The 112,247-nt window shown below is 53.8% G+C and overlaps 5 protein-coding genes across 10 annotated transcripts; 3 read left to right on the top strand and 2 right to left on the bottom strand.

Moving 5' to 3' along the window:
• Positions 1-4,083: 4,083 nt before the first annotated feature.
• Positions 4,084-4,467, bottom strand: QRFP (pyroglutamylated RFamide peptide). Its single transcript, XM_068414245.1, has one exon. It carries the CDS (start codon positions 4,465-4,467, stop codon positions 4,084-4,086), a length of 384 nt encoding a protein of 127 aa, XP_068270346.1.
• A 4,101-nt stretch (positions 4,468-8,568) lies between these two features.
• FIBCD1 (fibrinogen C domain containing 1) lies at positions 8,569-20,998 on the bottom strand. The gene is made up of 7 exons (XM_068414043.1): positions 20,927-20,998; positions 16,324-16,800; positions 15,201-15,360; positions 14,330-14,466; positions 9,650-9,746; positions 9,150-9,329; positions 8,569-8,828 (listed from the first exon to the last, which is right to left on the bottom strand). Exons 1-7 carry the CDS (start codon positions 20,996-20,998, stop codon positions 8,569-8,571), a joined length of 1,383 nt encoding a protein of 460 aa, XP_068270144.1.
• A 12,622-nt stretch (positions 20,999-33,620) lies between these two features.
• LAMC3 (laminin subunit gamma 3) lies at positions 33,621-51,850 on the top strand. Its single transcript, XM_068414049.1, has 28 exons — positions 33,621-34,065; positions 37,885-38,189; positions 38,381-38,511; positions 39,359-39,525; positions 39,928-40,116; positions 40,273-40,390; positions 40,471-40,569; positions 40,894-41,030; positions 42,483-42,599; positions 42,865-43,063; positions 43,274-43,386; positions 43,651-43,869; positions 45,711-45,899; positions 45,982-46,227; positions 46,572-46,725; positions 46,815-46,957; positions 47,039-47,217; positions 47,310-47,448; positions 47,879-48,084; positions 48,398-48,474; positions 48,608-48,742; positions 49,045-49,189; positions 49,313-49,474; positions 49,802-49,904; positions 50,017-50,216; positions 50,480-50,626; positions 50,817-50,916; positions 51,606-51,850. Exons 1-28 carry the CDS (start codon positions 33,636-33,638, stop codon positions 51,848-51,850), a joined length of 4,794 nt encoding a protein of 1,597 aa, XP_068270150.1. The 5' UTR covers positions 33,621-33,635.
• Positions 51,851-54,383: 2,533 nt separating this feature from the next.
• AIF1L (allograft inflammatory factor 1 like) lies at positions 54,384-66,149 on the top strand. Its single transcript, XM_068413968.1, has 5 exons — positions 54,384-54,471; positions 58,537-58,603; positions 61,597-61,638; positions 62,796-62,958; positions 64,634-66,149. Exons 1-5 carry the CDS (start codon positions 54,394-54,396, stop codon positions 64,719-64,721), a joined length of 438 nt encoding a protein of 145 aa, XP_068270069.1. The 5' UTR covers positions 54,384-54,393; the 3' UTR covers positions 64,722-66,149.
• Positions 66,150-67,779: 1,630 nt separating this feature from the next.
• On the top strand, positions 67,780-111,931 carry NUP214 (nucleoporin 214). Of its 6 annotated transcripts, none has more exons than XM_068413989.1 (36): positions 67,780-67,858; positions 69,434-69,629; positions 70,473-70,624; positions 70,881-71,085; positions 71,571-71,641; positions 71,985-72,048; positions 72,773-72,876; positions 73,465-73,571; positions 74,201-74,267; positions 74,838-74,961; positions 76,853-77,014; positions 78,109-78,565; positions 79,946-80,124; positions 80,777-80,865; positions 81,490-81,579; positions 81,957-82,106; positions 82,344-82,502; positions 84,603-84,706; positions 85,225-85,407; positions 85,894-85,979; positions 86,076-86,159; positions 86,496-86,738; positions 87,440-87,601; positions 88,565-88,673; positions 91,993-92,068; positions 92,752-92,860; positions 94,136-94,238; positions 96,337-96,410; positions 98,242-100,008; positions 101,205-101,278; positions 101,798-101,954; positions 104,001-104,150; positions 106,380-106,551; positions 109,998-110,140; positions 110,996-111,020; positions 111,715-111,931. In XM_068413989.1, exons 1-36 carry the CDS (start codon positions 67,817-67,819, stop codon positions 111,746-111,748), a joined length of 6,273 nt encoding a protein of 2,090 aa, XP_068270090.1. In that variant the 5' UTR covers positions 67,780-67,816; the 3' UTR covers positions 111,749-111,931. The 6 variants fall into 6 exon arrangements, with proteins under 6 accessions (XP_068270090.1, XP_068270092.1, XP_068270088.1 ...); XM_068413991.1 differs by having other exon boundaries at positions 80,774-80,865; positions 98,443-100,008; XM_068413987.1 differs by having other exon boundaries at positions 80,774-80,865; positions 101,208-101,278.
• Positions 111,932-112,247: the final 316 nt, after the last annotated feature.

Below are 112,247 nucleotides of genomic sequence, written 5' to 3'. Positions count from 1 at the left end.
GCTGAGGGGAGATGGAGAAGCTGAACCTGTCCCTAAGTACAGTCACTCCTGGTCATCTTGTCTCTGCTGAGGGACCAGTCCGTGGTGTGGTGGGAAGGCAGGGGCCGGCTCACCTGGCTGCGGAAGGCCCTGGGGTCTGCAGTGTTCAGAGTGAAAGAGAGGGGATGAAAGGCTAAATTTAGCTGAGTACAGTAGGAGTTGATTTAACAGATCGATGCATTTAACAGTTTGATTGCTCCAATTTTCAAGGCTATTGAGCTTGAAAGTGAGAGTGCTCTGGGGGAAAAATAGCTGTGTTTGTGTTTTTGTTTTGGTTTTCGTGTCTTTGAAATTACAATGTTCACTCTTCCCTTTAATGTCGTCCTGCCTTTTGTTGAGAAGTTGCTTGTCACAAGATGTAAAATGCGGTCAGTGTTTTATGCTCTTTTTCTCAAAAAAATGTTTTTAAAGATAGGCTGGTGTGGCAGCCTGTCTTGTGGAGGTGCTGCTGGACCAGCGGCACTCTTGGGTGTGCGGCATTGCTGCCTGCCCCTGGGGACGATCCGGGGCGAACTGACAGCCTCTTCCTTGTTTGAACATTAATCTTTTCACGATTGAAAAGAGAGGAAAATATACCTAAGCTCTGTGTCACCTCTGAAGAGCGAGTTTCTGGCATCACACGTGCATCTAAAAGCGGGCTGGCATCAGAGCAGGACAGGCTTCTGGTCCGAGGGTGCGCCCTGGCCTGGGTGGGATGCTGGGAGTGATGCTCCCGGATCAACCTGCTTCTCTGGGCAGTCCTGACGCCTTGGCTGTGTGTTGGTGCTCCTGAAGCCGTGGGGTTAGGAAGAGCCCTGCAAGTCATTTGAGTGTTTAGGCTGGGCTCAAAACTGTCCTCCCTGGTAGTGGAGTGCTGCTCAGTGTTTTGTTGGTGGTAGATCCAGCTCAGCAGGAAGGTTACCTGCAAACCAGGCTACGCTGAACTGTTTCCAGCAATCTCCCCCCTGTCAAAGGTTGTGTGTGTGTCCTAACATCCCGTCTGCTGATAACGGTCCTACCTGTGCTCCCGAAGCCGCAGTGCTGAGTGACCCAGTTGTGATGCATCAGCCCCTTCATGAGTCCCTGGGACACGATTAAATCAGGCTCTTTTTCTACAGAGGATCCACTTGGGTTTATGAGATTTGCTGTGCCCGTCGTGTGTGTTTGTAGTGCTGCAAGTGTGCTCGGGCTGGAGGAGAGATGAGGAGCAGCCCATGGGAACAGAGTGGATGAGCGGAGATGGGGCTGGAGCAAGGATGAGGGTTGTGCCCTGCTCAGGGAGGGGTAACGGGGTGTTTTACAGAGGGTCCCAGCAGCGGTGATGTTGGCAGCAAGTCTGTTGGTCCTTGCTGCTGGGTGCACTGGCCGTGTGTAGAAGAATCCAACGCCTGTTTGATGCCGTCTCTTTGTAGGTGCTGGTGCTGCAGGCAGGTCGTCCTGCCTTGTCCATGCTCAGCTCTGCTGCCTGCCTGGCCGTGCCGCGAGGGACCCAGCTCCCTACGGTTGGGTGTGCAGGTGGGCTGTGAGCTCTCCGGCTCTCAGGGGTGTTGGGGGTCTGGGTGTCCATTCACTTTTACCTCCTCCTCCCCGCCAGCCTCGCTCACGACGGAGCAGTTAGGAAGAGCCTGGAGCGCTGCCTTTCCCAGGCACATCAGCCATCCTCACGCCTGCCAAGGGGGGCTTGGGGGCTGCTGCAGCCCCTCACCTGCCCGCTCTACCTCACAGCCTACGTGCATCACAGGGTGATGGCGTCGCCTACATGCCATGGAGCTGCCCATCAAGGAGCCCCCCGGGTGCACGGGCTGAGCCCAGGTGAGTGCTGTGGAAAGCGCTGGCTTTTACTTCTAAATAAGTTACACTGAGGGTTATTGCACTTCAGTTGAAGCCTCGTTATTCGTGCGGTTTTATCATGTTGCTCTGACTCTGTTCCTCTCCTGGACTAGAGAGCAGGAGCCCAGGCACCCCCCGGCCCCAGCACCACTCCGCAGGTCACCTTTCCCTTCCCGCAGCAGACGGTGCCACTTTTCCCTGCAGCGATCCATCATGGCAAAGCCAGGGATTTACCGGCCCTCGCTAGCCCAGCGCTGCTCCAGAACTCTTTCCCCTTCCTCCCTCCCATCCCTCCCCCAAACTCCAGCGCAGGGTAAAATTGATCAGTGCGTGTTTATTGATGGTTTGAACACTCAAAAGAAGGGGGGGGGGGCGGAAAGAGACGTTGCCATAGAAACATCGATAAAGCTCCCGTCTGCGGTGCGTGATGCGAGCGCTGCGGCCCCCGAAGCGACGGCTCCGGTGGGGTGGGAGTCGAGAGGGATCGGAGGTGGGTTTGGGGGTGCCCGGGGTGGGGGGCTGCGTGGGCTCAGCCACCCCAAGTGCTGCCGGGTTTGTTGGTCCCTGCGGTGCGAGATGGTTCCTGTAGCAGAGACACAGGGGAAGGAAAGGACCTTCCTCGCCTTCGCCCTGTGAGGGCCAGATCCTGGCATCACCCGTATCCCTTCCCGTATCATGGGCAGTGACCCACGCGTTGCTCCCCGGAGCAGCCTGCCCTTGCGCCTCCGCCGCTCCTCGCCCGGCCTGGCTGCCCCACGGCGGGGGTTCTCCCGCGGGTTCCAGCTCGCCTCCATCCAGCCTTCGCTTACGCACCGATCCTGCTGTGAGAACATCTCGCACCAGCCCTGGCAGCGCTGCGCTAAGCGCTCTGTCTGCTCGATGGATATCACAATGCACCTCTTGGAGCCTGATTTTTATTTTTTTATTATTTTTTTTTCTCCCCCCAACCAAGTCCTGCCGCGGTCTTTGATTTTGAAGGTGCAATTTAGCGCTTGCAAATAACTGCCTTGCTCCAGTTTTGTGCCTGCGATGAAATATTAGCAGTCGTTTGGCGTCGAACTTGCCGTTAGTGCCTGCAAGCCAGGCAGTCAGACCGCTGATTGCTAATATCTCTGCCTGCAGCGGCAGGCGCAAAAGCGAACGTCGGCGTTGGCAGAGCTAAATCTGCCCAAAGGAGGAGGCGGTCGCTGAGGAGTGGGGCTTGTCCTCCGCAGCCGTGGCCGTGCTGGCTTCTGGGGCTGGCAGTTCCCCAAGCTGCACCGCTGGGAGCAGAGGGGACTGGAGAGCGGGAGGACACCGGGCACCCCTTGGTGGCCCCGGGTGGATGGAGGGGTCCTTGTTTCACCCCGTCTGCACCCACGTTTCTGCAGCAGCTACAGCTTGGGAATAGGTGGTGAGGGGGTTAGGAGGGGCCAGGCTTTCAGGGAAGTGCTGGGGTGATGTGACAAGGAAGCTGAAGGTCAGTCATCACCATCTCACCCTCATAAGGACTCTGGGGGCACCTGAGGACGGGCCTCGGGGTCAGGGCGTGAGCGGGGCAGTGGGACTGCAGCAGCACTGGGGATGCCAGGGCAGGTTTCCGTGCTCACGCCAGCGATTTCTAAGGACAAGGTTTTCTCTGAACCCCGCTGCTCTGGCCCGGTTTGCACGCAGGAGCTGGCTCTTGTAAGTGGCGTCTTGACACTAAGCAGAATTTGCTGCCAGAGGGACTTTTCCGTAACAGGCAAGAGAGCAGCAGCTCTGCAGGGAGCTCTGAGGGACCTGCTGCTCCGACAGCCCTGCCCTGGGCGGCAGCTGCAGGCAGTCCCCAGGGGATTGTCCCCACCAGGACTGTCCCGCTGTAACCCTTCAGCCCACCTCCCTCCAGCCTCGCCGCCTGGCCCTGCCACCTCTGCCTGTCCCGGGGTGCCATCCCCGCTCTCTGCCTGCAGTGCTGGAGACCCGGCGTGGGGCACTTGCACCGTGCCCCAGCGAAGGCTGCGTGTGGCTGGGGGAGGGACGCGGTGGCTGCATTTTAAGGCACCCTCATCTTCTTCCATTGCACCGGCTGGGAACAGGGATGTGACACCTGTGGCAGGGCTGCAAGTGGAGCAAACGCGATGTCCCCCCTCACCAAGACAATCCCAGCAGCAAACCCCCCCCACAATACCCTTTCGTCCCAGCAAACCCAGGTGAAATGGAAGGGAAGGATGGGACGGGGCGACCCGCAGGAGGTGGGGGGTCGAGTCCAGGCCCTCACCTCCCGAAGCGGAAGGTGAAGCCCCCTTTTCTCCTGCTGTAGCTGCTGAGCTCCTCGGCCAGGCTCCCCAGCACACCGCTGCGCTTCTCCCCTCCGCGCGGCAGCAGCCCCGAGCCCCGCTGCCTGCCCCGGCTGCCCTCCGGGCCGTAGCCCCGCAGTGCCTGGGCGATGCCCAGCAGCGTGCCCAGCTCCTCGCTGTGGCTCCGCTTTGCTCCTGCCCTCCAGCAGCCACCCACGTCCTCCGCCACCGCCGCCGCTTGCCAGCTGGGCTGGAGCAGGGTCCCTTCCCTGGGGTCTCCCGCCTCCTGCCGCTCGCTGGGGGGGAAGCAGGCCCCCAGGCTCAGGAGGAAGAGGCAGGACAGCGAGTAGGGTGCTTTCATCTGGGGAAACAGAAGAAGGGAAAGACAGGTCGGTGAACTGCAGAGCATCCTCGGGCAGCGGCTAACGCAGCAGCCAGGACGTGAGGCCCTTCCTCCTGCCACAAAGGCTCAGAAAGGGCTAATGGCTTTTATTATTATTATTATTATTATTATTATTATTATTATTATTATTATTATTATTATTATTTTTTGCTGCAGACATTGCCTTACAAGTCCCTGCTGGTGACAGGGGCAGGGGTGTCTCCCCTGTGCTTGCAGGGTGGGGGGCTGCCACGGGTGCTCCTCACTCCTGCGCCGGACCCAGCTGAGCCCGAGCCCCTGCCTGCCCTCCCCAGCACCCCGCTGCCCCTGGGCTGTGCTTTGGGGTGCTCCCTGCCTTGTCACACCTCGCCGCTGCTCTGCGCTTTCCCCTTTTGCACCCAGGTGCCCCTTGTGGAGCCAAATCGCTGGGTGCAGCCAGAGCCGGCAGCACCTTCCCAGCGACCGGTGCTGCTGGATCCCGCTCTGGTGGGTGCCCAGCCCAGCCCTGCCCGCTGCCCCCGCCGTCCCCCGACAGCCTTCGCCCCCTCGTCGGCCGTGCTGCTGCCGAGGCAGGGGACGAAAGCAGGCACACGGGAGCAGACAGACAGACAGACACGCCAGCAACTCACCTCTCCGCCTCGGGCGATGCCCCCGCGCCGCCTGCCCTGGCCCTGCTCGGTGCCCAGGCTGAGCTGGCCAGCCTGCCTCGCCCGCTGTTAAATACCCGCCGGCGCTAATTGCCGTGTCACCCCGGAGCGCGTGGCTGCGGCTGCAGGGAGCAGAGTCGGGGAGGGGGGGGACAGGGGCTGGCCGAGTGGCCGCCATGGGAGCATGGCACCACTGCTGATTAACGCGGCTCCTTCGTTTGCTGCCTCATTTGGAGGAGAGGCAGAGGCTGGTGCGTGCTGGGCTGGAGCTGGCCGTGGGTCACCAGCGCTGGTGGGAGGGAGGGTCTGGTCTGGGGGCACCAGTGCCCCCCACTCCCTTGGCTGGTGCATGCTGGTGTGCGGCTGTTGGGGGGCCCAGAGGTGAGTGCGAGTGTGGTGGGTGCACAGGCACCGGCGGAGACCCCCGAACCCCAAACCTGCTCAGGGACTGGCCCTGCATGGACAAGCCCAAGTGCTCCCACCCTCCTTGGCCAGTGCATGCAGCTACTGGTGCTAAAGGTCCCCAGCCCCTGGCACTGAGCTGTCCCCTCCTGGGTCCATCCTGGCCTGGGGCAGAGCAGGGTGCGGGGTGGGCAGCACCCCACTGCTCAGGCAGGCACGGGGGAGCGGGTCCCCTCGGCACCGAGAGCCGCCACCCTGAGGTCCGGCGGCACCTGGGTTTGGGCTGCAGCCCCTGAAGCCCTGGGAAGCCTCTGCTGCCCCGTCCCTGCCCCGTCCCTGCCCCGTCCCTGCCCCGTCCCTGCCCCGTCCCTGCCCCGTCCCTGCCCCGCCGGCTCTCCCCAGCAGTTTTGCAGAGCGGTTTGGGCAGGCCAAGCCCACGATGGGCTGGTTCCCAGGGATGATGGGCTGGTTCCCAGGGATGCTGTGCCGTGAGCCCAGCACTGGGAAGGAGCCGTCCCCCCCAGCACGGCGGGAGCTGCGGCAATCCGGCGCTGCTCCCTTTGCCGTCACCACGGCACGTTCCTCCAGCGATGTCCCCGCGCCATGGGCACGGCCGCTGACACACCAGCTAACGACGAGTCCCTTTTATTAAGGAGTTTAGAAAGTCCACACGTACGGCGCTGGACACCACTCACACACGACCTAGACGTCACGGCACTGCGACACACCACGACCCAGCCCAGGGCTTCGCCGACAAGGTACGTGGCCAGGTCCGGGAGCCCCCGGCCATCCCTGCCCACCCCTCTCTGGGGAGGTGTCACCTCGGACGGGTTCGGCCTAATCCGGGGCCGTGGAACGACGCGTGCGCTCTCAGGAATAATCCTGGGCGATCCTGCGTGGATTAAATACCTCTCGTGCAAGTCGAAACATCATCAGGGAGTCCTGGGTGACACGGGCAGTTACACAAGGGTTTGCTACCAACAAACCGTACGTACAGCGTCCCCTCCCTGGTGTGGAGAAACCCCGGGGGGGTTCCAGGGAGGGGACGAGCCTTCCCGCGGGGGCACGTGGCTCCGTGTGCCACCTTGTCCTGAGGGCAAGCGCTAAAAAACCCGGCTACAGCTAATGCACTGGAATCACTGACCACAAAGGACGGACGGCCCCGGCACTCCCCGCCGGCGTGGGACCCTTCCCCTTTCACGGGAAGCCCCTCGGGAGCTGCCAGGGGCTCCTGCTCTTGCACTGGCTGAGAAATGCCACCCCCGAGCTCCCCCAAATGCCATCGCTGGAGGAAGCCAGCCCGGCCGGCCGCTCCGGGCAGGGTTGGTGGGGATGGAGCCGGTGCTGGCGCTCGGAGCTCGTCCTCGCCCGAGGGATGTCTCTGGCAGAGGGGAAAGCTGCGGTGATCCCCAATGCGGCGTTTGTCCCTGTTTCCCCGCAGGACAGATGGACAGGACTCGCCTGGCAGGCAAAAGGGCTCGTCCAGCACAGGATCCGAGGTGGGGAAGGCTTAAAACAAGGAGAAGCACGCAGGGAAGTACAAATCTGCTGCAGCCGGGAAGATGAGCCTTTGATCTCCCAGTGCCTTAAGCCCCTCTGGAAACGGGGACGATGGGAGCTTCCCTCCCCTCCTCGGGCACTCTGTCCGGCCGACGGCATTTCTTGGGGTCAGAGCTCCCCATTGCTGCTGTAGCACAGGCAGAAAATCATGTAGAGGGTGGCAGGGTCCTGGCTGACCCCCTCCCTGTTCCTACGCAGCCTGCTCAGGCTTGGTTTTATCTGTTTTTTTGAACAAAATCCCCTATTTGAGTCCTTCCAGGGAGCCAGAGGGAGAAGTCACCCCACACGCCATGGCCGCTTTTCCTCGATGCATTGCCTGCTGCCCGGTTATCAGGGCCCTGCAGATGCTAAGCCCCACTCGGGGCTTCTTTTTGCAAAACCTTAATGGGATTTGAAGAATGGAAAGGCTTTGGATATCTGCAGGTGCCGAGCCAGAGCGTGGCTCATCCTGGGTGAAGATGACTGCCGGTCCCCAGGCCGGGAGCGAGTGGAGGGGGCTCACCCCGGGGGCACGTGCTGTCCAAAGGAAGGGTTTTGGGAAAGGTCACGGCTTTTGGATGGTGAAAGTCTGACGTGAGTCTGAGCAGGTTTGGTTGGGCAGGAGGAGCTGCAAAACGCAGGCAGAGCCGTGCTGGGAAGTGAGCCTTCCTCGCCTCCTCCTCCTCCTCGCTGTGCTCCCTGCTTCCCCAGCGCTGCCAAAACAGCTCCGTCCCACGCTTGGTTCTGGGTGTGCGTCCTCGCAGCACCGTGCAGGCTTGCTTTGGGGTGCCCCAACGTGCCGGGAGGCTCCAGGAGCCAGGACAGGGGCAATGGGGATGCAGGAGTTGGTGGTTGTCCTGTTCCACCTGCGTTGCTCTTGCAGGGGGGTAGGCGAGCGGTCACAGACCTGAGAAGGAATCGGTCAGGCACCTGCACAGGCTTCAGCCCAGCCGAGCCCTCCCTGTGCCCCGTAGCACCATGGGGTGAGCTGGACCCACGGAGCAGTGGCCTCGTCCCAGTCCTGGGGGGTCTGCGGGGCTCGGGGCTCCCCATGGCCAGTCCCTTGCCGGAGCGGCCAGGCCACTGCCGGGTGTCTGTGCCCAAAGTGGAGATGAGCGGAGGTGCCCAGCCTGCCCGGGCTGCTGTAGCCTTCCCTCCCTCCCTCCAGCAGCCCCTTCCCTTCCTTGCCGAACCCCGCTGGGCACCGCTCCCCAAGTCCCCGTGTCCCGCTGCCCTCCGTGCTGCAGCGATGAGCACCGGCCATGGGTCACACTGACCAGGAGACCCGTTTTGGCTGCAGGGGGGCCACGGCAGGAGGAAGCAAAGGTTCAGTGATGTCCATGCGCACCCAGGAGCAAAAGCCGCCCTCCCTGGGGGTCCCTTGGAGACGGGCCAGCCCTCAGGGAGGATGGTAACTGGGGGGGACAGGGCTGTGGGGCAGTGGGGAAGGGCAATGGGCTGGGCATGGGGTGGGGGGGCTCATGCCATCGCGCTAATTGTCCTCCCGGATGGGCCGGATCTTCATCTCGGTGAACTTGAGGGAGTACTGCCAGCCGGTCCAGGAGGACCACTCGATGCCGTCGGCGTAGGAGCTGTGGTGGCCCTTGAGGTACTGCCCGTTGAGGTTGGAGGTGTGGCAGTTGCGGTACCACCAGGCGCCGTGGTAGAAAGCAGCGCAGTTGTTCTCTGAGTGGTCGTTGTCCAGGTCCTTGGTGGTGAACTTCATCCCATTGTGCTTCAGGAAGGAGTCACCTGCCATGGGGGGGGAAGGAGCCATGATGGGCCCTTCCTGCCCCTCACCCTGCCCTCAGGCCTCTCCCACCCCGGGGGGCTCCCCTGGGCCACCCCAGTAGGGCTCCTTCGGTGATGTACAGGGCACTTGGGGTCACCCACCCTGCAAACCCCCCAACCGCAGCCCCTCTCCTGCCTCCAGCTCCCCATGGCTGCAGGGATGGAGCCAGCACTGCCGCCAGTGCCGGCGGAGACAGCAGGGCCCCAGCGAGGGTGTTTGGTGGCCGTGGGCTCCCCCTGCCCTGAAGGACCACGTGCATCCCCCCCGTCCTGCTGCCCTACCTGCCGTCCCCGAGTAGTCGGCGATGGAGATGGGGTACCCGTCCTCCTCGGGGTCGACGGAGAAGAGCCCCACGCCGAAGGCGCCGTAGCGGGCAAAGGCAGTGCCGTTGTCGAAGTCCTCCAGGTCGATGCGGAGCTCGTAGCTGCCCTGCACCGTCAGCACGTGGAGCCGCTTCAGCCCTGCAGCGGAGGGAGGGGTGAGTGCGGGACCCCGCGGGGACAGGGTGGGCAGGGGACCCCGGGGAGAGGGTGCGGGGGGGGACGGGAGCGGTTCCCACCCTCCAGCCCTCACTCTGTTATTGCTGCACGGCCAAGGGCACGGGCTCAGCTCGCCAGCAAACAGCCCCATCGCTTCCCTGCCCCTGTGCAGCCACCCGCTCCCCTCCCCGCCTGCCCGGGCCATCACTCCGAGGACCCAGAGTGGGTCTTGGTGTCCTTTCCTTTGCAAAGGAAATCCCCAATTCCCCGGGGGGGCCCCAGGCTTTGCCAGCCCCACGCACCCAGCCAGTGCTCTCCCGTCAGCTTCCCGAAGCCGTCCCGGTACGCTTCCCAGCCGCGGAAGAAGTTCACGGAGCCGTCCTCCCGCCGCTGAAACACCTGGGCAGGGCGACACGGGGCATCAGCTGCAGGGCTGCTCCAAACCTGCTTGCCCCGAGCAGCCCCGTGCTCCCCACCGCCCACCCCGGCCCCTGCAGAGCCCCCACATCCCCGGGGCTCAGCGTGGCGTTTCTCCTCGGAGCCTTTCCCTTTCCCTCTCCCATTGCCCTATGTGTTTCATCCCCTTTTATCTATAGTTTTGGGATTGATTTATCGATAATCATCCAGAAAATGCTGCTCCGTGTCTGGCCATTTGAACTTAATTAAGCCTCCAGCCCTGCATTAATTGCATTAAACTTGGCTGTGCCAGCCTGCCGATGGCCACTGAGTGCCGCACTCCCGTGGCCGCGGCTGGGGGGACACGGGGCACTCAGTGATTTTAGAAGAGCCGCCCCAAGGGGCTGGATCACCCCGTCCTTGGGGCTGGGCTGTGCCGCCGAGTCCCTCACCCTGCTTCCAGCACCCCAGGCTCGGGCAACGCCGCCGAGCCCCTGCGCCGGCCGGGAAGCACCGTGCTTTGCCCCACTGCGAGGATGCTCCTTTGCAGCCTCCCCCGCTGCTTCTGCCCTCCTGCACACGCGGGGTTTCATCCCAGCATCCCGAGGAGACCCAGCTCGTGAGTTTCATGCCAGTTTGCCCTTCACCAGACGGGCATTTTTGGGGCTGCGGGCACCCGGTGCAGGCTCCGGCTCGGCACGGCTCTGATCCTGCTGTACTTACCTTCTAGAATTAGAGCCTTAATTTTTATCCCTGCGTTGAGCACTTGAGAAGCTGTAGTTAAGCCTGTTTAAAGGGGCTTTCTTCAGGCTTGCTGGGAAAGGGGGATGGCGCGGCTGGATGGGGGCCCGAAGCTGATTTTCCCCAGCCAACGTCGGCTCCAGCGCTGCCGTGCGTGGAGGGCGGCAGAGGCAGCGCTGATGCTCCCTCTTAATCGGCTTTGCCCCGCAGTTGTAAATAGGCCAATTGCCTGAGCGGTGCCCAGGGAAGCGCACAGGGCACGTCTCCGCTGGCTGAGCCTCGGCACGGCTGGGCAACCACCCCAGGGAGCCCTTGGCACCCCACTGCCTGCCAGGCTCAGCCCCAAGGGGCTCCAAACCGGGTCAGAAGGGCTGGTGGGCGCTGGAGGTCCTGTGTCCTCCCGGGTCCCCGGCTCCATCCTCAGCTCTCATGCACAGTCCCTCCTCATGCTTCACCATGTGCAGGCGGGGACGTGGAAGCCTCCTCCTTGCCCCCCACACCGGGACACCGTGTGCACCGGGATGCCGCGTGTACTGGGATGCCGCGTGCACGGGTGACCCGCAGGCTCCCCACGCGCTCCCAGCCCTGCCTCGCTGCTCTTTTCCTCCTCATCAAATATGCATCTCCCCCTCTTAAGCAAAAAGGATTTCCTTCCCTTCTTGAAAGGCAAGGCTGAAATATTTATCTCCCCCGCTCTCTGCCTCCCCTGGTTGTGCTGAGCTCACGGGGCAGGGACAGGACAGGCTCCTGCAAAGGCACCAACCCAGAAAAATGGGTTTAAACCAGCGAAAAGCAGAGCGCCAGCCTGTGCCTGCCACGAGGGAGGCTCTGCTCCCTCTCCCCGCAGCCCCCTGATGCCAGCCCCCACCAAACCCCTGCGGGCTCGGACCCCCACCACAGCCTGGGGACACCATCACGTTTCTGCCCCACAGTGCTCAAGCTCCCGGTCAGGTTTTTGGCAGCCATGGCACAGACCCCACAGCCCCATCCCCGCAGCATCCCTCGTTGCCCCCGGCACAGCGGGGACACCGTCTTTGGGCTCAGCCAAACACAAACCCGGGCGCTGAGCAGGCGGGGGGCAAAGCCATCCCCGGCGTGGCAGGTGCCCGTGAAGCTGGAAGCTGTCATGTAACATCCCCATGGCCCTCGTCCTGCCGGCCCAGCCTTTTCTTTTGCATCCTTCAGCTTTCCCACTGCTTCCTGACATGCACCATACATGGAAAATGATGCTGAGGTGGCAGAGTCACTGCGGTGCCGTTGCTTACCGGGCTGAGATGCGGATCTCGGGGGGCTTTGCCCCAGCTGGGCAGTGATGGAGGCTCAGGGGCACCGGGAGGAGTGTGGGGCGTTTGCAAAGACTTCCCAAGACAACAGCACGTGAAGAAGCAACTTTTTCAGGCCTCCCGTGATGCTGAGCCTCCTCTGCCCTCCGTCACCCCATTATTCCTTCAATAAAGTGCCGGAGGTGAGTGTCGGCGGGGTGCTGGGGTCAGGGTGGGCAGGTACACGGCTGCAGCCTGGCGCTGCCACGAGGCTCAGCTGAGCCTGGGGAAGTTGCTGCAATTAAAGTCGGTGCTGAGCACGGGATGCGGATGCTCCCGTTGGCATCGGCGGGCACCGACCCAGACCCAGGCCCCAGCCGGCTGCAAACGCGGCCCTGCTGCTGGTAGAAGGACCGAGGTGGGGGGACAAAGCGGACTGGGGGTGTGCTGGGGGGTCCCCAGCTCTTCCCTCCTGCATTTCCCCACCTCGTGTCACCCTGCCCTGCTCAGACACGGATGCTGGCTGCCCTCTCTGCCACATCTCTGCTTTTTGACTATGCAGAACAGGGCAGCAAACAGCCCCGGAGCTGCCATCGCTGGCACAGCGCGGGGGGCTTGGGCTGCCCCGGGCTGGATGCGGCCGCCACGGGGAGGAGGGGTTGGTGCGGCGAGGGCTGAGCCTCGCTCAGCCTCCCCGAGGAGGGGGACGGGGGATGCTGCCTCTGGCAGGGGGACAGGGTGATGCTGCAGATTTGGGGAGGTGCTGAGCAGCACCCATGGGTGACCCCAGCTGGGTTTCTCCCTGACAGGGCATCGGGGCGTCTCTGCCCCTGGCCCTGTGGTCTCTTAGCCACCCGTGCAGGCTAAGGCTCAGCTCAGCTGCTCCCGAGCTCCCAAATCAAAATTGATTCAGCTGCTGCCATCGCTTCCACCCACCCACCCACATGCAGATAAGCCCAAATGTCAGGAGTAATCGCTCCAGAGGAGGAAGAGTAGGAGGGAAATTTCCTAGGCTCTGCACCCCGGCGCTCAGCCATGCCATGAGTTACCTGCAGCCTAGGTGAGTCCGTGCCCCAGGGACCCCCTCTGTGCCCCCAGCCCCACGGGAGATGGCTGAGATCCCCCCACAGCACTCTGGGGGGCTGTGTGGGAGCCTGTGCTGCAGAGCAGCCCCAAGGAAGGGGAGCCTGGGCTGAGCACCCCGGGCCCCGCTCTGTGCCCGTCTCCAGGACGCCGGGATTTGGCACCTGCTTTGGCCCCTGTGCCCGGCCGAGGCAGGGCAGAGCCGTGGGTTTGCCTGGCTGGGGTGCTGCAGGTGATGCTGCTGGGTGTCAAACCATTCGCTTTGCCCCCTCCCAGCCCCGCTGGGGCCTTCCCGGCTGCAGCAGCTTTAAATAAGCCTCTGAGTGTCTCGCTAATCACCTTGGGCTGCTCTTCAGGCAGCGCTTGAGCACGGCTGGGGCTGGCGCAGGCTGTGCGTGGGGTTTGCAAGGACCCTCCCCACCCTGGGGAGCAAGTGGGGTCCCCCCTGTTCCCTCTCTGAGCCCTCCAAGAGCTGGGGTCCCCAGGGCTGTGCTGTGCCTCAGTTTCCCCACTGGAGCTGCTGGTACCAACCCGTGCAGGACAGGTCGCTCCCGCCCGGGGTGGGCTCTGGGCAGACGGAGGCCGAAGGCTCATCGGCCCCCGAGGGCAGGGGGGCTAAGCTCCCTCCTGGCACCGCTCAAAGCTGCTTAGGGGAATCAGATCGTGGGGATTTGTTTCCCAGAGCACCCAGCTGGAGGGGCACTGGCTGGCTTGGCTCACCCAGCGTGTCCTCGGGGAGAGGCTGCCTGCCCACCCCTCCCGGTGAGCCCCGCGCCACCTCCCTGGGGACCCCTTCACTGCCCCGCCAGCACCCCAAGCGATGCCCTCCTGGGCAGGGGCTGCTCACACCCAAGGGGGGTCTCTGGGTTTGGGGCTGCCAGCGCCACGTCCCCCCGCTCCCTGCCCCATTACTGTGACTATGGGGTTGTTGCAGCCGCCACAGCAAAGCGAATCGGAGAGGGCGGCCGGGGAGTGAGGGAATGAGCAGGCACCGGAGGTGCCCCGGGGAACCCCTGGGTTAGACAAGGTGAAACGTGCTGGGTTTGGGGTCTGTCCTGAGCCCCAGCACCAGCTCACCGGGACCATGAGGACGGGGCAAAGCACAGCCATTCGCCCCACGGCACAACTGCAGCTACGCTGGGCACCAGCCCCGCTGAGAAGGATGAACTCCAGCCGTGGCATCCAACGGCCTGAAACCACCCTCCAGCTCCAGCCCCTCTCCCCAAGCCCAGGGCAGGGCTGCTGGGCTCCGGCGCAGGGCTGAGGGCAGCAGCTCTGCCGATGCCGCCGGCACGGGTAACGCAGCCAAGCCTGTCCGCTCACTTCCCCGCAGGGCCGAGCACCCTGAGCACAGCCAGACCCCAGCAGCATTTATCCCTCATCCCGGTGACACATCCAAGCACCGAGAGTGACGTCTCCCACCCCTGGCATGCCAGCGCGGGGACAGCCCGTGGCCAGCGGTGGCATCGCCCGGTGGCCCCCAGCGCGGTGGCAGCTCACCGTCCAGCCGCCCCCGTCGGTCGTCATGTCACAGTAGACCTGGAAGCCGGCGGGATAGTGTGTGGGGAAGATGGAGTAAATCCCGTCCTCTTGCTGTCCACTCGCATAGATGTCAAAGCAGTCTCGGGGCCGGGAGCCTGCAGCGTGGCATGGGCATGGGGGGGACGAGAGGAAAGCTGGTTAATTAACGATCTAATTTAATGTCTTGCCATTTCTTTCAGGATCTCAGCCTTGCTGCCAGCTCTAGTTGATGGCTCGGTGCTGCCTTGCTCTTTCCCTCCTTGCTCAGGGTGAGCAGTGCCTGGGGGGACGCAGCCACCACGGGGACACCCCCCTCGGCAGCCGGCAGGGACCGACCCCATGTCCCCATGTGATGGCAAGGGCAGCCTGGGACCCAGCCGGGGAGGAGGGAGCCGATGCCCGGAGGCAGCTGCGGGCAGAGCATGAGCACGTGCTCGCAGCCCCGGGATGGCCTCACTCAGCTCCATCTTCACCAAACGGTGACAAACGTGGCGGTTTATCCCGCGTCCCGTGAAGGCGAACGGTCGCTCCTTGCTCTGCTTTCGCCCCAGCTGCATCTGCGTGGGGAGCAGGTGGGTCTGCAGGGGTGCGGAGCGGCTTTTGGGCTGGCTTTGCAGGCTGGTTTATGGACAACTGGGGGCCACACGCTGAGAAACACCCTTCTAGGACACAACTTGCCATCTCCCTCCCGCTCCATCTCCCTGCCAGCCCCGCCGCTGTATCAAATCCCTTCTCCAGGCTGGTTTCCCCCATCTCGGGTGGTTTTCTCTCTCCCCTCTTAGGCAGAGAGCTGTGAGAGCAGCCCCAGGCACGTCCCTCTCCCTGGGGATGCCGGGGGATGCTGTCTCACCGTTGGAGCAGCCCCGGGGCCGCGCTCCCCTGGCCGGCGCTCGCTGCAGGTCGGCCTTGAGCCGGGGCCGGGCGCCGCCGCGCTCCTTCTGCAGCGTGTCGAGGACGTCGCTGACGGAGCTCACCAGCCGAGCCATGTTGGTCTGGCTCTCCGAGAGCAGCTGCGGGCAGGGGACAAGGAATTGTGGTTAAATGTGGTTAAACCCCTTCCACGCCCTTGACCACCCCGCCGTGAGGATGCTCTGCCCACTCCCACGGCTCCCCAAGCGCCCGCGGGCAGCAGCTCTCCCTGCCAGGGTATGGGCTGTTGGGGACCAGCCGAGGACACAAAAGCCACTGCAGATCCCATACGGCATCTCTGGTGCTTTTTGGCCCGGAGTCAGGGTCCAGACAGCGCCTATTGCCACTGGGGCTGAGAAATCCCCGAATTTGGGTGTGTTGGTGCCACCACCCCATGGGATAAAGAGCATCTCGGGGCAAGGGACAGGATCACGGAGGTGGCAGGAATAGCCGTGTCCTGAGACAGCCACCGGCTCTCCGCCATCCCCTGAGGTGACCCGGGCCGGGCAAGTGACACGGGGTGGCTGCGGCAGAGCAGCAGGATGGGAAGCAGAGCGGTGGGGACTGAGCAGCTCTGGCCAGAGGGGGATGAGCACCAGGAGGGACGGGCACGGAGCCAAGCACCCAGCCATGCCCTGGGTCTTGCTACAGCAGACCCCCGGCATACCCAGGTAAGCATTTCAACACAGCTCATCAGCTGGGAAATTTTTGGGCCTGTAAATAAGGGGGGGGGGCAATTGCTGCATGAACCACCCTTGGGATAGTCCTCAGCTCTGCTCGGAGCCCCCAAACTGGACCCAGAGCCGGGAGACCCACAACGTGGGAGGCTGCACCCTCAGCTCGCTGGCACCAGGGCGGTTTGGCAGCGAGATGCAGACGGCTGATGAGCTGGAGCTGAAGTTGTGCTTCCTACCTCGCAGTTCCCAAGCACCTGCCTTAAACCTCCGCTCCTTCTGCCACAGGTCTCCCCTGGACACCGTGGGCAGGGGCAGCAAGCAGCCATGCCCCGGGGACATGGGGATGGGGGGGGTCTGTCCCCAAGGAGCACCCGCAGCCCAGCTCACCTGGATGAGCCTGCCCTGCTCTCCCTGCAGGGCGCTGAGCTCCTGCCCCAGGGCGCTGTGCCCCTTCTTGAGGCCGTCGCAGTCGGCGCGCAGCTGCACGGCGTGCGTCAGCAGCTTGGCCACCTCGTCTGCCACCGTGACCAGCAGGGCCTTCTGCTGGCTCTTGGTGGCCTTGGCCTCGGCGTCGTGGTCGGTGACGGCGCGCAGCAGGGAGGTCTGCAGCCCCTCCAGGCGCCCGAAGGCGCCCGCCGCGTCAGGGCAGTTGGGGTCAATGAAGATGTTGATGCGGGAGCTGTCGGCTTTCTCGATGGTGACCAGCGCGTTGGCTTCCTCGGGGTTGGTGCTGATGACGGGGGGCGACTCGGTGACGGGCGTGTGGTAGTGGTTCATGAAGAGGATGGCCCCCGTGACCGTCACGGCCAGGAGGACGGCCACCGAGAGCAGGACGGTGCACAGGATGTACCCGCAGCTCATCCTCTGCGGACAGAGAGACGGACACCGTGGGGACCCGTCCAGAGGGACCCATCCTGAGAGGTGGGTTCAAACCCTCATGGGCTTTGGTGGGGGGGTCCAGCAATGGGGAGAGGCGATGTTGGACATGGGGTCATGGCAGAGGAGGGGACACAGGGAGCCCTGCGGTTCTGCCAGGGACACAGAGGCCAGGGGCAAGTGCTCAGCGAGCAAAGCAGCTCAACCCGCCTGGGAGCTGGAGGGATGAAAAAATAAAGAGAGCGACCGCGCGGCAGCCGCCTGCTCCCGCTGGCGTGTTTTATTTAAGATGGTGTTACTCAGCCGGAGCAGCCCCGGCTCCCCGGGAGGTGCGTGCAGGGCTCCCTGCGCACAAATACGGGGAGAAATAGGGAAACCCCTCCTGTGTCCCCCAGAGCGGGGACCGCGGGGCAAGCAGGGCGGCGAGGGAGGGCAGGGGCTGTCCCCAGCTGCCAGGGGAGGCTGTGTGTCGATGCTGGGGCCACGTCGCCCTGAACATAACAGGGACCTGCTCTGCATGGGGCATCTCCCAGCTGCGGGAGGCCATGTGTCCCCATCCCCCTTGTGCCCTCGCTGCCTGCCAGAGGGGAGCAGAGCTGCTCCCAAAGCCCTCGGGCTTGTCCCAGAGCCTCCCGGTGATGAGGAGTCGCTGTGGGAAGGGTCTCTGACCCCCCCGAGCCCCTCCGGCAGCTCTGCTGCTGCAGAGACTCATGGCTCGCCCCACTGGCTGTTCCCTCAGCGCAGAGGGAACAAGCTGCCACCAGGTCCCATCACCCCCTGTCCCCCCGCCACCTCCCTTCTCATTCCACCTGCAGGACAGAGGCTGTGATTTTTCCCCTGACCCCGGCCACAGCTGTCACAAGGAATTGCAGGGCTGCCAGAAAACTGCAGATTCGGAGAGACAAAGACTACTTCCCCCAGAAACGAGGGGAAAACTGCTGCATCTGCAAAGATTTCCCAGGCCCTGTCCTCTCCTGTGCGCATCTATCTGGCGTGACACCTTCCTTCAAGCACCCTTCGTTTCATCCACACTCCCACAACCATCTGCATTAAGGTGACCCCGGCTGCGGCGGGGCTGGCCAGCCAGGGCCCGGGGGTCAGGGATGCCCCATCAGCCATGGGGGATGCTCCAGGTTTGTGCCCCAGCCCATGGAGTGAGGCTGGAGATGCAAACAGTGCTGGGCTGAACGCGAAGCCACCTGTGGGGACCTCCGTAACGAGGTGGCCCCAGGCTCAGCCCCTCGGTCTGTGCATTAAAAGGAGATGTTGAAGGCAGTAAGGGCAGCTTTCAGCAGGGAGAGGGCAGAGCAGTTTGTCCTGTGTTTGCAGACACGGAGCCCCAGCTCAGGGGCACGAGGGGCACCCGGGAGCAGCAGGACGGTGGCAGACAGAGGTGGGAGATGCCCAGCGCTGATACCTTCACGTGGACTGATCCCCTTCACAAGTGACCCCTCTGCTTGCGACCGCGAGATCCCGAGCGGTGGCAGCTTTACGAGCCCCGCGGCATTTGGCTGGCAGGTTGTGTTACCTGGCAACCTGCGGTGGGGAGCGGAGGGAAATGCTCAGCCAGCAGCACCAGCCACACTCCCACCTGGGGCGTGGGTCCCCCCAAGCCCCCCCAGCACAGCAGCCCCGCTGCCAGCATGGGGCCCTGCCAGACCCTTCTGCCGCATGTTCCTGCCCCACCATGGCCACGGCTCCTGTGGCTCCAGGGGTTTCTGCTCTCCATTGCATGGCCTCGGGCTCCTGGATCTTCTTGCCAAGGCTTTCAGACAGCCGCAGAACATCTCCCTGCTGACCATGTGGCAGCTGCCCTGGTTCTTGATGTCCCCCTGGAGCTACTCATGGGGCTGGAGGTCCCGATGTCTCCCAGTCATTCCTTCCTGAGGAGAGCAGAGGCTGGGAGGTGCCTGGGACAAGCAGAGCTTCACTTGCAAACCTGCCCCGGGGTGGCCGGAGCAGAGCTGGAGGTGGGCTGGCCCCCGGGGAGCAGGATGGGGAGCGGTGGCAGGAGAGGCTGAGCTCTGCCACGGGAGATGCTCTTCGAGGAGGAGGTGCCCTTTGCTGCTGCTCTTTGCCGGCTCGCCAGGCGAGCTCCGCGTTGCGGGACGGTAAGCAGCGAGCGCGGGCAGCCCTGGGTGCTCTACCCCTGAGCCGTGCCCTCAGCCGGGTACGAACCAGGACCCCGGTTGTGCTTCCGAAGCAGGTGGACACTGTGGTTTGCATCACCCAGGCTGAGCTGCTGGGGCAAACTTTAGTCCAGGTACCCCCCACCTTAGTGCCGGGGTCCACCCAGCGCTAAAGGAGCCTCAGGGCAGCGGGGGCCAGTCCCCCATCGCCCCCCCAAGCCGTTGCTCACTCCAGAGCTGCTCAAGCAGCTCATTTTGCATCCCCGCCGCTCGCCCCGCGCTGCCCCGTCCCTCTCCACCCTCGCTGCCTGTCCAGCTCTGCTGCTGCTCAGCTTGGCGCAGGGCTGCAGCCCCGTTCCCTGCTCGCCCGAGGGCAGGGGCCGTACCCCAGCCGCCCCCCCTGCACCCTGCTGCTCCCCGCGCCCTCCCGGAGCCTAACGCTGCGCTTCGCTCTCTCCCCGCAGGCACCGAGGAGGATGAACTGAACCCCGCTCCCGTTACCTGCTCTCCTCCATCATCCACAGCCTGCCTGCGACCGCTCCTACGGCACAGCCCGCTCTGCGGCTCGGGGAGAGGAGAGGAGAGGGCTGGCGAGTGCGCCGGAGCCGGCTCCATGGGTGAGCACACCAGTGGGCTGGGATGGGTTTGCACTGGTGCTTACGGGAGCTGGGAGCCCAGCACGCTCCGTGCCTCCTTCGCAACCTGAACCACCAGCTCTGGGCTGTGCTGCCCAGCCCCGTACGGGTGGTGGGGCTGGACCCATCCTGCCCAGCTCATCCCTGGGGCCATGGGGGGGGCATAAAGCCACCCGGGTAGTGGCTGGAGCTGGATGGCACTGCTCGGAGCCCTGTGTGGAGGGGCTGCGCACCCGGGAGGCAGCTCTGTCGGGAAGGGGAGAGGAGAGTGAGGTTTCTCTTTTGGGGAGGGTCTGGGGCCTCCTGTGCTGTTCGGGGTGGGCAGCCCCTCTCCAGCAAGGTGAGGAAGCCGTTGGGCATGGATGGGCTGACTGAGGAGAAGAGGGCTCGGAGCAGGGTGTGCAGGAGGGAGAAGTCAGGCAGAAGTCCCTCTCCTGCATCGCTGTGGGTGGAAGGGGGACAGGAAAGTGGCAGACCTGGGGGCGAGCGGGTGTCATGCTAGGGCTGGCAGCTCTCCCTCATCCTCGCCCGGCCCGGGGGGCGCAGGGAGGGCAGGTGCTGCCGGCTCTTGGCTCCTTCCCTTGGCTCACAGGCTCCAGCACAGACCCGCTTTCTCCCAGCTCTTCCCAGGCAGCTCTCCCATACTCCGCTCCTCTGTCTGCACCCAGCGTGCGGACAGGGCACCCACACGCCCCGGCCACGCAGCCATGCCTGTGCTTCCCTACCTGCCCCGAGGTGGCCAGAGGCCAGGCAGGTGGCCACTATGGGCACGCTGGCCTGGAGGAGCTGGCACACACGTGCGGCGGGTTGTGCAAACATGCTCCGGCATGTGCCAGGTCCCCCGCGCGTCGCCGCAGGCTCTGCCACCCCTTCGCTGTGCCCCGCCGCAACGCCGGCCTGTCCCCCAAAACCCGGGGGGGCTCCTGGAGGCTACGAGAGGGGCCAGGCAGGCGGGGGTCCCCGAACCAAGAGGGATGGCTCTGGCTGCAGCAGGGAGCCGAGATGCAAAATCCCCTGTACAGGGTTATTGAAGCAGTTTAAAACGTGCAGCAGTTGATGAGGGACGTGTGTGGCAGCCCCGGAGCATCGCCCGCTGCCTGGGCGAGGGGCAGCCCCGGGCCGGAGGGCGAGGGGACATCGGCTGCTAATAACTAACCTCATTAATTGGGGGGGGGGCGGGTGAAGGGAGGCAGCCCGGGGGGGCTCCGCACGGGGTGGGGGGGACCGGGGGGCAGCTCACCTCGTCGGGCTGCACCGGGAGAGAAGCTCGCTGGGAGAAGGGGGGGGGGCTCCGGTGGGACCCCCGGGCTGGCGCCTGCCCCGCCGCCCCCCGCCGCCCCCACCCCGTACCTGCGGTTTCTCCTGCTGCCCGTCCTCAAGTTGCGAGGCTCCTCCCATGGTTTTCCAGCGCTCGTTCCCCATCGCGCCGCAACTTCCAGCCCAAGTGCCCAGAACCGGCCCCCCGGCCCCGACCCCCCGGCCCCGGCAGCGCAGCCCCCGGCCCGCCCGGCTGGCCGCGGCGGGAGCACGGGCGGCGGCGGCGGAGGAGGAGGAGGGAGGGAGGAAGAGGAGGGAGGGAAGGAGGGAGGACACGGGCACGGACACAGGGGTGGATCCTCCCTCCCTGCCCGCCCCGCTCCCCCCGCCCGCTCTCCCCTGGCCCGGGGGGCGCCTCCCGCTGCCCCCGCCGCCCCCCCGGGGCTCCCCCGGCCCCGCTCCGGGGACCCCTCCCGGCGATACCCCGGGGACTCCCCCCCAGCTCTGCCCTGCGCCTTCCTGGCCGCCCCAGCGGCTCCGGAGTCACTCTGGATCCGAGCCTCCCCCCACCCCGCTCCTGCCCCGGGGCTCCGCAGCCCCGCAGCTGCCCAGATGTGGCAGCACAGCTGGAGGAGCGGCAGCAGGTAAGGCTGGGGTTGGTGCCAGCGCGTCCAGGGGTGTTACAGGGGGCTGGGGGACAGGTGCTGCAGGGACCTGTTCACCCCCTTTCCAAGGCCACGGTCCCCAGTGCAGCCCCCCGCGCTGGGCAGATTCTGGGGGGGGCATTGGCATCGGCCCCCCCAAACCTTTGCGCCCAAGGGCAGCCAAAGTGCTGGGGGCCTGTGAGCAAACCCCAGCGCATGGTGGAGAGCTGGTGCTGGGCTGGGGGGAGGCAGGAGCCAGCCCCTCCGGCACACGGGGTCACACCGAGCATCGCTTGCCCAAAGCCCAGCGTGCGGTGCTGGCACTGGGGTCCCCCGCGGCCCGATTCACGGCCGCCTCTCCGGGCAGGGCTGTGGTTCTCTTTCCCGTACCTTTGCCGCACCTCTCTTAAATGTTTTATTTGCCGGTTGTCTGACCTGTGGGCAGGAGTGTTGCTAAGAGGTTCAGAGGAGCATCGTGAGAGCGGTGATGGCTCAGCCCTGCGTTAATCTGGTTATGGGGAGGCTGGTTTCTCTCTTGATGCAAAGAAGCCCCTGGGAAACCTCCCCGGGGGGGTTCCTGCAGCCCCCCTGTACACCCCCACTCCTGCAGCCCTGGGTTGTCCCCTGGGTGGGCAGCACGGCAGGGCTGGGGATTGCTCTGACCCCCCCGGGTCTCTTTCCCTGGGGCTCAGCCCCAGATGCGACCCCCCAGAGCTCCTGTGTGGCTTCGCTGGGGTGGGGGCTGGGGGTCCAAGTGGCTCCTCTCCAGGACACACAGACTGTTCTGGGACGAGTGGGGTGTGTGCTGAGCTGGCAAATGGTGCCGAAGGGCTCTCCGTGATGGGGGGAGGCAAGCACAGCCCTGGGTTCAAGTGGTTGGTACCCATGTGTGTGTCTGTGTGTTGTCTCCTGGCGAGGTACAAACCCTGCCTTTGGCTGGGACAATGTTGTGTGGATTTACCGGGTGATGCTGGTGGCTGGCAGCCCAGCTCCTTCCCCACGGATGGTTTTCAAGGACTCCCCTTTACAGCTGAGACCATCCAAACTCATTCCACCTGTGGGATGTTGGCCGGGCTCAGCTCCCGCACCGCTCGGCCGCTCTCGAAGCAGGAGGCTGTGGGTGCCCGGGAGGCTGTTTTAGCTGAACTCCAAACAATAAAAACTTATCATTAAAAAGAAATGTATCTTGGCTTCATGAGGCCTGGCAGCGCGGGGAGGAGTGATTCAGTGGCTTGTCAGCCCTGGGTGTTAGGCACGCCGAGCTGCACAACTGGACACTCTCCAAGTCCAGCAACTCATTTTCTGCAGATGGAGCCGGGACCGTGCAGCGAGCTGACGTTTAATTTGCAATCCAGCATACCCTGACACAACCCGCAGCTCCATCGCGGGGGCTGGTGCGGGACGGGATGCGTGGGAGCCCGCGGGGCAGGGCTGTGCAGATGGGGCTGGGACCCCCCTGCTGCACCCCGACACTGGGGTGCCCACGAGGGTGCGGGCGCAGGGTCTGGCTCAGTGGGTCCCAGTGCCATTGCTGGTGGCCAGGCGGGTGCGTGGCAATGCGGTGGTGAGCGGGACGGAGGGTGCCTGCCTGGCGGAGGGGGCTGCGTTCCTGGGAGCCCAAGTGATGTGCAGGGGGAGCCCAGCCCATGCGTGTCACCCAGGCAGGCCAGGGGCCGGCGGGGACGCTGGCCTGGCTCATCACTGACTCACGCTGAGCCGTGTCACCTCGCGTTACCCATCACGGGGTCTGGCTGGAGCTGCGGTGCTGGGGACACGGGAAGGGGCGTCCCCAGCCAGCTGAGCACTGTGGTTCCAGCCCTGCCACCCCATGGCCCCGGATCCGGCCCCATGGGCTGTGCTGGGAGGGATGGGGTACTCAGGGTGCACTTGGGCACATACTGCACCCGGGCACCGTTGGGCACGGGACCCCCCGGGGGCTGACAGGGCTTGCCTGTGTGGGGAGGGGGTTTCTGCCAGCAGCCTGCCCCAGATCGATAGGCAGGCGGAGGGGATGATTCACAGCTCAGGCTGTGGCCTGAGGTCAAAAACGGGAGAGATGGTTGATGCGAGGATGTGGGCAGGCTGCTGCGGCAGTGGGGCTGCGGCTCCTGGTGTGGCGGCATTTGCCCTCCCCGAGCCGGCTCTGCCCACGCTGCCCCGGGGTCCCGGCTTGGCCTGGGGGCAGAAAAAGACTGAAGCAACTTGGAATCAGATCACGCACTAAAATGAGTCTTTTTTAAAAACAATTCAGACACTATCTTGTATTTTGTGGTCCAAGACGGTGCGCAGAGTTGCAGAGGTGGTGGTGGGCAGGGGCTGGGCTCTGGGCACGGATGGGACCCTCTGGGGAGCAGGACACCATGAGCCAGGGCTTGGTGGCACTTTACCCCCCTCACTGTGTTCAGGCAGCACTTGGTCTGCGTCCCCAGGGTAACACAGGGCCAGAGCCAGCGAGGGGACCGATGCCCCATGGGTCCAACCCTGCAGGTTACCAGCCCCCAGCGAGGGGCTGTGTGGGGCAGAATCGCTCCGTTATTTACTGTCCAAGACACGGAGCGATGCTGGGAATGGGGGAAAGGCTGATGGAGGGGGGCCCGAGCCCTCCCGGAGCAGCAGCGTGCGCTTTCCTTGGCAGGGTGCCACCGGAGGCACAGAGCCATCGCTGCGCACACGGGGCGTCAGACATCATCATCATATTAATAATGAAAGGGCAGCTCCTTCAAAGCTCTTCGCCCCTGCGAGCGCAGAATGCAGAGGAGGCGCGTGAGCCTCATCCCAAGCAGCCGCGGGCAGAGCGCTGCGATGCCCGGCCGGTTCTCTGCCACGCTGCTGGCCCGAGGTGACAAAAACATGCCATGTCCCTCCTGGGTGCTCACCCTGCTGTGAGTTTGGTTGTTGGGGGGTCCCTGCACGGCAGCAGGGCAGCCCCTGGTGCCCCCCAGCTCCTGTCCCCATCACAGCCCCATGCAGGCTCCCCGTCCCCCATCCCACGGGGAAAGGCCGATTCGGCTGCGGGGGATAGAGCCTCTCTGGCAAGGGCAGGGAGCTCTGCCCATCATTTAGCAACACCACTCGCTGTGCCAGGGCCTTTTCTTTCCATGGGAGAAATCAATAGCTCAGACAATGAGACAAACTGCCTGCACAGAGGCCTTGGCCTGCAGCCAAAGGTGGGTCCTGGCAGCAGCTCCCTGGGTATCTCTTCTGCCCATCCCTGGGCAAGACCTTTGAGTTTCCAAAACACCTTCTTTAATGCCCCCCTTTTGCCCACAGCATCCCCGAGCCTGGTGGCTTTTTGCAAGGGTCTCAGCAGGACCAGCCCAGGGGCTGAGCATCTCTTCACCTCTCTCCTCTCTGCCAAACCCTCTCCTCCACCTTTCGCCCCACTTGGGTGGCCAGAGCTGGGAGGGTTTTGCTGTGGATGCCTCAATCCGGGAAGGAAGGAATCAAACCCCCTGTGCTGGGGGCAGGAGGAGCACCCCATGCCCCCCCCATACACACCCTGCACCCACCCCATACCCACCCTGTGCCCACCCCATACCCATGTGCTTTCCCTGGCACCACACATGTTTCGGTGGGTCCCACCCCACAGCAGTGCCCCGGTGGGGGGGGGGAGTCTGCTGTGGCCCCCTGGCCCTCCCTGCCCAGCCCTTTCTCAGGCTTTTTTTTTCCCTTCCTTCAAACACAACAAACCCCCCAAATCCTCCATAACTAAGAAATCTCTTTTTGTTCCTCTTTTCCCTTTGCTTTCTGCCGCGGCAGAGTATCGATCGGAGCTGATGCGCTCTAATCCACTGTTTCTGTGAAAAGTTGGCATCTTGGAGTCCCTGGAGGGGCCGGATCCTGCCCCAGCGTGGGTCTCGCTCCTCTGATGGGCTTTGGGTGCAGTGGGAAGGCTGCATCCCACCCATCCCACCCCACCCCACCCCATCCCATCCCCCCAATCCCACCCCATCCCTGCAGAGCTGGGAGGCTAATGGGGGGACAATGATGGGGGAAACGGTGCTGGGTGGGAAAAGGCTCTGGTTTGGAGCAGAGCCAGGTCAGATCCTGCTGGGATGGATGTCCAGAGCACCGGGCATCCGAGGGAGCCCTCCTGCCCCTCCAGTGGGGCAGGGGATGGTGGCACAGGGGGACATCGGAGCTGATGAGAGGGGCTGGCTGCGGGGCTCGGCGGGGGCTCTGTGGAGAGGAGCCATTCAGTTTCCTGGCGGCCAAGGAGGGCTGCGGAGAGCTGGGGCTGACCCTGGCCTGAAAGGGGCTCGTTGTGGGGTGTGTGGCCACCTCTGCAGGGCAGGACCCCAGCTGGAGACCCCCCCTGAGCCCTGCTCTGCGCCCGCAGCCCCCCCGCACCCTCCCGCCCTGCTCCACCGCGCTGCTGCTCCATCTATACTTAATGATGGCAAATGGGCCAGAGCTCTGGAAAGCGAGGGGGAAAAAAAAACCTTCCAAAAAACACAGGCAAGATTTTAATTTAAAACCTTTTCCCGCATGAAGAGCAGCAGCCGGGGCCATCTGGAGGAGCACATGCAGGTGAGCGGGGGGTGGCAGGGCCTCCCCAGTTCCCCTGCTATCAGCAGCCCCCCAAAAGGGCTTTTGGCTGGTAAAAACTAACCCCGGTGGCAGTGGGGCACCCCAATCCCAGCCAGCAGCCCCAACTTTCCCTCCCGAGCTACCAAGACCTCTCTGTTTAATTGTTATATCTGCAGGAAGAGCGATTAAGAATCCCAACGCAAACTGCAATAGCGGCCGAGTATATTGCAAGTGATTAACTCAGTGGTTTAATTGAAACTGCGGGAGCAGGACGGGAAAGCATCGGTCTGGGGCTGGGAGGAGGAAGGTCAGCCCTGCTCAGCCGTACCCACATCCACCCCTAACCCCCGGCAATCGATGAAACCCAAATTAGCAGATTTACTCTCCCCCGTTGGCTGAGCATCACATCCAGCATCCCGAAGCCCCAAGTCTCCTAGCAACTCCCCAGCGCTGCCTCTGCCCACCCGTTAACCCCTTCCCCGGAGCCCCCCGCATCGCCTGCTGCACCCCGGGCTTCGATGGCATCGCAGCCACGCCGGGCATGGGTTTATCCCTCAAATAAATCCACAGCAGGACCTGGAGGATGCTCGTGGCGCTCGGCCGGGCGGGTGAAGCTGAGCTGGGCTGGTTAGTCCCGACTCAGGGGTTTTTATTCCAGGTGGCACAGAGAAATCCTCAGGTTTATGTATTGATGGCAGAGGTTTGGTTTCTAAATGTCACGGTAGTTTGGAAGGTTTCATCCTCCCGACTTGCGGAGATGCTGGGAAAAGGTCAGGGAAACCCCAAATCGTGCCCAGCCCACGCAGCTCCCGCCTGGCATCGGCCTGGGGAGAGGCAGAGCATGAACAGCCTCTTCCTCTAATTTCAATATTAAATCAGTTACACCTTTGGGAAGTGGGTGAAGAGTGCTGAAACCACTCTCCTACCCTCCCTGCAAATGAAAATGTCCTTGAAAGGGTAAAATCGCAGCAGGACACGGTGTGATGCCCGGGCCCGGGCTGGAGGGCGTGAAGCTGCTCCGTGATCGTTGTTATTCCAGTTTGGATGGCCAATACATCCCTGGTTTTGCCTTTAGAGATCAGAAGGCTGGAAACAAGGGTTGGAAAAAATAGTGGTTTGTTGGTTGAAAAATAACAGTTGACATGAAAAAAAAAAAACATTTTTTTTTAAAAGAAAAAAAACTCTCTTAATATTTATAGGCTGGGAAATATGTCCAAAGATCATGTGCCGCTGAAAAGGATAAATCACTTCTCTCACTTTAATGTGCTTTGTTGGGCTTCATCTGAAACGTAGTCATAAAATTACCAAATTGAAATTTGAAATGGGGGGGGGGAATATCTGCAGGGTTTGTTGCTGCTTCTCCTTTCTTATTGCCAAATAAAATACAATTAAAGCAACATTTTATATGCCAGCCAGCGTAGCTAACATTGGTTTTCTGACGGCACTTTTTTTCTGTCAGCCAATGAAAATAAATGATGCAGGATTACCGGCGAGCACCCAGGCTGCGTGGCTGGAGGGGGATTCGGAGCAGGAGGCATTCGAGTACGAAACAGAGGGATTGTAGTAAGTGGAAATCTCGGGGGATGTTACCCACAGAGCTCTCTGCTGCTGCCTGGAGCGATGCTTTGCCTTTGCCACTCTCCCAGTGCTTCCAGTTCCCACCAGTGCTTCTCAGTCTAACCCACTCCCCGGCATAGCCCTTGTCTTCGGGTGGCAAATTCACTCCCAGTGCCTTTGGGGTGGCCCTGGCCAGGTCAGCGTGGGTCTGGTCCCCCCCCGTGGGGCTCGCTCCCGTGCCGGGGGCTGCCAGCGGCTCGGCTGCTGCCTGCGCCGAAATCCCCGTGGTAATTGGATGAGGGCACCGGTTTCCATGAGGATATTAAATCAGAGCCCCAGCCCCTATCTGGGCGACACGGTTGGTAATATAAAGACACGGTGGATCACGTTATGGGGGGGGGGGTATTTCTCCTGCTTTAAAGTCAAAGGTATCACGACGACTTCTTATTTGTCACAGAGTTTATTGGACCATCTCTTACTGACAGGAGGGAGAGGAAGGGGGGAGGCTGTCGCTGCGGAGGGGCAGCCTCCGGCAGAGGTGCTGAGCACTCGCAGCTCATCGTAGCGAGAGCTGCGAGTGCTCAGCACCTCTCAGGGAGAGCCCAGGGAGTGATTGCAACCACAGACATCGTGGCAACACCAACGCAGGTGCCCCAGCATTACAAAGGTCCCAGGGGCTTTGCAGGCAGGAGCTCGGTGCCACCATCCCGATCTCGCTCCCGTCTCCCCGCAGGATTGGTACAAGGAGTCACTTAGCAAATGAAGGGGCTCCAGCGCCCTCCCAGTTATGGGTTTAACCAGGTTTCCAGCTGGGGTGACCATCTGGTGGCATCTGCTGCTGCTCAGCTGTCCCTCACCCTCCTAGGGAAGGGGATGCTCAGGGCACCTCGTGGATGGGGTACTCAGGGGACATGCCCAGGGACCCAGCACAGGGTTAGGGGCAGCCATGCTGGGCACATCCCGTGGCTCCTGCCATGGTGGGGACAGATGGAGGGAGGGAGGGAGGGAGGGATGGATGGATGGACTTCCCCCCCACCCACAGCAGGGAGGCAGGAGAGGACAGACAGACAGATGCACCTCATTAGCCAAGGAGTGGCCTCAGGTGATGCCAACAAGCCCATCAAGGGGGTTTATCAAGGGAGGCGTGGGCTGACAGGAGGGCTGCTGGTTTTATCTGAGATGCTGCTTTTGGGCTCGGAGAACCTAAGCTCCTGCTTGTTAATTAGAAAGGCTTCGAGGAGGTTTGTACTGGTTGGCCTCACTTGTGAGTAGCCGTAATATGATGAGTGATTAGGGACTCTGAAGCTTTTTAGTGGGTATCATTAAGCTACTGATGAGCTCAGGCAGGGAAAGGGCCTTTTTGGCTGTGCCTGAAACTGCCTTGTCCTGCGCTGACATGGCTCTTCCTCGTCTCATGGTCCTCAACCTCCTGAGCCACAACGAGACAGGTGAAGTGTCCTGGGGACAATGATGGCTTGGCTGTCACCCCATGTCCCTGGGCTGGGTCAGATCTGGTGTCCTTCAGCTCATCTGTGAGATGATGAGCTTGAGGTCATGCATGAGTGAAGCTGGGATGTCCCTGTTTTCACCATCTGCCAGGTACAGAGAAAATTTGGGGATGATTAGCTCTGAAAAGGTGGCTTCTTTGTGCATCGGGGAGAGGATGGTGATGGCTGTCCTGGCAATTGCTCTGGGAGCATCTTGTCCCAAGAGAGCTCGATTCCCAGTTATGGTGTTTCCTCACTCGTCCTCACCGTGGCTGATGGTGAAGCCATCTTGCTCGGGGACATCTTCTCGAGGGGCAATGTCTCTGTCCCATCCTCCTCTCACCCCCCTGAGCCCCCAAGGGCTGGGGCAAGGCAGGGAGTAAAATCTGCCAGATTTTCTCTGCCCTCCCTCATCTTCTCCTGTCTGCCTTGGCAAAACTTCCCGCAGCTCGGCAGCATCCTGCGCCGTCGTGGTCTGGTTGGCATCGCTAGCGCTGTGTTTACGGCGTGTTAATTAAATACTCTCTGCAATCAGTACCGTGCGTGACCTCGCTCCCCGAGCCAGGGTTGGGCTGTAATGTGCCATCACCGAGCTAGAACATGACTGCTGCCGTCCTGGGGAATTTCTAATGGAGATTTACTCATCCCAGGCTTCCCGTTTCTCTGTTCCGTGACATTTTGCAAAGTTCAGGTTTACAAAACAAGCCGGCGTGAAGAAGAGATGCTCCAGACATGATTTACGCTGCACGTGCCGTTTCCCACTCGATGGGGTCTTCACCCCGCGGCGAGCAGAACCAAGGGAGGGGGCTGCCAGCTGCCCTCCCCTGGGCTGGTCCCCTCTGCCCAAGGGGCTGCTGCTTTTGGCGAGGACCACCCCATCATCCTGCTGCAAAGCCCTGGGCGCTGGAGATCTCTGCTCCTCGCACGCCTCTGCGTGCCGGGAGAGCGACAGAGAGCTGCAACCGTGCTGATGGAAACGCTCGTGGGGCTGAAGCGGCCTCTGATCCCCGCTCTGGTCCTGGGGCGAGGGATGGGGTGGGAGCGGGTACAGCCACTGCCTCGGAGGGGCCAGGCAGGGCAGGGAGGTGGGGCTGCTGCGGCTTTGGGGGTGATTTGGGATGCTTGGCTGCTCTGCTTTTAAAAATAAGCCTGGGCTAAAAGCTGGCACGGAGCGTGGGTTCGGAGGCAGCAGGCTGCTCGCAGGATCCCGTTAGCGTGTGACAGCCTCCCAGGGCCTCGGCTATGGGCAGAAAAGCCCCTTTCGGTAAATCACCGGTGGCAGGAGCTGCCCGCTCCGGGAGGGTGAGGCAGTACCTGTACCAAGACCCGGCGAGGAGGGGTCTGTCCCTTCCTGCCATGGAGATACACCGGCACAAAGGGGTGCCCGGCGCCTTTCTGACCCGTGCCCAGCTCCTGCGGGCTTGGGCGGTGGGACCTGGAGCAAACCACCGAGCTGGGTGACCAAACCTCCTTCTCCTCCTCTTCCTCAGGACGGAGCTGACCAAGGGACACCTCCTCTCACCCAGCGCTGCAGCAAGGGCAGCTCGTCCCTTCTGGGGAAGGATCTGCTGGAAACCACGCGTGTGCCCATCTCACTGTGCCAGCCCAGGGTGCAGCCAGTGTCAGGGGCACCGACCCAGCTCCCACTCCAGCCCTGTGGGATGGGGCTCATGGCCAGCGGAGGCAGGTAAGCGGGTGGTGGCACCCAGTCCCACGCCCAGGCACCCTGTTGAAACATGGCCGTGCTGCAGGCTTTGAGCTGGGCAGTGGGAGATGGGGGCTGTGGGCTCCGGCACACCTTGCTCCCACCCCTTGCCTGCCTTGTCAGGTCTGATCAGGAGGAGGATCAGTCGGCCCTGTGCTCTCTCTCCAGATTTAATTAACGGGCCTTTCATCTCTACCCTGAAGGAATCTGCTATCTTCTGTCTTCTTAATTAACGTTCATTAAGCAAATCAGAAGAACAGTTTTCTCCTCACCGCCTCCGTGGCTCTTAACCCTTGCGGGGTGCCAGGTCCGTGCCAGGGCAGGAGAAGGTTCCTGGGCTGTGATGGCAGGTTGGGGTGTCATCACAGCCTTGGTCGCATTCTCCATCGCACTTGGACCAAAGTCCCGGGGCAGTGGGTGAAGTCTCTCCAGGTACAGAGGACTTCAGCTGAGGTTGGGCCCTGCGGTACCAGTGGGACTGGGGGGGAAAACGCAGCTCTGATTGCTCTATGGACACCCTTGTTCAACCTTGTCCATATGCCTGGAAGATAAGGGGTTTCCTGTAACCAGCTTTAGCCGTTCATCCCATCTGGGGTGAAGCTCACCCATGGCAAGGTGAGGCACCTGTGAGTGAAGGTTTCTCTGTGAGAAGCCACTGCCCAAACCTGGTAGGCATCGCAGCGTGGGAAAGGTGTGTCCAGTGTCTTGTTCTCGGAGAAACAGCGATTATTTGGGGCTACTCCTGCCCTTCTCTTGCAGAGTGATATTAGATGTGGCAGGTTTTTCCCTTGCCCTTGGTGGACTGTCACGGGGGACAGGGTTGGACCAAAGCCCTTGGCTGACCTTCCTCCTCCTGCAGGCCACATCAGGGTGGTTGCCAGTCACCAGGACTGTGGGGGGTAATACGTGCAGAGATGGGGTCACCCACCTCTCCAGTTTGCCCTCAGAGATGACCCAAGGAAGCATGACCAGAGGGAATTGCTGTGCGTGGGAGAGGAGCTGAGCTTTTCCATCTGGCCTTCAGTCCAAGTCACCAGAAGCAGCCAGTCTCGGAGCAGTGCCAGACCACGAGCCGGGGCCAGATCCTGCCTGGAGCAACCATCCCATGCATGGTAAGTGTAGGGCATCTCCTTGGGCAGGCCCAAGGAGCCGACAGGAGCCTGGTGAGGGGCTCGGCCAGCCTGGGGTGCAGCTCAATCAGTCTGGGGATGTGCAGCTCCCACACCAACTGCAGCATCCCCACAGCTGGGCACGGTGGTGTCACCACCGATTCCTGTCAAGCTCTGGCCCCATGGGCCATCCCCCCATGCCGGGTGGGCTGTGTTGGAGGAGGAGGTGGGGTCAGGGTACTCATCAGCTTTGCTGGAATCCACTGAGCATCCCACGAGCAGCCACCGAGCCCTGGTTACGTGGCTCATCACTCTCTAACGTGGACCCCTCTACAAGAGGGGTTGGGCTGAGCAGGGAAATAATCTCCTGGGGGTGTGTAACATCCCAAGGAGGAGGTGGAAAACCCGTGACCCAAGAGAGCCTCTCCTGCCCAGAGCTTGCAGCCTCTATAGCAAGGGGAAAGCAAAACACCTGGAAAACCTCATCCCTGCAGGATGCAAATCCCCTTAACACCGGTGCTGGAGATGCGCAGGGCAATTATTGAGCTGAACACCCTGGTCTTTGTCCGTGGAGGCTGACAGTGGGTTTGCCACCGACCGCCCGCTCCCAGGCAGCTGACGCAGAGCTCCTCGGTGCTGGGAAATTCACCCTTCCCAGCTGAGCTGGCCCCGGCTGTCAGAGCCCGGGTCAATATATGGAAATGGGGCTTTGAAACGGCGCTGCTGCGGGAGCCGCTGCCCGGGACTGATTCACAGCTTCCCCCCGGTGCTTTCTTCCCACAGCGTGTACGGGGAAGGAGAATAAAATAAATAAGAGTAGAAGGGAAAGGCAGGGAGCTTAAATTATAAATGAGGGCTAAGTTTGCAGGGCTCAGCTGAGCCGGGGCGGGGGGCAGAGGCTTTTGCACACATACCCCCTGCAGAGCGGGGTCAGGGTCTGCCCAGGGGCATGCACCGTGCCAGCCCACCTCTATCCCCCTTTGCTGTCACCCTACTGTCCCCGTGGGTTAAATCTGGAGGGTGCCACAGTCCCAAGAGGGATCCCCTCTGGCACAGACTATAGTGTTACCTGAGCAGCTGCTAATGAGGTCTGGTGACGATCTGGTTTTGTCACCCCACAGAGATGCCTCCACAGGGATGTGCCCTCGCCCTGGTCCAGGGGACTGGGCTGCCCCATGGCAGAGGGCAGGGATGGGACCCCTGCTCGTGGGTGCTGGTGTGGAGGCATTGGGAGTGTCACAGAGCCACGACCCAGCTGGGTTGGCGAGGAGGGAAGCAGTGGGGTCCCCATAAATCAGTGTGGGGGGAGAAGAGGGTGCTGGGTCTGCTCCAAAGCCTTTCCCCCACCCTCTCTTGATTTTGGGGCTGTGGGAAAAGCGGTGACCCCCACCAATTTAAGGGAAAATGCACGAGTGGGGCGTGTATCACCAGGAGCTCATCCCAGGGGCTGAGAAAAGGAGGAGCTCAGCTCCATCCATGCAGCCGAAGGTGCAGACCCCCTCATCCTCGAAGCAATGGAGCCAGGTGCATGCCACCGGAGGGGTCCCATCCTGCCTGACCCCATGGCCTGGGGACCAGGGAGGTCTGGGGGAAGCCCAAACCCCACAGCCTGGGCTCACACATGAAGCTTTTGACATTCCCAGCAGCTTCCACAAGATGGACCTCGGAGCGAGAGGAGGTGCCGGGCAGGGGGACCCATCCCATCCAGTCCCATCCCATCCAGTCCCATCCCATCCAGTCCCATCCCAGCCCGTCCCTCCTGCTCCGGCCATGCCATCTGGAGGAGGAGGAGGCTCAGAGCGTGGCCAGACGAGCCCCACCATGGCATGGCCTCCCGGGCTCTGCCTGCTGGCCCTGCTGGGGCTGGCACTGGTGGTGGGGACGGGGGGCTCGCCCGCCTGCCGGGACCCCCGGGGCCAGCCCCGTCGCTGCATGCCCGTCTTCGAGAACGCCGCCTTTGGCCGGGCCACCCAGGCCACCAACACGTGCGGGTCCCCCCCCGAGGACTATTGCCTGCAGATGGGCGCCCGCCACGCCAGCGCCCTGTGCCACCGCTGCGATGCCACCGACCCCCAGCGCCACCACAACGCCTCCTTCCTCACCGACTTCCACAGCCAGGAGGAGAGCACGTGGTGGCAGAGCCAGTCCATGGCCTTCGGCATCCAGCACCCCAACTCCGTCAACATCACCCTCCACCTGGGTAAGTGCCCGTGGGAGCCCCCGCGGTGCCGGCGAGAGGAATGGGCGGTGGGTGCATGAGCCCCGGGTGCATGGCTGGGGGGGGATGGACGCTTCTGCACCCTGCAGCTCTTGGGGCTGCTATTGGGTTAAAGACAGGACCTTCCCCAGGGCTTTTGGGGGTGCAAGGAGAGGGGGTGCCCTCTGTGAAGTGCTGCGGGTAGGTCACTGAAAAGACCTAGGGAAGGTCTTGTGGCCATGAGCCGAGCCCCGGGCCCTTGCGGGGTGAGGATGCTGCGCCCGCCTGTGCCACTTCCCAGCCAGCCGTGCCCGGGGTGTCTGCTCTCCTGTTCCCCCAAAGCTGCTTTTTACCCATTATGCAAGTTTGCAGAGCGGGGGGGGAAGCACAGACCCCCCCCGAGAGCCTTGTCGCTGGGGTGAGCACCACGGGTGCCAAGCCCGTGCCGTTTCGCCCCTGTTACATCTCGGGGTGGGCAGAGATCTGCACACCCCGTGCAGCCCCGGCAGGTTTCCCCAGCTGGGATCCGACCCTCTACATTTTAAATATTATGCAAGGTGCCTGCTTGGGGAGTACTTAAACTCACGGGGTGTGCCTGGCATTTTAAAAAGCCTTCTTAAGATTTTCCTGCCATCTAAACTACCCTGGCTATTGACCAGCGCTGTAAAATCTTCATTCTCTGCAGTCTCCTGCCATCTGCATGCCGAAGGGGGGTAGCGGAGGGGCTGTGGTCGGAGCCAGTAAGGGGAGAGCCGAGTGCTGGTGTGGCACGGAGCCGTGCTGGTGGGACCCGGTGGACGGGGTGGGGTGACAGCGGAGGGTCCGTGCGTGCCCCAGCAGGGACGTGGGAGCTGCCCGGCTGTGTGGAGGTCACCGCTTTCCCAGCCCCCTGCGAGCGGGCGGCCATCTGGTCCCCATCGCCGGGCCGGGGCTGGGCTCCCTGCCGGGCACGGGAAGCGATGCTGGGGGAACCAGCCAGCCCCGCTCCTGCCAGCCCCACAGGAGGGGAGCTGCCGGCCCCTCGCCCAGCTAACGCAGGCTGTCGGATCGCCCCAAATTCCTTCGTGTTTGACCTAGAGCGTAGCCAAACTCCATGCCCAAACAAGCCACCACCGGTTCCTCCAGTGGCCGGTCCCCCCCCACTGCAGGTGACTTCCAACCTGAGTTTCCTTCCTTGCGGCCTCTGGCACGGGGAGCTGGTGGCCGTCTCTGGGACGGCCAGGCGAGTTTGTGGCCACCGGTCCCGCCTCGGTACGGGGGTATGTGTGGGCTCCCAGCACGCTGATGTGCACGGCAGCCCCTTGCCCCAGCCCGAGCTCCCCATGCCTCAGGGCTTGCTCCCCAGGCTCTGCCTTTCTCCTGGCTCTTCCCGGCTCCTCTGCAGACCCCGTTGGACCCCGCACTTGGGTTTACAGTTGAGTCTTGTCCAGTCCCTGTGACCACCCTGCTGTGTCTGTCTCCTATTAACGCATTCAAGGCTATAACGCTGCACCAAGCTCATCATCAGACCCAGTCCCTTTGTCCTTTCCTGAGCCAGAGCATCCCCCTGCAAATGTACCCTTGTTCCTGCACGGCTCCTGTAACTTACTGTGCTAAAAAGTGCCATTTTGGTGCCCAGCTCTTTGCTGTCTGACCTTTCCCATAGCCGCTGGGCCCCGTTCCTGTCCCAGCTGCAGACCTTTTTGTTGCTACCTTAATGCTTTCACTTGGGTTATGAAGGAAAAGCTCTTCCAGCCCCTCGGGATGTGGCCCAGGATGAGTCTTCGCTCATGAGCTCCACCGAGTAATTGGGTTTTTTAACCCACGTGGCTGTAGCGTTTACCTGTCAGATGTCAGGGAGGGACCCAAAATATCCACGGGCTTGTGAAGGCAACAGGCTCCGGGGCTCCTTGGGCAGCTCTCTGAATGCCAACACTGTGTCAGTGTTTAGCTTAGGTGTTATCTGCATCTCTGACTCTGATTCTGATTGTCCTGAGGGATGCAAGCCTGCGGCAGGTGCCTGGAGCTGAGGTGCCAGGGGGCTGGAGGTGGCTGGGGACATGCAGGTGATGTGACCGTCCCACATGCTCCTCTCTCCTCTCCAAACTCATCCACCTGGAGCCCCTGTCAGGGTACGAGCTGCAGTGTGGGCCCTGTAGGAGGTGGGTGAACACTTTGTTTGGAGGACAGCACAAGTGGGAGAGCATCCCAGGGGTCCTGGTGCCATCACCCCACATCCTCAGCTGCCCGTGCACCCTCCCAGCGTCCCCATCCTGCTGCCCGCCCGGCTTTGGGACACACCACACCTTCCCGAGCAGGAAAGGCGAGACATCCACCCTGGGTTATTTTCTGGATTTTTTTTTTCCTAAGCAGAATTTGGCTGATGAAAACATCTGTGGGGAAAAGCACATGCTCCTTTGGGATGATTCCCCACGGCAGTGAGTCTCCTCCATCCTGGCTGGAGGCACCACCTGGGCTCCCCCAGCCCAGCCACCCCCTCCCCTCGCGCGGGGCCGCTCGGGGCAGGGGCAGTTTGTTGACGCAGCGCTGAGCTCCCTTCCTCTCCCAGAGAAAACTGCTCCGGGAGGCGACGGCCCCGACCTCGCTGTTTTGGTAGACGTCCCCCCGGGACCGCGCTGTCTGGGATCTGGCGCCTGCTGGGCGTCCCCCCCATGGGGTGCAGGGCAGGGGCACTCCTGCTGCCCCCAGCCCGGAGGGGTCCCCGAGGGGAGCACAACAGCAGTGGGACAGCCCCGTTCTTGGCCCTTGTCACCTCCAGGTGGGCTGTGAGCGGGTCTGTCCCCCCCCAGGCACTTGGCCGGGCGCTCCCCGCGTCCCTGATGGGAGGCAGCTGCTTTTCCCAGCGCCGGTAGCCGGGCTGCCTCAGCTCCCCGCAGCAAAGTCGCAGCACATACGCGACAGTATTCATATGGGCCCAATTAAAGGCTTGTTTTCCTAGTCCCGGAATAACCCCTCTAACATTCCCAACTCATTATCTTTTCAAATAAAGCCAAACCCTTGCAGTTAATTGTTTTGTGCTGTTATGGAGCAATCCAGTCTTTGAGCTGGTCCTTCATCTCTGGCAATTAAGCAGTTCTGATGTTCACTTTGGTGTTTTCTTTCCTCTTTTTTTGCTAATTCTTTCAAGCGCTTTCAGAGCTCTGCGGGCTGCCCTGGGGATTGGCGGCTTCTCTTTGTCTTCATCCCAGCAAAGACGGCAGCAATGCTGGCTCCCGGCACAGGGCTCCCTGGGAAGAGACCGGCCTTGACCCTTGCCCTCTCCCCATCCCTGTGGCACCGCTGCCCCGGGGATGCTGCTCGGGGGCCTGACTCTTCTCACAGAGTCCCAGACCGGTTGGGGTTGGAAGGGACCTCTGGAGATCATCCAGTCCAACCCCTGCCAAAGCAGGGTCACCCAGAGCATGGTGCACAGGGTCTTGTCCAGGCGGGTTTGAATATCTCCAGAGAAGGAGACTCCCCACCCTCCCTGGGCAGCCTCCAGGGCTCTCCCCCGGTTAGAGCCTGGCTTTGCACCGGCTCCTTGCCCATGCAACCTGCCTGGTGCATCCAGGCAATGGGTGGGTGGCTGCGGTGGGGTGAGAGCTGATTTGGGGCTGGCCGGGGTTTGGGCTGCGGCAAGGAGCTGGTTAAGGGCAGCCAGAGGGTGACTTCTGCTTTGAACAAGAATGCTCCTCTTTTAGCTGTGATGGGGAGAGGGGGACGGTGCCCGCGGTGGGATGCTGGCAACCATGCAGGACAGGGCGCCGGGATAATGTCAGCCCTGGCGCAGGCTGCGGTGCCCACCAGGCAGCTGGGGTGACGGCGTGGTGCGTCTGTCCCCAGGCAAAGCCTACGAGATCACCTACGTGCGGCTGAAGTTCCACACGAGCCGCCCCGAGAGCTTTGCCATCTACAAGCGCAGCCGCGCCGAGGGGCCCTGGGTGCCCTTCCAGTACTACAGCGCGTCCTGCGAGAAGACCTACGGGAAGCGACAGCGGCACTACCTGCGCCCAGGGGAGGACGAGCAAGTGGCCTTCTGCACCGACGAGTTCAGCGACATCTCCCCGCTCAGCGGGGGCAACGTGGCCTTCTCCACCCTTGAGGGACGGCCCAGCGCCTACAATTTCGACGGGAGCCCCGCGCTGCAGGTGCTGTCGGGGTAGGAGGAGGGTGGGTGCGTGGTCCCCCAGGACTGGGTGTGCTAATGCAGCCACCCGGGGTAAAAGCACTGGTGATGCCCTGCACCCCCAGAGGAAAAGGTGCACGATGAATCCCGGCTGGGGTGGGGAGCTGGGGGCCCAGAACCCTCGCCAAGGCGCCTTCCCCGTGTCCCCTGCAGGAGTGGGTGACCGTCACCGACCTGCTCATCTCCTTGAACCGGCTCAACACGTTCGGGGATGACATCTTCAAGGACCCCAAGGTGCTGCAGTCGTACTATTATGCCATCTCCGACTTCTCTGTTGGTGGCAGGTGAGGGGCTGGGGTGAGGGCAGGAGTGGGGAGACTTTCCAGGGGCCATGGGGCTGGGGCTGCTCCCCACCTCGGTCCTGTTTGAATTGCGGTGTTGGGGCAAACTGCTCAGATGTGGCTGCCTCCACCTGTGAACTGGAGCTGGCAGTGCAGAGACGGGTGATAAACCCTTTGAGCTGTGCACAAAGGAGGTCTTCCCCCCACTGGCCACCAGCTGTATTTGCTTTGCCCCCTCCCAGCCCCATGGCTTTTAATGGCAGCGCAGCTTGTGCTGCTCCTCCTGTGACCCTGCTTGGTCCCTGGGCACAGCAAAAGAGGGGTCCTGGGGTGTCAGCAGAGAGATGTCCCAAGGCCACAGAGGCTGGTAGAGGAGCTTGGAGCTGGCACGGCCACAGCCCGAGGAGCCAGAGCAGCTGCTGGTGGGATGGGGGAGCTGATGTGGGACAGAGACATCAGTGGCACCCACTCGGTGCTGCCCATGGGCTGTGCTGCCCGTGCCCTTCTCCTGGGGCAGTGGGTGATCTCTCCATCCCAGTGCCGGCAGCCCCTGCTGCTGTCGTCTCCCTGGGCCCCAGCAGCTGGAGCTGGTCAGCATCTCGCAGGGGCCACCCTCAGCGTGTGACCTCCCAGCTGGCCAGGCCGGGAGCGCCTCTGGGACACGGTGGGCGGCCTCGACGCCGCACAGCCGGAGCTGCTTTCTGCCCCGTTCCTCACCCCATGGCCGCCCTGGGCGAGCCGACCACGCAGCAGGGCCACACGGTGCACACCCTGGGCACCGTCCCGCTGCCGGCTGCTGCCCACACTGGCGCTCAGAGCGGTTCGTCCCCGCACCGGGGTCTCGCTGCAGGTGCAAATGCAACGGCCACGCCAGCGAGTGCGCGCCGGACGAGGCCGGGCGGCTGGTGTGCGTGTGCCAGCACAACACGGCCGGCGCCGACTGCGAGCGCTGCCAGCCCTTCTACCAGGACCGGCCCTGGGCGCGCGGCACCGCCGAGGCCGCCAACGAGTGTCTCCGTGAGTACGGCCCGCGCTGGCTCCGCGGTCAGGGCGCGCGGCCGGCCCCCACGGGCCACACTGGTGCTGCTTGTCCGGTAGCTTCTGCCCTTCCCGCATGGGAAGAAAGCACCTGCTCCATCTTGAGAGGCTGCTCTGGGCAGGGAGGGAGGGTTCGCACCCCAGGGCCCCCCTTCACAGCATGACCCCGAGGATCCCCAGACATCTCCGTGCCCCGTGGGTGCAGCCGTCTGCTCCGTGCGTGGTGCCGCACTGCCCTCCGCTCCACATGGCCGAGGCGCTGCCGAAAGCTCGCACTGCTGAGCCAAGCGAGACCCCCCGGCTCATCCAGCCCCCCAGGAGGTTGCTATAACCCCTGGGTGAGCCCCCAGGTGCTGACCATCCCTCTGCCTCCCCCCCCAGCTTGCAACTGCAGCGGCCGCTCGGACGAGTGCGCCTACGACCCGGAGCTGTACCGGCGCAGCGGGCACGGGGGCCGCTGCCGCAACTGCCGCGACAACACGGCCGGGCCGCGCTGCGAGCGCTGCCGGCAGAACCACTACCGCTGGGACCCGCGGGCACCCTGCCAGCCCTGCCACTGCCACCCCGAAGGTGCGCGGGGCTGCTCCGAGCCGCGCTCCCGTGCAAAACCCCTGCCCTAGCCGGGGCTCGGCTGGGAGGGGGGGATTTGGTCGGTTGTCCCTTGCCCGGGGTCTCCCCATCTCCCCGGCTGGGGCTGAGCCTCAGGGCTGGCCGGGGTCCCCGCAGGCTCCCTGCAGCCCCAGTGTGACAGCTCGGGGACCTGCCTCTGCAAAGCCAACGTGACGGGCTGGAAGTGCGAGCGCTGCAAGGACGGTTATCACAGCCTCAGTGCAGGCGGCTGCAGGTGAGGAGGAGCCCGACCCCGGGCAGGAGCAGCGGGACGGGACCGGGGCTCACTTCGCACCTTCATCTCGCCCCATCCAGACCCTGTGCCTGCGACCCCGCAGGCAGCGTGGGCACCTGCGACCCCAACACGGGGCACTGCACCTGCAAGGAGAGGGTGGAGGGGCACTTGTGCAACAGGTAAGCACCGCGGGATGGGATGAGACCACGGCCCCTTTCCAGGCTGGGATCGATGCCAGGGCTCCGTGGGTGGTGCAGGGCAGGCGTCTTCACCCCCGTGAGGCATCGCTGCTTCCCCAGCCCCTACACACGACTTTGCCATGGGAAACCTGCGGGATTGCTCCCCGCAGAGGCCCTGGCTGGTGAGGCCATGGGGCTGCATCCCTCTGGACCACTGGGACTCGGCTTGCTCAGAGCTGCCAGTGTCCCCCTGGGATGCCGCTGTGGTCCCCCACAGCTCTGCCTGCCCCATGCCATGTGCTCCTGTTTCCTCCCCATGTCCAGGTGCCAGCCAGGCTGGTTTAACCTGCAGCCCCACAACCCCACCGGCTGCACCAGCTGCTTCTGCTACGGCCACTCCACTGCCTGCACGGCGGCAGATGGCTACGAGGTGACCCACGTCCTCTCCGACTTCAGCCAAGGTACCGACCCCCCAGCCCTGGGCGAAACGGAGGGCACAGCTGCGCAAACTCCAGCCAAAAAACTCTGGTAGTTTGAGAAGGCTGGGGCTGAGCATCCCCCTTTGGGGCTGAGAATCCTCCTTTGGGGCTGACTGGTGGTGATGGCTGAGGGTGATTTCTCTGGCTTGCCCCTGTTTTGCTGTTAAACCTCTGCTTTTGCCCCCAGCTCTGTGGGGATGGGCTCTCTCTGTCTGCCCACGGCATCCCTCCATGCTGACCTGCTAGCGGGGCTGTGCATGGCTCAGGGACGGCTGCAGGGCCGGGCACAGCCATCTTACCACACCAGGGACTGCAGAAGCACTAAAAACCAGCTCAGAAAGAGAAAAAGTAAAAGGATGGAGCCTGGTGGGAACTTCCCCCCTTATTCCCTCCTCTCCCTGCCCTCAGCTGGGATGAGGCAGCAGAGATGGGGGCCAGGGGAGCGGGATGGGGTGCTCTTGCCCCGCTGTAGCCAGGGCTGTGTGTGGCAGGGCTGGATGTGTGCGGGATGCTCGGGGACACCCTGCCATCTGCCACAGAGCCCCACGTGTGCAGCCCCAGCTGCGGGCACCCCGCGGCCCCCACTGCAGCTCCCGCTCTCCGGGACCCCCCCACCCCGCACCCCGGCAGGGTACAGGCACCCAGCGTGGGCAGCCTGGCTCATCCCACGGCGGTGAACACGCCAGGCGTGGGTTTATCCCGATCGCCTTTAAACCACGCTGCCAACCGCTGTGCTGCTGTAACGTCTTCCACAGCCTTGAAACAGAGCCAGGCTTTAAACAGAGACTTTTTTCCACCCCTTCACGCAGCCAATTTGGGGCTGCTCCTGTAGGGACAGACGTGGCAGAGCCTTGGGCTGGGTTGTAAGGGGCTCAGCACGGCCGGGCAGCACGGGGCTGGGCACAGCCACCCGCCCTCCTACAGCCCCGCTCCCCAAAGCGCTCCCCAACCCGCATCAGCTGGAAGTGTCCCGTGCTGGGTGAAAGGGTCCAAATTCGGGATGGTTTGAGAATTGGGGAGGGATTTCCAAGCGTTTGGCTGGAAGAAATGATGAACCCTGGGGAGTGTGGGAGGAGTTTAACTGATTTCCGAAGGAAACCAACTTAATGCAATTACTCCCCGTCTCTCCCTGGGCTTCCTGCACTCTCCAGCCCATGGTAACGTTGGAACCGCAGCACAGGCAGCGGGGCAAAAGTTTAAAGATAATAATTTCCTCCAAATCTAAGAAAATAAACAGCCAGGAGAGTGGCTGGGGCCACTCTCCAGCACGTGAGAGTGCAGAGCCCGAGTTACAGAGCTCCGGCCCCTTACAAGACCCTGGAGAGTCTCAGGAGGAGGGTCAGAGCCCCCCACAGCAGCACCTCGATGGTGCTGGGCTCGTGGGGACTTGCTGCTCCCTTTGCCCATGCACCATCGCTGTGTGCCGTCACGCAGGGCTGGAGGGCTGGGCTGCCACGGCTCCAGGCACGGGGGACCTGCCTCTGCGCTGGGCTGATGGGGAGATCGTCACCGAGCGGGATGGAGAGGAGCCAGTGGATTTTCTTGCACCAGGTATTGTGTGTGCCGGGTCCCTGAGGTCCTGCTCTGCTGTGGGGACCCGCCGGTGCTCCCATGGGACATCCCACCTCGAGGCACTGTGCTCCATCCCAGAGCTGAGAGTGTTTTGGTAACACGAGGCAGTGGGGGGGATCAGGGCGGTGGGCTGGGACCCTGGTTGGAGCTGGCCCTGCTTCAGGAGGGTGACTGTGGCTCCTGGTGATGCTGGTGGGAACAGGACTATGTGTCCTACAGACTTTGCTCCTCTCTCCCCTTGCAGAGAAGTTTCTGCAGAACCAGCGTCTCAGTTACGGGCAGCTTCTGACCCTACTGCTGGGAGTGGAGGGGAATGGGACGGGGACGGAGATCGGGGTGCCCCAGCTCCAGGTCCAGCTGGTGCTGGAGGGCGAGGGGATGGAGATCACCATGTCCAGCAGCAAGAGCCAGCCCCAGCACGGAAAGCAGGCTGTCACCTTCAGGTACCCGTCACGGCGCTTTGGGGAGCCTCGTCTGGGTTGGGGACACAACGTGTCTGATCTCACCTGGGCTGCCCTGTGCTGTGGGGCTCAGCCCTGCTCCCTGCCCACCTCGGGGCTTTAACTGTGCCCGCAGCACCCGGGCCGAGCTGTCCTGCAGTGGGTGGCTGTCAGGCTGGCCCTGTCCTTCCTCCCACGCTCCTTCTCCAACAGACTGCACGAGGCAGAGGAGGGTGCAGAGCCCTTGCTGTCAGCCTTCAGCTTCCAGCGCCTGCTCTCCAACCTGACAGCCCTCCGCCTCCGCGTCAACCGCGGCCCCACGCGAGGTGGGTGGCTCATGCAATGTCCCCATGGGGACCAAGCTGGGACGGGGACGGGGACATCGGAGCAGCATCAGGCTCTCGGGGACGAGAGGCATTGCAGGGGGTGTGTTGGGGCAGGGGCTGACTCTGCTCTGCGAACACCCCTGAGCTCTCCAGGATGTATTTTGGGGTCTCTTATACCTGTCTGGAGCATTTCCAGGCAGGATGGAGAGAGCAGGGCTGGGGGATGTTGCCATCCCACCCTCACGCCGCTCTCCCCCCTCACAGGCAGGCTGTCCCTGAGCGAGGTCCAGCTCACGTCCGCTCGCCCTGGGCCGGGGGCATGGGCAGGCTGGGTGGAGGAGTGCACGTGTCCCCTGGGATACACCGGGCAGTTCTGCCAGTCCTGCGCGCCCGGCTTCAAGCGGGAGATGCCCTTTGGTGGCCCCTTCGTCAGCTGCGTGCCCTGCGCCTGCAACCAGCATGGGGACTGCCACCCCCTTGCAGGTATGCACCCCTCAGCCCCCCCCCACTCACCGCTCAGCCCCCCCCACTCACCCCTCAGCCCCCCCCCCCTTGCCCCATCGCTGCGTGCACAGGTGACAAATCTGTGTCATTGCTTCTTTGTGAGAGATGCTGGAAACTGTCCGTGAGGTTCTGGTACCCAAACCTTGCAAGTGGAATTGCTTAGCTGGTTATAGGGACTGGTTCATAACTGCAGAGACAGAGATAATTCGTGAACTGCAATAATGGTGGTAATTTATAGTCAGAGGGGCATCTTTCGTAGTACTTTATGATCTTAAAGGAGGAGAAAAGAAGGGTGCTGGTCCTCAGAGGAGTGGGGAGGCAGGGGTCAGGGCAGGAGAGAGGCAGAGTTTTGCCAGGATGGGTCTCACAGGCGGCATCACTACCCAAGGAGCAGAGCAGGACGGCACAGCCCTGGCGCCTGCGAACTGAGGGTGAACCTGAGCAGAGAAACAAGAAAAAGAGCAGGAAAACATGGCGGTGCCAGGCTTGTGGGAAGGCACCAGAGGTGCCGGCTCTCGTGCTGCCAGCCCAAGCCCTGCTCTGCCTCCAGATCCAGCTCAGAGGTGTGGAACTGCAGCAGGGACTGTGGCTTGGAGGGAGGAAAAAGCAAAGTCTTCAGGGCAGGAGGGCTGTGTCCGGGGTGGTTTGGGGGGTGTTGGCTCTCCCCCCTCCTGCCAGGCAAAGTGCCTGGGTGGCTTTGATCAGGGAAGGGAGGCAGGACTGCAAACGGCTGCCCTGGAGCTCGAGGGGGCTGCATGAACCCAGCACCAGCCTCGCTGCTGTCAGCCCTGGGGAAAGGCAGATCGGAGCCGTGAGGGGCTCGTGAGGTGCTGCCTCACTCCCCGTCCAGCCCCACAGAGAGCGGCAGCTCCGAGCGGCGCTGAAAGGAGCTTGGAAGTAAGGTGATGCTTTTGGTACCCGGACAGAGCCCCTGGGGCTCCTCGCTGGCCGGCTCCCCTTGGCAAGGGGCGACCACAGTGTCCGGCCGGGATGGGAAGGGCTGGACGAGGTGTTGTGCTGTGGAAACGCAGCACCAGCGCTGCAAACTCTGCCTCATCGCACGGAGCCGGGGCTGGTGCCGCCGACCGCAGTCATCAGGGATGGGGCCAGGCTTTTGTTGTCCTGGCCCGGGCGCTGCCAGTCCGCATGCTTCCTTTCGTTTATTTTTCCACCCCTTCCTGCCACCCACTTTTCCTTTCTTTTCCACCATCCTGCTTCGCCTGGGTGTGGGGAAAATGGAAAAATACCCGTTCCCTCCTGCGCAACCCGCCTGGTCTGACCCCACAACTCATGGGCAAAAATCCTCCCCCTGGCTCCTTCTCTCTCTCTCCAGTCAAGCAGAGCATCTGCCTGGAGGTGTGGGGAGTTCCTGGAGCAGCCTTCCTCCTCCTCCTCCTCCCAGCTGACTCACGGGCTCGGCTGGGCTCGCAAGGAGACGCTCGCTCCCCGCCGGGTGTTCGCCGTGCCAGGCTGGGAGCGCGGCGCCTCGGCACTGGGAAATGTGGTGTGGATTATGGCAGGCGCCGAGAGGCTCTGTGGAGTCGGCGGTGCCGCCTGCGTGCGCCAGTGCCACCACGTTCCCCCGCCGCGGGGGAGCACAGGGCTGGCGCTGGGGCCCCGGCGTCCTCTCCAAAACCTTCTCCCTTGAGCAAGGAGGGAAAATGTTCCGAGTCCTGGTTGGGGATGGGCAATCCCAGCATGACCCCTTGGCTGGGGTTGCACACCCCTCTCAGCACTTGGCTCTCCATCCCTCCCGGGGTCCCCGCTGTTATCCAGGGCTGTGTTTTTGCAGACCCTCAGCTCTGTTTTCCTCCTCACAGGGCACTGCCAGTGCTTGCATAATACAGAAGGTCCCTCCTGCGAGCGCTGCAGCCCCGGCTTTTACGGCAACCCCTTCGTAGGGTGCTTCGATGACTGCAAGCCGTGCCCCTGCCCCGGCCGCTCGCCCTGCACCGAGGTGCCAGGCAGCGGGGAGGTGGTCTGCACCCACTGCCCCCCGGGGCAGAGAGGTGAGGCTGGGGGTGGGCGGGCGAGGGAGGTGCAGGCAGCGCCGGCACAGCCAGACCCTCCCCACCTCTTCGTCTTCCCCAGGAAAACGCTGCGAGCTCTGCGACGATGGGTTTTTCGGGGACCCCCTGGGACAGAGGGGCCCCGTGCGCCCCTGCATCCCCTGCCAGTGTCACGGGAACATGGACCTCAACGCCGTGGGGAACTGTGACCCCGTGTCCGGCCGGTGCCTGCGCTGCCTGTACAACACGACGGGCGAGTACTGTGAGAGGTGTCGGCCGGGCTTCTACGGGGACGCGCTGGCTCCTGACCCTGCCGGGAAGTGTGCACGTACGTACGGCCCCGAGGGCTGGCCCTACTCTGCCAGCTCCCATGTGGCCAAAATCCTCCCAGCCGTGGAGGCAGAGGGTGGAAGGGGGATGCCCAGTGGGTTTAGGGGCTGATGGATGGTCTGGGTTGGCCCCAAATACTCAGGAACAGCCTTTGCCCCCTTCCTCCACTGCTGTCCTCCCCTGGAGATACCCTGGTCTGCAGGGGCTCTGCCCCTCGGAGCCCTGTTTGATGGCGGGGATGTGACCCTCCCCATTATGGGCGGCTCAGCCCCGGTGCCCCATTCCCACTGTCCCATCTGCCAGCCCCATACCAGGATGGAAGCAGTATTTTGTCTCCTGTAGCTTGTGATTGCAACCCCGCTGGCTCAACCCCGAGGCTGGAGGGCTGCGATCCCGACACGGGCCAGTGCCGCTGCCTCCCACACGTGATGGGCAGAGCCTGTGGGCTCTGCCAGCCCGGCTACTACGGCCTGCAGCCCGCCGTGGGGTGCAGGAGGTGAGTGGGGCATGGCGTGGGGCTGCAAGGGGACAGCAGTGCTCTGCGTCCCCGGCTCTGGTCTCATCACCCTCCACCCCCGGTGCCAGCTGTGAATGCCACTCAATGGGGTCACGGGAGAGCGGGTGCCACGCGGTGACGGGGCAGTGCTCCTGCCAGCCCGGCGTTACGGGGAAGCGATGTGACCAATGCCACCACGGCTTCTTCGGCTTCTCGGCCACGGGCTGCCGAGGTAACAGGGATGGGGGCAGCGCCTCAGCCCCTAAACCGGGGCTCGCAGCCGTGGCGTGACGCCTTTCTGCCACCGTTGCAGCCTGCAACTGCTCCCCGCTGGGCTCCGTCACCCCACAGTGCCACGAGAACAGCACCTGCCTCTGCCGCCCTGGCTTTGTGGGCTACAAGTGTGACCAGTGCCAGGCCAACTTCTTCCCGGACCCATCGAGCTCCCGCTGCCAGCAGTGTCCTGCCTGCTACGGGCTGGTGAAGGATGAGGTACGGCCCGTGCCCTGCCGAGGTGGGCGCAGCACTGCGGCCCCCGCGCTGCCTCACTGTCTCCCCCGTGTCCCCCTGTGTCTCACCTGCAGGCCGACCAGCTGAAGGCCAGGCTGCAGGAGATGGAGGAATGGCTGCAAGAACCAGGCTGTGACACCCGCCCAGGCCAGTCCCCCGTGCTGGGAGATGCGCCCCGGGGAGACGGGCTGCCCAGCCCTCACCTTCTGCAGGGTAGGGGGGACACCCTTTCCCTCCACCATGGGGGGAGCCCCATGTCACCCCTGCGGGGCCACCCTGCTCCCACAGGGTGCTGTGACATGTGGGGTGGGTGCAAGGAGGTCCCAGGTCAGAGCTGGGCTCAGCATGGGCAATGGGGTGACCAGGAGGGGGAGGACAGCCAGGGGGGCCATGCCTTTTTGTGTAGGACAGGGCACTTGCTTGTGATTGTGGGGTTTTGGGCAGCTGGTGATGGGGGTTACTGGGGGCTGAGCATTGGCACGGGGGTGCCCTGGGGGTGCTGCATCCCTGGGTCCCTCCTGAGCACCCAGGAAGGACTGTCTTCCACCAAGATGGGGTGCTTGGCCATGGGGCAGCCCCACAGGCAAGTGGGGAGCTCTGAGCACCCCCGTGGGCAATGAGCAACCGCTTGTTCTGCCCACAGGTGCCCGGGCTGCCCTCTCGGCGCAGGTGGGGCAGCTGGCAGGGGCGCTGGGCACCGCGCGGGGCCGTCTCAGCAAGGTCAGCCAGGCCACCGGCTGCTCCGGCCATGGACCCCCCAAGACCTGCGTCCTGCTGTCGGAGATCGGGGCCACGCTGCAGTCGGCGCAGTGGGAGATCCTGCACGCTGCGGACACCCTGGCTACCACGGTGTGGGCTCCCCCTGGCCCCAGGCTCACGGCGGGGCTGGTGGCCATCCTGGGGAGGCTGGTGGCCATCCTGGGGGGCAGTGGGATGTGCAGGACTTGTGGGGTGGGATGTGACCAGCACGGCGGGTGAGTGGGAGAGCTGCGTGGGTACATTCTTCCCTGCAGCTGAGCCAGGAGGAGCCGTCTGCTTTGCTCGCTCCTGTTTGCAAACCTCCTCCAGCCCTTGGCGAGGTTCTCGTTGGTGCTGGGCTGGTGGGGTCTGGGGGGGTCTCTGTTCCCTGCCACGGTCTCAGTGTCACTGTTTGCATTTTAAGGAGATTCCCCAGGAAATCCCTCAGCAGCCCACAAACTGGAGCCAGCGGGCGCTGGAGGCACGGGCGCTGGCCGAGAGGTGCGCTCGCAAGTCTGAACCCGGCACGCACAGGCGGAGAAGGCTGCCTGCCCGGCTGGGGGTGCAGGACGGCCGCCCCTGTCCCAGGAGGCCGATCCTAATATCAGGTCTCTGGGTGTCCTTGTCCCTGCAGCCACGGGGACGCCGCGGCGCAGGTGGAGGCGGTGGTGGGGAGAGCTCTGCGTGCCTCCAACGCCAGCGCCGAGCTCCTGCGGAGCCTGCTGCAGGGCAACGCAACGCAGGAGGTGCAGCGTGAGCTGGAGGCCGGGTGAGGGGCTGGCAGAAACAGGGGGCTGGCAGGGCACTGCAGCCCCTTGCCTCTGATCAGGTCCCTGTTACAGGACTCTCGTGGTGGTTTGGCACCTGCCCGGCATGACTGAGGCCTGTCAAACTCATTGCACTGCAGTGTTGCAAAGCAGAGAGCCAGGCTGCTCCATGCTGGGGGTGTTTCATGCCCTTTTGCCCAGCGTTTCCCCCTACATCCATGCCCAGGGCCAGGTCCCAAGCCATTACCTCCAGCCTTCGAGGGACCGGAGGGCCCCGGGTGACCGCAGCATCCTGTCCCCGTAGGTACGAGGAAATCCAGCGGGCGCGGGAGGAGCTGGGCGCTGGCGTGGCGGAGGTGGCGGCGGAGGCCAGGAGAGCTCTCGCAGCCGTGCAGGGGGCAAACGCAGACATGGCCGAGAAACTTCTGCAGGAGGCTGCACTGGGGCAGGTGAGCAGCGCCCAAGCTAAGGCTCCTGCTCGCGTCCCTACCCCTCGCTTTACCTGTTGGGCAGCGCTGCCTCCCGGGCTGGGGGATGCTTCTGTGGAGCCTTTGGCACCCCTGACCCCACAGCAGGTACTGCTGGCACAGGCTGGAGCCCTGGCACGGGACCTGGCAGCGCTGGAGCAGGCAGCGGAAGCGCAGGAGCCATCGGCTCGGCAGGCCATCGAGGCGTCCCGCAGTCTGGCAGCCGGATTGCGCCAGGAGCTGCAGAGGACTTGTGGCTTCGAGCAGGTAAGTGCTGCTCACTTGTGTGGGGTGTCCCTGCAAAATAAGTGATGGGAGGGACCCCCTGTGCCAGCCGGGGTTGTGGGAACGCCGGGTGCATGCCTCTCCTGCCTCCCACCCAGGGCACGGGGTGGTGAGCCCCATCCCCTGCTGCTCCAGTGACCAGAGGGACCATGCCTGTAGCCAGAGGGTTTTGGCAGACGTCTCCCCTCGGGCTCACAGATCTCCCAAGGAGCTCACCTGCCGAGCAGGGGCGGGCTGGCACCCACATTTCCCATCTGGGTGCAGCTTTTCTCTCCCTCCCCGGCCTCACTCCTGCTCTCCTCTCCCCAGCTGCGGGACCAGGCTGGCTCTGCGCACAGCACAGCTACCTCGGCCGTCTCACATGGAAAAGCCGTGCTCTCCGATGCAGAGTCCCTCCTGGCCAGCTTGGAAGGTAAAAGGCACCAGCCAGAGCAACTCCGGCCACAGCTCGGCTCTCACCACGCTGCCTCTGGATGACAAAGGGAGAAACAGGCAGTTTGGTGACAGCCAGGTTGTCCCCACAGGCATGAGGAAGGTGCTGGGGCATCGGAAGGGCCAGGCTGCCCTGAGCAGGAAGATGACACTTGTGCGGGACAGGGCGATGGTGGAGGCCCAGAGGAAGATTAAACAGGCAGAGAAGATGCTGGGAAACTCCTTGTCCATCTCCACCACAGCCCGGAGGACGGCTGGGGAGGCTGAGCAAGTCTCGGAGGAGAGTGCCAAGGTCTGAGCGGAGGGATGTGGGGTGCGGGGAGCCCGCACCAGGCTGTGGGGCACGGCCAGGCTGGCAGCCGTCACAGGCAGAGCCCAGCCTGTTGCAGGCAGAGCCACAGAGCTCCCAAATACAGCTTCTGCTGCCCCTCCAGCACAGCCCACCTTTGCGTGCAGACCCGGGGGATGCACCCAACCAGGGCTCCAGCCTAGGAGCCAGCCGCGGTCCCTCCTGCGTGTCCCCAGGTGACTGTCCTCATCTCCATCCCTTTGCAGAGGGCACAGGCTGTGCTGCAGGAGAGCAAGCAGGCCCGCAAGCACGCCAGCCAGCTCGCCACACGTGCCAACGAGACCCAGCGGGAGCTCTCCCGGCAGGAGCATATGGCTGAGAAGCTCAGGAGGGACATGGAGGAAGCACACCAGGTGAGTCGGGTCCCCTCGGGCAGGTCGTGTCCTCCAGAGCCTGGAAGGGGCTTTTCCCACAGCCCAAAGCATAGGGAGCAACCTGGCTGTATGGGGAGAGCCTTGGGGACATTCCTGGGACCCCCTCCCCTCTCCAGTCCAGCCAAGGGTCAACAGTGTCCCTGATCTGGGTGTCTGTCTGTGTTGGAAGGTGGGAACAGAGGTGAGTGAGATGGCAAAAAGTCTTCAGGAAGCCCGGGGCTCGCTCATCTCGGACATTGAGACCCTGAATGACCTGCTGAGCAGCCTAGGTGAGACCTGGGTGGGAGCGGGGTGCAGGCTCCCGGGGAAGGGCCAGGCTGTCAGGGCCCGGGGCTCTCCTGCTTGCTGGCACTGGGTCTCCTGCTCGTTGGCCATCCCAGCTGAGCTGAGTGCCCTTCGGCTGAGATTGCTCAGCGTTTTTAGCAAAGCTTCTTGAGGGGTCACGTCTTGAGGAAAGCCCTTGTGCAGAATGAATCGGGGCTTGCTGAATGTGTGTGCTCACGCCTGGTGTGGGGACACTGATCTCCCTTGGCATCTCCAGGCAGAGCAGGGCTGGGTCAAGGGCTCGGTCCCTTTGGAGCCGAGGGAGGTGTTGGGCTGGGTTTGCTCCTTGTTGCTGGTTGGTTTTGCTCCAGCTCCTCCTGCTTTGAGCATCTGGCTACATTTCTGAGTGCTCCAGTACTCCTCCGTCCGAAAAATTTTGCAAAGGGGTGGAAATCATCACCCATCTGTAAAAGACAGAGACATGCCCAGGCCCTCCCTGGAGCCACACTCTTCTTACTTGCTTATCTGTGATCGCTGGGAAGCTGCAATGCCTCCACGCCCCGCTGCACCCACTCCCTCCAGCTTGCCTGATGCCCAGGATCTGAGCCCCTGGAGCATGTCCAGAGCCTCTCATCCTGTCCAGAAAGCCTGCCCAGCTTTCTGCCTCTCATCCATGTCCTCTCCCCTTGCCCAGGCAACCTGGAGCAAGCGGCGCAGGCGGAGGCGGTGCTGGGTGCTGGGCGGCTGCAGCTGGAGCAGCTGTGGCTGCGCCTGGCCACGCCGGGCACCCTGGCCACCCAGCTCAGCCTGCTGCGGCATGAAGCGGAGCGGCAGCAGGAGAAGATCCAGGCGTTTGAGAGCGACTTGGCTGAGATCCGGGCTGACAAGCAGAACCTGGAGGACATTTTGCGGAGCCTCCCCGAGAGCTGCCCTAAGTGACAGTGACAGGTCTCTGGCTACTGCTCCATCACCTCCGTGCTCCGCTGCACGGGGAATGGCAGAGTGAAGGACACCCTGCATCGATCCCTCCCCCTGCTCTTCACACTGCCCACCACTCAATATCACACCCCAGGGCCTTGTCTGCACCGGTTCAGGCTCTGCAGCATGACTTCAGCCACCAGCTCTGTCCTCGGGCCAGGGGGACAACCAGCTACCACGGACCAGCGATGTTTCTGTGCAGGAGACAGAGCCATCACAGGGTTGGTTTCTCACCATGGAGTGAATGAAGAACAGTCACAGATCTCCTCCATGCTACACACATCCCTCCATCCCTCCTTCCCCACTGCAGCACAGCGCACTGGGGAGGGACAGCTTATCAAGTATGTAAAGGACCAAAGCTGTAACACCCGGCAGTCCCTCCTGCCCCAGGAGGTCAGAGAGGCTGTTGCACACATGCTGGAAGCTGGTCCTCCTGCACAGCACCCCACAGCGCGATGCTCACGTGCTGTGGTCACAGAGGTGCAGAGATAAATCCCAATGAAGTCAGGCAGAGAGCTGCTCACCGGAGGGCACGCAGCTTGCCTGCTTCCCGGGGCAAGGGAGCTCGCAGCAGGGAGGGCTAAACTAGGGCCAAGCAGAAGCAAAGCCGGACCTTTACCCAGCTCCTGGCAGGCAGGTGGGGCGTCCTCTGCCTGCTGCAGGTTAAGAGCAGCTCTGCTCCTGCTGTTCCCCTGCTCCAGGGTAGCGCAAGGTTCCCACTGCCCACAGCTCTGGTCTTTGTGTCCTGTCTCAGCTCTGCTTGGGTCACTGGATGTCACTGCGTCTGGCTGTAAACCAGCCCACTTGCCGGCAGTCCCAGGGGCAGGGTGGCATGGCGATGCACTGGGCAGGGAGGTGGGAGAGCATCAGCACCAGCACAGCCTCCCCACTGAAGAGGCCTCGAGCTGGCTGGTGGCACCAGGCTGTGCAGGGGGAGCAGCTGGACACAGCCAGCTCCTGCCAATGTCACTCCCACGGGGTGGCAGAGGTCAGCGGCTGTATCGCCTTTAAAGGAAAGGCATGTGCGTCCACCCCGTGCTCCCATGCGGGCTGGTCTGTGGGGCCACGCAAGCAGCAGAGCCAGGTCCTTGTTCAGCCCACCCTGTGCTGGCTGTGCCGTGACTCCAGGTACCAGTTGAAGTCACTCCCATAAGACCAGAAACGAGTCCCCAGGCTGGAGTCCACTTCACTTTTTAAACTGTTTTACCCGTTTTCTTCTGCTCACAGTGCTGGAAATGAGGTTTGCTAAAAAGTCTTTTGTAACGCCATACGTAAAACTGCTGCCATAGACATTGGACCCCCGAGTGTCATCTCCGGTGGGTCCAGTGGTGTGGAAAGGACACAGGATTTTCCTGCCGTGAACAAACCCATCTTCCTCCTAATTCTGCACAAAAACTGCCCAAGGAGCGGGGTGCCAGAGCTGGAGGAGTGTAATGGCAGGGTGTCCCCTCTCGCTGCCCAAGGACAGCTCTGCAACAGCAAAACCATGCAGCAGGGAGAGCACAGTGTGATTTGGCTCGGCCGAGAGGCAGGGAGCGACGGCCACTTACCGTCTCCCTGGGAAGATAATTATACATCTCCAATCAACACACACATTTACTGCTGTTACAGAAATGTCAAACCGCTGTCTTGTGCCTGCTGCTGAAGATGTGGTTCATCCTCCCTCCTGCTCTCCCTGGAACTGTTATTTTAGCTGGTGGCACCTGCCTAGAGCTGTATCCATTAAAAGTTCTTAATGTAACACAGAGCTGCCCACCTGCCTGAGTGCATGGCAGCAGGAGGGCTTCCTCTGTACCTGTGCTTGCTGCTGTCACAGAGGGGTAGCTGCACCCGACGTTGAAACGCGGCTGGCTCTGGGGTGGTGTGGGGCGGGTGTCGGACAATTCCTACTAAAAACCACTTTAGTACAGGTTTTTAAAATCAGGTGTCCAGCTGAGAGATTGCTGGCCAGGACACCATCAGCTTGGTCTTGCCTGTCCTGTGGTAGATCCCTTCTCCTGCTGTTCGTGCTTCAGGGCTTACCCAGCACCGACTTTGCACCACGGAGCTGCTCCCAAACAGCACCTTGCAAACCTGCCACCGGCATCAGTGCTCGGTACCCGAGCGGGGAGCTCCGAGGCGGCGGTGCAGGGGGATGCACCTGCCCCGGGGGTGGCTGCGGAGCGGATCCCGGGGTGTCCCGGAGCTGTGCACGGCAGGCAGTGCGCTACCGGGAGCCTGTCCCGTCCCCTCCCGGCAGGGGCTGACCGGGAGCGGTGCCGCTTGCTCCGGCCCTTGCAGGTCTCCAGCCAGACCCTGCCGAGCCGCCGCACCCCGCGGGTACCCGGTTTGCCCCCCTCGGTGAGCAGCCCGGAGCGGGGCGGGGCGGGTGCCGTCAGCCGCCCGTTCTCGGCGGCGGGGCGGGGAAGGGGTTAACGGCGGAGGGCCCGCACCGCCCGCCCGGCCCCGCCCGGCCCCGCCCGGCCCTACTTAAGGCGGTGGCGGGCGCGGGGCGGCTCCGGGAGATGGCGGCTCCGCGCCGGCCGAGCGGCGGGGGGCTGCGGCGGGCCCCGCAGGACGGGCGGCTGGAGGAGATCAACAAGGTGGGGCTGGGGCCGCCCCCCGACCGGACCCGACCCGACCCGTGCGGGGGCAGCCCCGCCGGGACCGGGCGGGGGGCTCCGAGGGGTGGGAGGGGGCTGGGGGCGGCCGCGCAGGGGCTGACCCGACGCCCGGCGGGGATAGGGGCTGCCGGGCGGGGAGAGGGGCGACAAGGCAGGGGCAGGTGGAGCTGCCTCGGGGGGCGATCCGGCTGGAGGGGCAGGCGGTGGCTCTGTGGGGGGGTTTTCTCTCCGTGCCCCCACCCCTGGGGTTGTCCTCGCAGGCGGCTCTCCCCCTCCAGTGCCCCGGAGCCCGGGCAGGTCCCAGAGGGCCGCCCTGTGCCGGTGGATGCTCAGTGGCTGGCTGCCATGAAAGTCCCTTTGGGAAGGTGCTCCAGGATGAATAGGAGCTATTGTTCTCCCGGAGGGATTCGGTCTCCCCTCCGCTGTATTGAGCACTTCAATTTCATCTCCCAGGAGTGAGAAGTGTCTGCTGCTCAGAAGAACTGGTTCAAGCCTTTCTAGTTTTTAATTGCGGTGGGTGAATGGCGAGCCCAGGATGGTTGGACGTCCCACAAGCCTTGGGCAGGGGGAATGGCAGCTCCTGGATTAGTGCAAAGTACACTGGGCTGCGTGCCCTTTGTGCCGGGGTCAGGCAAGGTCCCTTCCCCAGAGCTTTGGGCTTGCCCCGTGCCCTCCTTGGCGCATGGCCTGTGGGGCAGCTCTGTTGGCATCCCTCCTGGCCAAGAGCGGTTCTGAGGGTGAAAAGAACGTTTTAACCTTGAAACAACCAACAATGGGATTTCTAGGGTCATTTCTAGGTGGGTTTGGTGGTGCCTTGCTGATACAGCCAGTGGCACCTTGGTGTTACAGGTGAAGAAATCAGAGCTGCACAAGAGGAGAGCCTGGAAGAGATGGTGAGCTTGCCTTGCCCTTGCATTGCCCTGGCCCAGGGAGGGGGTTTCCCAAGCCCTGAAGAGAGCCCCAGGGCTGCAAACCAGTAAAGTACTCCTGATAAAACCTATCAGGCCAAATTCCCATCAGGCTTAATCTCTTTGTCTCATCCTAACACTTAGGTCCCTCCCAGCCCTGTTTTCCTGGCTGGTTTCTACCCCAGAGCTCTCGCTGGGATAAGGGTCATTGGCAGGCAGTGTCCTGAGTGCACATGTGCTGCTGAAGGACAGCTGAGTCCTAGTATTGAATTCTCTCTTCCAGCCTGAAGCGCTCCTCTGGGATCCCCTCTTGGCCGTTCCCCTCTTCCTGGGGAATGGCAATCACATTGTTCAGCCTCGTGCATCAAGGTGGCAAATCTAATCCAGCACAGATTAGTTTCAACCTAGTTTTACCCTCTAATGCGCTGGGCTGTGGGGAAGGAATTCAGCCTGCCGGAGAGCAGGTGCCTGCTGCTCCTGTCCAGGATAGGCAGGAGCATCCCTCAGCCCCTTCCCAGCCCCAGCAGGCAGGGGGGCTGGCGTCAAGCACTTAAACAGCCCAGTGAGAGCTTGGGCTTCTGGTTGGAGATGCCTTTTTTCAAGAGGGAGGAAAGATCTGGCTTTGCTCAGGTTGTCTTGCAGGTAGCTGGGACTTGTGTGGCTGAATTAATTGGCTTAGAAAAAGTCTCTCTGCCCAAGAAAGGCTGTTTGGGGCAGGTGTGGGGGAGAGGCTGGGGCTTATTTTTAAGCAGTTCTTATTAACAGAACATGCCCCTTAAAATGGGAGCTTTGGCAAAGGGCTCTAGGAGGAACTTCAGCCACTTGGGCTGAGTCTGAGTCACTGGCCCAGGGGACTGAATTCCTGTGTGCTATTGTGAGTGTTTGCCTTATCGCAGTCACAGCCCGGCTCGCATACAATGTGGAGGGTGGAATGCCTTAAAATATGCTCTCCTGTTGCTTCTTCCAGTCTGGAGCAGAGCTGTGACACTGGTGGGCTGTCCAGTTCCCCTCCAGTTGAAATGCAAGGGGACTGGGTCCACAGTGTTACCCATCCTGCTCTTGTACCATGCTGCCAGGGGCTGTTGGACCACTAGGCACATGTCCCTCAGCCATCATGCATGGATGTAGCATTCCCTTCAGTCTTCACCATTTCTGCGTTGCTTCTTGCTGCTGGGGAAATGCTGCGCTCTGCTCTGTCCTGCTGGTAGGTGCAAGCTGTCTGCTGTTCCTGCAGAGCAGGAATGAAGCTGTGACCTGGTGACCAGGAGATGCTCTGGCCCTGTTTTGGTTCTCAGTAATGTTTGGAGAGTTCCTTCTACAGAGGCTCTTCAGTGGCAATGGCAGGAGGTAACACGACGCTGCTCTCTGGTGACTTCTGCTGCTGGCTGAGCCCAGGTCTCAAAGCTGAATTGGGCCCTTTGTGTTGGGCTGGCAAACGATACCCATGGGTAGAAATAACTGAGATAAATGAAATTGAGTTGGCGAAGGAGAGCGAAAGAAGGAACTGGGAACATTGCTTTTCACCACAGCTCTCAATTTGAGTTGGTGTCCATGGTGATAAGGGAAGTCTGTGTCACGCTGGTTTAGTGGGCATGGTCTCTGGTGTCCCATCTGGAGGCTGTGAGGTGGGAGGAGGGGATGACAGTCACTTCTGTCCTAGTGGGCTTCCTACAAAACCTTAGTTCAGCTGCACAGAAAGGACTCACCAGCACCGTGGTTAACTGGCAGTGAAGGTTTGAGGCATTTGGATTCCCTGGGCAGATCCAGGCTCCCCTGCTCCAGCGAGGAAGGAGGGAGCGACTCCAGGCGTGTGGGCTGGAGGGGCCTGGAGCACGTGCTGCGGGGTTAGGGTGGCAGGCAGCGATCGAGCATGAAAGGCTTGGGGCTGGCTGTGGCAGCAGGAACCGGGCATCAGCTTGGGGCTGCAGTGCTTCTGGAGCCAGGCTGGCACAGCTCATCGCACCTGCAGACAGCTGGTTTTAATCTTCCTTCTGGAAGAGATGAGAGCATGCTCTGGAGGCTGGGGGGCATTTGGGTTACTGATGGCTGGGTGGACCTCCTGCAGTCCTGGTGCCCTGTGTCTGCAGAGGGGGCTGCTTTGCAGGGGAGGTGGTGGTGTGTCTCATCAATAGCAAATGATGCTGCCCCAGTACTACCAGTGCCAGAGATCCTAGTCTCTTGGGGACCCACTCCTGCCTTCCTTGTGAGCATGGATAACAGTGGTGAGGAACACGTGCCCAGAGCAGGGAACAGCCTCAGCCTTCTCTCCACTCTAACCCCTGGAGGGGTTTTGTCCTGGACAGGCAGTGCATTAGCTGTGCAGATGTTAATGATTTCTGCACTGAAGAATGTGGTGTTGTTGCTGAACACAGATCGAGTCATTAAGCTGTGTTGGGCTCGCTGGACTAGGCGGTGTGGGAGGATAGAGACAGGAGCAAGACCCTGCTGCGGGGGGCTGTTGCTGGCAGGGCATAGCAGTAGAGCTGGCTCTGCAAGTTGTGGTCTGTTCTCTCGAGTACCTGCAGGTTTTTGAGGTGGGGCTGGGGACAAGTGACCAGAACTGACCCAGGATTTCCTCTCCAGCCTGAGCAGGGTAGGGAGAAAAGTGGATAGGCAGTTTGAGAGAGTGAGAGCCTGTTCCTTCCCCCAAAACACCTGTCCTCTCTCAGTGCATAATGTTCTGCAAACTTTACCTGTTCTATTTGCTAGCCCTCAGAGTTATCCAAGGATTTGAAATCTCTGAGATCAGAGTGCTTTTTGTAAGGAATAGAAGCCCTTGTTGGGAATAGGTGCCTCATCCATGTGCTGTGTGTGCTTAAGCAGAGATGCAGGGAGCTGAAACCTTTGGTGAGCAAGAAGAGGGGGTTTCCTGCAGTTATTCCAAAGGCACATGGGGTCCAGTCCTCCCTCAAGCTGTTGGTGGGACATCTGAGACACCAGAGGCATTCCCCCTGCACTGGAATGTTAATGACAAGGTGTGGAGGGATTCAACCCATTTTCAAGCCTCCCGGCACTGTTGCTCAGATGTGGCTCTCTGGGAATTGTGTTGGTCTTCTGGGTAATGCTGCATTCGTACATGCCCTCTGAGGTGTTACTGCGTATTTAACCTTGAGGATATTCTTTTTTTCTGTTTTAGGAATTTCTCTGTGACCCAAAGTTCAGTGATGAAGAAGATCTGGAGGAGAAGTTGGCAGTGTTCAAAGGTGAGAACTGGAGGGTTTCCTTGTCCTTTCAGCCTGACTATTTCTGCTCTGAACAGATTATTTTCCTCAGCATTTGGATCTTACCAGCCTGAGATTCTCTGCTAAATACAAGTGACTGAGCTGCGATGGATGCCTCCCCCTTGCTTGTGAGACCTTCTGAAACTCCCTGGAGAGGAGGTTTTCCCACATGAGCCTTTGTGCTTCCCCCACTTGCTCTCGCAGGGCTGGGACGTGTCACCCTGCAGACATGCTGCCTGGCAGCTGCTATTACTGCAAAACCCGCTGTGTGGGCAAAACCCTGGGGAGCAGCAAAGGAGGAAGGTTTCTGTCTAGATACCTAGACAAGCTAGCTGGTATAATGGACGATGCAGTAGCTGGACTCTTTTTTCAGTGAGTAGGAGGACTTCTTCCCACAGAGCAGAGGTCTCAGCTGCTTCCCAAAGGAGTTGGGGCCTTTCTCTCCCCAAAAGTTTCTTCAGTCTGATCTGGTCCTTCCCAAGCCCCTTGGTACCAGAAGCAACAGCAGTAACGTGTGTCTAGTCCTGGCCAAAGCCTGTCTAACGCCAGAGGGTCAGCAGGTCGGGGGCTCAGGTTTGGGCCATTTGTGGGGATGGGGGATAGAGAAAAAGCCTGGAGTCCCCTGGAGCTTGTCCCCAAAGTGGTTACAGCACAAGATTTGGCAGGGCTGTTCTGGGTGCCTCCACTTTTCTTTCCAAGCCATGGCTGAAGGCAGTTGAGAAAACATGCCCTCTGTGTCACAGTGCCCTCCAGGTTTGTCCTCAGCCTGGCTCTAACCAAATAAAGCCTGACCTTGCCTGCATTTCAGGCATTGTCTGCTGTTTGCCTTTGAAGTTTGGCTTTGCAATCCAGCATGGAAGAATCTGGCTAGGTTTTTGTGATCCTTTACACTGCTGGGGACAGAGGAGCCTCCTGCGCTCCCCGTTCTTTTTCTGTTGCCTTTTGTATGGCTTTGGCTTTTGGCTGGAGCCCTGCATTATTTTTCCCCTCACAATTGGGGCTCTTCAAACATTGCAACTGTAGATCACAGGCACAGAATTCCCTGTAACGAGAGCCCTTGGCATCTCCTCCTGCTGCCTCGTGAGTTTGCCTCCGTGGCCTGTCCGGCTCTCCAACGCCTCCTCCAACAATCCACTCATTGTGTGATGATGGGGGAAGTGTTTCTTCTCTGCCGTCCTTCCCGCTGCCCTCCCCAGCCAGGCCTGAGGAGCCCCCGCGCAGTGTTTGTGTAGATGCATTTGTGAGGGGAGGGACCATGCATGGTTTTGCCCCACCAAATCCCTGCAGCTGGGATGGGAGGGGAAGATGAATGTGTGAGCCGAGGCTCAGAGCACGATGATGTAAAGCTGCCTCTGTTCTCTGAGCCTTTGGCTACGTGTCAGCTGAGAAGAAAAGAAAACATGTGCTGGGTATGGACACGGCTGAGCAGGGTTTGTGTCTCCGAGCACATGCTGGGGTGCCTGACCCCTGCCTAGGGAGGTGGCAGTTCATTTGCACAAGGTCAATTATGTGTGGGGAGAGCCAGTTCCACATCAAGCATCGCTTTGGCCCCTAAGCAATGTGTGACAGCCCCAATTTCATCTAGGATCAGTTGCTTAATGCTTGAAGGGAGACATTTATTCCTGCATGAAGCCTGAACAGCTTTGGTTTATATGTGGTACTCCTGTAGGTCTGTCCTGGTCAGCTCATGACAGTAGTAATCTACCAGCTGAGACCCAGGTGAAGACATGCCCAAGCCATTCCTCTGCCTCCTGCCCATCAGTCCAGTTAACCCAGCACTGTCCTTCAGAAGCACAGGTCCTGGGAAGGCTCCAGTGTGTGAAATATCCCCTCTTCCCTTTGGATCTCTAAATTAGCCTGGCACTTCTCTGTTCACACTCATGTGCTTGCTGGTATCCCTGGAGCAGAGGCAAAAGGTCTTTTTCCTTGGGGGGAAAGGAGCAGCCTGGGAGCTCTCGCTTAATTTGAATCCTCCGAGGCTGTTCTGGGGAGCGAGTGCTTAACTGCAGGGCAAGTGGAGATTTCTCCAGCTCGGCGTGGATGGGTGGTGGCAGCAGGCACCTTGCTCTTCTCATTTAGCAGAGCTGAGATGATGGGGGGCCCCCTGCGGCGCTAGGAGCTCTGTGGTCTGCAAGACAGACGAATCCTCGTCTGAGAGCTTAAAGCCTACATGGGGAACAGCTAGCAAGGGAAGGGGGTTAGAAAGCACAGGTGTGCCACTCCAAAGGTCAGAAGCGGCACAGGACTGAAATCCTGATTTTTCTAACTCGGATCAGGGTCTGTCTGTTACGGCATGCCAGCTTTTGTCCTGCAAAGCTAACCAGACCTTCTTAGGCAGGCTCTGCCTTTCGCTGAGGATGCTGGAGTTGTTCGGTTCAGCAAAGTTTGACAGCAGGCTGGAAAGGCAAACAGCCTGCTCCAGCATAACTGCTCCGAGGCCTGATCTTGGTTTCGCCCTCTTGATGTGGTCTTTGAGCATCTCTGCTGGCAGGTGCTGCTCTGGGAGCACAGTGCAGCGTTGGGAGGACTGTAGAGTCTGTCCCTTGCTATTGCAGGCAACTACGTCATTTAATCCCCGCTCTTAATCCGACAAGCTTCATCTTGGGAGCGCTCAGTGTTTTGTTTTCCTTGCTACTCCTTCTGGGAGGCTGTTCCAGAGCTTTGTTTTTCTGGCTGGAAACCTTTTAACACTATTCATGGCTAGCTGATACCTTGTTCTCATGCCAGTGTTTTCCTTCAGCTTAAATGAAAAGCAGCCACAATTAAAGAGCACTTAGCTCTAGAGCCCTGGAATTGAGATAAGGGTGCTAAACCCAGGTCCTGAGATGGTCTCCTTCTCTGAACTGTTTGCATTCATCAGTACATCAATCTTCTCCCCGAATCTTTTATTTCATTGCTCCAAGCAGGCAGTGCTCCAAAGCCCTGCATACCCCCCGCTCTAGCATCCTGCTAACTTGCTTCTGTGTCTCTTCCAGAGAAGTACATGGAGTTTGACCTGAACAACCAAGGCGAGATTGGTGAGTGCCTCTGAGGGATGCTGGTGTCTGCTGCTATATCTGCTGCTTCCCTCTCTGCACTCGTGTTGCTGGGGAGGAAAACCTGTGGGCTTTTCCCATGTCCAGCCTTGTTTGGATCTTGATTGCCAGCCAGGGGCTTCCTTGGCTCTCCAGCCCCTGCCTCTCAGCTTTCTCAGTCTCTCCTCCCCTGCTTCAAGATCTAAGCTCTTCTCAGTCCTATTCTCCTCCTGAGTCTCCGCTTAGCTCCTCCACTTCTTTCTGCTCTAAATGCTTTTTTTTCTTCTCCCTTTTTTCCCACTGACACCCTCTTCTCAATCCCCAGCATTTCCAGAGCTGGGGAGCTGCAGGGCTTGGACAATCCTGGGTTTTTCCTGGCCTGAGGCAGAAGTTGCATAAAACGATGAGCACTTGTAGTGCAGAGAAGCTCTTTGTTTTGCTGGGAGGCGAGCAGAGGGAAGCAAGGGACTTGGATGTGAGTCTGGCTCAGCTGAGCAGCCCTGGTTTGGGCCCAGAAAGCACCAATTACGTAAAGATCCAGCCTTCTGCAGGCCTGGAGCTGACACTGAAGTGTAATCACTCGCATGCTGTGCCCTTCCAGGAGACTGCTGCCTCGCTCCCCTCCTCCACCAGTCCTCGAGCTGAAGTAAAGCCTGCGGGGAGCTGGAGGAGCCCTGACTCAGGGCTGTGCCGCCATTTCCGGAGGGAAGGGGCCGCGGTCACAGCAGGCAGCCAGAGCAATGGAAGGAAATGGCCTGTGGCGATGGGCAGGGGCGCCTGCTCCCCACAGCCTGTTTGTCTCCAGCTTTAATCCTGGTGTTGCTTCCCTCCTCCCGTCCTTGTGATTCTTGGCATCATGCTCTGAGCTAGAGAGCAGTGTCCCCACGTGTCTCTGGAGCACTTGGAGAGTTGTCTCTCCTCTGTGTGTGTGGTGCTTTTGTCTTGAGCTGCATAAATGGGAAGTGATACTCTGCACTGGGCAGTACAGCAGCAGGCTGTACTGGAAAGTTTCTCTTGGCTTTTGGCAACAGCTTAGTGCTGTCAGCCCCAGAGGCCACAGGTGAGGTGGTCTGAGGTGGGAACTCATGCCTGTATCCCTGGGATTGGTCTGTGCTCAGTGTGGTCACCTCTCAATAGCACTGATTGCCTTGCTCTTGCAGATTTGATGTCTGTCAAAAGGATGATGGAGAAAATGGGGGCTCCAAAGACCCACCTAGAACTGAAGAAGATGATCTCTGAGGTGACTGGAGGGGTTAGTGAGACCATCTCGTACCAGGACTTCGTCAACGTGATGCTTGGGAAACGCTCTGCTGTGCTTAAACTGTGAGTGTCCCTGGGAGGGAGTCGGGGAGACGCAGGACCTGAGCTGGCGTGTTGGGGAGGAGGGAAGCAGAAGCTGTTCTGCCTGGTGGAGGTGGAGCTGTGCATGTCTGGTGCCTGTGGAGGGGAGACGAGGATGCTTGTGGAGGGGGAGTTTGCAGAGAGACGTGAGAGGGTGTAAAAGCTCATGTCTGGACTGAGCAGGGGCGAGCACTCACAGCAGAGCTGCCTGCTGTGTGTTAGCACAGGCTTCCTCCCACGTGCTCCGTGCTGAGCGATTCTCCCCCTTTCCTGAGGGTGTGCAGGCACTCAGCACCGCAGGACCTCTTCCCGTCTCTTCCCTGTGGCTCCTGTTGGCTTTCGGGACACAAGCTTGCCCTGTGAATGGTGGCAGGACTTGAGCGGTGAGTGACGGTCCTGCCAACATCAGCAGTGCTGGCTCCTGTTTCCTGCAGGATGCTCCCTCCCTGCCCGATTTTGGAGAGGCGGGCAGTAGATGGAGACCAGGACACATGCTTGAAACAGCTGGCTTGTGCTGGGAGAGGTTTTCGGCAGTACAGGCTGCCAGCACTAGCCTCCCACGGCCCCCTCTGCCCTCTTGACAGGGCTCTGAAACTCCTGCTGTAACAAATGGCTTCCGAACACTTGCTTGGCTCCATCTCCACCCCGTTGAAGCCTAGCTTTTCCTTTCACAGCCATGGAGGCTGGCCCTGCTTTTGTGTCTGTAACCACCATGAATAGGAGCTACTCCTCTCCATCCCCCTTGCCCCTTTCTGAAGGCAGCTTTAGAAACGCAGCCAGCTTTCAAGGCAGGTTCGGAGAAAGGATCTTGCTCCCACCTCTCACGTGGTCCCTCTAAGCCAGTACATGCTTGCATGTGATGAGTCTCTCCTCTCCCCACCGAGTGCCCTGTGTGTTGGGATGCTCCTCTTCCAAGCAGGCACAGCCTTCTGACACCCCTGTCCCTTCTCTTTTTCTCCATGGAAGCAGGCTGAGCCTGCAGCCCGTCCCATATCTTTCATCCTTCCTCCCAACTGCAGCAGCTTTCACAGATGGGTCCCTTCTTTTGCTAACAGACACCCCATTGTCTGTTGGACTCTGTTTAGAGCAGGAGCAGAAATGTAAAACTTGTCCCAAGAGCAGCGCAGTCCTTTGATCCAGCGTGGCAGCTGGCATTCCCAGCGTAGCTGCAGTCCTCGGGGAGGAAGACAGTGCTGGTGGTTGCAGAATGCTTGGGATTCTTCTAGCCGGTGTCTTGCTCTGTGTCTCTGCCCCCTTTCCTGGCTGTAATTGCTGTTGCTTGCTTGGTATTGGCTTCTGAATGTTCTGCTGTGTGGTTATGTACGAGGTGGGCCAGGGACAGTATTTGCTTTTACTCATCAAGAGCACTTGTGTGCCCAGGGGATTTTGGAAGTGTCTGTCTAAATAAAACCTGCTAATCCTTGGGACTCTGAGAGGAAAACCAGCAGAAGCTTTGGGAAGCTGCTGCTGGAAAAGCAGCATAGCCTGCCAGACTGGCAGCACTGCCCTGCGTTGGCTTTCCCTCCTCTGTTAATGATCGGATGCCCTTTGCGTAGAAGGCAGATGCTATTTTTCCGCAGATAAGATAATCCCACCCCCAATGATGGGTAAAGATGCACCTGCTTTTCTCATTCGTATTATCTGTTGTGTTTTGCAGGGTCATGATGTTTGAAGGAAAAGCCAATGAAAGCAACCCAAAACCTTCTGGTCCGCCTCCAGAGAGAGACATAGCCAGCCTCCCTTGAAGAGGACTGGCTGAAAAATTGGCACTGTTTGCTTTGCTGGTCTGTAACAGAGGTTACCTGTGCTTTGTTACTCTTTACTGTGGACAGTCCTAGTTTTCAACTAACCTGCCTTAGAGGAACAGCAAGGGAAGCTGGAGATGCCCAGCTCGTGTCTTTCTGCTGCATCCCTTAGCCAACGTGATTTGTTAGACAAAGGCTGTAGCACCAAGTGTAACGTGAGACCAAAAAAAAAAAAATCCTGTGATCTTACTCTTTCCTCTGCCCTTCCTGCATTTCTCAGACGAGGAGCTGCTTTCCTCCCAGCATATGGATTCAGAGCTGTGCCTGTCACGACAGGTTCCTAAAGGGCCTTGCTGCCAGACATTGAGCACTTCTCTGGCAAAGCCCCTGACAGCAGCTTCATGGGTGCAAAGAAATAAGTGCCTTCTCTGCTCCGTCCTGTGCTTCCTGACATTAGACTAGTTCTTCCCTTCCTGACCTCACCAAAACACGAGTCGGGCTTCCACCTCTGTGGCCTAATCACATGCTAGGTGAACGTGGGAAGGTGCATGGACGCCAGAGGTCTGCCTGCAGGGCCTTTGAGCTTGGAGGTGGGCACGGCTGACAGCAGGGACAGCTTGTGTCGCTCCGTGGGTTTGTCCTGCAGTCAGATCTCGATGGGTCCAACACCAGCCACTGCAAGTGATGATGATTAAAGCTGCCTTAGGGACCCCCTTCCTGATAAATCTCTACTTGGATCCAATCAGGAGCATAACCTCTGAAGGGGTGGTTGTCCGTCCTGCCCATAGAGCGCAGAAACAAGCCTGCTGTTCTGCCTTTGCCGCCCCTCAGGAGGCCCAGGGGAAATTGAACCTCCAGGTGAAAGGAAGCTGGGTGACAACTGTGAGCCCTGCCAGACCAATTGCAGATGAGGATCTGTCTTCACGCAGCTGCTCTGTCCCTCTGATTTTTGCTGACCTCCCTCTATGCGTTTCACCTTGGTCCACTGGGACTATCGGGTACATTTCCCTGATGGATAAGCCCTCAAGTCTGCAAAATAAGAATGGCTGTAAGTGTGGAGTATGAGCTGGGATCCAGATGTAGCTGAGACTGTGCTATCCACACTCTGGTTACTGCAGTGATTCTTCCTCTATACACAATTTCTGGAATCCAGCTGTTTGCTCTTTGCCCTTTCCCTACTCTTTTCTTAAATGTTCTTGGCAGCTTTTAACTTTTTTTAAAAATCATGGTTTAATAAATAATTTTTTTTAAGGAAATAGAGATGATTACTAGGCTGATTGTTCCTGCCAAAAGCTGCACTTTTAAATAAAAAAAAACCATTCTCACTACTGTTTGCATGAAAACCAAAACTGTAATGGAGAGAAAAAATTATGAGCAAAAGCAGCACCAGTCCACTTTAAGGACTGAAAATAAATCTTTTAAGCTACACTGTGTGTCCAGTGTATTTAATTTAGCTCCTCTGAAGCTTGGTCCATATGACTGGTTGCAGATTAAGTGAGCTGGTTTCCAAGTCTGTTAATATAAACCCTTAAACAGATCCTGGAGATAGATTTGGACTGTCTAGATCTGATCTTTATCTGTAATACCTGACTGAATGCCATGGAGTTTGTGTTATGAAATGCAGAGGCCACCTCCTGAAGGCTGTGGGTTTTTTTTTTTACTTACTGAAAGCAGGTGGTGGTGCTTGTTTTAAGGAATAACTTGTTTATCAAGAGCAGACACTTGTAATGCTTCTATTGAAGGAGTATTTTTCTTTCATCCTCTCTGCTCTTGAAGCAATTGCCTGAGGTTTGTGTCTGATGTGAGTTATAAAAATGGAGACCAGGCTTCCTGGGGGAATGACGGGGTCCACTTTTTCCATGTCTTCCTCAAAAGGACAGAATTGCCCTCAGATTAGAGCCCTGTGTCTACTTTCTGCTGCCTGTCAGCCTCTGGGAATGCACCTGCTTTTCTGGGCTGTGTGTGTTAAAGCTGTTGTTCAGTTACAAAATAAAGGGAGCATATTACAAAAGGGAAATTCGGATGTGGTTTGCCAGATTTCAGGTCACTGCCCAAAGCCATCACTGCTTTTGTCTCTGTGGAAGTCCTCGTCCTTCTGGTCCTGGAAAAGACAAGCACAACCTGCTAGAGCTGGAAACGGCCTTTCTCAACACGTCCTTGTCCCCACAGGGCTAAGTGCTAAGGTGATGCACGCCCTGTGCTGGCCCTGGGTGGGGGGTCACCCCCCTGAACCTGAGGCAGGAGGGAGCAAGGAAAGACACCCAGGTCCTGCTGTGACTGAACGAACACGCGACTGCTTCTGTGGGGCCCTGGAGCACAGTAAGGCTGTCCCCACACACAGCGTCTGTCTTTTTTAAAGGAAAGTGTCTGTGCTCGGCTGCACGTAACTGGAGGTGTACAGGGACTGACCCTGAGCACTGGCCCGCGTGCTCCCACTGCAGCCCACGCTGAGGGAGTGGGATTGGTTCGAGCTGCAGCGGCTTTGGAGCTCTGCTGTGGGACACCCATGGAGCCCCTTACCAAGGGCTGAGGGACAGGGTGGAGGCCTGCCAGCCTCGGCCACTGCGCAGCTGGCAGAGCCGGCCTGCTGGCAGCCGGGACCCATCCCGTGTGGGGTCCGTCCCCGCAGGGTCCCCGGAGCATCCCACCGGGCCGGATCTAGTCAGGGCGGAGCAAGCCCGGCGGGCGCGGCCTGCAGCACCCAGCGCCATCGGGGCAGCCCCACCTCAGAACATACGGAAAACAGGGTTTGTTAAACACAGCCGCCTGCTAAGCCCAGACGTGCGGGCAGGTTTGTTAATCACAGCCCCTTGCTAAGCCCGGACGTGCGGGCAGGTTTGTTAATCACAGCCCCTTGCAAGGCCCGTACGTGCGGGCGCGCTCCCCGCCGCGGGCGGCTGCCGTTTGCCCGCGCGCCCCGTCTCCGCGGGGGCGGGGCCCGCTGGAGGACTGAAGCCGCCGCGTACCATCGAGAGCTGTGGCTAGAGCGGCCCCGGCAGAAGCGGAAGTGAGCGCAGTCTCGTGCGCGCGGGGATTTCCCGGCGGTGAGCGGGGGCGGCGGAGGGGCGCGGGCCTAGGGGGCTGCCGACGCCGCTATGGGGGACGATACGGACGTGGTCCCGGAGCGGGATATGAAGGTGAGGGGCGCGGGAAGAGCAGGTGGACTGTGAGGGGGCGGCCCGCGGCGGTGGGGGGTTGGCTCGGGCCGGGGGGGAGTTGACAGGCGGTTTGGCTCGCGCCGGGAACGTTGGCTTGGGCCCGGAGGGGGGGTGACGGGCTGTGTGTGTGTGGGCCGACTCGGGCCGTGAGGGGAACGGGGCTGGGGAGGGCTTGGCCTGGGCTGTGGGGGATGATAGGCTGTGGGAGGGACGTGGCTTTGGCCATGGGGCTGACAGGCCGGGGCGGGGGGGTGGTGGGGTGTTGGCTCGGGTGGTGGCGGCGGCCTTTTGAGGCAGCTTTGAGGGTTTGTGGCGCATTTGGGGACTTTTCGGCAGAGTCTGGCACAAGCCTGTGGAGTGGAAGAGGGAGGGGCTGGCGTGGCCTGTGATGCAGGGGGGCTTGGTAACGCCCGGGGGAGGAGAGGCAGAATGTGAGAGTTGGAGGAACTTTATTTTGGGAGAGGAGTGACGTGTTTACAAGTCCTCCTGTCAGCGTGCCTTGTGCGAGGCGTTTCCCTTGCTTTTGGGAACAGCACGTGTGGTTGTCTGCTATGGGACAGTGTAAACTGTGTGGTGCCAGCCTAGCCCATCGCTGCGTCTCCGGGAGTGTTACTGTGACGCTGTATGAGCAGGGACCGGCTGGGACGGATTCCTGCAGCCCACGTGGATCTTTGTGCAGCTGCTTTCTGCTGAGGCACCTTCAGAAACGAGGGAGTTGGGCTGTTTGTTTTGTAGGAGTTTCTGAGTTCTTCAGCCTCCTCAGGTTACAGGAATGTAATTACTCGGTGCTTTGGCAATAATTTGGAAATAGAACTCAGATGCTTGATTTTGGTTGCTGGCATTAGATCCAGTGCTATGTTCAACAATTGGCACCTTGGGAAGAGAGACTCATTCCTAAGGGGAAGCTCTGTTTTGCATGGTACTAGTGCAACTGCTGTTTCTTAAATCAGTGTGTGTTTTTTGGAGTTTTTCTCTGTCGCTCTGCTTTTCTCTTCCTCTTTTCACAAAAGGACAATGTAAATTATGAGAGAAACGAATGCAAAAAATAAGTCTAATTATACAAAGTAATGACTGGGGGTGGGTGGAAGGAATAACTGTATCTGGTCAGTGTGTCGTAAATTACAGCAACAAAGAAAGGTGCATCTAAGCAGATGTGTACTTTGCAGCTTTGCAGCAACAAGTTTTGTTTAATCGTGTTGTATCTCTGCTTTATTCCCTTCTCTTTTCTTATGTATCCGTTGGCTGGTTGAGGTGTGTTTCTGAGAAGGTTAGATGTCCCAGACAGATTCAACTCCTACAAGTTTTATGAACATAGGTACTGGGTAGTAGAGACATTCAGCCAATGGAAAAGGTGTGGTGTGGTCTCAGTCTTTCTTAGATGATACAGAAAATGTGATGGGATGGCCTGTGACAGCATGGGTGTGCACTCTGCCTTGGCCAGTGTTGTGCAGCTCTCGTGCAGAGACTTCTCAACTTACTGTTTGAGAGAGACTGAAGTAAACTATTCCTGTTTGCCAGCATATGTACAGCTACTTCTCAACTCTCTTCCACCAGGATTTTCAGTTCAGGGCACTGAAGAAGGTCCGCATCTTTGATGCTCCGGATGATCTTCCCAAAGAGCGCTCCAGTCTCCTTGTGGTGTCTAACAAATATGGGCTGGTCTTTGCTGGTGGAGGAACCAGCCTGCAGATCTTTCAAACTAGAAATCTTCTCATGCAAAACCAGCTGGGAGAAGATCCCAATAAAATTGGTAAGGCACACTAATGTCTCATGGTCTTTGCAGAGACAGCTTTACATGGGTTTTTATGATATGGAGCTCTTGGCTTCTGATACAGTCCTTGCCATGCTCTTTCATGCATTTGAAATTACCATGTTTTCTTGTGTGAGGAGGCAGGAACGGTATTTGCGGTACCTCTAGTTGAAATGAAGTACAGTTGTTGGGAGCATGTCACCAGGATGCTCTGTGCTAGCTGCTGTTCATGTGTCATTCAGCTTTGATCACCTGTGCTCAGTGCCATACAGAGAGGTTGACTTTCCCTAACGGAGAATGTGCCCCCTTCCTTGCAGCCACACACTGTCTCGATAGCCAGTCTTTGAGCTGTGAACCTGTGCATGCCGCAGGGATGCGTGTGAGTGGAGGGACAGAGTTCTTGCACTGCGTTATCCACTCTGACTAAACGACTGTCCTGCAAGGGAGAAAGCAATCGCTGTTCCACCACCTAAGTGCAAAATACACCTAAGTGCAAAATGGTTTTCATTCTCCTGTTGTCCTTAGTAACTGTACCACCCGAGGTATTCATGTGTATACATAAGTAAAACCAAAAATCTGTCCACTTGTTTTTCCTCTGGCTTATTGAGGAAGGAAGGTGGAATTTTCTTTTCTTAGGAATTTGGCAAGTCTTGGGACTGTATTGATAGAGATGAAGGGGTTTGCTGTCACTCAGGTTTTCTACATGTTAGCTTTGACAACTGCTGTTGATAGGACTGGTGATTTTTGCATAAGCTTGTTCTAACGGTATTGTTTTACAAGAACAGTTCTTGCTATTTAAATTTGTCCCCTTCATTCTATATTCCTTTCCTTTTGTCTTTTAAGTGGAGAATGTTCAGAGTACCTTAGTTCCCATGAAGTTTCCTGTGCAGCACCTGGCTCTAAGCTGTGATAATCTCACGCTGTCCGTCTGTATGATGTCCAGTGAGATTGGTTCCTTCATTGGCTTTTTTGATGTCCGCACATTCTTAAATCAGGTAAAACATATGCAAATTGGTTTTTAATTTTTTTTTTCAAGTTACAGCAGGAGGAGAAGCATACCTCGGGTGGGATTCTGTGTTTCTCTGTGGGAGATGTCTTGTAAATGATTTGTTCAGTAAACTCAAAATCTGCTTCTTATTTTTATAAGTCATTAGTTTATAGGAAGGTCAAAACCGCTTTGGATTATGACTTTGGGAGAACTTGGTTTTGTGCTCAGCTTCAACCATCTTATGTATTTGTCTTTCCTAAAAGGCAAAACAGCAGAAACGTGCATTTGCTTATCACAAACTGGCCAAGGACTCGGGAAGTGCGGCAATGGTCAACGACCTGAAGTGGAACCCTGCTAGTCCCGCCATGGTGGCCATCTGCCTGTCCGATGGCAGCATCTCTGTCCTGCAGGTCACGGACTCTGTGAAAGTGTATGCCACGCTGCCTTCCTCTGTAGCTGTTACATCTGGTGAGTGGCAGCCTCTGATAGCATACAGAATGTCAGACACTGAAGAATAGAAGCAGATAGATAGGTGTGAAAAGGCAGGCTGTTTGTCTGAGGAGGAGGTTTCTTAAAAAAAAATCCTTTACAAAAAGGAAGGATTTAAACTCCCTAAGACTCAGAAAATGTGTTGCAATGTAACTTCTCTTTCCCAGTTGATTGGAGGAGCTGCATCTTGTGAATTAGTTGAATGTGCTCACCTGTGGTTTGTGCTGTCTCAGGCTTGACTGGCATTTCCAAGGAAGCATGTGAATAAGAGTTGTCATCTGTTGGTGTTTCATCTGTGCAGTCTTGCTTTCTCTGTGACTGGATGACTCCCTGTTTGTTTAATTCAGATCCATGTTTTTTTTCCAGGGGAAAAAAATTGTGGTTTTAATTTATTGGTCGTGCTTTTATGGGGCATTGTAACTCTCCAGTTCCTTAGTGCTAATGAAATTCTCTTTCTTGCTTAGTGTGTTGGAGCCCAAAGGGAAAACAACTGGCTGTAGGGAAGCAAAATGGCACCGTGGTGCAATATCTGCCTGTAAGTATTGTTGCTAGTAAGGCCTTATGTCTAATCACTAGTTTGCAATATGCTTTATTTTCTTTGCATCACAAGCTATGGAATTTGGTCAGGTGGCACATGGTATGAGCCGTGTGAAACTGCCCAAGCACCTCAGTAGTATTGAAGTGTCTTAGACCAATACTGGGTTTAGTTTAAGGTTTGCACCTGCCACTGAAAAGTCATGGTTTCAGTGGCACATGATGAGTGTTAATGAGCAGGTGAGTTGCTCTAAAACAGTTCTCTGGGCTTTCTGCAAAACTTGCAGTTAGCTTTGTTTGTTGGTTGGCTTTTTCTTTGTATTTAAGAGTAGCTTTATTTGCAGAATCTGCAGGAGAAGAAAGTAATCCCTTGTCCTCCCTTCTATGACTCGGACAATCCTGTTAAAGGTACATCTTTTTATTTCTTTTTAACTTGTTTTCTGTTTTAAAATATTTTTACTCATTCCTCCTCATACTGTTTTTAGTTATAGCAGCTGTGTACTGGACTGGTTACGTAATTACACTGTGATTTTTAAATATTTGGAAAAAATTATTATATGCTTTATCTCTGGGTTGCGTAGAAAAATTACCAGTCAGCCAGAGTCCTTGTCTATTTCTAGAATGTTGTAAATATGCATTTTAAAAGCTATTTTTCACTCACTGGTGTGATAGACAATACTGTCACAAATAATCTCCCTTTAGCATGAAGATTTCTGGATATAAATCCCATTCTCATATTTTGTGTGAGTTTAATCTCATAATTTTGACTCTTCAATAAAATGTCAAAGCAGTAAGTTTAGGAAAGCAGAAACCCTTCATTTGGATATGCCAAAACATCATCCATGTTTGGAAACACTGATGTTGTCTTGCCTGTGATACTGTCAAGCAAATCAATACATTCTTTTGGTTTGTGTTTGAAATTTCTGGGATCAAATAGTTTTTCCCCTTCACAAGATTGATGTTCTGCAGACAGATCATTGAAATTCTTTATCTTGGTAGTTTAGAAGTTAGTGACTCCTCATTTGTTTGTTTGTCATTTACTTTTGTGTGCTGTGCACAGTTAAAATCGATATATAAGGAAGGATCATTCTGAAGTGTTTGTGGCTGAGGTAATTGTTTCCCTCTCTTTCAGTTTTGGATGTACTGTGGATTGGCACATATGTCTTTACTATTGTATATGCAGCAGCTGATGGGACCCTGGAAACACCTCCAGAAGTGGTCATGGCCGTATTGCCCGTAAGTGCCAGCAAGTCAAAACAACAGAAATGTTTGTTGCTTGTTCTTGACTTGTCTATTACAATGGCAAGTTGCTTTTATTATTCACATTGACATCATATAGAATTTGAGTTTGTTACTACTGTAAATCATGGTTTTGGGGTTGGGGAGGATTGAGTGGAGGGAGTAGTATCCACTTGAAAACCAATCAGTAACCTATTCTTTGCTGAGATCAAATTATGACATGAAGACTTTTAGTCTCTGAAGTAAACACTTGGGAAGTAAACCTTACTGATGTAGAGTCCTGATATATTTTTTTATTTGTTTAGCTTAGGGAGATTTTTAGGCCTGATGATATGCTCTTATTTAGTATTAGGTTATTTATTGCTGGGGAGGTTGTGAGATCTAAACTCCCTGGTAACCTCTTTCTTGTCTTTTGGAAGAGGGTTTTGGTTTATTTGCTTTGTTCTTTGTTCTTCAAGTGGTCTCATGATGCCTGTTCTCTCTTGAAGCATGTGGCAATTATTGTTGTACCCTGATGCAATCATATTTACGGGAGATTACTTGAGTTCTGCATTGGAAGGTAAATTATCATTGTTGGCCTTACAGAAAAAGGAAGAGAAGCGACCAGAGAAGTTTGTGAATTTCATGGAGCCTTGCTATGGGAGCTGCACAGAGAGACAGCATCATTACTTCCTCAACTACGTTGAGGAATGGTGAGTGGCAGGAATCATGGCAAAGTGTTTCCCTTGTTACGTGTGTCTGAGTGATCAGTGCTTCTCAGTGTATTGTGTTGCTTCCTTTTGTAAACTTTGTAATACCTGAGTACAGGACAAATGAAATTACTATTTTGCAAATGCTTTGTGTAAGTACAGCTAATTTCTCCTGCATGCTTTATCTCCATCCCAACATACTCATTTGTCTGGTGAGAATACATATTATTGTTTAAAATCTGTCGTAACAATTTCCCTTGAGATTGTAAGCGACAGGTTGGGTAGAGCATGATCTTTTGTCACGCTTAGTTGTGTATCTTGTGTGAAGAAGCTGTTCCTAACTTTTCAGCTACCTGACTTGGACCGTCATTATTTATGATGATACAGTGGCTCTCAAATCACTGGTTGGCAAAGGGTTTCAACCCCTGGTGACTAGTTTTAAAGAAAAAAAAAACGTTCTACACTGATGTAGCAAATCATGTTTCCCTCATCTTGGGAGGAAAAGTCAGTTTCATATTGTTGTAACTGTACTCCTAGTTACAAATTTGTATACATGATAATGAATTGTGGAGCTGGGGACCTTGCTGTGGATTGTTATGTTGTTTTTAACCTATTTGTGTCCGTGCTTACAGGGATCTAGTTCTGGCGGCTTCAGCAGCTTCCACAGAAGTCAGCATTCTTGCCAGGCAAGGGGATCAGGTAATATTTTTGTTTCTGTTGCATTTGTGCATATGGACCTCCTCTTCCTTGAAAATCTAGGCAAGTATAACCCCTGTAAGTCCTGGAATATTTTTAAAAAACACCCCAAAGCCAAACAAAAAACCCTTTCTTTTTACATGTAAGTTGTACAGAATCTTAAGATAAACTTGATTCTTAGACGAACAAGAGATCTGAGTGACACAAAAGAGAAGGGATAAACAGAAACACAGTATGTTGTGAACCAAGTACCAGAAGTCTATTTTTCATTATTCACTTGGCAGTCTCAAAATTTGGTCAAGCTCACTATAATAAAATGATTCATGTGAGGTCATCAGTTAAAGTTAAACATTAAAACTGTCTGACCTTAACTCTGACATGCAATGATGTGTGAGAAGTCACACAAGTCTGTGAAGGGCCCTGATACTTCTGGCATTTGTTAATCTGACAAATTTAAGTAGATGCTCTCTAGCTTTGTTGTAGTCTTATCTTTCAACTGTAGTAGGCTAGAGTTCTGAAGAAGGCTGATCACAGGAAAGCAGTAGTCAAAAATAATAATCTTACTTTTTGCAGACCTGGGAATCGTGGGTTTTGGAGGACTCCAGCAGAGCAGAACTTCCTGTGACAGATAACAGCGATGACTCTCTGCCTGTTGGCGTTGCTGTAGACTACACCAGTAACATGCCTATCCCAATCAGTAAGTCTTTCTTGTGGAATAGTCCAATAATAGCAATATATGAGATATTTTTGAGGGACAGCCTGGTTCTCAGGGTTCTAGATTGTTCTGAAAGGGATACTGACACAGAGAATCCATTGTGCCTTTTTATACCAAGCCCACAGCGCATGTGGGCTTACTTCTGTGTAAGGATTCAAATGGCAAAGTGTTAAATCCAGTTCTTCCTCAGAGCTTTCAGCAGCCTGGGATACTATGCTAACAGACATGGCAAACAAAGCACCTGAGTTATGTCTGTGTTTCACAAAGCCAGGATAATAGTGAGTTTAAAGGAGTCATATTCTGACACCAGGGATTTCAGACAGCATGTGAGGTTTTCTTTATTCTTGTAGCGTATGTCGTTTTGCAGAACTGTTTTGTGTGAAGTACATTTGCACTGATCTACAGGAAAAGCTGGGTTTATTTCAAAGCCAGAAAAAGCAAAGATCATCGAGGTGAATGCATAGGTTTTAATTCTGCATTAAAGCACAGGGCCTGTACTGACTGAACCCTGCTGTGCCCTACATATAGCCAGTTGCATTGTTGCTGTACCTTCCCTGCTGCCTGGAGGCTCTTCAGAGCCACCTTGTCAGGGGCTGAAGCTGAAGACACATCTGAGCTATTGTGTAGTACCTCAGTGAATTCTGAAAACTCTCCCTTGAAACCCAGAGACAGATTGAAATAGAGATGCCTTCAGGCAAAGCGGAAGGTACTGCAGTCAAGAGTTCCTGAGGAGCACAGGAGGGTGCCGATTAACTGAGAACTTCACCTGAGTGAAAACCTACAGTAGGGAATTGAGGTCAAACTTTGTACTTGAATGCAAAATTGAATTTGAAGCATTTTCTTTGTTAATCTATACAGTTATTGGATTAAGGAATCTGTCAGGACAGCTTTTTTTAAGACCAGGTTGTGCTGCCTTAGAGTTTTTAGAAAGGCTTTTGGAGAAGATTTTTGCTAACACATTCTCTGTGTTCTCACAGAGTGCAATCAGCTCCGTTTTGGCTGCACATTAATTAGCTTTGCAATTCACAGCAAGTTTGGATTGCAAAGAAACCTCATTTGTCCTGGAGCTTGTTCCCATGTGGAAGCTGCCCTTCCCTACCATTCTTTTCCTGAAGAACCAATAGGTAGAAAAACATCACCATCCACTGCACTGCCCGACAAACAAAGCACCGTGATTACAGCAAATTTTTCCTGCATCCTGGATTTGTTGGCTTTTTTTTTTTGTTTAATTAAGCACAGTTAAACCATTATAGAAAATTTTTTAAAAATACAGGGAGTGGTTTGGAGCCTTTAACTGTGCTGAGAATATTTGAACGGAAGCAGACTCTAGGCTCAAAGCTGCAGCTGCGCAAAATGCGAGTATTTTATATCAGAGGTTCAGATCATCAGGATGTTTGTTTGATGTTGGCTTTCTTTAAAGTTAAAAAGCTTCTCTTTTGTACTTTATGTATATGAATGTTAATGATGTGACAGGACCCGATGGAATGTGGGGATTGCTGAATGGTGTAGAGGATTGAAGGAGGGAGCAGCGTATAGGGGAAGAAAAGGGACTGCTTCAAATTATGAAAAAGCTTGGCACAGGAATTCATGGGTGAAAGCTGGGCTTTGTCATTCAGGAGATTACATTTGGTTTTCAAAATAACCCTTCATCTATGAATTTATGAAACATGAAGTTGGGGATAGGAAGGAATAAAGAAGGGAAAAAAGAGAATTGGGCATTCATGGAGAAGCAAAGGAACAAATATGCAAGTGAAAGCAAGAAGGGAGAAACGTAAGAAATATTGTGCTAATCAAGTCACATGAAGGTGCCAATGCCAGTAGGAACAGAACAGGAAACTTTGGCTGCAGGACTTACTTATGTGGTCTCTGGCAGGTGATGAGAAGACCCTTGCCCCAGCTCCAGTTCTGATCCTTCTCTCTACGGACGGTGTGCTCTGCCCTTTTTACATGATCAATCAGAACCCGGGGGTCAGATCGCTTATTGTGACCCCGGAGCCGTTGCTGTTAGTAGGGGAGAGAGTTCCAAAGTCGGCAGGTAAGTGCTCTGCTGGGTTAGGGAAACACTTGCATTTGTGAATCTTTGTCATCTTCATCTGTAAGTTTGGTAGTCAGACGTGTATGTGGTCACAGAAAATATATCTCTTTCTTTATAATGATAACAGGGAGCAGTTCTTGGGTGTTTTGTGCTCCCAGGGCTGTTCTGTCTTTTGCGCATCAGTATGAAATTAATCATTATGGGGGATCTCAAGCACCCTGCAGACTGTGCACTTAGACTCTACTGTGCAGTCAACCTTTGGGGAACAGGGCCAAAGCAATTCTAGGAGGCCCTTTGCCCAGCTTTGCGGGGCATGACTGGAACTGCAGCAGTGATGGCCGGCTCTGCTTGGGGACAAGGACCAAGCACTATGCAGACCCAGGGCATGGTCTGTGTGCTTCAGAGAGGTGATGGTTTTCCTCCATATGTTTTGCCACAGGAGGCCATGATATGAACTAAGGTGTTTGGCTGCAGCAAAAGCTTATTTAAACAATATCTTTCTGCAGCACTGTGAGAATTGTGTTTGCAGGTGCACAGTAGTAGTTTTATCTGAGTTATATAGGTGCTGCCATATGCAGTGTGAAGTAGGCAGTTGCCTATGCTGGGGTAGGCAGGTAAGCTGATTGTATTTCTTGTCTGCATGCACGCAATAATAGTTGGAAACCCACCGTTTACTTCCCTAAGCCCAAATTTGCTTCTCTTTCCCCAAACAGAATGCTTTTATTTGGCAGCCTGCCTCTCTGCAGCACTGGCTGGCTTGCATGCTGACAGCCTGTTTTATTTGAGAGGGCAGGAACCTCACCAAAATCAATGGAGAAAGGTGAAGCCTTTTCACAGGAAATTCCAGACAGCATTAATCTGGACAGACTGTAGTATTGATCGTGCCTTGGACTTTGTGCAGTTTGTGTATCACTTACTGGGTTTGGGGACTGGGAGCCCGGCTCTGCCATCTCTCTTCCTCACTGTATCGTCTGTCCAGTGAGCGAGATAGTGCTGAACTGTCCCCATCAAATAGCATTTGGCCTTGCAATACCTTCTGCCATTAGTCAGTGCAGCCAAATGAGTCTCTTCCTTCCCCGTTTGTCTTTCTGCAGGAGGTACTGCCACAGCTCCAACCACTCCTGCAACTTCTTTAAAGCCTGACACAGTACCAGGTGTTGCTCCTACTGTGCCTGCCTCAAGTCAACCTCCTGCAGCGGGTGGAGCAGCTGCTTTTTCCTTTATGCCTTCAACTGTGAAGATTCCTGGCGCTACGGGCAGTGATACTCTGCCTTACCCCTTTGCCGCTGATGCCTCCAGGCAAACCTTGGCTCCCAGTCTGGCTGGAGCAGCAACGTTCTCTTTCTCCTCTGATTCTCCTAAGACATCCGTGACTCCTGCTCCTTCTGTAGGCACCACTACAGCTACTGCCACCTCCTTTTCGTTTAATTCCATGAACTTTAAGCCAGCTACAGACAGCTCACCTGGGCCACCACTCTCCACAACACCTGTTGCACAGAAGTCATCTTTTGCCCCTTCAGCTTCTTCAGTCAAAGTGAACCTCAATGAGAAGTAAGTAGATAGAGTAGTTAATGCAGTGTCTGGATACTTGTTAAATTGCTCCAGGTATGGACAATATGTGGTAGTTGTGAAGGTGGTTTCTGGCTTTTTGCCCTGACAGCTGTTCCCCATGCTCCCAAGAAAGCACAGAGGAAGCCTCTCTTTATCCCAGACATAGCTGTCTTGGCTGTGAAAACCCTCAGTGCTTCCCATGCTAGAGGTTGTGTTCATGGGCAAAATATCAGTCAAGGCCAAAAATTTACCAAATTGTCAGAGACCTGTTTTTTTCATCTCTTTGCTTCATAGGCATCAAATGGTAATTCCATGCCTTGTTTTGATGCAAATCATGGTTAAAGACTCTTGGGGAATGCTGGGATTTTAAATCCTTTATGCCTAGGACTGGTTTAGTGTGGTGGTGATAGCACAAGTTTCTTTGTTTGTTGAAGGTTTCTTACCTCCCACCTAAAGAGTAACTCACAGAGCTGAGAGGAAGCTGTATCCATAGCTGATGGATTTCTTTTCCATCTGGCACTAGGAGAAGGTGCCAGACCTTTTGGTTTTGTTCTTAAATGGACCCTTGGTCACTGAACACAGGATCTGAATTCTTCAAAGCTTGTTCATGCCAGCGGAAAGAAAACTAATATTGATTAGAAACTATGCAAAATGGATTTGAGTGGTGAATGTTCTCAAATTTCATATACCCACTCTTCACTCCAACTCCTGAAACTTGCTCTCTTTTTTAGAAAGAATGGTTTAAAACACAGAGCTATGTTAATTGGAGCTGCTTTCTGTGGAGAGCAATTTTCATGTAAATGCATCCGAAGAAATTTGTGATGGTTCAGATGATTATTTTTTAATTAGAAAAATCTTTACTACACCAGGATCTGATGATAGCTCTTACGGGTTTTTAAATTTGATATTTTGTGTATAAAGCAAATGATATGCTTGTGAATTGGCTGAATATTTAATTTGGCTGTCTTGAGGACCTGAGTTTGCAGATGAATGGAAGTTCATGTTCTCTTGCAGAATTTCTGTTTGAGCCTTGCTGCAAGGATGGCACTGAAGGGCAGCTCCAATTAGCTATAGTTGGTGCTTTGGTGCAAAATGATGAGGTGCATTTTGAAGCAGGGCAGTACCTTTTCCTGGCATTTGGCTTTTGCTCACTGTGTGAGTCTATGGTAGCAGTCTTTGTCATTTCATGTATTCAGAAATGATCCTGAATAGCTCCTTCCCACTGTCTCCAGAAGCTACACTTGTAATTTTTTATCTGGAGCTTGAGTTGTGGCTGATCCCAGAGGATGCCAGTTCATCAGAACTTAGTGCTTCATTTTGGATGGAGGGAAACAGCCAGGACCTGTTCAGAGCTGAAAGACGTTCTGCTTTCTCTTGCAGGTTCACTGCTGTAGACACCTCTTCTCCCACTAGCAGCAGTGGTCAGTGCACTTCCACAATGTTTTCATTCTCAACCACTTCAAAAACTGCTTCTGGAGGTTCTCCTCTGAGCCAGTCCACACCCCTTGCAGCCTCTCCTGCCATGCCACTGAAGGCTTCAACCCCCGTGCCCACCACAGGTAGGAGTCTGATGCGTATTGTTGGGATTAATGCATTACAAACAATGTTCTAAAAGTTCTAGGACATAGTGAGCTTCATTTGGCTGCTTGCTTTCTTGTTTTTCCTGCTGCTTTTACTGTTGCAGCAGACCTCCTGATTTGCACACTGTAATGATGTGATGGACTTAGTACTGAAACTGAGTTGTTCTTCCATTTGTGCACTTTGTTCCCTGGAGACATATGTGAAATGAATATATTCAGCTTCTGAAGTTCATCCAGAAGTTCTGGCATTTTCAGTGCTTTGTAGCACAGCCCTGATGATGAATGTTTCTGGGCAGTCACACAAATCAGTGGCCTGTCTTGCATCTGGAGTGGCTAGGGTTCAAAATGGTCACGAGCGAGTTTAAATTAGATAGCATTCATTTGTTAGCAAATGCGTGACTGGGGGTTTTGAGGTTCTTCAGGAGCGGTACAGCCAGATATTGGAGAGTGACAATTATTGCCATTAGCGGAGAAATTTGGTGGGAGTAAAATAGCACCGAAGGGAGGTGTGTTCTTGCACTGTTGCTTTTGGATTTGACAGCAGTGATTATGGTTGTCTCTGATCACAGCCTGTTTTCTCAAGCTTTGTATAAGTTCATAAATTACTGCTTCTCTTCTTAAATTCCAGTAGCACGTCCTGCTCAAAATATCCCTTCAGCTTCTTTACTACAGAAGACAGCCAAACTCACCCCTTCTGCAGCAAAGCCAAGCTCTACTCAGGTAATGGGAAAATGAGTGGATTCTTTAGAGGGTGAATGTTTTTACATGGCCCATGAATTGCTTAGAATTCATTGGACTGAATGACTATTCTTAGGTTAAAGAATTAGCTAGCTTTTGACATTAAAATAGTAGCAAAACTCTGGGACTGAAACTACGCTCGATGCATGTCTTTAGAGAGCTGTGTCTGATGTACATTGTCATGACCAGAGTTGTAGAAGCTAATTCTTCTTGTTGGTATGGAAATGGGAGTTCACAGCTTTCCTAGCTAATAAGCAGTCAAGAGATGCCTTGACTATGTATTGAGAGAGAGACACCAAGTTTGTTGGATATTAAAGCAATAATGCAGAGCAACACACAAAAATTTCCTTTGCTTTCATGAAACTTTAGCCATGTATCTCCAGCTGGTCTGCAGCCCTTCAAACATTCACATACCAGTCTTAGTTTACTGTGGAACTAGTATTTATGCTTATGATAATTGTCTCCCTGGTGACTGGTGACTGAATGGAGTTTCTAACAGCAGGCCTTTTTTGATATTCTAGGCTCCCTGTTGCTAAGGATATATCCCTAATACTGGTTTTGGGTTTTGTGGGGTTTTTTTGTTTTGTTGTTGTTTTTTTCTTCCAGGGCAAATCAGCACTCCCCAGCACAGCTTTAGAGAAACAGGCCCACCAGTGGAAGGATTCAGACCCTGTCATAGCAGGAATCAGAGAGGAGGTGAGATTTTCAAGCAGTTGTCTTCATTTTAGAAGCTGTAAGACCACTGTATAGGTACACAGGCACTTGTTTTCAGTTCACTTATGTTCTGATGGTGTCTGTCAGTAGTTTAGGAATCAGAATGGAAATTTTTCCCAAGATAATCAGCCTAATTTGTAATTGGTGTTTGTGCATCCTGTTCAGTCATCTTTAATTTCAGTTGCTGTGCTGGAAAACTTGAGTATTCTTTTCTGTTAACGTTCAAGAAGAATTACCTGCTTTGGCTGCAAAGTGGCAGGTGTTTATGGTGTAGTGGAAACATTATCCAAGAGCTGCAACATTTGTTCCAGACCTTGCTGTGTTTCAGTGGCTGCACTTTCTTCTGATTGACTTCGTAGATTGCACATTTTCAAAAGGAGATGGAGGAGCTGAAGGCCCGGACTTCCAAAGCCTGTTTCCAAGTGGGTACTCCAGAGGAAATGAAGATGTTGCTTACTGAGTCAGGTGATCTTCACACCTTCCTTTTGGAAATTAAAGAGACAACAGAGGTGAGCAGAGTATCTTCCAACTGTTTAACTCCTCAGCAATGACTGTTCCTCACCTGATGTTCCTACTTAACCTGCTGTAGCTGAGCTGATGTAGATGTAACATCTGACTATGCTGCTTTAATGTGGGGGTGACATTTGCATTTGTGTTTTCAGGCAGACACTTGCAGAAGCCCCTGTGCTAGAGATGGCAATGAAAAAATGTTACTTTGATCCTTGTCCCATCTGTTCTATTTGCAGTCACTTCATGGAGATATTAGTATTCTGAAGACAACCTTGCTGGAGGGATTTGCAGGGGTAGAAGAGGCTAGAGAACAGAATGAACGGAATCATAGCTTGGGGTATTTGCACTTGCTCTATAAGAAACCTTTGGATCCCAAGAGTGAAGCACAGCTTCAGGTATGAAGCATGTCAGCCAACTTCTAGTCTAGAGTTTTGAATAAAATAAAACTGAGGCTTGCGTGTGCAAGTGCCCAGCAGTTTTGTTCTATCCTAGGTATTTGCTGTTTCAACATAGTCTAGTAAAAGTGTGATCAGAGTTTTATCTTCCATGAGTTTGCAAGACATGCTGAAAATCCTCTCGTAAAGCTCCTCTGTGTTGTTGCCATGTGCAGTGATCCTGTTCCTTCTCAGCCTGTAGTGTTTGCTCAGGGATTTCAGTCAAAAGAAAATTTTTTTCCCACACTTTGTGGAAGAGCTCTTGGAATGATATTTATCTTCAGCAAGTGCCTTATGGAACGATTTGATGATTTATTATGACTTACAGAATTGTGTGGTTAATTTCATGGATGGCAGAGCATAAAGCTAAATGATATTCTGAAAGCTGGGGCACAAAGGAAAATAACCAGCAGTACATAAAGAGGCTTTCAAAGACATGAAAGAAACTAGGGGTGAAGCACTCTTTTTGTTACAGGTCTGGTGATGAGAGGGCTATTTAACTCTAAGCAAAACAGAGTGAATGTGCCCTACAAACGATGCTTGGTCTTTTATACACTGATAAGTTCCCCTCAAGAAGTGTGATTAGTAGGCTGAAGACATAAATGAATGTCATCTTTGTTACAGTAGGTGTCAAGAGCATGCAGACAGACAGTTACTAGGAATCAGCTGACATGAAGTAATTTCTTTTAGGTCTGATCTCTAATCTTCACCTGGATTCTTTAGATTAATTCACAGTCTTAATTGTATGCCTGCCTTGATGTCCAGTATCTGTCTCTGACATTCCAAGCTTATGCTTGAGACTTCAGAGGGATGATAATCTTAAAGTGCTTGTTTCACTGATCTAGAGAGAGGATCATGAGGAAATAACAGAGTGGGAGAGAAGTGGAAGTGGACTGGAGTGTAAGGAGAGAGCTTTCAGGTCAACTTTCTGAAAGTTTATGAGAAAGCTCTAGTCTGACTCTTAAATTTGTTCAGTCTACATCATCCCCACTCTCCTGGGTGAAAAAGGCTCACTTAGTCAACTTTGTGTATTAGTTTTAATGAAGTTTTAAAGATCCTGAGGCTTTTCTGATGTCCAGACATATCGATTTGCTGTCCAGAGAGCTGCTGCTATATAATGCTTATAGTTGCTGGAGAGAAGAAACCTGTGCTAGGTAGTGTGTAACGCTAAGCCCACAGTAGGACTGGATTTGGTTTCAGGTTGGGTATGTCACATGAGAATTTCATGCTGTATCTTGAAAACAGTTGCAGTAGAATTTTTCCCAAGCTGTGTTCATCATGGTATTTAAGTGAGCATTCTGTTGAGATGAGCTGAAACCAACTGCAGTTTCCATTTCCATTTTACGAGATCAGAGTTCAAGACATGTTCATGCCGTGACAGGCTCGAAGGATGACAATAACGGACTGAATGCTGGTTTTGTTTAGGAAGCAGGGCTTGTAGCCAGAGGTCTCTGGTTTAGTTGTGCTAGTTGTGCAACTATGTGGTCGTGAATAAGTCACATTACTCTCTCTGTGCTTTTTTTTTTGTCCTTCACTACCTATAAAAATCAAGTTAATTCCTTGCCTTAATGTGGGAGTTGTGAGCATTTGTGAATGTTTTCGTGAATCATAGTCTGTGAACGCTGGTATCCTAGAGCCAAGTGAATAGCCTGCAGAGCTTTGATCACCTATAATTGTTAGAGGTTTCAACATTGTAAAATGGCAGCAAATGACTCATCTTCTGGAAATGAGGTTTTTAATAAGGTTTGGTTTGTATAATGCCTGATGTTTGTAAAACCCTTTCTGTAAAGACCTGGTAATGTTTTGCAAACATTGTGGAAAGTATTATTTCTAGTTGAGAAGGGGGATAAAATGTCCAAGCCAAGCCCTGTGGGTACCCCATTGATTGGTAAGTAGATTTTCACGATGTTGGGTTCTGTTGTGCTGATAAAACTTTGCAGGCAGAAATATGGGAAAGTGCTGCACGGCTTGGACTGAATGAGCCCAAAAGGTCTTCAGCTTATTCAACTGAAACTGACATTTCTGAAGTGAATTAAAAGCTGACTTTGGTTTGCATGGTAGGAAATTCGACGCTTGCACCAGTATGTGAAGTTTGCTGTTCAGGATGTGAATGACGTTCTGGATTTGGAGTGGGATCGGCACCTGGAACAGAAGAGAAAGCAGAAGTAAGTAACTGAAATAAGTTACAGAACAACTGTAAGGAATATGCCAGTGAATTGAGCTTTAGTCTCCAATTAACAGACAAAAGCCTTTTTCCATTTAACAGTGTAATCTTTTTCAAGGGGTTTAGCAATAAAGCCTGACTAAGACACTGAATGGGAGCTATGGGTTCAGACTATTTGGCTTCATATGTGTTGCAAGTTTGCTGCATCTCTGTCTACAGTGTAAATAGTGCTTATAGAAGTAACTGTAAAATAAGCTTTGTAGAAACCAAATGCATCCCTTGGTGGTAGCTAATGAAACCTTTGCAACAAACAAAACATCTTGAAGTAAATGAGCTAAACGAATAAACTTGCAGCATATCCAAAGGAGAAATATGCATTTGAGATGAACTGAACTGCTTTGGTGTTCAAACCAAACCATGTTTGACCTCATGGAGTTTAAGTAGCTAGAAACACTAAACTACTTTGTGTAGATGTGTTAGAATGGTCCTTATTCCTGTCTCTTGATCTGGTGTCTTAAGGTGTCTGATAGTTCCTGAGCGAGAGACTTTGTTTAACACACTGGCTAATAACCGGGAAATAATCAATCAGCAGAGGAAGAGGCTAAATCAACTCGTGAACAGCCTGCAGCAGCTCCGACTGTATAATCAGACATCTCAGTGGAGTGTTCCCAGTGATGCACCTTCTCATAGCAGTGCTCAAAGGTACGTGAAACACGAGTTCCTAAGTGGTGTTGACGCTCCTTCTCTGTTGCCCCCAACAAAGTGCAAGGGTGCATCCTCCTAAGAATGATGTTTTGTGGGTGTGGTATGGGAGGACAGGATGTCCTAAAAATGATACTAAACTATACCCAGGTAATGCAGAAGCTCATTGGTTATATTCTGTGACACACTGTTCAATGCTTACCAGAAATTTCCCCTAAAAGTTACATTTTTATAGTAAACAGGGTAATAGAGCCTCCAGGCTGGGGTACTGCTGGTTGTCTGAATTCAGGGGAAGAAGTGAACGGCTCTTCAGAGTTTCCAAAATAATAAAAGATGCATGTGTTTAAATAACACAGTCTCTAGAGGAGCCAATTGTTCTTCCAGATAAGCCACTCGTTCTAGTGGCTCCTTTGGCCCCCTTCTGCTCCTGATTTGGTTGGTTTCTTTCTGCTGATGATGGTTTTTCACTGCTCTGCCTTGTCCCAGTTTTGACAGTGACCTTGAAAGCCTGCGCAGTGCCTTGATGAAAACGACCTTGGAATCGCATGCCAAACCTCTGCCTAAAGTACCTGGTAATTTATTCTTCCTGGCGTTCACACCATAAATATGAATTACTTTTTTTGACTTGCAGTTTGATTATAGTCTAATATCTGTCTTTGGTTTTCCAGCTAAATTATCCCCCGTGAAACAGGCACAGTTAAGGAATTTCCTAGCCAAGAGGAAAACTCCACCAATTAGGTCTACAGCTCCAGGTAAACCTTTAGTTACCATAGAAGTCTGAAGTGCTTTCCAGGAGGGTGGCTTACCTGCTGTGGGGATCAGTCCTGAAGTTAGCTTTTGGCTTCTCACTCCTCAACCCCTGCTTCTCACTTCCTGTTCCCCCATCTGCTCTCAGTAACAATTTTCTTGACTTACCATCTTGTTGAAGGCCGCCTTTCCTGGCGGTTAAGAAGTCAAATCCTATCAATGCAGGATTAAAACAAGCCAGTAGAAGAGCATCCTAAAATAGGATGTTTCTGTCTTGGCTGTTAGGCTGGATGGTTCCCTCAACTTAATACACGCACGTGATTTTGTTTCTGATATTGCAGCAAGTTTGTCCCGATCTGCCTTCTTGTCCACAAGATATTATGAAGATCTGGATGAAGTCAGTTCAACATCCTCAGTTTCCCAGTCTCTGGAGAATGATGATTCACAGGCAGTGGACCAGGAAGAAGAGGCTGCTCCAGTCCAAGTCCCTCGTCATGCTCCTGTGGTCCGTACTCCCTCTATCCAGCCTGGTTTGATGGCTCCAGCTCCGTCTCCGTCCTTTGGGAAACAGCAAGTCTCCCTGGGTACTTTGCATGAATTGTTTTTGCAATGTCTGTCCTATTTTGCATGTGTTCTTGTCAGTGCCTTTAACCACTGTATCCATTGCCAGTGCGTCAGGTCCTGGAGAAATGAGGTTGCAGCGTGCAGATGTACGTTGCCAGGTTTCCAGAAGCAGTTAGCAGAGTGGCATTGTAACCTCCTGAACTCGAGCTAAAAGCGCTAAAATGTCTTGACTCGTTGTGGTTTTTCTGATAGCCTGTTTCTTTCAGATAGTACTGACCAAATTCCTTTAGTAATTTGCCTTAAGTGTATGCCGTTATTTCTTAAAATAATGCCCAAAGGAAAACTGAAATGCTACTGCATTTGGTTGGTGTGGCCAAGGTTAGGAGTTCTGAGCCCAGCGAGTCACAGTAAGAACTGTATTTGCATACACTCAATTTTCCTCATGCAGGAGATATTTTTTTAATCTCTGTAGCCAGAGAGAAAAATAAGGTGTCAGCAGAAGTGTCTGTATCAGCAAATTGAAAGTCATCTAATGAATTGAAATGACAGCTATTGAGACTTACTTGCTAAATTTAGTTTAAATGTTTAAAGGGCCTTCACGTCAGTCTTGTCAGAAGGAAGCTGTGTACTTAGAGGAGCTGTAGTTCAGCAGAGGCTTTCAAGTTGCCCTGATTTGTAGAGATATAGTGAACTGTAATATTTTTGTTTGCTTGTTTTTTAGTGCCTACATCTTCAAACAGAATCATACCACAAGGGGCAGACAGTACAATGCTTGCAACAAAGACTGTGAAACATGGGGCCCCTGCTCCCACTGTCACTGTTCCAGCACCACAAGCAGCTGCTGCTGCAGCTCTGCGGAGGCAGATGGCCAACCAGTCCCCAGGTAAAAGGATGGCTAATTGCTCAAGTGACCTCTGAGCAGTTGAATGTGGCTGTCACAGGAATTTAGTGCTCTCAAAGGAGAGATGATCTTCAAACAAAATGTGACACAGATCTGTATTTGTTGCACCTCTGAGCTATCCAGTGTTTCTTTGTCTTCATTCTTCCTGTAAGCTACTAGTACAAAATGCCAGAGAAGCTCCCACCTCAGGTTTCTTTGTACCCTTTCTCATCTGTGTAGTGGCAGACATGTCAATGACTCTTAGGAGATCCTGGCGTGGCAATTGATCTGTGTGCAAGAAACTCTGTTGGAGAGCAGAGAAAGGATGTCACTGGCCTGTATTAATAGCTTTTCATTATTAGGTATGCGATTAAAGATCTGAATTGTAAAGCAATTTTAATATTGAAAAGTTAAAGGTGAACTGTTCAGTTAAGCCTTGGATCTGCTCGTAAGGTTTTGAGTTGACAGGAGAAAGATTCCCCAATCTAAACTTTTCTTGTTTAGTTTTAGACACTTCTCAGTGCTTCCCCAGTACTGCAGTGTCAGTGCAGAACAGAAACAAAGTTCAGTTACTGGTAGAGGAGTTGGATTAGTTTATTTTCCTAGCCTAAGGAGAGCATAAGTGCAGAAAGTGGACTAGTGACATGAATTCTGGCAGAGGCTGTGTTGTAACTACACAGGTCATTTCTGTTAACCTAAGATGTTACAACGTAGGTAAGGGAAAGTTCGTAGGAGTAGTTAGATTTGGTCAACTAACAAAGAAAAATGTACCAGCTATACAGAAAGCTGTCCACTTCTTTGGTGTCCTTATTGAAGGCTAAGTTGCCAAATGTTTTGGGCCAGACATACCACGTACCTTCTAGAAATTTGCATGGATTTCTTCTGGAATTACTCATAGGCACCTTATTGAATGAAATGCTTAATATGGAGATCATCTTTACCTCTTATTTTTTTTTTTCCTTAAAGCTGTAAGCACCTCCTTGACTGAATCAACTCTGAAAAACGTTCCTCAGGTGGTGAATGTGCGAGAACTCAAGACCAGTGCATTGACTCCAGCTGTCTCTGCGGTAATAGGGTGAGTGGGTGCTCCCCTTCTTTCTGGTAGCCTTTGGTAGCACTTGCAATAGAGCACATCTGCCAGTGGAGAGCAGTAGTAGTATTTTTCATAGTCGAACTACGTAAGACTTAAAGTGGCTGCATTTAGAGAAGAGTATTGGGTTTGTGGAATGAAAGGAAGAAATACTTTCTTTGCAGGTCATTCAAGGATTTGCTAATGGCTTGTTCTGAACAAACGACAAGACTAGTATTAAACTCCTTCTCCATTAGTCTGTGAAATGCATTTTAGTGCATCCTCTCCTTTTGGGATCCAGTGGTTTTACTGCTAATATGTACTTCAGATCTGGTATCTCTCCAGTCACTGCCTCTGTTCTGCCTCTTTCTGTGAGGGAAGTGCACCGTCTGTCGCTGAGTGTGGTCTGTGGCCTTAAGCTGTCCAGTTGTTGTTCCTTCTCCTTTGTCATCCATTACAGAGAAAACCTTCTCTGGAGTCATGCCTCTTCTGTGTGTTCCCAGATTCACCCCTGAGGGAGGGAGAACTGTGCTCTGGCTTTCCTGGAAACTTGTATAAAATTTTTTGACATCAGAATTTTGACTGAAGGGTTGGATGTCAATAGGGGCCAATCACTCTGGAAAAATATAGAGCTGCAAGGCTGTCTTCCTCATGAGTAAATTATGAATGTTGTCTTCTGGTATTTAACCTTGAATTTGTTAAGATTTCTTGTGAGCTAGCTGTAACACTTGGCTTTCCCACTTCTCTGCCTCCTACAGACAACAGCCAGCTCAGCTCATTCCAGAGATTTCTCTGTTATCACCAGGCTCTGTCACCAGCCACAGAGCCAGTCCTTTTTCCTGTCATTGTAACGACCCTGAAACTGTCTTTGCTTGAAGTTCCTACTGTTGCTTAAGACCAAGATAATGCATGGCCGTTTCTGGGCTTGAGAGGCAAGGGCCTCCCTGAAAAGTCTGAGCAAAGTTGAGCTTACTGCATAAAGCAGGATAAACTCACCACATACATCTGATTATAAGTCGACATGGAGTTGCAAATGCTTTATCCATATAACTGTAGGCTACACATGCAGCTCCTGGAACAATTTCTGTAGTTGCATCACTTCTTGTTTTCATACATGTGTGTATAACTCTTTACTGTCAAAGAAAAAGGTGAAATTCCTTTGATGCAGCTTTTCAAAAAGGGAACAGAGTCTTACAGTGGTGTTACTCAGCTGCTGACCTTGAAATTTACTTCGTGGTTTTTTTCTGCATTTTAATTGGGAAACAGTTTGGGAGCTTTTTACTATTTTATTTTCTCCTAAAAGTGATAAACTGAGAGGGGGAGGGGCAATGCTACATCTTTTGAAAGTAAAATTTGCAAACAGCTCTGCTTGGAACATTTTGCTGAAAGCAGTGTTATGACCAGGAAGAGTTCTCCACCCTTTGTTTCATCAAAACTTTGATGAAACAAGTAAAGAGTCCTGGCTGTACATAGACAAGGACATGAGTGAGCAATACATATCTGAGATTGGTTTTCACTTGAACTGTAGTTAAAGACCTGTCTTATTTTCAAGTGGTTTTAGACTGGCAGTATTGATTGATCTCTCTAATTTATAGACCACCAGCTAGCTTGATATCTTGAAGGCTTTTTACAGTCTTATTTTATAGCTGACCTCATAAAAATGTACTCTTTAAAAATTCTGCCCAAATGAACCATGCCTGCCAGTCAGATTCAGCACTAAAATAAAGAGCATTCACCCAGCAAAGTTAATTCATCAGTTTTTGCTTCTTCAGACATCCTGGCTCTCTTTTGCCGCCACAGCACACTCTTCGGGTTGTTAAGCAGTAATGATTTTTCAGTTGTTATCGGTTCTTTAGTGGCCTGTGGCTACGTGTGTTGGTGGTCCCAGTCCAGTTACTTATACATAGTTTTCAGTGCAAAAAAAACCCCTCTCTCCACAACTGAAATACAAACTAGGATTTTCATAGTCTTGTCGGAGAATCGGTGGGTCAAGTGATCTTGAGACTTTTCTGGGGAAAAGGTCCCACCACCCTATCATGAATTTCACAGACTTTCCATTGTTTTCTTCTTTGTTGAGGATTTGTATGAACTTGAAATTTACAGCTGCACCTTCCCAACATGGACTCTTTCCAGTCCGAAGTTTTCCTTGTTTGCTTTACTTTTGCTGTGGGCAGAGGGCAAATCCAGTCCATGCAACAGAGAGCACTCATAGCTGGAAGGAAGGACTTACTAGTAATGCAAAGCTGTTTAAGGCACAAAACCCTATCCATGACCAAATGTCTATGCAAAATTACTGTTTTATGAATGTGTCCCCTTCCTTTGGAATATAGTAGGACATTTCGGTGAGTTGGCCTGTAGCTGATCAAATAGTAAATGCAATTTGGCAGTTCTCATGCTTAGGAGATATACAGCTTTTCATGCCCAGATTCACTTACTGTCTGGGATTTGCGGGCTCAGCCCTTTCTAGTACAGAGATTGCTTGTTGCCTTAGGGAACGCCTGGCCTGAGTCAAGATGGAAAGAGCCTGCTAGAGTAAGAGAAAGCTCTCCACCAAGAGAATGCAATCAGATCTGAATTTAAGCTTCCAAAAGCTTCTGGTATTGGCCATTTAAGCTGCTGAACCTGGTGAGCCACAGATTGAGATGCTAAAACTGGATGGCTGTTCCCAAGTTACGGTGATTTGGTGTGTTAGTGACCCACAGCATGTAGGTAGGATGCTTCACCCCAGAAGTAGCTGCCGTTCTGCAGCAATTGTCTGTGGGCTCTGATGTACAATTTACTTCGTGGTCAAAATTCCCAAACCCATAGTGTAGAATATACGTTAATTTTATCACAGTTCTTGCCATGACTTTATTAATGTTTGTACTACACTTCAAAGACACGAAGTGCTTTCCCCCCACCCCCAGCTTTGTGTCCTTGCTCAGCATTTCTGAGTTGCGTGTACTTGTCTGGGCTCCACGCTATAAAGGAAGCTTCTTAAATTTGTTATCCACTAGGCATAAAATTGTAATCCCTTTACCTGCTGATTTTTCATCAACTGCCTGTAGAATAGAAAGGCCTGACTCTCTTCAGAGACAAGAGCATGTGAAGAAGACTAGATCGTTTAAGTCTAGAGCTTTAAACACATTTGCAGACTCCCTTTGTTAAATGTGGCTGATTCATTTAAGAGGTTTATTCCCTAATCAGATTTGTTCGTTTGGAGTTGTGTGTGGAATCTTTAATAACAGTAGCTGTTCAAGACTTCTGGGAGCTGTGCTTTTTGAGAGGCGAGGAAGTCCTCTTTTATGCTAGTCATTCATTTAATGTTTTAATTTTTCTTTTTAAGATCATCTGTGCCTCAGTCTGCAGCCCAGGCAGTCCACCAAGTTTTGGCAACTGTTGCTACAAATCAAGCTAAACAGGTATCTCGATATAGAACCCTTTCCCTGTGGAATACTGTACGTGGGCACGCACAGCACGGTTTGGAGATTTAATTGGTGAACAGGTCACCTAAAAATCTTTTTTCACAGCTTGCCCTGCAGTCTTGTCAAACCATTTATTTATCTGTGACCTTGACAGTGTGATGCTGGGCATATCTATGTTATGTCTTGCCTTTTCTCTCTTTTGAAGACTTGCAGCTTTCTAATGGCCACAGCCTTGCAGCAGCTAACAACAAGGGAAACTGTATTATGTAGATATACCTAAATTTCACCAAAAAAAATAAAGTGCTAGGCAGTAAAGGGAGAGAATAGTTTACCTATCCTGTTACTCTACTGGAAACATTTCTTATTGGTTGACAAGCTGCTAGGTTTTATGTCCATCAAAAATCCACGCAGCAGTCTTTGTCCACTGGAATCATTGAGCTGTTGCCCATGGAGGCTTACTGGCCCCTGCAAGAGACTTGTTCAAAAAGTTGAGTATTGACCCTGTATTTAAGTGTCAAGACATAATGGGCCCAAGATTGAGGGCACTTCGAAGTGCTTCGAACACCTTCCTCTAGTTTGTTCTTAAGTCATTGCATGACTCTCATAATACCAGACCAGGGTCAGAAGGACCTTTGTTAATGGACAGACTGCACTGACCTGAAGTGGTATTGTGTTTTCAGACGCCTCTAACAAGCTCGCTTAAGGGACAGACTCCACCTTCCTCTGTGTGTGCACCCTGTCCTGTGGCATCTACAGCTGGTCCAACATCATCTGGCAACAAAATCTCAGGTAAGTTGCCTTTAGTGGAGATGGAAATAAGGCCTGGTTGTCTTTTGCCACCTGTCAGGGTGCGCAGTCCAGAGAATGAAGACACTGAGGAAAAAAGATCTGCCTCCACTGAAAGGCTGTTGTGCCAATCTTGAGGGAGAGAATTTGAAAAACCAAAGTATAGAAGAGCAGGAGAGTGGTTTTGTATACAGCCCTGTGTTTTGTTTCTGTGTGCCTGTATCTAGAATTCAGTGACACAATTCCTCATTTAAAGTGGACTCGGAATATATGACCCTTAACAAGAAATGTTGAAAGCGCATCTACCAAAGGCTACTGTGGTTTGACAGCAAATCAAGAGCAGGCATCTTTGCTGTTTTGTTTTTAAAACATGAAAAGTTGTTGCATTTGTGCAAGGAAGTGATTATATCCTGGAGTAACAGGAATAGTTTTTCCATACATTGATGTCTGACTTGAGTATTGCTGCACTATAGGCTGCAGCACCATAGGAGTACCTGACCTAGCTTGAAATGAGCTAATTCAGGTGCTGGGTCTGTTGAGCACTGGACTGTTTGACCAATTTCAAAGCCAGTTCAGATACTGTGGTCTGTTGCACAGAGTTTGGAAGCTTCTAAGGAAAGGAATGCTCAGTTTACACCATTCACTGCAAATGGGGGAAGAGGAAACTCTTAGGGAAGGAAGGAATTGATTTTTAATGTGTATTAGATAATAATGCTTGCATTGGACATGGTTTTATAAGCCTCTTGCATAAATGTCTGAAATCCATCTCTGTTGCTCTTTTGCCTTTAATCCATGGATGTAGGTTGCCTCTTAGCCAGGGGTAAGAAGCAGTAAAAATAGCTAGGAATCATATTTGACTTGGCAAATGCTTCTTAAATTTTGATTTATTGAAAATGTAAGCTCCTGAATTTGATAGCACTTCCTTTTTATTTCAAATGTGTTTTGATATGTTGATGAGAGGTTATACTGAGGATTTCTTGATTTTTTTTTTTTTTTAATGGTTCAATTTTTATTGTCAAGATGGTGACACCCGTCTTTGCTCTAATCGGATATATGTTATTGCCTTAAATCTTTGAAATAATTATTGTGTTCTCTGACGTTGTAACAGTAGCAGGAATATTTCTGTGCACAAGTATCAGACCTGGTGTAAGTGGCAAAAAAGCTTTCTTTCCAATTGATCAAATTGCAGGTTGTGTGTGCAAATTATTCCTTTCTTTTGATAGCTGGATGACAAGGTGCTTTTTTCATATTTGTAATGCTTGTTCTTGTAACTTACAGGACAAGGGACAGTAAAAACAGTTACAGCTGTGACTTCTCCAGTGACATCAGTACCAGTAACAACTGCACAGCTGAACAAAGGATTCTCATTTTCTTCTGTGGGGTCTGTATGAATGTTAATATTTCTTTGTAGTTGACATTAAATATGAGTATATCAGTTGTTACAGCAAGTGTTACCTACAAGCTGCATAATACTATAAAATGGCACCTGCAGATGGTAGATTGGGGGGGCAGGGGTTGCACCAGAGTTCTTGGAAAGACCTTCTTGTTTGTGGAAGCCTACCTGAGTGAAGTCTGAAGGTCTGTGGGAATTTGACACAATATCGTGTTGGTTTGAGATTTTTCAGTCTGTGACTAATCAAGAAAATCAAGAGTAAATAATGACTGGCTTTCTTTTCAGGTTTATAGTGGGCTATTGAACAGATCGTATGCTGTGTGTACTGGTATTTCTCGTCATCAAGTGATGATCAAGAGCAATATGACTGTGATTAAAGCACCAACTCATGGTCTCATGCAGTGGGGGTTCACTGACTGTCTTAGAGCGCATGTCACCACTTCTCATGTAGTCAGAGAAGAACATTTATGCTGTATCTTGTATGTTGGGGTTAAGGAAGAGGAAAAAGAGGCAGATCATAGCTAGTTTTAATTATTCTTTGAGTAGTGAGCAAAGAGCAGTAGCAGGAAAATCACCCCTAGTGAGTTGTGTGGGGGCATGTGAGAATGAACTTTGGCTTTACAGCAGCAGGAGAAGAGGGTGATCTCTGGAAGCTTCTGCTCCCAGGGAAGAAGAAGAAAGAACCTGAACATGATCATACTAACACTTGTCACCTCTGAAGATGGATTCCAAACAGAATCATGTTGGTTTTTCTAATCTGGGCATACATATACAGGTTTCAAATGCTGGCAGAGGTTTGAGACACAGAAGTGCTGGAATTCCCAATTAGGACTTTAAATTTGTGCTGATGGTCAAACTTGCTGAATTATGTATTTATTTTAGTACAACAGAAGGAATTCCATGTTTTGACTTGAAAAGTAGGCTGCTCATGAAGGTGACTAGAGAGTCCCCAGCCATCTGGTGATCTGTTACGTAACAATAACACACAGCAAGGCGCGTGTTATGAATATATAGTTACTCTGAAATCTGTCTTATGGAGTATTTTTCAGGGATGGCAAAAGTATTTCTTTGATTGTATCTTACGTTTGGGGGAGAGGGATGACTCCTTAGAAATGACTGTTTGAAATTCTGCGTGTTTACCTATCTAATACTCCAGTGAATTTCTCTTTATGAAGTAGGTAACATTAAGCGCTTCAGAACACATGCATACTTTCAAACAGCTGGTTTCTTTCAGTCTTAACCATTGCTGTGCAAGTTTGTTGAGTGGATGCTACCCAAATGCTTTGCTGTGCTCTTCAAAGGGCTAAAATAGTCCTTCTGATTGAAATTCAGACTCAAAAAGCAAACAAACCCTGCCTTTGTCCCAGGCTGCAGTGCCTCAGTCTGTAAACCATATGCTAGATACAGTGCTGTTGTCAGTGATGTCTTAGTTGCACAGCCTGACTTCTGTATCAGCAGCTGGTCTTTGAGAATTGGAGAAAGCTTAAAAAGCCTCAGGGAATTAAGGTCTCTGGAGGACCTCAGTGCTCATTATGAAAGATCACAGTGTTTTTGCAAGATACAACATTTTTAGTGTGAAATAGTCATGGAAACTTGTAATTTCTGTCTTGCTATGAATGATCTCCTTTTTGATGGCTGGTAATATCCATTTATTCCCTTTTGTACATGCACTGTCTCTTAGCTCTTTTAAATAATCTCTAGCCACCACTGGCTTCTGCTCTTGCTAGTCTCACAAAAGCTATCAGGATTTGGTGCGTGGTGTTCAGCTGCCGAGCTGAATGGGGAAGGAATATATAGCAGAAAGGAAAGAATATAGGAGGATGAGGGGTGGTCAAAAGAACTTCGAACTATGACTCTGTTTAACCCTCTAGAAGCCTTGTCAGAGAGGGAACAAATGGAGCCCAGTCTGCATGCGTGCTTTTCTCTGCTTGTTTAGTTGTTGGGGAAACTGTTCTTGTGCCTGTGTGCCTGACTTTGTGCAAGTCTGTACTGGAAATCTGAGCCTCAAAGTTGTGTTAATCATGAGCTTGGAAGTTTCAACATTTTGAGCTAAGTGTCATTCTTTCCCTTTCTTCTTTCCTCCTAGGTCTGGATTTAATGTTGGTGTTGTCACATCAGCTGCTTCATCACCGACACTGCCCAGCCTCGCTTCCTCACAAGGTTAGTTTGGAAGAGTGTGCAAACAACATCTCTTTCCTGCAGAGAGAACACTTACTCTTCCTAATTCGCGTGGTTCTTGGTTTATGTTGTAGTTCTATTATTAAAATTGCAGTAGCTGCAATAACATTATATATGTATGCTGGATTATGCCCTGTAATGCACAGAAATCTAGGCCACCTACCTTTCAATTAAGCGTAAGTGAAATGTTTGCTGCCAAGAACATCCAGGAGGTACTAGTTTATGAAAAGAGTAACATCTGTAGTGATTTCCTCTGCTGTCCTTAATCTGTAGATTTTAAAGTTGCCGAGGTGGTCTGACACAGAAAGCTGTCATTAAGTGGAATGAGCATTTAGTAATGGGAGGGGAATGCTTGGGATGGCTTTGTGTTGCTTCTAAAATTGAGTTGTCAATATATAGGCTGTCTTTCCATTTCATAGGTAGATGAAATATCTGCTCAGTCTGGAAAAAGGGGACTGATACATCTGCTTTAGAATATTCTTGACGTTTTCTGCCTCTAATTTCAGCCTGGCAAAAGGCTGGTTTGTATGGTCAGAACCTCACTTCCAGTGTTGTTCGTTGCTCTAATAAAAGTTATCACCTCTTCTTACAAATCGTGGCTTGCTTATATCCTTAGACCACCACAGCCATAGCAATGCTGCTAATACTCTGTTCATGTTAAGCAGAGAGAACTAACTTGGCTTAAAACTTGACGATTCAGTTAACGTAAAAGCTTAGGTAAATAACACTGATTAAAGGAGGAGAGGGAAGTGCAGGAAACGGACTTGTAAACCACAGTGTTATGTGAGGGCAGTTACCTCATGCTGCTCTGTGGAACGGTAGGAGCACCTTTGCCTCTGTTAGCTGGTGGTGGAAGACGACCAGAAGGAATTTCAGTGCCTCTGGAAGAAACAAATGCTACATTATTTAGTGTCAGTTACTAATATACTTAAATATACTTAATATAGGGTAAAAAACAAGGGTAATACCAGCTGTGCTAAGAAGCTTTTGCTTTTTGTTACTTGATCTCCGTGCAGATTTCCTGTTCCTCGTCCAAATCAACCCATAGTCCAAACACCAGTGCAAAGTCTTTGAGTCAGAATTTGTGTATGTTTGGTACTCGGAGGTGAAATGGCAATACACCAAATAAAACTAGTCCAGTCTCCCCTAAAACTTCAGCAGTTTCCCACTGTTGGACAGCAGTATATCTTATAAGTGGAGCTGTTTTGGCAATTACATTTGAGAGCTTTTCTGTAGTCAAAGCTGAAAACAGGCTGTATAGAAACTGATCGGTGGTCTGTAAATAGCTGAATTTGTAAAGAAAGATTTGATTCTGTAGAAGACTTTTCAAGTACCAGAAAGTATTCTTAATAACCCAAACTCTGTTCGGAGCCATTGCTTTAAACAGAGTTCTGTGCTGAATGTCAGGAGTTGTTTAGCTGAACCAAGTAAGAAGGGGTGAAAATGGTGTTAAAGCAGATGGTCTGTAGTAACCAGGTATTTTATGTTTTTATCAAACTGTTGAAAAAGAGATAGGAGCCAAAGGCTAAAATTGTCTGTACTCAAAGAGAAGGATGGTTAAGTGGAGGCTATGACATGAAAGTAACAGTGTTTGTCACTGCAACCCTGTCCATAACGGCTTCAGGTGTCACTGTTGTCTCCTGAATGAACATGGAAGTGGCAGTTACCTGATGGTCAGAGGCTTTATACTTTGAGGCAAGAGCACTGTCTCTAACAATCTGTGAAGCACTAAAGCATACTGTTATTGTAAGAATGATAAATGAGCTTTGCATACCGTAAATGGATTTGTAACTTCTGTCTCTCTCGCTGACAGACCCTGCTAAAGAGTCCACCCAACCTGATTCATTTTCACTTGCTGGGAGTTCCAAATTTGGAGTAGTCCCTGAGAGCTCCTTTGCTTTTGGGTCCCTCAAGTCAGCAGGTGCTCCAGGAGCCTTAGCAGGAAATAGCTCCTCAGCAGATGGCACCCAGTCAAACAAACCTGCTGCAAAAACATCTTCTGCTCCCTCCACAGCCCCTGGCAAGTTGGATATCCCTCCACCTAAACCAGGAGATCACTTGTTTCAGAGCAGTCTAGCTGGTGAAACTCTTGGAAGCTTCTCAGGACTACGCGTTGGTCAAGTAGATGATAATGCCAAGACCACCACTAAAGCACCATCTACCAGTGTTGCAGGAGCACAGTCAACAAAAGTATCTACAGTACCTTCTGGATTTACTTTTGGTGCTCCCCTTTCATTAGGAAAAGCTGGAGAAGCTGCTTCAACGTCAGTCACGTCAGCTGGCACTGCATCCCCGTCCATCAGCACTAGTGCCACCGGCAACCTCTTTGGTAATGTCCAGATAACCAACACAGGGTCTTCTGGGGTATTTAATCTTGGAGGCTCTAGTGGCAGCAAACCCACCTTTTCATTTGGTATTCAGCAAGCAAGCAGTATGAGCACATCCACCTCTACCCCTTCTACTCTCTCTGCCTCAACATCCCTCTCATTTGGAAGTTTCTTGAGTTCATCACAAACTGCTGTCCCTGCTGCAGCTTCTAATAAGTGTGCCGGGGATGCCAAATTACTGTCTGTGTCAGAAAAGCCGTCTGAAAATGAAGCTGTAGCACCTGGATCTTCACCTCCAATGACTCAGTCATTACAGCCACAGATACAGCTTTCAGAGCCCGCTAAAGAATCTGCTTTACCCCAAGCTACAGCCGGGGACACCGTCCCTTTGGGCTCTGGCACCGCATCGGCAGCATCTCCTCCTGATGCAGTCGCTACTCTTGCCTCCACAAGTGATTTGAAGGCACCGATGCCTCCCGCCGTCTCTGCGTCTGCCCCACCAGATCAGAATGTCTCAGCAACAACCTCTACAACAAACATTGCCTCTCCTGCAGAAGCCACAAGTGTGTTGGCTGCTACCTCTGACATTACTACGTGTGTTCAGAGCCCAACTGTTGGTGCCTCTGTGTTTGCCCCCACTTCTGCAAGCTCCTCGGTGTTCTCTCAGCCTCCGAGTTCCAGCTCTTCTGGCTCAGCATTTAGCCAGCCTGCTAGTGATACAACTGCCCCTCCTTCCACACCACCTGTATTTGGACAACTACCAGCAGGTACCACAGCATCCTCTCCATTCGGGCAACTCACCACCAGTACCTTGTCTACTGCCACCGCTACCACACAGGCTGCCAGCTCAGGTTTTGGTACTTCTGCTTTTGGCACCACCACTACTGGAGGCTTTGGTCAGCCAGCCTTTGGACAAGCACCGACCTTTGGGCAACCAGCTAGCAGTTCTTCAGGTGGTTTTACTTTTAGCCAGTCTGGGTTTGGGACAATGCCAGCCTTTGGCCAGCCAGCGGCTTCCGCAGTAGCCTCAAGCAGCGGCAATGTTTTTGGAGCACCGGCTAGCACCAACAGTGCCAGCTCCTTCTCCTTTGGACAGCCATCTGCCAGCACTGGAGGTGGGTTGTTTGGACAAAGCAGCCCTCCAGTGTTTGGGCAGAACACCGGCTTCGGGCAAGGAGGATCTGTCTTTGGTAGCGCTGCGGCTGTTACTACTACAACCTCATCTGCTGGGTTCAGCTTCTGCCAAGCTTCAGGTAAGAGCAAACTGCAAGGAGGTGCGATATTGTCCTGCCTGTTGCACAATAAGTGGGTTGGATTCAGCATAGTGTAAAAGATCTTAAACTAGTATTTTGTTGTAAACTGTTACACTGAAATGGCAAGGCAGCTCTGAGGCCATAGTCCAGGCAGTGAATACAGATGCGGCACTTCATTCAGTGGGCTGCATTGAGTATGTGCAGCAGTGGATGAATAGCCAGGTATAGTACTGTACCATGATCTGGGATGGCAAAAGGATTTTAAGCCCTCAAAGTGATGGGCTGGCAAGGAACTAATCTGTTAAATCCGCTTTTGCATTTGGAAACATCTCAAAATTAAACATAGGGGTAACATGGCCATCAGCTACCTGTCTACACAGTTAAATTGAATACTTGCACGGACCAAACCTTCTTTGTCAGTCTCCTTTTGTTCTCCGCATTGCTACAATATATTGTTGGGTTTTTTCCAAAGCTCTGTCTGTACCATCTTCAGAGAGCTCTCAGGGAAAAGTGAAAAGTACATAGTAATAATAGAGAACATGGATTTCCAAGGAAGAAAAACTAATTAGGCTCACTTAATTAAAAATTATGGGACTGTAGGCAAACTGTTTGCTCATTTTAACTACAGTAACAGAGAATAGTTAAATTGGGGGAAGTAAACTCTGAGAAAGGTGTTCCTAATTATAGAAATGTGAGTTTTATTACAGAATGCACATTTAAGTGAACTGGGAAATGGAACGGGGAGTTCTTCTTTTAATCAAAACTTTTCATTATCTCTAACGGGAATCTTTAGGTAGCAAAGCTCACATCCTCCTTACACAAGGGAAATCAGAATGCTACAGTGCTTGTTCATGACTTGCAGCGTTATTATAGCAATGTTAACAGAAATCCAATTCTCTTACATTGTTAGCAACAATCCCACAAGTGAGAAGCCTGTTTATTTTCTGTTTGTTTTTAAGTTGGCCGAAAAGAAAAGGATAATGACTTGCAAATAAACTTTCAGTGGAATTTATTATTTGAGTGTTGGCCCATACTTCAAATTTGTCCAACCTAGATACGTTTGGTAACATCATTTGTATCCCTGTATTTTGGCATGGAAGACCTGTCCTCTCCCTGGTCTGGACTATTGTCACCTTCCTGAATTGTCTTATACCCTAGTAATAGTTCTGGTGGTTTATTTTTCTTTCTTTTCTTAGCAGGTTTTGGTTCTAGTAACACAGGTTCTGTGTTTGGGCAAGCAGCTAATACTGGAGGCACTGTCTTTGGCCAGGCAAGTATTTATTGATTCTGTAGAAATATGGGACTGTTATGTACAGTGGACTTGTCCAGGGCTCCCTACCTATTTCTGATATATTAGAAAAAAAAAGAAAAAGATACAATTTGACACGCTCAGTAAGAAGTGTTCCAGTCTGCACCAAAGATATTTGCTATTGTAGGGGGCACCAAAGCGGCATCTGCGTGAACGTTTGTCTCTCCATACCCCTTGGAAAAACATTTTATCACATGCAAGATAAGATAGAGATGCAGTGAGTCACCTGCCTTTATTTCATGCTAAGTGGAAAGTGGACAGTGTAGGGCAAGTTTCAAAGGCACTATTCTGTACCATAGACAAGGTTTAAGACAGACTTAAATAAGATTTCATTGCATTACGTGTTGGAAGGTAATTGCTTGCGGGTTCATCAGCCCCTTTGTACATCCAGAGGAATAGGCCAGACAGAAAAATCAGCCTTGGGGGCATGTGCCTCTTTGACTTCGCTTAAATCCCTCTTTTGTCCTTTCTGTGTTCTAGCAGCCATCTTCTTCCAGTGGAGGCTTGTTTGGAGCTGGAAGTGGTGGGAGAGGTGGAGGCTTCTTCAGTGGTTTGGGAGGAAAGCCAAGTCAGGATGCAGCCAATAAGAATCCCTTCAGTTCCTCCAGTGGAGGGTTTGGATCTGCAGCTTCCCAGAGTAAGTGAACAAAACAAGAATACAAAATGTGCCATGATTTCTATCTGCTTTTGTGATCCCATCTGCTTTTCTGTCGTTAGTCATCTTTGAGTAAATTCTGTGTTAACGTGAAAGGCTTCCAGGGGGTAACAGAGACAGAGAGTATGCACGATGTGTAATCTGGAGTTTTTCTTTTAGGTTTATGGAAATCAAGTAGGGAAGCTGTTGAAACAAACAAGCAGATGCAAGAAGTGTGAAGAATATCTATATTCTGTAGGGAATTCTTGGCCAAACACTTCTTTAAAATTGCATACTCTAAATTCTTGTCACTGAATTTCTGCTTCTAACTTGGTTGGAAGTTAGAAAGCTTTAATTATTTTTTACCTGCCCTAACACTGTAAAAATTGTTAAGAATCCCATGCTCAAGAGAAACCAAGTTAACAAGAATGTGATGGATAGCAGTTTCCTCAGCTTTGTCCTAAAAATGGCTATCTTTGTGCAGCACATGCAAGATGTTTTATCAAAAATTGCTCTAATAGATGGGTGAGCTCTCAGTCATTTTTCATGTCTAGGAGGAGATGTGAATTTTTTCAGTCACATGGATGTAGTAAAGCAAAAATAAATATGCTTAGTGGTTTGTTTGGGGATGTATTACAGAGTTCCTTTTATCAGTTTTTATCCAGATCGGGTAGACAGGGTGGGGGTCTCACAGATCTCTTACAAGTGTCGTGAAAGCTGGGTAGATGATAGGAATTGTGTTAAAGTCCTCTTTGGGAGGAGGGACTCAGCACCAACTAAAAGGCATCAGTCCACACGTGTGTTTTAGCTAAAACAATCTGCACCTCAGGTGCCACACCGACTCTCCTACATGTTGCTTCTTGCCCAGCCAACCAACATAGCAAAAGGAGGCATGAGAAGTAGTTAAGAATCCATTAAAGCTACCTGCAGGTTCCTTTGCACCAGGGACTTTAAGGGACTATTAAAATTTTTTTCTAGAAGCTATAAAGGATTAACTGTAAAGGCAAGAATCAATCACTGTCTATTAGTGTAAAGATTTTTTTTTTTATTTTTCTTGATTTATTTTTATTTGTCTTGAGTTTTCAAGGCTAACAGGTCTTGGTAATACTCGAAAATTTAAGCTGAGATGTGTGTATGCCATTGTCTGCTGTAGTAATTAGCTTGAAATACTAACAGGCTCTCCCTGCCTCTCGTGTGCCTTGGGTTTGGTAGAAGGGGAAAGCAGAAGGGGTGGAGTCCAGCAGGTAGAAAGCACAAAGAAGGGGAAGCAGTGGCAAAGACCATAGGGGAACAAAGGAAGGCTGTAGAATGAGCTTCAAGTGGCTAGAAGTAGCACTTCAAGTCTTGGGAGAGCAAATCCATTTATTTTATTACATCTTTAATGATCCATTGGGATTAATGGTTGAGGTCAGTTCTCTAACCTTGCTAATTTAGTCCTTTATTGCAGTGCTAGGTTTTGTGATGAAATAAAACAGATGGTTCACCAGAGAAAAGCTTTGGTTATTCTGTGTCTTGCCACTAGATGCTAAAAATCTGTGTAGCCTTGTGAAAGATGAACACTTGAGTCAGTTCTCACTAAGGCTGGAAAAGTTTGGCTCCCACTTTAAGGTCCTGCCAGATAGGCATGTTAAGAAATACTGACCATTGCCAGGATAGCTGAGAATCTTGAATTTGTGGTGGACTGATACTTGTGTTGTCAAGAAAGACTGATTCTAGCTACTGTGATTTCTCACTTGAGGGATTGTCTGTTAGCGACTGCGGTGCAGGATGCAACTAAACAAATCATCCGTCACTGTGATTTGCTAGATTACAGCAATAAAGGGTTGTTAGTGGTCCGTCAGATCCAGAATGGCTTGGTGGAACTACAAAGCCCTGTAGGAATAGGGGAAAACTCAGCTTCTCTCTGCAGAGTGCTGTTTTCGATGTGTTCATTTTGTGCTTGAGGGCTGGGGAAGTAAAAGGGGTTTCCCTTTCTTCTGATCCAGTTAATGAAGTGTAACGTAGAATATTGTCTGTTATGAGCTTCATGAGTATTCTTCATCTCCCCAGATTCTTCTAACTTATTTGGAAACAGCGGAGCAAAGACCTTTGGATTTGGCAGCTCGTCTTTTGGAGAGCAGAAGCCTGCGGGCACTTTCAGCTCTGGTGGTGGAAGCGTGGCGTCTCAAGGCTTTGGGTTCTCCAGTCCAACCAAAGCAGGTACTTTGTTAACCCACCCACTATGAATACCCACGCTTATCTGTGAGATACTTAGTAGAGTATTCTACCCTTTAGATGTCTACAACCTGGGCTCAATGCATGTACAGGAGTTGTCTTTGAGCAATAAATAAAAAGTAACTAATGGCTTAGTGAATGGGACTTTAGCTGGTGGATTCAAGGCAGAGATTTACAATCTCTTGTGCAGAGAAGCATCCAGTAAACTACATTTTCAGGTGTTCATTCCAGAAATTCCCATTGCAGTTATTTCTTTTTACTGTCATCTGCCCAAAGAAAGAGCCACAAAAGTAGTGGTGACTGTGATATGTTCATTAGAACTGAATGGCAAAATGTTCATTTTGTTAATTACGAGGCAAAAATGGAGGCCCAAAGGGTCAGGCAGAGCACAGCTTTTCTCCTCTATCCTCAGACTGTTCTTACAGTGAACATGGATGGAGATAGGTGCTCTGCTCCAAGTGTGTCTACTGAAGTTTCATCTGTGGGGGAAGCAGGGGAGGCTTGTTCATCCTTGAAGTTGTCCTGGGACAATGATGCTCGAGAACTCCCTTCAGACAAGCAGTGCTGTGAGAGGGAGCACTCTCTGCTTTGACAGTAGCTGTGCTGTCACGTTAGTGAAGTGGCTGAGAGCATAATGATGATGATATCAGATCCAGCAGCCATTTGTAAGGTGTCTCTCGAGTATTGCGTTCTGCTTGATCGTGGACTGAGTTTCTTATCTCGGGCATACTGCCCATCTGCTATTTTTGCTAGAAGGGAAGGGCATTACTGAAGGAAGTTCTTCTTTCATTCATCCAATGACTCTTCTTGCTTTTTGGTTTCAAAATTCTTCTTGAGATAGGATTTTCAAAAGGTTTCTGCAGAAGGCACATCCACTCACACAGAGCCCTTCAGATCCTTCCCTCCTCTGGTTATATTTGCTAAATATTGAAATGAATGGTGTGTCTTTCTCTTCCAGCTGCAGTGGAAGCATTTACTTGATTTGAATCCCCCTTTGTCCTGGTTTCACTACTCGCTTGTTTCACTTTCCTTTCTCCACTATTTGTTAATATGCATTGCAAAAGAGAGTGTATGCTAAGCAAAGCTTCAGCCCCTGCAATAAATACTCTAACTTCCTAGAGACAGAGGTAACAAGATATCTGATCCGTGTTTAAATAATTCAGGCCTAGCATTTATTTTTTCCAGACCTTTTGTGTTTACAGCCAAACAGTATCTGTTACCTTGACATGGACTGGAATTTCACCCAGGGTATTAAAATGTGTGGTGGTATCCCAGTCCTCAGCTCTAGTCAAACAAAAGAGCAGGTGTCCTTCATGTTCCACAGTGTCAATTAGAAACAGGCCAATAATATCAGCAGATGAACATTGAATAAAATAATCTGGGTAGAAGTCCATCCAGAGCTGCAGAAGGCAGCTAAACTCCAAACAGAAATTGCCAAGAGCGGAGTTCAGTTCTTGATTCCCTGCAGGAATCATGCAGTTCCACTGACCTGGCATTTAATCATTGCATCTTAGTTTCCACCACTTAAACCGGGATTAGATAATCCCCTACCTCCTGAATCTTTTTGCCTCACTGGAGCAACTCAAAAACAAGCTTGCTATCTACTCTCTGATCTTAAGAGATGGGGAAGACTTGCCCATTGTATTAGGTAGTCCTTTCAGTTTAAGCACTTGATGCATGGAGTTCTGTCCTCAGGACCCTTGTATGTCCTTCCAGAGCTTTAGATTAGAAGCCAGGGTAAAACACTGCCACCAAACCACAGCAGCAAACATTCATGAAGCTGGCCTTTACAGGAGACTTTTCATTCTGCATTATTCTGTGCAGTTCGTGTGGATTGTAACTTGTTTAAATGGTGGTGAGCAGAGCTTTACCTTAAAAGTGACTACATAAGCTGAGCTTTTTTTCTGGTAAGAAGTGCTAGTTTTATGATGAAGGATGGATGTGTCTTTTTATAATAATAAAAGCATCAGTCTGTCACCTGTTGTATGTATTTTTACTATAACTTGGCTATTGTGTATGCTTGCTATCTCACAATTAAGAAACTGGGCATTTTTATATAAAGCAAGTAGAGATTCCTTCACGGTGGGTAAGCACAAATTGCCACCTTTCAGTACAGCTCTGGGGATTGAGATTGTCTGCTTGGAAATCTAGTTTTTGTTTTTCTGCATTATTTACGTGATGTTCTTGTCCCTTTTTTGCCTCTGTTTTGCTCAGGTGGCTTCGGTGCTGCTCCAGTGTTTGGCAGCCCTCCCACTTTCGGGGGATCCCCTGGGTTCGGAGGGGTGCCAGCATTCGGTTCAGCCCCAACCTTTTCAAGCCCTCTGGGCTCAACGGGAGGCAAAGTGTTCGGCGAGGGTACAGCAGCAGCCAGCGCTGGAGGATTTGGGTAAGCCACCCAGGGGCCAGGGTTTGGGAAAGCAATATTCTTGCATGACAAAAAAGTTTCTACTTAGTTACCTCTACATTAAGGTGAAGGATGTATCCTGTGATTGATTGCTGAGCTATACGTGTCCTTGATTTGTTTATTTAAAAAATTCTTTTTTAAAAAAGGCATAAAACAAAGACTTTAACGCCAAAGGAAATATGTGTGTGATCTCATTTTAATGCTGAAACTACCGTGTTGAATCTTTAGCTTTAGAGATGGGGGGTGAGGAGGGAAAATGTGAGTCATCTTGCAAGTGTGTAAGGGAATGCAGGAGTATTTTCTGTGTGTGCACTTAACGAGTTCAAATCTAGGCCTACAAACTATGCCTAGCAAAGAAAATAATAACTATCGTTATTTGTGACTGTCTAGCTCCCAGAGCGATTTGTGTTTATCCTACACTGATTGTTTTTTACCTGTTTCTTTACCCCTTGAGCCTGTGCTTGGCACCAGAGCAGACAGCACTTTATTCCTTGTTTCATTCAGCAAATACAGAATTTCAAACCTTGAAAAGCAGCTTCTGCAATAGGCAGCAAAAGTGCTTTTCAACATTGCACTACCAGCAAGCAACTCCCCTTCATGCCCTACAATTAGATTCAGACCAAACAGACCCAATTAAAAAAATAAAAACTTCCAGCGAAAAGAGGAAACTGGATGTCTTCCCAATCTTAGTGTTTACATATTTCGCAAGTGTTTGTCTTTAGTTTCAGGGGGAACTGCCTTTACGTAAGGCACATTAGAACATCCAGAAGTGTAACTTATTAATTCCCCGTGAGTTAGGCAGATACTCCTCTGCCAGGGCACCCCTGAGCTGTGGGAGGCTTCAGCTAGGTTCTTCTGCTACGTCCTGACCTCTGGTGCAGCAAACTGAAGAGCCGTTTTGGAAAGGGTAAAAATAGAGGCAGCTTAATTAAATCCCCACCAAGAGGATGCGCTTGTAGGGACGACTTAGCTTCAACTCAACTGGTACTTTGTTCAGTTCCAACTTTCAGCCATTGTGCTGCAGGTTTTTGTACTGAAACGGGGTGTGCTCAGTGACAGTGTTGGAAGCTTAAAGATAAAATGGGATTCAGAACAAGCAGTGCAGTGATGCAAACAGAGGGCTTGCGTAAGGAGCCTGCAGACTCAAGGAAGATAATTCGGTGGCTTAACTTGTGGGAAGTTTTGAGGATTTCTTCTCTATTAGAAAGGTGAAGACTCAGTCTGATATTTTCAGAGTTGCCTGAGGAATTTGATTTTGATTTTAAAAACTTTAAAAACTTCAAAAAAAGTTTTGTTTAACTTAATCAAACAAAATTCCCTTGCAGCTTTATAGAACTCCAAATCTCACCACAAAATTTTGAGCAATAGTTTAATTCTGCAGTACAATGTAGCGCTGTGCAGGACTTCCTTTCTGCCTTTCTTCTGAAGTGAAACTTTAAAAATCCCAAATCTAGAGAAGTTACTTGCCAGTATATTGTGCGGTATTAGCTCCGAGTTCCTGAGGACACCCTGCTAAGTTGAATACATGTGATTCATTGCTGCTTCAATGCTGAAAAATCTGCATCATTTGATAAATGATTTAAGTATCAAAACCGGAAATCACTGTACTGCTTCAGGGTCTGCAGTTCAGGCTGTTGGTGAGCAAATAGTGTTTTGCTTTCATAAACTATCTTCGAGTGTCTCTGAATTCTGTTTTGTATAGGAGCTTTACAAAAGACCTGAAAATCTGGGCAAGATTAAATTGTTACCAGGCAATGGCTGTATCTCATGTTGTTTTTATGTTTAAAAAAAAAAAAACAACCTGTCCATAGCTTAAGCAGTTTCTCTGCTCCTCCAATGCTTAGCATTTTTCAACAGGCGTGTTCTTCTAGTTGCAACTGAAAGAAGCAGTTTGAGCCACGAGTTTCCTTGTCACTATTTTCACCTCTGGTTCCTTTCACCAAGCAGACATGATTTGTGTGTTTAGTGGCATAGTCCTGAGGAGATGGACTGTAAAAACCTCCTCTTCTCAAATTTATCACCCCATCTTGTTTCTTTTTTAAAAGAACTACAAAACCTCTTCTGCCCTTGCTGGGAAAACCACATTTGTGGTTCTGAGCTGAAGTTGTCTGCGAGGTACATGGGTCAAGAGCCAAAGCAGAGGCACAGGGGATGGTTAGCAGGGCCAAAGATGCAAAGTCCCTGAACTACCCATTGTATCTAATGCTGTCTGTGGAAGTAGCGTGTGTGGTTGACAGTGTCTGGCATAGGAGAGGTGATGTCCTTTACCAGGTGAATTGTTTGTCACACTGCTGCAAGGCTTGTCTTTTATCTGGAGAGATATGTGTTGATGTGGTGTGATGGGTTGGTTTTTTTTTTTTTCAAAGTCTACTAGATCTGCATGGATGGAGAGGTGGGTTAACGTGCTGTCAGTTCATATTTTAAGTCAGAAATGACAGGAGCTAGTGTGAGGCACAGCCTTGCAAAGCTGCCACGCCGTTTGACGTGGCCAGCTCAGGGAAGGGCTGGCACTGGGTTAGTACCAGTAGCGTTGTGCACTCGCAGAGCTTTAGCAGAGCTTGTCATTTGAAAATTTTGTGTTCGCATTTTGCCCAGTTTAAGTTAGAGAAACACTTGAAGCTCATTTTTTGAGCTGGGTGGAATGTGTGGTGGGGGGCAGAGAACCATAATGCATGTCGTGGTCTCATTAGTGTGTCATGCTGATAGCTCTGCAGTGCCTGGTTGGACAGAGTGGGTGGAGAAAGGAGACCAATTTCCGTATAAAAAAGTGTTTCTTATTTTAGTCCCCCAAAAGCAATTAGGGAAGTAATCCAAAGGTGGTGAGGAGAAGTGCCAGGTAGGTGCAGATCTTCAGGAAAGCACTGGAACTGTGTGTGGTTCAGAATGGGCTGGGGAGAGAAAGGAATTGAGAAATCTGTAGATGGGTTCCATGGGCAGTGGGTAAGGTACCATCTGAAAGCTGGGAGTCTGAGTCCTGTATCTGGGCTCTGCTTTGTGCTCTGGCAATGAGCAGCTCATACCAATTCTGTGTTTGCTGCCCTGTTTGTGAAATGAAACAGTGCTGTACTTCTGAGCTTAAAGGGTGAAAACTACACACAGGGTGAATTAATGTATTCTGTTTGATGGCTGGAGTTGGTATTTCCGAGGTACTTGAAAATGTATCCTGTGTAAGCATGAACACTTTTGCCCTTCTGTCTGATGTACATTAAGAATTTAGGCTGAACAGACTTCTTTATGTACAGTAGTCTTTCTGAAACCAGGAAATCTGTTTCCAGAATGAAAAATTAGAATTACTCATATCGGGTGGTCTCACTTTTTTGATTTATCCTTGTTTAAGGATTGCACTGTTCTCATTGTGGGTATGGGAACAAACTTCCAGTGTAAGTGAGAAGATGCTTGCAAACACAAATTTTCTCTTTAAACTGCAGGTTTGGTGGTACCAGTAACAATACAGCATCGTTTGGCACGCTGGCAAATCAAAATACCCCGACATTTGGATCACTGTCACAACAGGGTACCGGTTTCGGCACACAGAGCAGTGGATTCTCAGCTTTTGGGACCGGTGGAGGAGGTAGGAGAAGCTAAAATACAATGAATCTAACAGGCCCCATGTCTCCAGTTTTCCCTGGAACTTGGGCATGACTCCTCAGCTCCCTTGTCAAAAATTTGACTGGTTCTGGTGCTGCTATAGGGAAGGCACCATGACCTGAAGAACTGAGCTACAGGGTGGGGTGTGGCATCTTCTCAGACTTTATCTCCTAATTCCATCACTGATTTGCTGTGGCATGTCAATAAATCACTCTTCTTCTGCATACCTCATCAGATTATTGCCTTTCATTCCTTTTTGTGGAGTTTTCTTTCTACTCAAAGGAAAATATTGAGAAATAATATCTCTTCAGTACCATATGCATTGGTATCTGTATGTAAGTACTTAGAGTCAAAAGTACTCTTTTGACTTCTGCACTGCAAAATTGAGCTGGAACACCAATAGCCAAATTTTTATGTGATGTAATTCAGTGGAGCTGCAGTGATTTACACGAGGCTGAGAACAGGGTCTTTGAGAGAGGGTACGTTCATTGGTGGTCTGCCTGTCACCACTGGCTTGCATTAAGCACAAACTCCATCTTCAGAAAGCAGCCCTCTATTTTCATGGAGAGGGGAATAAACCAGGCACATTGTGTGCAGTTGATACTAATGAATGGACCTAGCTGATTAGCAGTGAAAGCAAAGCCCTCTTACGAACTGAGGGAAGTCACTTTTCTTCTAGATGGAGATTTGACTTTCATTGTTTGTCCATCACTCTTTCCCTGGCCTAAGGCAGGAAAGATGTTTTTCAGTCTGTGTGTGGGAGGGGACATTTACTACAAATCTGATGCATTCTTTTTACCTTTTAACAATTATTTTTCTAATCTTGCATTTCTTTCAGGGTTTGGATTTGGATCGTCTAACACGTAAGTACCATTTTGTGTCTAGCTTTTCATTAAAAATACAAATAGAACCAGAATAAGAGAGTTAAATGGTTTACAAAAGCAAGCTTTGAAAGTAGCAGTAACATACTAGTTCTGATTTCCTTTTTAGTGGCACTGCGTAGAGCTCGAAGTCCAGGCTCTGAATGTGTGCTTTCCAGTGAGGTTAATCTTTCATATAAGAGAGAATTTTCAGTCTCTCTGACCTCTCAGGCACGTGCTGTGTGTGCTCAAGCTGTGTGTGTGAATCTAATACCTTCTCCATTCGTCAGGTTGAAACAAGGAATAAATCAGTACCTTTCTGGCTGAACTGAGATGCTGATTTACAGTTAAAGAACAGGACTAAGATCTGAGGTTTACTCTGTCATCCACCCTGCCCTTGGCTTGCTGGCTTACTTCTAGCAAGTTTCTTTTACTTTGTTTCCCTGTCAAGTAGAGAAAGTATGTGTATCTCCAGATGATAGGCTCTAGAATAAGCGTAATTATATCTAGTCAGTATGTGTCGATGCAGTCTCAGGTAAAAGATGCTGGAAATAACAATTTGGTCTCATAATGAGCTTTTGATACGAGGGAGTCTGGAAGTTTGTTTGAGAGATCTGCTGAGTTAATACTGCCTGAGGGAGACTCTAGCACTCATTGCTGTGGTGGTGTTTGGTTTTTTTTTTTCCTTGCTCCACAGATCTTCCTCTGGATTTAGTGGATGGAGAAGCTAAGAACATCCCGAACTCTCCTGTAGCTCCTGCGTTCATGAGTCACCTACGTGATCAATATCCAAACAGCTTTTCTTTTAAATACGAGTTCTCAAGACCTTTTTTTTTTTTTTTAAGGAAAAGATTTTGCTTATTTTTATGCAACACTTGTTCTCGCTCTATATTAAACTATTTTATCTGCCTTTATGTTATTTGTGTTGGAAGGATTTATCTCCCTGGATCTACAAGAAATAGATGTATGCTGTGGTTACCAGCCCCGTACTGGGCTTAGCTTTCTGTTGATCATCTGCTTTCTGTTGTTCGTACCTTGCCTAGGCAAGGGAGTAGCTAAAGTTGGTTCCTGATATAAACCAGCACATTTTTTCATTGAAGACAATGACAGATGATCCTAGGCCCTTAAGAAGGGGCTGAAGTTTGCCCTGCTAATTTTAAGTATAGGATGGGGCACATGCTTATGTCACCGAAGTGCTAAAACTGAGTCATGTGTGAGCCAGAGGCTTAG

The sequence above is a fragment of the Nyctibius grandis genome, chromosome 16 (assembly GCF_013368605.1).
Source record: "Nyctibius grandis isolate bNycGra1 chromosome 16, bNycGra1.pri, whole genome shotgun sequence".
Taxonomy (NCBI): domain Eukaryota; kingdom Metazoa; phylum Chordata; class Aves; order Nyctibiiformes; family Nyctibiidae; genus Nyctibius; species Nyctibius grandis.
Note: the sequence above shows the minus strand (reverse complement) of the source record. Positions and strands in the feature narration are given on the sequence as shown.

Bases quoted from the DNA above. Each gene is read 5' to 3' on its own strand.
- NUP214 (XM_068413985.1), top strand. From the start codon at position 67,817: ATGGGGGACGATACGGACGTGGTCCCGGAGCGGGATATGAAG. The intron at 85,408-85,893 runs GTACGTGAAACA...GCCTTGTCCCAG, and splicing joins TCTCATAGCAGTGCTCAAAG to TTTTGACAGTGACCTTGAAA. The intron at 88,674-91,992 runs GTGAGTGGGTGC...TTTCTTTTTAAG, and splicing joins GCTGTCTCTGCGGTAATAGG to ATCATCTGTGCCTCAGTCTG.
- FIBCD1 (XM_068414043.1), bottom strand. From the start codon at position 20,998: ATGGGGAACGAGCGCTGGAAAACCATGGGAGGAGCCTCGCAACTTGAG. The intron at 16,801-20,926 runs GTACGGGGTGGG...CTCTGTCCGCAG, and splicing joins GGCAGCAGGAGAAACCGCAG to AGGATGAGCTGCGGGTACAT. The intron at 14,467-15,200 runs GTGAGACAGCAT...GCCACGCTGCAG, and splicing joins GCCCCGGGGCTGCTCCAACG to GCTCCCGGCCCCGAGACTGC.
- AIF1L (XM_068413968.1), top strand. From the start codon at position 54,394: ATGGCGGCTCCGCGCCGGCCGAGCGGCGGGGGGCTGCGGCGGGCCCCG. The intron at 54,472-58,536 runs GTGGGGCTGGGG...TTTCTGTTTTAG, and splicing joins GGCTGGAGGAGATCAACAAG to GAATTTCTCTGTGACCCAAA. The intron at 58,604-61,596 runs GTGAGAACTGGA...TGTCTCTTCCAG, and splicing joins GAAGTTGGCAGTGTTCAAAG to AGAAGTACATGGAGTTTGAC.
- QRFP (XM_068414245.1), bottom strand. From the start codon at position 4,467: ATGAAAGCACCCTACTCGCTGTCCTGCCTCTTCCTCCTGAGCCTGGGG.
- LAMC3 (XM_068414049.1), top strand. From the start codon at position 33,636: ATGCCATCTGGAGGAGGAGGAGGCTCAGAGCGTGGCCAGACGAGCCCC. The intron at 48,475-48,607 runs GTGCGCTCGCAA...TTGTCCCTGCAG, and splicing joins GCACGGGCGCTGGCCGAGAG to CCACGGGGACGCCGCGGCGC. The intron at 49,905-50,016 runs GTAAAAGGCACC...TTGTCCCCACAG, and splicing joins CCTCCTGGCCAGCTTGGAAG to GCATGAGGAAGGTGCTGGGG.